Below are 141,303 nucleotides of genomic sequence, written 5' to 3' on the forward strand. Positions count from 1 at the left end.
CCAGGTAGGAGTGGAAGATGGAGACAAGAGGCAGAGATGAGGGCTGCTTGAGATGTGCAAAGTGATGGGATTTTTCTGGTAATGATCACACCTCACTTGTGTGTTTGGCAGCTGTCTAGCAGAGTGGGTCAGTGCCCAGGCACCAGTGTCAAACAAGCTAGGTTTGAATCCCAGCTCTGCCCTACTTACAGATGTGTGACCCGGGCCGATTAGATCTTCTAAATCGAAATTTTCCCTTCTGTATAATGGGAGTGTTCGTAACGGTAGCTACTCCACGAAGCTACTGTAAAGTTGAGAAAACACATGAAAATGCTTAGATCTAAGCCTGGCCAATAGTAAGCATTCAATAAAAGTGATTATATTGATTGCATAAGATTCACAGTGTACAGTATATTTCCCCATTGATTTAATCCTGACACAGTCCCTGTGAGGTAGGGGTTATTAGGACCCCCATCTCACAGATGAGGAAATTGAGGCCTAGAGAACTGAAGTGCCGGGACCAGGGTCGATGTGGAGCTCACACCATGTCTGAGCAGGGTTCGTAAACCAGGTCTCCAGAGGCCCAGACCCAGAGCTCCACCCTCCAGCCTTCTTCCCTCACACCAGGAGTTGTGGGTTCTTCTCTGGCCAGTGTGGGACTTCAGGCTTTTCCGTATTCGACTGTGAACAGAACAGGGGCTTAATCTCTTAAACTCCCTTCCAGTTTCGAAGTGGGGACAGTGTTCACCCCTTCCCCAAGCCCTAAACAGCCAGCAACGCGTTCATCCCAGGGGGCGGAGCCTGTCAGCGTTAGACACCAGGCCCCACACTAAGCCACGCCCACAGACCAAAGCTCCAGCCCCACCGTGGGAAACCAGTTCCCTCAAATCTCCTCCGCTAGCAACCTGCCTGCGAAGTCCCTCTCAGCTCGTGTCTACCTCTTAAACTCAAGCCCTGTCCCTGGAGTCCAGCGCTCCGCCATGTGCAGCCCACCCCAACGCCCAAAGCCTCGCACCAGGATCCACGGTTCTATCTCTTTTTCTTGTGCTCCCACGTGGGCGAGCTGCGGCGCCGGCCCTCGACGGCCATGGCGGGTGCAGTCTCCTCCACAGGGTCTTAGGGTCCAGCCCCTGACACGAAGCTCCGCCCCCTAATGGCCCCGTCCACCCCACTTCACCCGCTCATTGCCTTAACTCGTGGCCCCGCCCGGACAGCCTTATGACCCCACCCCCATGTAGACCCACAGCGTATCCTTCGGCTCCTGGACCCCGCCCCAGCCCCTCTCTAGCTTGCCTGTGGCCACGCCACTAACCGTTAGCCACACCCATAGATAGCCCCGCCCCTCGAGGCTCCACCCCCAGAGGCCAGTGGTAGGGTGGCGGCTGGCCCAGCCGGGCCCCTCCTGCCCTCCGCCCTAGGTGCTGGGTTGGAGCTGGCCGGGCACTGCGGGGCAGGGCGAGCGCGGAGGCCCGGGGGCTCGGAGGCGAAGATGGCGTCAGGCAGGCGTGCCCCGCGCACCGGGCTACTGGAACTGCGCGCCGGGGAGGGCTCGGGGGCTGGAGGCGACCGGTGGCAGCGGGTGCTGCTCAGTCTAGAGGAGGACGCGCTGACCGTGAGCCCCGCCGACGGCGATCCCGGCCCGGAGCCCGGTGCCCAGCGGGAGCCGGAGCCCGCGCAGCTGAACGGCGCCGCCGAACCGGGCGCCAAGTCCCCGCCGCTGCCTGAGGCGCTGCTGCTCCAGCGGCGCCGCGTGACGGTGCGCAAGGCCGACGCCGGCGGGCTGGGTATCAGCATTAAAGGTGGGCGCGGGGCCACCGAGGGCACGGGTCGTGGTGTCTGTGGGACCGCCGAGGGCGCAGAGGTCGCGGGGGCTGGCAACGTATTGAGGACATGGAGTTGGTTGACTTCTGTCTGGGGGTAAGGGCGTCTGAGAGAACAGAGGGAACCGAGGGCACCAGGAGCACCAAGGTCGGAGAGGGCTTTGAGGTCTCAGTCAGAAGGCACAGGTGTGGAGGGCGTTGGGGACTCACCAAGGACACGTGGGTGGGGAGTTCTGTGTGGAGGCAAAGAGATCTGAGACTGGTTGCCTAGTCTAGGGTTGCATGGCCATCAAGAACAACAACAGGGACCCCAGGAGAGCAAAGGATGGAGAAAGGAGACTGAGGCCTGGGGTGCGACTAGGGCAGGGAGGGGGAAGTCTTCAAGACACAACCGAGGTGGGAGGGAGGAGTAAGGCCTGGAGTAGGAAGCATGGCTGGTGGGGAGATTGGAGACTAGCTGGAGGCTGGGTTCACAAACAGGGGGCCAGAAAGGACCTAGAAATCTGAGGACCTAGGAAGGCTGTGGACCTAGGTGAAGAGCCCTAACAGCTGGGTTTGAGTTTCCTGATCTGACCATTTCCACCTTCCACAGGATTGAGATGGGCTCTCAGCCCCCAGTACTGACAGCTTTCTTTAGGGGGCAGCCCAGACTGAAGTCCAGAATCAGCTGTGTGAACTTAGACAAGTAATTTCCCATCTCCGGACGTCAGTTTCCTCAACTATATAATGAGGGTAATGGTAGAATTGGGATGTTTCTATGAAAACAGGAGTCCAAAGTACTCACCCTGCCAACACATAGTAGGTGCCTGGAGAATTATGGCTGTTAGATGAGAGGAAGAATAGAGGTCACGAGAGACTCCCGAAGTAACTAACCTAGTGCTAAAAAACCTGCACACCCCAGCTGCTGGGTTCACCATTCCTTCCTGAAGGGGTGGGGATGGTGGTGACTTGGCTACCACTGTGTGCCAAGTGCTGTGCCCAGTACTCTAGGCTCATGATCCACTTCATCCTGGCAACAAGTACTAAAAGGTAGGAAGCATAATCCTCATTTAGTAGGTGAAGAAACTGAGACTCAGAAAAGTAAAATGATTTTCCCAGTATCACACAGTCAGTGAGCGACATAGCTGGGATTTGAACCTCAATTATCAGGCCCCTAGAGAGTGTCCAGAGGAGTCGGTTCTTCCCCATGGAAGGGCAAACTTCCATGCAGCCAACCAAAGGGATCTAAAAGGGGAAAATGGGAAAGCCAGGGAGTGGGCACCAGTTTTGCCTTCAAACTCCAGCATGGGATAGGGCAACAGATCAATCCAGAAATTGTACACTCAATGTGTTAAAACAGGAAGGAACTTAGAGTTCATACAGTGTTCCATTTTGCAGATGGACAAACTGAGTCTTGGAGAGGAGGGGGACTTTCCAAGGTCACATAAAGTTACCTCCTAGCTTCATACTTCCAGGTGGGAGTAAGGGTACTTTTAGGAGGTGTCAGGGGGAGTACCAGCTCCATTCAGTTGTTCATGTATGGAGACTGGGCTCCCGTTGCCATGTTGACCTTTCCTTTAGGGTCCAGCCCAGCCCAGGCATCCAAGAATAATCATGGATTCAAACTGAACTGAAGTCCCTAATTTCAGGCAGAAGAAGGCAGATAGATATGAATAGAAACTCCTTCCTTTCCTAGGTCTCAAGCTCTGTGTGGTGCAATGAACAAACTGTTGAGCCTGTGTGGGGGTCTGGAGAGGCATTCCAGTCCTACTTCTGCCACCAATTTGTTGGGTGACATTGGAATTATGACCTGGGCCACTTGTTCCTCATCTTTGAGGATGGAGCACTAGTGTGATACGTGAGGGCCTGACTTGCAGTCTACCATAGAGTTAAGAGTGTTGGTTCTGGAGCCAGGAGACCTAGGTTCAAATACTGGCTTTGCCACTAACCAGGTGGGTGACCTTGGGCAAGGGGCTTCTCTCCACACTTCAGTTTTCCCGGTAGGAATCTGAGCATGCCTGTGTGATTGGGGTGTTGTGGAGATGCAACGAGACAAGATTGAAAGTACTTAGCATGGTGTTATTACTGTTATTACTGTTTCTGATTTTAAAAGGACATTCAAGAATTTAGAAATAAAGCAATGTGGTAAAATGTATTAGGTTTTTTTTTTTTTTTGGCTGAATTGGGTTTTTGTTGCTGTGCGTGGGCTTTCTCTAGTTGTGAGCAGGGGCTACTCTTTGTTGCCGTGCGTGGGCTTCTCATTGCAGTGGCTTCTCTTGTTGCGGAGCACGGGCTCTAGGTGTTCAGGCTTCAGTAGTTGTGGCACGTGGGCTCAGTAGTTGTGGCTTGCAGGCTCAGTAGTTGTGATGCACGGGCTTAGTTACTCTGTGGCATGTGGGATCTTCCCAGACCAGGGCTCGAACCCATGTCCCCTGCATTGGCAGGCGGGTTCTTAACCACTGCACACCAGGGAAGTCCCAGATAGGCTTTTTTTTTTTTTTTTTAATTAATTAATTAATTAATTTATTTTTGGCTGCGTTGGGTCTTTGTTGCTGCAAGTGGGCTTTCTCTAGTTGCCTAGTTACGGCGAGCAGGGGCTACTCTTTGTTGTGGTGCACGGGCTTCTCATTGTGGTGGCTTCTCTTGTTGCAGTGCACGGGCTCTAGGCGTGCAAGCTTCGGTAGTTGTGGCTCGCGGGTTCTAGAGCGCAGGCTCAATAGTTGTGGTGCACGAGCTTAGTTGCTCCACAGCATGTGGGATCTTTCCGGACCAGGGCTCGAACCCGTGTCCCCTGCATTGGCAGGCGGATTCTTAACCACTGCGCCACCGGGGAAGTCCCCAAATAGGCTTTTGAAATCTCTAGACTTTAAGACCTTGGTTTCTAGCCTGGATCCTAGGTTGTAAAGCTTTCTGATTGCTAAAGAGATCCTTTGTGGCCATAGCAATAGCTGACTTCTATCTTTATTCTTGATTAGAGGCTATCAATGGGTTTCCCCATTATGGGAAAATCGCTTAAAATCCAAAATAAAATTAAAAAAAGAAGTTACTGAAGCACCTTGTAAGTTACTCAAACACTGGTGAACACCCAAAACATTTAACCAAAAGATCCATTACAACATTATAAATCTAGAAAATGACTTGTAAGTATTATTAGTGTCCTAAACTTCTCAGGCTCTTTTCTGAGATCCTCTTTACTCTCCACTCCCCATTTCCCAGCACTGGGTTGGACACAGTGAGAGACCTTCAGAAGTAATTTTGCCTCGATGTGACTCACAAGTGTTGGAGTGTCTGCCTCAGTTTCTTCCTCTTTCCGTGCTTGTGCAGGGGGCCGAGAGAACAAGATGCCTATTCTCATTTCCAAGATCTTCAAGGGCCTGGCAGCCGACCAGACGGAGGCCCTCTTTGTAGGGGATGCCATCCTGTCCGTGAATGGGGAAGACCTTTCCTCTGCCACCCATGATGAGGCGGTGCAAGTCCTAAAGAAGACAGGCAAAGAGGTGGTGCTTGAGGGTAAGCATTGGGGACTCCAGGGGTGTTCAATTCTTCCCTACCTTCCCCAGGCCTCAAGCATTGGGGGCTGGGAGGTGGGCAGGGTTGAAAACAGAAACAGAACTTGGGGATCTGCCTTGAGACAGCAGGGGTGGTGGCAGCAGAGCTGGCCCAGAGCCAGGCTGACCTGGCTTTCATTTCCTATCTCCCACTCCCTAGCTCTGTGGCCTTGGACGAGTCACCTCATTCCCCTGAGCCTTACTTTCCTCATCTGTAGGGCAGGGATGTAACTTCTGCCTTACTGGGTTGTGGAAATAGGACAAAAGGTCCATGGCAGGCAGGATCTGCCACCCAGTGAGTGACTCGGGAAGAGAGGGGTGGGGACTGGCGAAGGGGCGGCTGAGATTCTTTCCTGAGGAACCAGGGGAGCTCTCAACTCTGAGTTCTCCTAAAACCCTGAGACCCATCTTGCTTTGGGAGAGGACTTGGCCTTTATGTAGCAGGACATCAAATACTTCCAGCTAGACTCAGAGGGGAGTATTATTTTGTGGGGGGGGGACTTGGTGGCTCCCCTCCACTATCCCGTCGCTGTGTGGTCTTAGATGAGACCTTGGCTTTCTCTGGGCCTCAGTTTCCCATAGGTTGTTACAGTCTCTTGCTGGGGTGGTCCCACTTCTGCCTTTTGCCAGCTCTGTCAGGAGGTTTGTGCTCTGCTCAGCCCTTTCATCAAACTCCACTCTGTGGGATAGGGAGGGTAGGAGGGAGATGCAAGAGGGAGGGGATATGGGGATATATGTATACATATAGCTGATTCACTGTTATACAGCAGAAAGTAACACAACATTGTAAAGCAATTATACTCCAATAAAGACGTTATAAAAACCCCAAAACCAAAACCCAAAAAAAACTCCACTCTGTCAGTTCCGGAAGCCATGGGGGCCTGAAGAATGTGTCTTTGGCTCCTGGCCCAGAACAGGCACACGGAGGTGGCGGGGGCTGATGGAGAATGCCATGGCCAGTGAAGCTGCGGAGCTGAGCCCTAGGCCCAGATCCTGATAGGTTGCCTTTGTGTCCCCGAAGGAGTCTCCAAGAGGCCACAGAGACAAACAGGCTCTGGATCCCTGGGTGATCTTTGGCATTCTTGACCTAAATTCTCTATCGTTTTGTTTTATTTTATTTTTACATTTTATTATCTATTTAAATATACTGTGTGTCTATTTAAATGCTACTGTTGCGTTTTTAAAATATATACTGAAAGCTGACTCTGCAATATTGGTCCCTAAAAGCTTAAGTGTATCAATCATATTTTAACATCAAAATTAAATAAAAAGATCACACATTAATGATATGGATATAGGAGACTTTCCCTGCCATATGCCTCATCACTTTGATATTTATAGCCAGTAATGCAGTTTAAACTGTTGAAATTCATCAAAATGTCATATTTTGGTTGACTTGAAAAACTCTTTTAGTCTCTGCTGTTTGAAAGTTTAGTCCATGGATGGTAAAATTTCTACTGTAGACACATTTCTAATCCACGCCAAGGTCCCCTTCACCTCCTCCTCTTTAGGTAAAGAATGTCTCTATCTGGCTTCTCAGTGTGGATCATTCTGAGAGGGTAGCATCTCTGAGTGTTAGACGTTTGAAGCGCCTCCTGGTTTCGGGGCTAATACCCAAGGCTTCTACCTCATTTACTCCATTCCTTCCTCACTAAAGCCAAGAAGCATTTCCAGAGACCTGCTGTGTACCTGATTTGCGGAGCATTGGGTCAGAAGCTAAAGCAGACCTGGCCCTCCCTGAAGGAGCCCACCAGTGAGTTGGGGAGACAAAATATGAACACTATCTTCTCCACACAAGCTATTTAAAAATCAGCGTCTAAAATCCTGTCTGCTCTGTAATTAATCTGGCCTTAGGCAAGACCCTCTTCTCTGGGGCTCAGTTTTCATATCTGTTGGGGTTAAGCTAGATCAGAGATGACCAACAGCTTTCATTTTGAGTGTTAGCTTCATTGGTGGCTACTGAGAGTTCCATATTTGGAAAGATCGGGAGGTCTTATCTGGACTCAGCAGAAAGGAGCTGGAATTGATTAGCAATGTCTGCTGCACGTAGAGTAGGGAAGAGAAATACCATCCCAGGACTGAGGGTTTCCAGCACTTATGTTCTCTAAGACTTTTCATAGGGCAAGAGCTTTCCTTGGCAAACGCTGCCCCAGGCTGCTGGATGGAGCCTGGCCTGCCTCTTGCCCAGCATAGGATTTGGCACATGGTAGGCACTCTATAAATGTTAGTGACTCCCCTCCTGTCCTATAGCATTTATATAGAATTGGTATTATTTCCTCCTTAAATGTTTGGTAGCATTCTCCAGGGAAGCTACCTTTATAGAAAGGTTTTTTGTTTGTTTGTTTGTTTTGCCACACTGTGCAGCATGTGGGATCTTAGTTCCCCTACCAGGGATCGAACCCTGGACCCCTGCAGTGAAAGTGCGGAGTCCTAACCACTGGACCGCCAGGGAATTCCCGATTTTAATGTCTTTAATAAGGCAATTTAGATGATCTGTTTTTTTTCTTTTCTTGGTAATTTATGTCTTGCAAGGAATTTGTCCATTTCATCTAAGTTGTCAAATTTCTTGGCATAAAGTTGTTTATAATCTTCTGGTATTTTTCCTCCCTTTTGGATGACAGCCCTCTCCTGCTTTCTCTTTCTCTCCTCCTCCCTTTGTACTGCTCTACTCAGTGGTTTCAAGGGGACTCTCAGTCTCGTGGGGCAGATAGCTGAGCAAACCTACCAGATCACCATCCTGTCATAGGTGCTGAGATGGGGTCTGCCCAGGGATTGGAGGAGGCAGGTGGTCAGGAAAGACTTCCTGGAGGAGGGGATGCTGGCACTTTATGAACAATAAGCAGATGTGGGTATGGGGTGGAGAAAGGGCATTCCAGGAAGGGGAGCTGTGTGAGCAAAACCATGAAGGGGTGAAATGACTTGACTTACCTGGGGAGTTGCCTGGGAAGTAATTCAGCTTTATCTGAGCCTAGGTGTGAGGAAGGGAATGGAGAAAGAGAGGGCTATTCAGACTGACAGATTCTGCAGGGCCTTGAGTGCCAGACTAAAGGAATTTGGAGGGAAACAGAGCGGTTAAAGGGTTTTCAGCAGGGGCTCACATGGTCAGCTCTGGGCTTTACAGCATCAACCTGGTTTGGAGGGAGACAACAGTAGATGCAGAATGGCAACAAAGAGGCTGGGGCCATGAGCAGGAGGGAGATGGTGGTGGTTTGACCTAAGCAGGTTTGAATAAAAGGAGGAGTCTCGAGGTTGTAGCCTTCTTGTTAGTTTTTTCCCAGCTTTTTCTTAGTTGAAGTCTCTCTCTGAGCTGCTCTCCGCAGGCTTGTAGAAGGAGGTAATTCCATCCAAGGCAACAAACAGGTGGGGGCGAGCACTGGGGTCAAGACTCTTTGAATCGCACGGGTGATCTGAAAAGCCTGGAAGACATGAGGGATCTAGGATGCTGGGTTGTGACTGGTCCTTGAGATTTGGGGGAGTTTGTGGAGACTGGGCAGCTGCCCCAGTCTGGAGCCAGAGCTCCTGGAAGCCTCTCTGGGCTTAGGTTCCTCCCTAGCACCCAATCACTGGTCACATTGTTCAGAACTTCCCCACCCTCATCCCACTTCTAAGACCACCTCCAAGGGCCCATGGCCTGTCCTTTGGATGTGAACTTGGCAGGGCAGCTGGGCATCTTTCCTGAGGTATGGGGCTTGATGGGTACAGAGCTCCCTGAGAACATCCTAGAAGAAAAGATGTCACTAGCAAACTGCAGTTGCCAGCCAGAACCCTACTTCCCTGGCCTAAGTCAGGGGCACAGCTGGGTGTCAGCAGCCCCAGCCTGCCCTCTAGACCTTTTCCTCTCTGAGGGCAGGAGTTTGCACAAGTGTCTTGAGCCTATTCTCAGCTATAGCGATGTATTTGTGACCAGAGTCTGGGCCCAAGCTGACAGCCAACACGCCTCTGTCTGCTGCTTAGAGAGGCCCATTGTGTGCAAGGATCTGGAAGCAGGGCCAGCCTGGGCCCTTGGAGACCAGGCCTGGGGGAAAAGGGAGGGACAGCCAAATGCCTCCCCTCCCTCCACCCCCAGTGAGGCTGACAAGACACAGGCAACAGGGAGCCTGTGATGCATTAAAAAATAATACTAAAGGACAAAAATGAATAAAGGCAATTTTAGTACTTTGTACAAAGTAGAGAAGGTTCACCCCACACAAAGATCAGGCTTTTAAAAGATACAGGCATAGAGTAGCATGTACGTAAAAGACACAGAGAATAGTAGGAATTGCTATAATCCCCGTTTTACAGACAACGTCACCAAGATTTGTTAAGAATAAATAACTTTCTTCAAGTCATACAACTAATAAATTGGCTGATTCAGAATTCAAAACTAGGTCTGTCTGATTGCAGAGGCCACTATTGACTCTGCCTTGGATAATACCTACCTCTCACGGTTGTTTGCAACATAAAAAAATAATGCATGTAACGTGCTGGGACCAGTGTGTGCATAAGTAGGCACTCATTTATTTTATTTGCTATTTATAAGGATGAGACAATGCATTTGAGGTTTATGGCACAATTCCACACAGTAAGCGTTTGATAAATGTCAACCTTTGTCATCATCACATCGGCAGCAGCATTTTTGTTTTCTCCAGTAAACTTGAAGGTCTCTGCAGGCAGGAATCATGTGTAGTTTGCCTCAGAGCCCCAAGCCTGGCACCAAGCCCAGCACACATTAGATGCTGGTGAGTTTGGGGGGAATGATCACCTAGGGGACATCCCTGACCCTTTCTACTTTGCCTGTAACCTCAATTGCAGTTGACTTTCCTAAATGTTTAAGATGGGGCTCAAGGCTCAAGCTGGGCTTGACTGACTCCTGAGAGTTTCCACTGTGAGTCCTCAGAACTCCAGGGCCAGGCCCCCGCCATCTCATTCCCTGGGAGATGGACACTGCCAGGTGTCCTGCCTGAAATTTGGCTCAATACATCACCACTATCAAAAGTGGGATGTTATTAATGGATGCAGCTAATTTGAGGCCACTCCATGCAGCTTAGCCGAGTGATGCTGTGCCTGAGAGGCGCCTGAGGGACTCCTGTCCTGGGAACAGAGGCATGAATGGAGCCCCCGCCCAGTCCTCCCATGGCTGCAAAGACCTGTTGTTCTTATCATTGTTCTCAAGAAAACATTAATTTGACTGCACACACATACGGCTTAGGGCCATGTGATTCCCCACAGACAAAACTTGGCTTAATTCAGTCCTGGCCTGTTCCCTGGATCTTTGATTAAAATGCTTGTGGGGCTCTGGAGGCAGGTTTTGACCTCGATTAGCTATGTGAGCTTGGCTGCTGGTGGTGGTGGAGGAAATTATAATGATAATGATAAGAATGTTAATAATAGTGATTTATGTGTGCTGTTTAATGAGCACCTACAGTGTGCTGGATACTGTGCTAAGTGCCTTCCATATGCTTTCTCGTTGCATCCTCAAAACCACCCTTATGATTCAAGGTACATTATTCATCCCATTGTACAGATGAGAACACTGAAACTCAGAGAGGTGAAGCTATTTGCCTGAGGTCACACAGGGGCAGAGATGGAATTTGAGGTCAGATCTATCAGATGTCAAAACCCATATTCTTAAATATTTATACTGCACTGCAAGTCATGTCATCTCTGTGAGGCTCAGTTTATTTAATTTATTCAACTCTTAAATTGGGCAGTTTAACAATGGATCGGTCTCATTGAGTTGGTTTGATTAGGTGAAGATGTGTTAGTGAGATTTGAGCTTTCATGCTTGGTATATAGTAGGTGCTCAATAAGTGCTTCTTTCTCCCATTACTAAGATCCTAGTAGGCTTCCTGAGTTGATGAGGGCTTTATCTTTGAATCCTGGCTAAGATGGTTTGGAATGTGGTAGTGTGTAGATATACATATGGTTTTTTTTTTCAGTGTATTTTTTTTTTTTTAACAAAAGTTTATTCTTAAATGTACAATATGTTCCAAGACAACACTTCATTCTAGCTATAGGTGGCAACAGATGTTATGGCAGAGAATCCAGATGTTTAAACAGGAATGGAATTAAGGATCATCATTGCCTCAGACACAAGGAACAGCTTACTTTTTGCCAGATTTCCTTTTTTTCAGATTTATTTATTATTTATTTATTTATTTAATTTTATCTTTGGCTGCATCGGGTCTTAGTTGCGGCATGCGGTATCTTCGTTGAGGCATGTGGGATCTTTCATTGTGGCACACGGGCTTCTCTCTAGTTGTGGTGCGCAGGCTTCAGGGCACGTGGGCTCTGTAGTTTGCAGCACGTGGGCTCTCTGTGCGAGCTCAGTAGTTGTGACGCGCCGGCTTAGTTGCCCCACGGCATGTGGGATCTTAGTTCCCTGACCAGGGATTGAACCCGTGTCCCCTGCATTGTAAGGCGGATTCTTTATCACTGGCCCACCAGGGAAGTCCCTACCAGATTTCTTAATTCCACCTGTGGTCAGGGGGCTTTCCCCGGGGCCTTCGCTTTTAGCTCCTCAAGTTTCTTCTGCTCCTCCTCTGTTTCTGCTTGAATGCCTTATCTTCCTCGTCCATATCCTTGGCTTGCTTCTTGGGCTGCTTCAGGGGCTTCTTGCCACCTTTGTGGCCCAACATGGCACCTGCCGCCCCTTCCCCAGACCCTGGCGGTATATTTTTGAAAAATAGAGTTTAAAAAAATGTGAAAAGTAATATATGCTTAATTAAAAAAATACAAAACAAAACAGGAGAGTGTAAAGCAATTATCTTCGCATAGATTAATATCACCCGTGGCTAATATTTTCACACACTTCCAGAGAAAGGTTTCCATATTTGTTTTTATCATGGAACAAGTTGAGGACCTCTTTCCAACTCAGCACATGTAACTCTGTTTCATTCTCTTTATTATTATTATTTTTTTAAATAAATTTATTTATTTATTTTTGGCTGCGTTGGGTCTTCGTTACTGTGTGCGGGCTTTCTCTAGTTGCAGCTAGCGGGGGCTACTCTTCATTGTGGTACGTGGGCTTCTCATTGCGGTGGCTTCTCGTTGCGGAGCACGGGCTCTAGGTGTGTGGGCTTCAGTAGTTGCAGCACGCGGGCTCAGTAGTCGTGGCTCGTGGGCTCTAGAGTGCAGGTTCAGTAGTTGTGGTGCACAGGCTTAGTTGCTGTATGGCATATGGGATCTTCCCAGACCAGGGCTCGAACCCGTGTCCCCTGAATTGGCAGACGGATTCTTAACCACTGTGCCACCAGGGAAGTCCTCATTCTCTTAAATGGTTACATAATATCCCATTATTGGGATTCAGACATTCGTCTCACAAATATTTATTGAGCCCTTGCTCTATGCCAAGACTCGATGTAAGGCACTGGGGATATAGCCGTGAACGGGACTGAGTGGTCTGCCAGGAACTCAACTTTAAAAAAAAAAAAAAAAAAAATTTATTTATTTGGCTGTATCGGGTCTTAGTTGCAGCACGCACGATCTTTGTTGACATGCAGGATCTTTTGTTGCAGCCCACGGGCTTCTCTCTAGTTGTGAAATGGTGCGTGGGCTTAGTTTCCCCACGGCATGTGGGATCTTAGTTCCCCCAGCAGGGATCGAACCCACGTGCCCTGCATGGAAGGCGGATTCTCAACCACTGGACCACCAGGGAAGTCCCGAGCTCACTTCTTGTATTTAGCAGCCCCTATTCATGGGATTCAAGTTGCTCCTAGCCTCTTGTGCCATAGACAATGATGCCATGACCCCTCTATGCACCTGTGAACATTTATCTGAAGGGGATTCCTGCAAAGGGTATTGCAAGTTCAAAGTGTTCATGTGCCTTTAGGATCTTGATAGATGGTGCCCCCTATACTGCACAAGGGTGTGGAAGGTGAGATTTTATGCCCCAGAGTGTGGCAATCCAGGCAGCTCTGCTGCAAGGCCTGCCAGTGGCTGGGAACTATGTATAGTCCAGCCTTGCTGGACCAGCAGGACCTCAGAGATCATCCAGAGCCCGTTGGAATGCCAAGTCCTCTCCACAACATCCTGGGTGGGCAGGTGGGCAGCTTGGACTTGAATCCTCACAATGCCTTACTCAGAAAGCTGACATATGAGTGCCAATTATATAGGCAAGCAAACTGAGGCTCAGAGAGACCGTGGGACTTGCCAAGGCCTGATAGTAAGTGTCAGGGCCTGCATTGAAATTTTTGTCTGTCTGTCTGTCTGTCACGACATCCTGTGCTCATCCCCTTATACTGTCATACTAAGAATAGCAGCAGAAATAATAACCACACTGCTATTTATTGAAGACCTAGTCTATGCCAGGCAGGACAAAGTGCTTTACAAGTATTGAATCTCAGTATGTTAGGAGATAGATATATTTTACTCCCATTACAAAGATGAAGAAATAGAGGCTCACAGAAGTCAAGTCACTTGTCCAAGGTCACAGAGCAAGGAAGTTAAACCCAAGCCTGCCTCACTCTAGAGCCCAATTCAATGTTGTCTCCATCCTGAGAAGCCCCAGGCTTGTCAATATTCATTTATTTAACACATTTCTTATTCACTGATTACCTGGTATATGTCAGGTACTATTCTTGATGCTGGGGATACCCTAATAAGCAAGGAAACATGTCCCTGCCTTCATGGAACTGACATTTTGGTTAGAGGAGAGAGGCTGTAGACTAGTAAGCAAATGGATAGATCATGTAATTTCAGGCAGGGGCAAGTAAATGAGCACCCACTGAACAGACAAGGAACAGCTTGAGCTTAGGGGACAGGCTTCAGCCAAGTGTCAAAGCCAAGACATTCAGTCATAAACATTTTTTGAGCACTGGGATAAGTACTGGGGATACTGTGTTGAGCCAGAACAGATGTATCCCCTTCTCTCTGCAACACATATGTTCCCTCCCAATTGTCCTGGGCCAGGCAAATGGTCCTGCCTTGCCTCTGTTCCTTGCATTTCTAGTGGAATCTATTCCTGGCTCCTTGGGGTCAGGGCTGGCTTCTCTCCTTGGCAGAGCTGGCAGCTGGGGCCTCTGGAAGGGGCAGGGTGTCCTGTGTCTGTTTCAGCTTCCCTGAGGAGGAAGGGCCCACGTATCTGCTTTACCAGGCTCCTGGGCCAGAGGTTTGGCTGGGGAGGGTGTGGACACCAGTTGGATCTATCCTTGGGGTCTCAAGAATGCTGGCCACAGGGTCATGGTCCTGCCCTCAGCTCTCTAGGCCACTGCCTTTGGGCAGCCCCGCCCTGCCTGGTTGGGTGACTCAGGCAGAAATCAGAGCAGGGAGGAGGCCTCAGAGCTGGGCTATTTATGGCCACACTCTGGGGGCCCCAGCACCCCACCCCCACTCTGGGACAGGCTGATTGGTTGGTGAAATGCAAGCCCTGTTTCAGACACCAGCTGGTGTGCTGTCCATCTATAGCATGTTCCTGTGGGAGAGGAGAAGGCGGACCCACTTCTGGAATGGCCTGGGTGAGCAGGGCCTCTAGTAGTTTCTCTGGCTTCAAAGCTGACAAACGTTCATTTGCTGAGCACGTAGCATTGGAGATCCCTGCTGGATTCTGGGGGGTACAGAGACGAGTCAGTCAAGGTCCCTGCCCTCACAGTGCTCCCAGCCTGGAGGAGAACACGGACTCCCACATGGACACATAGGGAAGTGGGATCTAGGGGACTGCGGAGGTGATGGGCGTGGAGGTTCCAGAGCGGGTATCTGGGAAGGTTTCCTAGAAGGGCGATGTCTGAGCTGAGCCAGGACCTCCTGGGCTGAGGCACCTTCTCCCTCCTGCTGAACGAACCTGTCCTGCCCTGGCGTTCATTTCTCCATTCACAGAGCACTAACTCTGGGTGCGAATCAAGCCCCGTTTCTGTCCTCTAGGAGCTCCCAGTTTGGTGCGAGAGACAGCCCCAACACACAAAATCACAGCAGAGTTCTAAGTGTGGGCAGAACCTGTGTCATATGTTTTATATCATCTTATTTAATTCTAACGTCTCTCTGAGGTAGACATCATTATGCAGGTTGAGGGCCAGAGAGGTGAATTACCTCGTCCATGGTCACATAGCTAGGCAGAGCTGGAATTCAAATCCTAGAGTGCCTGTCTCCAAACCATGTACTAAGGGCATTCTGTGCAGGGAGAACTGCATTTTTAAAGGCATTTGGAAGCCCCTACAGCTTCTGAGAGCTCTGAGGAGGTCAGTATAATTGGATTAGAGGGCGAGATTGGGGATGTGGCAGGAGGTAGAGCCAGCAAGGTAGGCAGGGCTCAGGTCCTGGAGAGCCGTGCAGTTGGGTGAGGAGTGCAGGGAGCCAGAGCATGGCTTGGAGCAGGGGAGGGACGTAGTTAATTATAGTAGGGAGATATATCAGTTGCAGCCTGAGTCGGAGTGGGGGGGAATGGGTGGGTGCTGTATTAGTTAGGATGCTTTTGTCTGCAAGTAACAGGAACGCAATTCAAAGAGGTTTAAACATTGAAGAAAATATGTGTCTTCCAGAATACGTAAAGTCAGCATGGCTCCAGGGTAGATTAATTTAAGGACTCACCATCCTCAGTGTGTGGACCCCAATCCTGGGGTCAAAGTGACTACCATCGCTTTAGGACCAACTCCCCCCTCCCAGCAACTTCTGAAGGCTAGAGAGGAAGGGAAGGGAGTATATTTTCCCTCACAGCTCATTGGACAGAATTGTATCATCTGCCCCTTTCTAAGCTAATCACAAGCAAGAGGGATGGAATGATCATGATTCGCTTTGACCAGTCAAGATTTTCCCCCTGGGCTGGGGAGAAGCCCAGCCTTTTGGGCTCTGGGTTCTGTTAGCAAGGAGAAAAAAAGTAGGGGAATGGTTTGGCTGTCAGGTAGGCTGTGATGTGTCCCACCTCTATCGCCCCTTGAGACATAATCCTGGGGTAAGTCATTGCTGTAATGGTGAGGATGAGTCATTTTTCGTCTTAGTTCCCAATCTTCAGACCTAAGCTTAGTTGTTTCTAAACAATCTGCTCTTGTTTTCAATATAACTTCTCTTCCAACCCCAATAGGGCTTGTAACTCCCTCTCACTTTCACCCCTGTTTGCCTTGGATCCTATCTGAACCTCAGGGGCAGTCTCCTGCAACAGAAATAGCTTCTTATGTGGTTCTTCCAGGGAGCTGGACCAAGAACTGCTTCCCCACCCCTTCCTGGTCTGTCCGCTCACAGACAGAGCATACTGACTGGGCCTTGACTGCAGACATCAGATGTCTAGCAAGCCAGATGGCCATGGGGGTAGAGGTGGCTGAGAGGAGAGGAAGAGAGGCTGCCCAAGGGCTAGCAGGCATAGGTACTATTCAGTAGGGCAGCAGAGGGGCCAGCCTGGCTGGGAGAAGAGAGACCAGTGCTTGGGCAAGACTTTTAACCACCTTGATGTACACACTGTCCTTCTAGCAGCTCATTTTAGAGATGAGGAGACTGCTGCTCATCAGAATTGGGAACAGTCCAGATGCTGGGACAGATGTGGCAGACACTACTGGTTGTCTGCCTTCCAACCATTTCCCCTTCTTCCATGCTACCAGAGCCTGATTTAATTGGGTGGGAATATGCTCAGCCCTAGAGGCTGAATTGTGATTGGTCTAAATAAATCATGACTATTCACTCTTACTAATGATTTGCTAGAAGTTGGCATGCAGCCCAGTCAGGCCAATGAGATATAAGGCTTCATGGAAATATTTACCTCTCTGATAAGAGGGAGATGTGAGGAGACAGCCCTTTTTCTCCCTGCCTCCTCCCTTCTTGCTTTGGGTTTTGTCATGTAAGGAATGATTAGCTTGAGCCTGTTGCAGCCATCCTGTGGTCATGAGGGGAAGGCCAGAGAATGGCAGAGATCCAATGGCAGAGATGCCTATCCAGGATCCAATGTCACTGAGCCACTGAACCAATCCTGAAATTGCCTTCCTCTAGACTTCTTGTTACATGAAATCATAAATATCTTTATTGCTTAAGGCACTGTTATCATATATTCTATTATTTGCAGCCAAACTCAACTAATTGATAGAGTAAGAATGCCAAAATGTTTTATTATCAGTTAGCTTTAATTGATTGGTAATGGCTGCCATAGAACACTATGATTGATTTGTGATGGCTTCCTTGAGCAAGGGATAAACAAGTGGTAGCTCAAGTGTCACATGTTTACCATCCCAGTCCTACCTAGGGCCAGTCCAACACCTGGCACATATTAGATGCTCAAGAAAACTGACTTGTCTCTGAAACTCTTCTCCCACCAAGCCTTCTCAGATCAACCCTGTCATTACGTTGCCTTTCACTTCTAGCTGCCCTTTGTTACTGACATCTTCCTTTTGTCAAAAGGCATGGAATCCAGGCCCCAATCAAGACTCTTTTGGTTGCAAATATCATAACTCCTGTTGGGATGGCAGTCCGACTTTCTAAATGAGGAGTATCAGAAGCCAGAACGTTAGCAGATGCCTGGCAGGGCTTTCCCCTGTCTCTCAACATGCATCTCCACTGATTTTCTCTCCCTACAAATCAGCTCTCTCCTCTTCTCTGTCCTCACTGCAGAAGGTGGTTGTCCCTGTAGCTTTCAAGTGTGTTCAAGACATTAGTGTAGGATCTCTCAACAGTCTCAATTTGGGTAGCCTAGTGTGGGTAAGGGGTTGACCCCTGGTCCAGCTAGCATAGCCAGGAGAGCAGGATCACATATCAGAACATGACTTTATGGGTCAGTTGGGCAGAGGAACTGAATAAAAAGTTCAGTTCCTCTGAATTTTGTACCAGCCACATTTCAAGTACTCAATAGCTACATGCGGCTAGTGGCTACTGTGCTGGGCAGTGTATATAGAGAACATTTTCATAATCATAGAAATCATTGTCTCTGTTGGACAATGCTATTCTAGAAGGAGTCCACTGTACTCACTCAGCGATGACTGGTCAGAGCTAAGAGGGCCTCTAGACATCTATATTGGTTAGGATACAAGTTGTGCTGCTGTAACCAGATCCCCATAAAATACTATGGCTTAAATATAATAGAAGCTCCTTGCTTTCTTAGGTAACAGTTCAAGTCTGACGTGGCAGTCCAAAGTCTCAGCATCCATTTATTTCTGTTTGTTAGTCAGCCTTTTAGAGTGTGGCTCATGTTCTCCTGGTCAAGATGATGCCCCACCAGTCTGTGTTCTAGCCAGCTCAACCTGTCAAGGGAAAAGACAGGGAAAGGAAGGGCGTGCCCCTTTCTTTTTTCTTTTAAATAAATTTATTTATTTATTTTTGGCTGCATTGGGTCTTCACTGCTTCGCACGGGCTTTCTCTAGTTGTGGAGAGCAGGGGCTACTCTTCGTTGGGGTGCGTGGGCTTCTCATTGCGGTGGCTTCTCTTGTTGCAGAGCACGGGCTCTAGGTGCGTGGGCTTCAGTAGTTGCAGCACGTGGGCTCAGTAGTTGTGGCACACGGACTTAGTTGCTCTGTGGCATGTGGGATCTTCCCAGACCAGGGCATGCCCCTTTCTTTAATGGGCAGAACTTGGTAGCTGCACACATCTCTTCTGCTCTCATCCTATTGGCCAGACTTGGTCACATGGGCACTTATAGCTGCAAGGGAACCTAGAAAATGAAGTCTTAAGCTGGAAGTTTATCACTATCTTGGAGGAAAATTAGCAGCCTCCACCACAGGACTGTCTCATGCAGCCCCTCCTTTTTGCAGATGAGAAGACTGAAGAGATAGAGGCAAACAATGGGACAGTGGCAGAGCAGTCACATCTTCTGACTCCCGGTGCTCTCTCACTGCCTTGCTGCAGCTGTTGCCCATTCCCTTTAAGCAGCCATCCTAAAGCTCTAAACACTTAAACTTATGTGGTTAGAACTTAGTTATGTGGCCACACCTAGCTGCAAAGGAGGCTGGGAAATGCAGTCTTTCTTCCAAGTGGCCATGTGTCTATAAACCAAGGGAAAAGTGAGAGAATGGATGTTGGCATGCATCCAGAATTTTCTACCATGCTGCCCTGTCTGAGACTTTAGCCTAGAGGAGGATAGTGATAGTGGACATAAATTAAACTTTTAATGAATTAGTGACAATTGTGATGTGTGCTACGTGGGAGCCCATGTCACAGTGGTAACTGCTGACCTCTCCCCTAACCAGTCAAGTACATGAAAGAGGTCTCACCATATTTCAAGAACTCTGCCAGTGGGACCTCGGTTGGCTGGGACTCGCCTCCTGCCTCACCCCTTCAGCGGCAGCCTTCCTCCCCTGGCCTCCCACCCGGGGACCTCCGTGATGCCAAACACATGTCCTTGAAGATGGCATATGTCTCGAGGAGGTGCACCCCCACTGACCCAGAGACCAGGTAAGCCTGATGTAGGGTGCAACTCAGACAGACATGCCCTTGTGTTAGGTAGTGGGGCCAAAGGAAAGATTCCCTTGTGTTGCAAAGTGACAAGCATGATGCACAGACATAGTAGGTGCTTAAGAAATGTTTGTCGAATGGATGCAAGGGTGAAGTTATGGGGATGATGGTGTTCTTTGCTTCTCTCTTCTTCCTCTGGGCAGTTCACATCTGAGGAGGAACTTGGTCTGCGAAGGAGCCCTGGATTCCAGTCTTGGTTCTCCTTGAACTAGTCCCTTTTCTTCACTAACCTTTAGATTCCCCTTTGTGAAACAAGGATATCGGACTCAGTGATCCCCTCAAGTCTCTTCCAACTCTGCTGAGGTTCTGAGATATCTGGTAACGTTTGTGTCAGGGCCGTGGAAGGTTACCATCCCTCACATCTGCGCAGCCTTTAACACCGATGATAAGATTGATACCAGTCAACATTACTGAGTGTTTATCACGCACAACTTAATTTAACTCTCACAGCAACCCTACAGGCAAAGTCCTATTATTTCACCACCATTTTGTAGATGAGGACAGAGAGAGGAAGTAACCTGCCCAAGATCACACAACCTGGAAGGGATGGAGCTTGCCTCATTCTAGGTAGCCCTCCCTGCTTCAGAAGCTTCAGGTGCTTGAGTGATGATGGTGGTGAATGCAGTCTATGTTGATTAAATGCGGTGTGCAGTATTGGGGTGGTGTGTGTGTGGCTTGGGCATAAAAGGCTTGTGCTGTGGGTCCTAGTTACAGCTGAGGTTCAATGCCAGGCCAATGCCCAGCGTTGCCCTGAAGGGCTGATTAATGTTCAGCATCCATATCTCCTGGCCCTAGTTGGTGCCCCAGCCCCAGCCTGCCCCCATGAGGCAAGAACTAGTGATTCACAGGTCACTTACAGGTGCTCCACTAAAGGGGCCTTCTGTGTTGGGTGAAGGTGAGGTGGTATCAGTCCTTCCTGAGACTCATAGAACTTTAGGTTAATTGTGGATCCCAGCCTGATCCCAGACATCACCTGAAGCATGTGTGTATGTGTATTTCTACGTGTGTGTACATGTAGATGGCATTTAAATGCAAGTGTTTGTGTGTATATGTGAGCATTTGCACGGGCAGGGGTGTAGATTTGTGCATATGTGTTTGTGTGTTTGTGTTAATATTTGTATGTGTATACGCATGTATGTACATGTGCCTGATTTGTGCACATATGTGTAACTTGAATATAACTGGGTTTCCATATCAGCACAATATCCCAGTCAAAGGAACACAATCTGGTAACCAAAATGTAATGAAAAATATTTCAAACTTTTACTTAGCGTTAGGATTACATTGGGCTGCAAGTATCAGAAACCCCAGCACGAAATGGCTTAATAAATGAGGAGTTAATTTTTCCACATGTTTAAAAAGAAGTCTAGCAGTCAGCTGTGTAGGCTGCTGTTGCTGCTCAAGAATGCCCTCAAGGCATCAGGCTTCCAGCTTCCTTTTTTTATTTTTATTTAAAAAAATTTTTTTTTCGGCCGCACCACATGGCTTGCGGGATTCTAATTCCCCGACGAGGGATTGAACCCGGGCCCTCGTCAGTGACAGTGCGGAGTCCTAACCACTGGACTGCCAGGGAATTCCCCTTCTGCCATCTTCATTGCGGATTTTCTTCTTCCTGGAAGCAGGATGGTGGCTGCATCTCCAAGCATGTGTCCATATTCCAGACAGGAAGAAGGCAAGAGACAAAGGAACTTTTCTCCTGGTATTTTGTTCTATTGCTGCATAACAAGCCATCCAAAAATTTAGTGGCTTAGAAGATAACAGTTTATTATTTTTCACAATTCTGTAATCTGGGCTGGATCAGCCGGCCAGTTCTGTTCTATGTGGCATTTCTGGGCATGGAAGTCCAAGATGGCTGTTTCACCCACGTGCCAGCTGGGGTGGTTGGAACAGCTAGAGGCTGGCTAAGCATTCCTCTTTCAGTATGACCTTTCTATATGGCTAGCTTGTTCTCCTCAGGGTGGGTGGCCTCGGGCTAGTTGGATTTCATGATGGCTTGGGAATTCCGGAACGGCACTTCTGCCACATTTTATTTGTCAAACCAAGTCACAAGGCCAAGTAGAGGAGAAAGAAGCTTCACCTCTTGATGAGAGAGGTGCACCGTGTGTATAGGGAGGGATGAATTTGGTGGAGGCCACCTTTGGAAACTAACTACCACAGCTGGAAACGCTTTACCTTTCATTTAGGAAGGGACACCCTCCCCAGAGCCTTCTCTCTCTCATCGGTCAGAACTGGGTCGATGGCCAGGGCTAGCTGCAAGAGAGCTCTGTAGTGGAGGAAGGCAGAGGCGGAGGGCATTGGAACGGATGTGTGTGAGCCGTTCTCCAGTTTCTGCCCCACTTCACTGTTTACGGAAAAGCCAAAGGGCAGTGAATCTTTAATGCCCCACAGAACATTTGAAAGTCCTCTCCCTGTCACTAACTCCTCTTGTACTTCCCTGAAACCTTTCCCACACTTACCTCTGTGGCTTTTTATCTCCCCGCCCTTTTCCCTTCTCCATTCCCCAGCTCTTTTTTTTTTTTTTTTGCCACACCGCGGATCTTAGTTCCCCAACCAGGGATCGAACTCGTGCCCCCTGCATTAGAAGCGTGGAGTCCTAAGCATCAGACTGCTAAGGAAGTTCCCCCGCCCCCCACCTCTTTTTATGTAGACCATCTCAGGCTACTAAGCCTCTTCAGTTGCTGTGTCCACACCCCTACCCCGTCAGTGCGTTACTTTGGTTCTGCACCACAAAGGAGAACCTGGGAGATGGCCCAGCAAGACAGTCCTTCTCCTTAGAAACCAGGAAGGACAGGGCAAAATCATGAATCCTTGCACAGTGATAATTTTGGCCCCCGTCACACATGTTTGGGTGTGTGTGTATTTGTGTGTATATGCCTATATGTGTGTGTGTGAGATAGTCTCTTATCCTATCCTTAGATAAGATAGATAAGCCCCATGAGGCTCCAACAACTGTGGCTGGAGCCCTGCAGTGAGTGTCGCTCCTGATTCTGTCATGGGCATCCCCTGTGGTTTCTTCTGGCTTTGTGGTAGATGGGGTTTCTTGGGCCAGATTTCAGGGTTGGGTACCTGCAGCCCAGTGGACGGGCCCTCCCCTCCACCTCATTTGTGCCTGCAGGTATCTGGAGATCTGTTCAGCAGATGGCCGGGACACCCTCTTCCTGAGGGCTAAGGATGAGGCTAGCGCCAGGTCGTGGGCAGCTGCCATCCAAGCCCAGGTCAACGCTCTGATGCCCTGGGTCAAGGACGAGCTGCAGGCGCTGCTGTCAGCCACCAGCACAGTCGGGAGCCAGGACATCAAGCAGATCGGCTGGCTGACTGAGCAGGTGCCTGCAGGGCCCGGGACCTGTCCTCCCCCCTCTTCCCTTGTCCTGGAGCTGACCCAAATCCCATTGCCCCTCACTGCCTCACCCCGCCCTGGCCCTCTGACCTCTCCCCTCTCCGTCCCTCCTCACTGCTGCCTTGCCCCCTGCAGCTGCCCAGTGGGGGCACAGCACCCACCTTGGCCCTGCTGACTGAAAAGGAGCTGCTCCTCTACTGCTGTCTCCCCCAGACCCGTGAGGCCCTGAGCCGGCCGGCCCGTACTGCCCCGCTCATCACCACCAGGTATCTGCGGACAGGCAGGACTGTGTGTCCCACCCGGAGTTTGGGGGGTGATGCTTTAGATGGACCTCAGAAGCTGGGGACTCCAGCCCCATCCTGCCCTGAGTTATTCCCCACGTGGCCTGAAGCGAGTCTCTGCCCTGTCTGGGCCCTGGTTTCCTCATCTGTAAAATGGGGGCTTGGAACAGAAGGATATGAGGTCCCACCAGTCACTCATTCATTGATGCCTACTCTGCCCAACCTTGTGCTGTGTGGTTCAGGAGACAGAGAGTCCCCAGAGGCTCTGCCCTCGGGGAGTCCCCAGCCTGGCAGGGGAGACTGACCCAGAAACAGCCTTTACGACGCAGAGTTGTAGGAACCACTTAACTCTACCTGGCCTGGTGGGGGAAGTCTTTGGGAAGAAGGTGACATTTGAGCTGGACTTTGACAGATGAGTAGAAGTTTGCTATTTAAGAAAGGCTGGAAAAGCATCTCACACAGAGGGAACAACATAGTCAAAGGTACAGAGGCATGAAGGGCTCTCACACGTTCATGGAGCTGTGAGTGTGCTATAACCAGTGTGTAGACTCTCTGCAGGAAATGGAGAGAAATGAGGCAGGGAGTTGGCAGGGCCTGATCTCGTGGAGCCTCTATTGGCTGGTTAGGGAATGTTAGCCTTATCTTAAGAGCTGGGGCAGAGTTGAAGAGTTTTAGCCTGGGAGTGAGGTGGCTCTGGGTTGTGTTTTAAAAGAATCCATGTTGCTGCCACCTGGAAAATACGCTGGAGGCGGGGGATGGGAGCAGTCATGCAGGAGAGCTGGTGGAGGTGGGTGGAGGCAGCAGATGGAGAAGAAAGGCTGCATTTGCATTGGAAAACACATGGGTGGTAAAATTAACCAGGCTTAGTACTCACCAGATGGGGAGGGTGAGGGAGGTGTCCGGATGACGGGAGGTTCGGAGCTCGTGTCTGGGGGAGCAGTGGGACTGGGGGTGGGAGTGCAAAGGGGGGAGGTCAGAGCAAGACGCTGAGTTGAGTCCAAAGTGTGTGAGGGACAGGTAGGGAGCTTGGGTAGGAAACTTGGAGACTTGTGGGTCTGTAGTTTAGGGCTGCAAAGTAGGGGACTGGGTATCAGAAGCAGCTCCAAGGGGGAATGAAGCTACAAGAGAAAGTATGTGGAGTGAGGAGCAAAGAGGGCTAAGGGACAGAACTCTGGGGTCTGCTGCCCAGAGAGGGGCATTGAACTGCCCAAGGTTACGCAGCAAGTGAGAATCAAGCTGCGGGGTCTGGGCCCTTGTTGTCCATGTCTCCTCACTCTGGGCTGGGCTCTGGCATACGTGTCAGGAGCCTGCTGCCTACTAGGGATAAGCAGGTCATGAATTGCCTGCCTAATTAAGTGATTCATTAATTCAGGTCACAAATGTTTACTGAGCACCTACTATATGTCAGGCATTGTTTTAGTTGCTGGGAATATAGTGGCGAACAATTAGACAAAAATTTGTACCCTAGATGATATTCTGGAGAAAAAGACAAAAGCCAACCGAAACAGTGAAAAGTAATTATAACTTCTGGTACCATAAAGAAAAGTAAGGCTAGTGAGTGATAGGGAGGGGTGCCGTTTTAGACAGAGAGGTCAGGGAAGGCTTCTCAGAGGAGATGGCACTTGAGCAAAGGTGTGAAGGAAGTGAGGGAGAGAGCAATGCAGGTAATCAGGGAAGAGTGTGCTCGGCAGAGGGAACAGCAGAGGTGCTGAGGCAGGAGTGTGCTTGGCGTGTCTGAAGACACCAGAACGGTTGGAGCCGAGGGGGCAAGGGGAAGGGTGGCAGGAGATGGTCTCCTGTGAGTCAATCAGTGGCTGTCTGGAAGTCCTGTCTCCACATTAGGTGGTAAAGGAGTCGCAGGGTCCCTTCCCAGGTAACCACCCCTGTGGCCCAGAACTACCTCCCTGCTGCCTGAGGCCTCATGCTTAGCCCTCTGCCCCCTGCCCCCAGGCTGGTGCACTCAGGCCCCTCCAAGGGCTCCTTGTCCTACGATGCAGAGCTCTCTTTTGCCCTGCGCACGGGTACGCGCCACGGTGTGGACACTCACCTGTTCAGCGTGGAGTCACCGCAGGAGCTGGCTGCCTGGACCCGCCAGCTGGTGGATGGCTGTCACCGGGCTGCTGAGGGTGTGCAGGAGGTGTCGACAGGTGGGCTGGGTGGATCTGGGAGTGCCTTTCTGGTAACGAGCCTCTTATCCCCAGGGGCATTCAAGTTTCCTTCTTTAGGGTGCTTCAGGAGGGGGAGAGAGAGTGGGATTTGGGGTCTCTGAGGGCCCTCTGTTTTGGATGTGCAGGTGCCCTGGTAGGTAGTGAGACTCTTTTCCCGGGGGTTTTCTTGTGCCAGCTTTGTGACTCTGCTGGTGAGGATATGAGAGATGGCACTTGGAGTAGGGTTGCCAGAAAAAATACAGGACACTCACTTAGATTTGAATTTCAGGTAAAACAACAAATATTTTTTTGGTCTAAGTATGTCCAAATGATCCATCGCTTATCTGAAATTCACATTTAACTGGGCAAGTCTACAGGCCTCTAGGGTCTCCAAAGGCCATGCTTGGTGGGTCTGCTGATGCCTTTATAGGGAGTGGGCCTCCTGTCCAAAGCAGAGTTGAAGCTCCCCCTTTCTACCTTTGCTGCTGGCAGTGGGGCTGGCAGTGGGGTATAGGTTTTCTGCCTGCTCATCCTTCTGTATTTCAGAGTGTGGGTGACTCTGTACAGGGTGGGTGTACAAATGGCATTGACAGTGAGCCTCCCATCTCCAGTGGCATTCAAGTTCCGCTTTTGGAGCTGCCAGTGGGGATTGGAGGTAGGGCTTGCGGTCTCTGAGGTGTCGCTGTGCCCGTGCCCACACCCTCCCCACAGCCTGCACATGGAACGGCCGTCCCTGCAGCCTCTCTGTGCATATTGACAAAGGCTTCACACTGTGGGCGGCTGAGCCAGGTGCGGCCCAAGTTGTGCTGCTCCGACAACCCTTTGAGAAGCTGCAGATGTCCTCGGACGATGGTGCCAGTCTCCTTTTCCTGGACTTCGGGGGCACTGAAGGAGAGATTGTGAGTGGAGGGGCTGGGGGGTGATGCTGTCCTGGGGCCCAGGCTGGATGGGGCTCCTGACCCTTCTCTCCGTCCACCCTGCAGCAGCTGGACCTGCATTCATGCCCCAAAACAATGGTCTTCATCATCCACTCCTTCCTCTCGGCCAAAGTCACCCGTCTGGGGCTCTTAGCCTAGAGGTCGTCAGATGCATTAGCCCTGAAGAGGGGGTGTCCACCACATGGCTTGACCTGGCCCTCCGCTGATTGCCTGCTTACCACTGGGCTGAGGGAAGGGAGAGGAAAGGAACAAGGAGGCAGAGACCCAGCCCCTGAGAGAGGCTGGGACCCAGACTCAGGACACAGTGGATCCTGCCGGTGACGTGGTAGCCTCCCTGCTGCTCACCCCACCCACACCAGTGCCTTTTGTGGAGAGATATTTTGTGTACGCAGAAGCCATTCCGAGCCCGGGACCTGCCCCTCTGGGGATCTTGACCCTAGCTGACAACTGCCAGGCCTCCTAGGGGCCCCTAAACTGTCCCCAGAGGCCCCACCTGAAGCTGGAGTTCCCTGGGGTCTGTGTCAAGAGAAAGAGGGGGAGCCTTTCTGTTCATTTCTCCCATCAGCTCTACCACCTTGAGGCATCTGGTTTTTCTCTTCATCCTCTCTCTCTCATCCTTAGTCTCGGATAAATAAACAGCCTGTGAGTACATAGGCAGCCTGGCCCAGTGTCTGTGGTTTGTACCTTGGCCTGTGGGTGCTGTAGTGGCCCCTGTAGTCCCAAGATGGAGCAGACCCAGGACTGGAGCCCCTTTCCCTAGAGAAGAGCAGACCTTTAACCACAGGGCCAAAAAAAGAGTCTATTGGTTATCTACTATTGCATAACAAATTACCCCCGAATTTCACAGCTTAAAACAGTGAACATTTATTCTTTCAAGTTCTGTGGATTAGGAATTTGAGAGGGGCTAAGCTGGGTTGTTCTTGTCTCAGGGTCTTTCATGAGGTTATAGTTAAGGTGTCTGCTGCACTCATCTGAAGGCTTGACTGGGGCTAGAGGATCTGTTTCCAATATTTCTCACTTATGGATGTTGGCAGGAAGCCCTAGTTCCTCACCACATGGGCCTAATTATAGGGCTGCTTGAGTGTGCTCATGACAAGGCGGTTGGCTTCCCCCAGAGTGAGTGACACAGAAGAGAGAACCAAGAGGGGTCCACAATGCCTCTTATCACCCAGTCTTGGATGTCACATACTGTCACTTTTGCTTTATTCTATTCATTAGGAGTCACTAATCCCAGCCCACGCTCAAGGGGAGGGGAATTAGGCTCCACCGCTTGAAGAAAGGAATGTCAAAGAATTTGTGGACCTATTTTATTTATTTATTTATTTAAACATTTTTTGTGTGTGGACCTGTTTTAAAACCATCATAGAGAGCCTCTTGCTCCTTTCCTGCAGAAGGGAGGACGCTTGGAGTGTGCTTCGTGGAATGTTCCTTTGGAATCTGTACCATGCAGCTGGCTGCATATGAGCCCCAGTTGCTTGCGTTGTCCAGAAAAATTACCGTGATGACAGTAACGATAGCTTACATTTAGAGAGTGCTTGCTATGTGCTAGGCACTGTACATACATTTCCTCATTGGATCCTCACCACATATCTATGTTGATAGGAACGGCAGTCTCCATTTCACAGGTAAGAAAACTGGGGCTCAGAACCGGAGAGTGACTTGCCCAAAGTCACACAGCTATGAAATGTCTGAGCTTGGATTCAAACTAGGTTTTTCTGACTTCAGAGCCCTTGTTCACCTTAGAGATTTTCTGGCCCTGCACCATCCACTAGAAATATAATGCAAGCCACATTTGTAATTACCAATTTTCTAGTAGTCATATTTTTAAAAGTAAGAAAAAATAGATGAAAATAATATTAATAATATATTTTATTTAACCCAGTAGATCCAAAATGTTATCACTTCAACACATAATATAAAAATTCATTAATGAAATGTTTTACATTCTTTTTCTCATACTGTCTTTGAAATCTGGTGTGTATTTTATACCTACAGCACATCTCTATTCAGATACCAAATTTTCATTGGAAACCTTTGATTGGTATTTAGATTTCATAATGTTTCCAGGTGAAAAAATTAGATTCACATAATCAAGTATTTCCAAATGTACTAAAGTTTTCCAATAACTGAATTGAGTATCAGTTTTTAAATTAAAATTCATTAAAATGGAATTAAATTCAGTTCCTTATTCACACTGCTTGCATATCACATGCTCAGTAGCCACATGTGGTTAGTAGTTACTGCATTAGACTAAGCAGTTCTAATCAAGGTTCCACACGAAACTGAGGCCCACATGGATTCACGTAACAAGCCAGAGCCAGAGCTCGTTCTAGAAACCTGGGGAAATGCAGGTAAGCAGAGATATTCCAGCTTTGCCTACCTCAATCTGCCCACCCATTTGTCAATCCACTGTTCATTTGAGAAATACATAGTGAACACCTACTTTGTGCTAATCCTTGGCTCCAGGAGCTGATTTGCTGGGAGCAAGACTGACAGGCCCCCTTGCACAGGGGAAAGAAATTCAGCAGAAGCTCTCACAATCAAATGTGTGATTGGGTAGACTCATGGAAATACCAGAGAGGCCAGCGGGGACCTGACCAGCTCTGGGGGTGAGGGCAGGTTTCTCTCAGGAGGAGACCTGAAGCTGATGTCCTTCTGAAGGAGCAGGCTAAAAATCAGCTACTGCTGCAATAATGCTGTGGACCAAAACAACTCCAGACTCTGTGGCCACAGCAACAAACATTTATTTTCATACTTCTGGGGCTGCATGTTGACTGCAGTTTGACTGTTAGAAGCTGGGCTTGACTGGTTGGCTTTGGTCCAGGCTGTGGGTTGGGCTCAGGCCTACTCTATGATTTTCCTTCTGGAGCCCAGGATGAAGGGGCATCAGCTCCCAGGGCATGTTCTCATGGCAAGTCCCTAGAGTTCAAAGACAAGCAAAGTGCACAAGCACATTTACATCCTCTGCATTTTGTCCACTCTCATTCCGTTGGCCAAAACAAGTCATTTGGCTGAGGCTGATCAGTGGGAAAGGAGGAGGGGAAGAAGAAATTGCTCAGTAACTGTTAGAACTATCACCAACCAGTAGGAGTTAGGTAGGAGGGGGAATGGCATCCCAGATGACAGATTCCCAAGGTGGGATGGAACATGAGCCTTCCAAGCTCCTGGAGATCTGGGTGGGGTGGGGGGTGTTGTTTTTATCACCTTCATTGCCCAAGACACAACACTGTCTGAGACTCCACAATATGGCAGCTGAAAGGACCCTTGTTGTTGGAATGTGGTGGGTGATGGGTTGGGAGGTTGGAAATGGTCCCTGGCCCTCACATGGGCTGATGTGTGTGGGACAGGATAGTAGGGATGTTGGGAATGGCTGGTGTGTGTGTGTGTGTATGTATAGGTGGGGGCAGCATAACATGCACCAGAGAACATCCCTCATGCCCATCCCATGGGCAATCAGAACTGGCAAGGGGTAGCTCTGACATCTGACTTGCTGCCTCCTGCTCTGGCCACAAAAGGGGAAGGTGACACCTCCTTCTGGGGCCACTAGGGGAAGATCCAGATTTGAAAGAGCACAGTTCTAAGAGGCCAAGAGACCTGGGTTGAAATCCCGGCTCCTCCCTGACTCCCACATTGGAAGCTCTAAAAGTGGCTTCCTTCCAGCCCTAGAATCCCTCTCTCCTGTGATTCTATGAGGACAATACCGAGGCTAAAGAGGGAAGGGCCACGTTGAAACGATAAGTAGGACCTGAAATAGAGAATTGATGTGTCAGGAAGGACAGGGTCCATGCTTGGGGTCACTGTGGAGGGTGAATGGGTGTTGTCTGACCTTGGCAGAGTGGATGGGAGGCTTCCCTCCTCAACATAACTCCTATTGGGATGGAGGTTCGGCCACCATGGTGGGGCTCTGTGTGGCACAGGTGGCACCCCCCATGGCCAAGTTAGGACAGAACATCTTCCCCTTCTAGTAAAAACTTTGACAGTAAACCTGAATATTTCTCCAACTGGAGTCTTTAGATCTCAGAGTTTCCAGAAACTTGTCTCTAGAGTCTAAAAGTTTTCCAGGAATTCTGAAATTTTGTATTTTCACGGTGCTGATTATTGCCTGAAAAGATCAGAGCACATTCTACATTACCTGGAGAACCACAGTAAAAAACAAGAGCCATAATACAATTCTTGGGCTGTGTTTGCCTTTGTATATTTGACTCAATTGGCACCCAGCAGTCATGTAAAGAGACGCTGTGGAATTTATTGTGGTATGTCTCAAACTCCTGAAATCTGGGTTTGGTTTTTCTTCACTGCCCCAAGACATTGCAGTGGCCCAGGACTTCACAATCTCTGGACAACTGCCACAGCCTCCTCAATACTCTACTGATTTGTCTTCCCACCCTCCTACCCTCAATGCAGTATATTTTCTACATAGCAGCCACATTATATGCAAAGAAAGTGGAAGTCAGCAGGAAGGACTGACTTGGCCATGGCTATCGTGGAAAGTATCGGAGCCTTAATGTGAACCCAGCCAGTCTGACTTTGAATTAGTCAGTCAGTGTTGAGAATAGGACTTTGTTATCAGACTGACCTGTGGGTGGATCCCAATTCTGCCATACCCTAGTTATGTGAGCTTCAGCACTTGACTACCTTTTTGTATTTTCAGTTTTCTCGCCTGTAACTCGGGCCAATAATAAACCTCACAGAGTTCTAATGAGGTGTCGAAGAGGCCAGTTGTAGCAGGGGTTGTCAGGCCGCCCAGAGCCTTGGTAATTCGGAGTGCTGGAGTCAGTGACTGCATCTTATTTATAGAGGGCTTTCTCCCAAACCACAGCCTTCTCTGCATAGGCAGAGTAGAAGCAGTGAGGAATTAACACAAGTAGGAGTATACTTCCACCATGGCTGGTAGTATATAACTACCCCAGCTTCCTCTCCCTTTGGGTGAAATAATTCTGAGGTCTGTGTCTTACACTGTTTCCTAGAGCTCCCCAACAGAATGAAGACCCAGATGCCCACCTTGGTAACTGGCTTGATAACACACTCCTTATTGGCTGTCTCCCCTGTCTCATTCCCTGAGTTACCTTATCAGTGTCTCCTGTGATCACCTGCCTGCACTCAAGTCCTTTGTTCAAGATCTGCTTCTGGGGAACCCAAACTAATACATAAAGCAGTCATTTGTTCATTCAACAAGTATTTATTAAGCCCTCCTATGAATCAGACTCTGTGCTACGTCCTGGGGACATTGCAGTGATCATGACAGAATGTGTCGCTGCTCTCAGGGAGCTGAATGTCTAGGAAATAGGCAATGGCAAGTAAACAAAAAATGCTATCATTTTGGATAGTGACAAATACTGAGAAGAAAATGATGTGATAGTGATGGGAGCCTTTTACATGGGGTGGTTAGAGAGGGCCTCTCTGGAGAGCTGATATTTAAGCTGAGACATGAAGGATGAGAAGGCACCAACCTTGAAACAATTTTGGGGAACATTCCAGAGAGATAATGTTCAAAGTACAAAGGCTCTGAGATAAACATGTGCTTGGGGTATTGAAGGAGCAAAATAAAATTGTGTAGTTGAAATATAGTTAATTAGAGAGAACATGCTAGGAGAAGTAAATAGTAAGAAATAAATAAGTAGGTTGGAGAAGTAAAAAGTAAGCAGTAGCCAGATCATGCAGGTCCTAGGACACAGTAGGAAATCTGGATTTTATTGCAAAGGCAATGGCAAGCCACTGGGAGTTTTCAGCAGAGGAATGATGTGATCTGAGTTAAGTCTTTTTTGTTGTTGTTGTTGTTGTTTTGTTTTGTTTTCTTCCTGCTGCACTGCACAGCTTTCAGGATCTTAGTTCCCCAACCAAGGATGGAGATCGAATCCGGGCCCACCTCAGTGAAAGCGCGGAGTCCTAACCACTGGACCGCCAGGGAACTCCCATGATCTGAGTTAAGAAAACAAACTCTCTTAGGCTCTGTGTGGGAAATAGTTGGTAGGAAACTAGGTTAAGGGCAAAAGTAAGGAGGCCAGTTAGCAGGCTATTGCTGTCCTTTCTGATGAGATGATGGTGGCCTGGGCTAGAGTTGCAGCAGAAGAACGGGAGAATGGGAAGTGGATAGATTTGAGACATTTTGGAGTTAGAGCTGACAAAACTTTGCTGATAGATTGAGTGTGGAGATTGAGGGAGAGGAAACAAAAAATGACTCAGTTTCTCCTAGTGCAACTGGGAGGATGCTTGGGTCATTTACTGAGATGGGCAAGACTGGGCAGACACAGGTTTTGGGTTAGGATGTGTATGAAGAAATGAAGAGTTCTGTATTGAGTTAGAGACTGTCGACAGGTACCCAAGGGGAGGTGCCCCATAGACAGTGGAACTATGTGTCTGTGACTCCAGGGGTTGGGAGGGGGGTTCTATGCTGGAAACGTGAATTGGGAAGTCTTTAACCTATAACGCAGCGCTGTCCAATAGATATAGAAAGCGAGCCACGTAAATAATTAAAAATTTCCCAGTAGCCACACTGAAAAAAGTAAAAAGAAACAGATGAAACTAACTTAAATAATATACTCATTTAAACCAATAAATCCCAAATATTATCTCAGCACGTAGTCAATATAAAAATTATCGAGGAGATACCTGGCATTCTTTCTTCGACATCCGGTGTGTATTTTACATTTAGAACACATTTAATTCGCACTCGCCACATTTCAAGCGCTCAGTTGCCACCTGCCGGCTAGGGGTTACCGCTTGGTTCAGCGCACCAGTGGAGGGTTTTCAAACAGGAGCTTGGACCCACCCGGACAGTAGAGAAGACGCACTTCCGCCGGACGGAGCGCCCCGGACGGAAATTGCGGCGGAACGGAAGTTGCGCGTGTGCGTGCGCAGCCGCAGACAGCTGAGCCGGGAGCTTGGCCACTGAGAGGAGCTTCAGCGGCTGGACGCCAGGCTTTCGGGCAGCGGTAGGTGAACTGAGCGCCGGCGGAGGTCGCCTGCGCTCTCGGCCACGCCCCACGTCTGGGACTGGAGGGGCGGCGGTGCCCCGGGAATGCGCGGTGTCCAAGGGCGGGGGATGGCGCGGTGGTTACAGCGCGGACCCTGGAGTCAGACTGTCGGGGTGTGCACTCCAGCCCCGCTTCCTACTCGTTTGTGACCTTGGACAAGTCAGCCCTCTTTCCCCCGAGCCTTAGCTTTGTCAGCTGTGAAGTGAGGATGATAGTAGAACCTGCCTCACAGTTGCTGTGAGGATTAAATACGGTAATCCATGGAAAGCACTTAGCACCACGCCTGACACATTGTAATCACCCAATAAAGTGGGATGCTTTATTGTTTATGTTGAGATGAGGCTATTGTCTCATCGTTATTGTCGACTACCAATTAATATAGGCCCCCACCGAGGCCCCCTACATTGTGCTCTGCAAGCATTTTGTTCGTATTGTCACATTTGATCCTCACAACAGACATGGAGATAGGTGCTGTAATAGGTACTGTTATTCCCATTTTACACAGGAAATGGAAGCTCCCAGAACTTAAGATGCTTCCACGTGCCCAAAGTTATCTGGCGAGGCAGCAGTTGGGTCAGACTCCGTCTCTCGTGTCTTAACCACAATGCTCTATACCCACCATCAAAGGAGGTGTGGGCTGCAATTGTGCAGTTACTGAAGAATTACTGTATGCCAAGTTAGGTTTTAACATCTTTAATTCTCACAACATCTCTGAGAGGTGGGTATTATTTTTATCCTTACTTTACAGATGTGGAATTGGTGGCTCAGAGGTAGGAATTTGGCTTTCCCGAGGTCACACGGTGACCTCGGGTGACTTTAAAGTTCACACTAAAAGTCTGCTGTTCTCTGTCACTTGAAAGTAGGTTGGCATTGCTTCTGCCTAAAGTGCTGGTAGCATGTACAGCAGGTGATCGGGTTGGAGAAGTAACAGGCCACATCTGCTCATTTTACTTGTATAGCACCTGCCATGTTACTAGAGTGGGAGATACTAAGAATGTAGAAATGAATGAGATTTTTCCCCTGCTTTCAGAGACCTCCGGCTTACAAGGGATAAGCAGTAATTAACAGCAAAGTGTGATGAGTCTTGTGATAGTTAGAAGGAGGCTTTGGGAACCTAGGGGAGGACCCCTAGACTTTGGTGGTGGTGGCCAGGAAAGGCTTCCAGGAGGAAGCAGATACCTAAAAGTAGTGTAGGAGTTGGCCAAGTCAGTTGAGCGAAGATACGTCAGCCAGAGAAAACAGCATGTATAAAAGCCTAGAAGCTAGTGAAGATCAGTACAAAGATGTCTGGTATGGCTGGAATGAGGTAGTCAGGCTGGAGATGTGGGGTCCATTAAGAATATGTGGTGGAAAGTAAGTCTCCACCTTTTGTACTTTGAGTCACCTAGGTTCCTTCCTGGGAGGCACCCTCTGTTTCTTATGCATTCTAGAGATATTGTGTGCATTTACAAATATGTACCTGACTATTCATGTCTTCTTTCCTACACAGATTTGTGGATGGCCCACTATATCTAGTATAACACTTTGCTTCTTTGCTTTTTTGTCATGTATAGATTCAACCTCACTTTCTAACGGTTGCATCTTATTCTATTGTATGGATGTACTGTGACTTATTTAACTAGTCCCCTATTGATGACATTTAAATCTTTTCCATTTCTTTGCTATTAGAAACACTGCTGCATCAAATATCCTTATGCATAGGTTATTTTGCACATGAGTCTATCTGTAGGATAAATACCTAGGAATGGAAATGCTTGGTCAAAGGGTTTTTGTGTGTTTTTTTAAAATTAATTTTTATTGGAGTATAGTTGATTTACAGTATTGTGTTAGTTTCTGCTGTATAGCAAAGTGAATCAGTTATACATATACATATATTCACTCTTTTTTAGATTCTTTCCCCATGTAGGTCATTACAGAGTACTGAGTAGAGTTCCCTGTGCTACACAGTAGGTTCTTATTAGTTATCTAGGGTTTGTGTGTTTGTAATTTTGATGGAAGGTGGCAAATTGCTCTCTGTAAAGGTTGTGCCATTTTCCATCCCTCCCCCCCCAGCCATATGTGAGAGAGTCTGGGTGGGAAGTTTGAAGGGCAGTAATCTGAGACTCTTGGAGGTCGAAAGTAGTCACCGATCAGGCATATGGTGCCCCCATGTTAGATACTTTCCTTTTGAAGAAACCCAAAAGAAGATGCCCTCAGTAAATAGTTTTCACCGTGTGGGGAGGCGGTGTAGCAAGGTGGCTAGGGGCACAGGCTTTGTTTTAATAGAGACCTTTATTTGAATCCCAACTCTGCTGCTTACTGGCTGTGGGAGCTTAGGTAAGTCCCTCAGCCTCTCTGTCTATTTCCTCCTCTCTGAATGGGGATAATAGTAGTGTCTGTTGCCTATGTTCCTCAGGATGCTATGAAGCTTTAAAGAGCTGATACACTTAAAGCCCTTAGAACTGTTCCTGGCACAAGATGCTACTTTGTTATTTTGTCAGGGCTTCTCATTTCATCTCTACAACCCCTTTGTTTTGAAAACAGACGGCCTGGGTTTGCGTCTCATCTCTGGCACTTCTTTGTGTGATATTTGGCAAGTTGCCTCAGTTTTTTCACCTGTAAAATATTATTAAGGGGACAATATTATTAAGAGTACCTTCTTGGGTTTTTGTGAGGATTAAATGTATTGACACACTTGGAAGTGCTTAGAGCAGTGCCCTGTATATAGTGTTCAGTAAATGTTGGTGATGTCTGTCATTCTCTTGCAGTCTTTGGGCTGTTTTAGTGCCATGCATCCTTTACAGTGTGTCCTCCAAGCGCAGAGATGTCTGAGGTGGGGGCCCTTGGCCTCTGTGTCCTGGCTGCTGCTGAGGACCTGCAGGGCACACAGTGGTGTCCGCAGCTCTGCATGTCCCAGTCCAGAGACGCGGCAGGAGGATGGAGTTTGGAAGGATTTCAGCTCCAGGCTGGCCACTGGACCGACTTTTCAGCATTTTTTAAGAAGTGCTTCCGTTCCTCAAGAGAAACCGTCTACTCCAGATGTGGAGGACCCACCCCCATATCTCACAGTGGATGAACTTTTAGGAAGGCAGAGAAAAGGTTGGTTTTACTTTACTTCTCTTTGGACTTCCTGCTTTACTCCTTTCCAGCATCCATAGTCTGATTCTTTCCTTCTTTATTTTTTTGGCTACGTTGGGTCTTCATTTCTGCGCGCGCGCTTTCTGGGCTACTCTTGATTGCGGGGTGCGGGCTTCTGATTGCAGCGGTTTCTCTTTGTTGCAGAGCATGGGCTCTAGGCATGCGGACTTCAGTAGTTGCAGCATGAGGGCTCCAGGGCACGCAGGCTTCAGTAGTTGTGGTGCATGGGCTTAGTTGCTCCGTGGCATGTGGGATCTTCTCAGACCAGAGCTCGAACCCATGTCCCCTGCGTTGGCAGGCGGATTCTTAACCACTGCGCCACCAGGGAAGTCCCATAGTCTGATTCTTAACAGGTCTTTTATTACAGACCTGGCTTTGGAGGGTTAACAGAGTGGGAAGGCTGCTAAGTTATGGAATCGTCAGACTCTACCAAGTAACAATAATATAAAGAAACTTATAGTTTTGGTACAAGCAACTTGGGGGTAGAAGTCCTGGGGAGTCCTCTCTTTGGTTACCTTTGGAAACCCTTATGATCTCTGTTCTGATTTTTAGATCATCCTAAGTTATAAGGTAGGTTTCATAATTGGTGCTGTAGAAAATCATTATGCTTAGGCAGAGATTTTCTGAGAAACATAATGCACTCAGTTAAAATGCCTTAAAAAAAATGTTTGAGGGCTTCCCTGGTGGCACAGTGGTTAAGCATCCGCCTGCCAATGCAAGGGACACGGGTTCGAGCCCTGGCCTGGGAAGATCCCACATGCCGCGGAGCAACTAAGCCCATGCGCCACTACTACTGAGCCTGCGCTCTAGAGCCCGCGAGCCACAACTACTGAGCCTGCGTGCCACAGCTACTGAAGCCTGCGCGCCTAGAGCCCGTGCTCTGCAACAAGAGAAGCCACGACAATGAGAAGCCCGCGCACCACAACGAAGAGTAGCCCCCGCTCACTGCAACTAGAGGAAGCCCGCACACAGCAATGAAGACCCAACACAGCCAAAAAAAAAAAAAGTTTGAAGAGACATTAGGAGACAACCAGACCTCTCCCCTTTTGCACTGTTTCAAAAAAAAATTTCCCTTTATAATTCTTAATGATTTGGTTGCAGTCATATGGTGCAAATTATTTGTAATGTGCTATTTTCATTTAATATTCTTCCAAATACTAGTCTTCATAATTAAATTTAAAAACATTGGTGCAAAATATCACATGCTGTACCATGATGTTTTGCAATTGTTGGGACATTAGGTTGTTTCAAAAATTTTTATATTATAAATAACACTATAATAAGTGCCTCATATATATGTATACAGATACATGCATATATAGATAGCTTTGCTTCTTTAAAAATTTTTTTCTGGAATAAATTTCTAGGAGTTGAATTGGTAAATCAAGGAGTCTGTATACCTTGTGACTCCTGCTCGGTATTTTGTAGTCCTTTAAAATTTGTTGTTCCCTTCAGTCTCTCCCTGACATAAGTGTGGTGTTTTCTTTTTTTAGACAAGGGAAGTGAGCCAAGGAAGGTTTAAAAAAAAATCCTGATTGTTTCTTTCTTTTTTAAAAAAAATTACTGCTCTTTTCTATTGGTTTTCATGTGATTGTCCTTCAACTTTTAACTCCATTTAGAATTTATTTGGGTTTGTGGATTAAAGTGCGTTGGTGGGCGCAGGGGTTGAAATAGGAATTTAGTTTGAAGGGTCTTGCTATGGTGTGAAATTGAGGTTCTTACAGCTTTGTGCAAATGTGTTTTATGTCATGTTAGCCATGCTTGTTTTCGTTTAAGATGTTTGAAGTTACTGTAGGAAGTTGCCTCATTTTTATTTTGTGGCTTTATGTACCCTCTGGCCACTGCTGCTCCCTCCAGAGTCTGGAGAACCTCATTTTGAGAAGGAGGAGTGTAACATATGGATTTTTTTAAAAAATAAATTTATTTGTTTTACTTATTTATTATTTTTGGCTGCGTTGGGTCTTCGTTGCTATGCATGGGCTTCTTATTGCAGTGGCTCCTCTTGTTGCGGAGCATGGGCTCTAGGCATGCGGGCTTCAGTAGTTGTGGCTTGCAGGCTCTAGAGCGCAGGCTCAGTAGTTGTGGCGCACGGGCTTAGTTGCTCCGCGCCATGTGGGATCTTCCCAGACCAGGGCTTGAACCCGTGTCCCCTGCATTGGCAGGCGGATTCTTAACCACTGCGCCACCAGGGAAGCCCTAACATGGATTTCAATTTATTTCCCCCCAGGTTGATGACTATTGTCAACTAGTCCTCCTTTTTCTAATTGTTTTTATAACCGTATTTCCTGATTCTCAGGTGCATGTTTTCTCCATTTTTAAATGATACGGCTTGTAATTGGTGTGTGTATATAATGTAGTATTTCTTTTGTTCTGAAAGGCTGTCATTAATTTGGGGGTACATCTGGCTAACCAGTTGCCTTAGGTGTTTCTGGGGCATTTGGGGAGGAGACCTTTTGAGACATGTGGTCTCTTTTCATCTGCCTGCAATGGAATTGCCCTCTCATTGCAGTCTACCTTGAGACCTATGGCTGCCAGATGAATGTGAATGACACAGAGATAGCCTGGTCCATCTTACAGAAGAGTGGCTACCTCCGGACCAGTAACCTTCAGGAGGTATACACATTTCCTGCTTCCCCTTGTTACCTGGGTGAGATTCTGCATGTGTGCCAGTTCTTGGGTGGAGTTTCAGGAACAGGCTATGGCCTAGTGAGAGTGAGTTCCCTTGAGGAAAGTGTGTAGTATGGGACTGAGGTGTACTTTTGTTGCAGTTATTTTTGAAACTTTTAAGGTGGTGCTTACCTTCAGGCAAGGAACTAGGTTAAAAATGGGCCATGAGGAGGATGGGAATGGGGAGTTAGTGTTTAATGGGTACAGGTTTTAGTTGGGGAAGATGAAATAGTTGTGGAGGTTGATGGTGGTGATAGCTGCACAGCAGTGTGAATGTACATAATGCTACTGAACTGTACACTTAAAAATGGTTAAAATGGTAAATTTTAAAAAAATTAAAAAAAAAAAAAGGGCTGTGGGCAGTGATTCTAAAAGGTTAATTTCAAAGATCATAATTTTCCTTTTTTTCCTTGCTCTCCACCCAGGCTGATGTGGTCCTCCTTGTCACATGTTCTATCAGGTGGGAATTTGTTCTTTACCTAGAGAGTGAATATATCTTATATAATAATGCCAGAGCCAACGGTGCCAGGCTGGCCCTACCTATGGAGATGAGCCAGTGGATTTGCAGTTTTACACCAGTGGAGATAGTAATGATAGAATGGTCAGCATTTGCTAAGCGTGTACTGTGTGTCAGGTCTTGTACTGAGTACTATACGTGCACTAACTAATTCTCACAACAACCCTATGAGGTAGGTGCTGTTATCAAACTCATTTTATTGATGAGGAAACCGAGAGTGTGCTGAGTTGCCCAACTTTTCCTTGGGTTTTTCTTGCAGCCAATGGCACATGTTTATGATGTACCTCACATCGTAAGGGCTAGGTACCGTCAGTGGTCAGGGACAGAGTTCTTCTGAACAGAGATGGGTGGCATCCATCAGAAGTGAACATACCCTGTTTATTACTTTGTTTCTGTGTACAAAGCATGTTGGTGTTATGTTTCCTCAGCTGGCTATACTATCAATTAATTAATCCAACATTTTTGTTCTGAGGGTCTTTTTTTTTTTTTTTTTAATTAATTAATTTATTTATTTATTATTTTTGGCTGTGTTGGGTCTTCGTTTCTGTGCGAGGGCTTTCTCTAGTTGTGGCAAGCGGGGGCCACTCTTCATCGCGGTGCGCGGGCCTCTCACTATCGCGGCCTCTCTTGTTGCGGAGCACAGGCTCCAGACGCGCAGGCTCAGTAATTGTGGCTCACGGGCCCAGCTGCTCCGCGGCATGTGGGATCCTCCCAGACCAGGGCTCGAACCCGCTTCGCCTGCATTGGCAGGCAGACTCTCAACCGCTGCGCCACCAGGGAAGCCCCTTGAGGGTCTTTGCTGCAAGACATTGGACTAGGTTCTTTGGGAGATTCAGAAATGAACCCTTCCTCCATGGAGCCTGACTTTAAGGAGTCTGGTCTGATATGGGAACTAAGACAGATACACAAATAGCTCTAACATCTGGCAGAAAGCACTAGGTAAAAAAATCAAACAGTAAAAAGGAGAAATTGCTGAGTACAGGGAATAGAATAGTTAAGGTGACAGGAGAACAAACTCTCCAACAGAGGAGAGTTGGGGAGGGCTTTGTGGAGTAGATTGTTTTTGATTTTGGCTTAAAGGCTTGTCAGGATTTGGAGATGTGCAGGGAGGGCGTCATTTTAGGAATAGTTTTGGCCACAACGCATGGCTTTCAGGATCTTAGTACCCCAACCAGGGATTGAACCTGTGTCTTTGCAGTGAAAGCGTGGAGTCCTAACCACTGTACTGCCAGGGAATTCCCATTCTTCCCATTGTCTTGCTCTTTTAGATTGCTTTGTAGTTTATTTTCAGGTTCAGGTCTACCTTTTTTGACCTCTGCAGGGAGAAGGCTGAACAGACCATCTGGAATCGTTTACATCAGCTCAAATCCTTGAAGTCAAAACGGCTCCGCTCCCGAGTGCCTCTGAGGATTGGGATTCTAGGTATCTGGTAATTTGCAGATTTTGTGAGTTTTGTGAGACTTGGGCTCCATGTAGCTTTTATATGCTAGGGTTTCCCTTAGAGGCTGGATTCCCAGTAGTGAAGAAATCTTATACAATCTTATACATGCCATTCAACTTGTATACTTAATGTCAGAGGCTGTAGGATTAAATGAGATAAAGCTCATAAAAGGTCTTTTCTTAGTGCCTTAAAGTAATAGGTACTGTACTCAGAAAGTGATCTGTCCTTACTAGTCTGATGGGGCTCATGGTGGCACAGAGTAGTGTATAGGAGAGAGTTTGGAGTCTGAAGGGACAGCTTGAATTTACCATGTAGGCACCTTTTATCTTGACTCCTGAAGCATGCCCAAGTGAAGATCTAATTATTCACTGACCAGTATAATAGCCACTAGCCACATGTGGTCATTTAAATTTAATTACACTTAAATAATATTAAAAATTCACTTCTTCAGTCTCACTAGCCACATATCGACTGCTCAGTAGCCACACTTGACTAGTACTACCAGTTTGAACAGCGTAGATAAAGCACATTACCATTGTCTTAGAAAGTTCTATTGGACAGCTCTGGTATAGATAGCTGGGAGGCATATTTCAAAAATAAATATTCTGTACTCTCATGGTCCCAGAATTTAGTCAATGTACTTAACCTTAAAATAGACTTTGTCCATTGTGGAATAGTTAAATTAATTCTTCTTGATGATGGGTCGAAACACAGGTTGGAGCATATCCTTTATTACACAGCTTAATGTACTAAGTGATGCAGGAGGATGGAAAGATTAGCTAGAATGTTTTGTTCCATTCCAGTTCCTTCATTATAGAAGCCCCTGGGTATATATCTGTTAGGAATGTCAGAAATCCCCCAAATAGTTTTTTTCTTTTAATTGTGGTAAAGTATATGTAACATAAAGTTTACCATTTGGACCCCTTTTAGATGTACAGTTCAGTGGTATTAAGTACATTCACATTGTTGTGCGGCCATCACCTCTGTCCATTTCAGGAACTTTTTCATCTTCCCAAACTGAAACTCCACACCAATTAAGTAATGACTCCCCATTCCTCCCTCACTTCAGTCCCTGGCAACCACCATTCTACTCTCTGCCTCTGTGAATTTTACTGCCTTGGGTACTTCATATAAATGGAATCATACAACATTTTGGTGACTGGCTTTTTTCACTTAGCATAATACCCTCAAGGTTCATCCAGGCTGTAGCTTGTGTCAGAATTTCCTTCCTTTTTAAGGCTGAATAATATTCCATTGTATGTGTATATATCATATCTGTTTATGGATGCTCGGATTGCTTCCACTTTTTGGCTATTGTGAATGATGCTGCTATACACAGTTGTACAGCCAAGAATAGTTCTTAAACCAATGTTTTTAAAGGGTTTCTTTTTTTTAATAAAATGGATTTTTAAATTGTATAGTTTTACTAATAACAGTGGTATTCTTGATTATGGAAGATACCAGCGTAGATGGATAACTCATTTCTTATAGGTTTTAATAAGTAATATGGGCAACAAGAGGGATAAAGTGTGTAAGTGCAGTTGTATATAAATAAGTTTTATTTTAATAAATAAGTTCCTGACACAAAATAGTTTTTATTTGTAGCACCAAGTAATTTTCAGTTGAAAAAAGAGGTGGTTCATGTCTAGAAAGGTTTTTGGATGGTGGTTTCATTTTTTCCAGGCATTTCATTGAATTGCTATAGAGCTCTTTTCCTGTGGTTTTGTTATATAGGAATATGCAGGTTCCAGAGGTATAGAAGTGTTGGGCAAATTTGAGGGATGATGCTAAACTCCTAGAGAAGTTTTTGTGACTTGGTCTCTGATCCAGCTGGAGAGAATGTGTACTAAAAAGAAGTTGTGAGACGAGGTGAATTTGGGAACGGGTCTTAGCTTATTTCGTTTCCCTCCCAGGCTGCATGGCTGAGAGATTGAAGGAGGAGATCCTCAACAGAGAGAAAACGGTGGATATTTTGGCTGGTCCAGATGCCTATAGGGACCTTCCTCGGCTGCTTGCTGTTGCCGAGTCAGGCCAGCAAGCTGCCAATGTTCTGCTCTCTCTGGATGAGACCTATGCTGATGTCGTGCCAGTCCAGACGAGCCCCAGTGCCACTTCTGCTTTTGTGTGAGTCACTGACCAAGAGATGGGGAGTCAGCTTCTCCTTTCTTACTTTTAAAATAACATGTTAATTTTATTACATTAAAAAAATTAATGCATATAGTACAAAAAACTGAAGACAAAAGATGGTATAGTAAGACTCCCTCACACCTGTCATCCTCAGTCTCCTAGGCTACCTCTCAGAGGCAGCCATGTTAGGAGTTTCTTATATAATCCTTTCAGAGGTATTCTTTGCACATGCATTCATGTATATAATATAGAATCTTTCCTGCCCTCCCTTCTATACTCTTATTATTTTTTTCACTTAAAATATCTAGGGCTTTCAGGATCTTTTTTTCCCCTCCTCTGATCTTTTAAGTTAAAAAAAGAAGATCTGATGACAAAATAGTTCATGTTTGTTGAAGAATATGTGGAAAGATAGAAAAACATAAAGAAGAGTGTAAGGATTACCTATACTCCTACCAGCTAATGATAAACACTATTAGCAGTTTGGTGTGTATCACTCTGTTCTTTCTTCTGTGTTTGTATGTGTATGCTTTGTGTATATTTATTTATAAAAATTGGCTCTTGGTGTACTTGGTTTTATAACCTTTTCATATTTAAAATAATGTACATTTGTTATGTCATGAAATTTTCTCTAACAGATTGGCAAATAGGCTTATAGCCTATTTTTGTAAATAAAGTTTTACTGTAATACAGCCATACCCATTTGTTTATATATTGTCTGTGGCTGCTTTTGCCACTACAATATCAGAATTGAGTAGTTGTGAGGAGGATGAGTCTCTACTGTATAGTCTGCAAAACCTCAAATATTTACCATCTGGTTTTTTACGGAAAAATTTTGCCAACCTCTCATTTTAATGGCTATCCAATACTCTGTTGTTGGAATGCTTTATAAAAATTAATAGCCAACATTTATTTAACAATCCTTCAGTAAACATCTTTACTATACATCTATCCATCATTATTTCCTTAAGATAAATTTAGGCTTTCATATACATGATGCAATGAAAGAGGGTGATGTAACTTAGATACTTAGCATTTGGATCAGGAATGAGTGAGAGATGCAGAACCTTGTGTTTTAAATCCAAGGTCTTCATTCCTAATACACTCTTTATAATATTTATTTTTTTCTGGTCTAGATTTAAAGAGTTCAAAAATATCTAAATATAAACAGTAGAAAGTCCAGGTGTGGTACGTCTGCAACCCGTTCCTTCACCACTGCGGTCCCTTAGGGTAACCACTGCATCCACCAATTACAGTTTGGTTTATATCCTGTGATTAACACATAATAAGTTTTTTTTTTTTTTTGGCCGTGTTGTGCAACTTGTGGGATCTCATTTCCCTGACCAGGGATTGAACCCAGGCCACGGCAGTGAAAGCCTGGAATCCTAACCACTAGGCCACCAAGGAACTCCCCATAATAGTTTTTAAAGATAAAAAATGTCTGCTTTATTGCTTCTTAGATCTCCAATTGGTCCAGTGTGAGCCTGTTGCCAAGAGAATTCAGAGCCAAAGGATAATGCCAAGGGAGGTGCTCCTTGGGTTGGACCAGGCCATCCTGCTCCTGTTACTAAGTTCTGGTGCTTTCCTCCCCAGGTCTATCATGCGAGGCTGTGACAACATGTGCAGCTACTGCATTGTTCCTTTCACACGTGGCCGGGAGAGGAGTCGGCCTGTTGCCTCCATTCTAGAGGAAGTGAGGAAGCTTTCTGAGCAGGTGAAAAATTCTCCAGCCCTTCTTACTGTGAGCGTGTTTGTGAGAGGATGAGGACAACCTTTCTAGTTTTGTAGCCTGTGATTTCTCTAAGCTGTACAAGTTTAGAACCATACCTGGCCAGAAAGAAATACCTGGGTGTACATCTTGGGTTTGCTGCCCAGGAATTATAGGCAGATCCACTGAGAGGTTTGCTTGGGCGGCAGCACAGTAGAATGGAGAGAGCATGAATTAGATGATTGTGAATTCTGGCTCCACCATTCTCTGGCTTGATGCCCTGGCATAGGTCACTTAACTATCTTCTTCAAAACACAGTTTCCCCATCTATGAAAAGAGGGCAGATACCTTCTTTGCTAGGTTATTGGAAGGATTGTTACTGGAAGGACAATTGTTACTGGCACTTAGTAAGTTTTCAGAGAATGATTTATTAGTCTGTCTTTGTATTCTAGGCTATTCCCAAATCTCTTGTTCATTTTATCACTGAGCCAGCTCACTAGTTGAGGGACAGAGGTTAGGTGAGGGTAGTGACTCAGATCAGAGGCCAGAGGGGAGATATCTCCTGCCTTCCTCCTATTGGGAGCTGGTCCCTCAGCCCTTGAGGTCTCTCCCTAACCCTAGGCCCTAATATTCCAGCCCTGCAAAAGAGGACAATAGGTGGGAATATGGAGCTTTTCTTCCACTCGAGTCTCTGTGTTTTCTTACTTGCTTGGCTTAGGAACCATGGGAGGCTAGCCCCTGCTCCAGTTCTAAGTCAGCAGTTTGCCTTTGTTTGTGCACTCTGGCAAGCTGTCTTCTCTTCTCCCATCCCCAGATTCTCAGTTCCCTGATTTGGTCTCTGGCTGCTCACAGGCACTGTGAGTATTCTTCATACCTTACCTCACCCAGTGCTATCCAAAGTGGTCTAAAGTGGTCTCCTTCCTCTCCCCTTCCAGCTCTCCAGCTGTACCAAAACTCACTCCTTTGGGATGGAGATATTCTGTTTAAATAGACTGAGGTGATGACAAAAAACCCCTAACTTTTCTAGGGTATTTGCATATAAAAGAAGGAACTTAATAACATTAAAGTGAATCTAAGTGAATTCAAAGACATTGACTTATGAAAAATTAAGATTCTGCATTGTGTGTGTGTTTTTAAAAATTAATTAATTAATTTGGCTGCATCGGGTCTTAGTTGTGGCATTCGGGATCTTCGTTGTGGCATGCAGGATCTTTTGTTGCAGCGCGTGGGCTTAGTTGCCCTGCAGCATGTGGGATCTTAGTTCCCTGACCAGCGATCGAACCTGTGTCCCCTGCAATAGAAGCGTGGATTCCCACCCACTGGACTGCCCGGGAAGTCCCTGAAATTTAATAATTGTTACATTTTGCTATATTTACTTTATTTTTTTTGTTGTTAAGTATCTCAGAGTACAGCATGACATTTCACCCTTAAGTAATTGTGCATCCCTAAAAAAAAATAAGGATATTTTCAATACCATTAATTCCTCTAACAGGATTAACAAAAAATGCTAAATATCTTTTCATTTTAGTCCACTCATATTCAAATTTTCCCAATTGTCCCATAGCTCTTTTTTCATTTGGTCATTACATCTCTTTATATGTGTGTGTGTTTTCCTTAGTTTTATATCTTACTATCTTTTAAAAAAATTTTCTGGTTTGGAATAACTTCAGACTTTTCTTTTCTGTAAGAAAAGTTGCAAAGATAGTTACCTCTAATGTTAACATCTCACTTAACTTTGGTACATTTCTTACAACTAAAAGATTAGCATTGGTATATTATTGTTAACTAACTTCAGACTTTATTCTGATTTTGCCAGTTTCCCCACTAATGTCTTCTTTCTGGATCCAAACCAGGATCCATGTTGCATTTAGTATATCCTGTTTTTTAAGCTAACATTATGTCACAACTTGTAAAAATAAATAGTCTTTATGGAGACTCGGGTTTTGACAGTTAAATGCATTGCATGGTCCTGGAGTGGGATTCTAATCAGGGAATAAAAATGTTTAAAAAAATTACATATTCTTATGTGATTGTGATGTCACTGCCTAAGCAAGTTTGTATCCTGTCTGTAATAGTGTGAACATTTTCTCATGTCATTAACAGCTTTTAATTTATTTTTGTAGTTGTGTGGCCTTCCTTGGTATGGATGCACTATGATTTACTTGTAGGACAGCAGCTTTCAAATTGCTTTCAGTTCTTCCTCTGTTAAAACAGTGCTGTGTAGAAGTACATCTCTATGCATTAATCTTTGTCCATCTTAATAGTTATATCCATAAGATAAGTTTCTAGACATGCCGTTGCTGAATAAAGATTAAGAAAAAAAGTTATAAAGGACATAGTATGGACAGTTGGTGAAAATTTGGCTTATGGAATGTGGATTAGATAATATTATCAATATTTCTGATTTTGATAATTGTCCTGTGACTACTATTATATAAGAAAATATTCTTATATGCTGAAATATTTAGAAGTAAAAGAGTATGATGTTTGCAGCTTTTTCTCAGAAGACTTAGAAAAATGTGTGCTTGCATGTGTGTGTAGAGAGAGAAAGTATATACATGAGGTGTGAATGTGAATAATAAAGAAATAGGATACAATGTTAACAGTTACTGAATCTGGGCAAATAGTATATGGGAGTTTTTTTTAATTAAAAAAATTTATTTATTTATTTATTTGGCTGTGTTGGGTCTTAGTTGTGGCATGTGGGATCTTTTCATTGTGGCACATGGGCTCTTTGTTGCGGTGAGCAGGTTTCTCTCTAGTTGTGGCACGCGGGCTCCAGAGCACTTGGGCTCAGTAGTTATGGCACACGGGCTCTCCAGTTGTGGTGCGTGGGCTCCAGAGTGCACGAGCTCAGTAGTTGCAACGCGGGCTTAGTTGCCCCACAGCATGTGGGATCTTAGTTCCCTGACCAGGGATCAAACCTGCTTCCCTAGCATTGGAAGGCGGATTCTTAACCACTGGACCACCAGGGAAGTCCTGGGAGTTTTTTATACCATTGCAATTTTTCTGTAAGTTTGAAATTATGTCAAAATAAAATTATAAAAAATAGTCTTTATAGAAACCATTATTCTTCTTCTTTCTGAACTTTTACAATGCAGATTTTCAAACAGACAGGTTGAAAGACTAGTCTAATAAACATGATTATTAACATTTTGTCATATGTCCTTTATCTGCCTATCTCTATAGATATATAAATATATTTTTTTTGAACCATTTGAAAGTAAATGGTAGTCATCAGGCCACTTTGCCCTGCATCCGTCAGTATGTGTCTTCTCAGAATAAAGAATTTTCCCCTTCATAACCATAATACCATTATCATTTGTAGGAAATTTAACAATTAACTAATATTCTCTAACACGCAGCCCATATTCAAAATTTATTAATTTATCCAAAAATATCTTATTACTGTTCTGCTTTCAAACCAAGATCCCATCAAGATTTGTACAGTTTTGTTTGATTGTATTGTAATATTTCTTCAGTCTCTCTTAATCTAAAACAGTCCTTTCACTTTTTTGTTGTGTGTCTTAAATGATGCATTAGACATGTCTGGGTTTGTCTGATTGCTTCCTTGTGTTGTCATTTAAAATATTCCCCTGAATTCTGGTAAACTGGAAGTTAGGTGTTACAGCTTGATGGGATTTAGACTAAATATTTTTGGCAAGAATACTTCATAGGTGATGGTTATATAACATTCAGTGGACAGAATGGTGTCATAATTTGATTTTTGGTGTTATAAATTAACCATTATTATTGAACATGGGACTTGAATCCAGCTTTTTTGCTATCTAAAAAATGCTTTGAAGATTTTTTGCATAAGGTTTTATTCTGAAGTTCAGTTCTTCAGACAAGATGCCCAAGCATGAAATTATTGGGTTAAAGACAGAGTATATTTATGGATGGCTCTTGGTAGGTTTAGCTAATTTTAGCTAGTGATTTGGTGTGAAGCTGCCAAACATGTTTTAAAATTGCTTCCAATATATTTATTTTCCCTTTTTCAGGGGCTGAAAGAAGTGACACTCCTTGGTCAGAATGTTAATAGTTTTCGGGACAATTCAGAGGTCCAGTTCAACAATGCAGTGTCCACCAACCTTAGCCGTGGCTTTTCCACCAACTATAAAGCCAAGCAAGGGGGCCTTCGTTTTGCTTACCTTCTGGATCAGGTCTCCAGAATAGATCCTGAAATGAGGATTCGTTTCACCTCTCCCCACCCCAAGGACTTTCCTGATGAGGTGAGTATTGAGAGTTTACTGTGTCTAACTGACATCAGTATCCTTAAGCATGCCAAAGGCTGCAGCCAGTAGCATGCAGCAGAGACATCCGTCCTCAGAGGATCAGGGGATCCTGTGGTGTATTACTATATTGCCCTCTGAATCTACCTATCCTTTGGAAAGATTTGAAGACTGCCAAGGTGGGGGCAGGTAAAGGACTGATATTAAGACCACCAGTGGGACCATGAGGGCTGTGCGGAGAGAGGTTTTATTACAGGATGTTGTGGGAAGGACAGGTGGGGGGGCAGTGTGATGCAGTGTGAAACAGTCTAGACTTTGGCCTCAGAGCTGAGTTCAGTCCTGGCTCTTCCACTGCTTTACCAGTAGGGGTGACCTTTTCAACTTGTCATCTTTGTTTGTAAAATGGTTAATAATCACTTCCTGCTTTGGGTTATTGGGAAATAGATATAACGGGTAGAATGTACTTGGCAATGTGCTTGGCATGTAGTATGTAGCTCACGTGTGAAACCTTTTTTTGGAAGGTTTTTTGTGTTGGTGAAATGTCTGTCTTTTGGCCCCACCCCTACTTTTTCCCCTCTGTGTTATTTGTCTTATTGAGTTGTGAAAGTTCTTTATGTATTCTTTTTTTTTTTTCTTTTCTTTTTTTTTTTTAAATTAATTAATTTATTTATTTTGGCTGCGTTGGGTCCTCGTTGCAGCGCGCAGGCTTTCTCTAGTTGCAGCAAGCGGGGGCCACTCTTCCCTGTGGTGCGCGGGCCTCTCACTGCAGTGGCCTCTCCCGCTGTGGAGCACGGGCTCTAAGCACGTGGGCTTCAGTAGCCGTGGCACGCGGGATCAGCAGTTGTGGCTCACGGGCTTAGTTGCTCCGCGGCATGTGGGATCTTCCTGGACCAGGGCTTGAACCCGTGTCCCCTGCATTGGCAGGCGGACTCCCAACCACTGCGCCACCAGGGAAGCCCTCTTTATGTATTCTTGATACAAATCATTTGTCAGTATATTTTTTTCAGGTATTTTCTCCTAGTTTTAGTTCCTTGATGATATCTTTTAAAGTGGCTAATTAGTTTGTAAGCTGGATGAAACAAATGCTGTTTTTCCTTTCTGGTCTGTGTTGGCACTACCCCTGTATAGGCCCATGGCTTGAATCTGACCTCTGCTTACTTTCTTCACTCTTTGAAAGCAGAGATGCCATCAGGTGAAATGTCTGGGACAGACAGAACGTGGGTTGAGCAAAAGTAAAGATTTTCGGTAATTTACGTGTTTGGTTTAGTCAGCCTCCTAATTCTCAAAGATTAACTTTGGTGGAGAAACAGTGGGGGGTGGTATTCCTTTCTGCAAGATTCTTTGGTGAGACTTTGATGACCTTTAATGTGTTCTATTTGATCAGGTTCTGCAGCTGATTCATGAGAGGGACAACATCTGTAAACAGATCCACCTACCAGCCCAGAGTGGAAGCAGCCGTGTATTGGAGGCCATGCGGAGGGGGTCAGACTTGCTTGGGGCGGGTGGGGGCATCCCATACCTTTCCATGTTTCCTTAAGGACCAAGCAGTGTCTAAGAACCTAGTGTAGTGTGTGGCACACAGTAGCTGCTCACTAAATATTTATTACATGAGTAAACCCATGGACATTATAACTTGCTTCGTTCATTCTGTAAGTATACACTGAGGACTAGATCACTCATTTCATTTGTTTAGCATGTGTTTTATTATGCACCTACTGTGTGGCACACTGAGATTTTAATCCTTTAGCTTTTAACATTAAAGTTTTTTAGGTCTTAGAATTTAAATATAGCTCCGTGTGTTCACTCACTTTGGGAATAGTAAATATAGCAAAGATAAGACTGAAAGGAGCATGTGACAAATGGCAAGCTGTATGGAACTAGTAATTTCCTTGTATTCCACATTGGAAAAGAGTTTTAGAGATATTAAATGTTAATTTGTCTTCATTTCTTAGTTAAATAAAAACATCTATTTAGAGTAATTTATGTTCTTGAATTAAAATTTTATAGGCTCTGGATTAGGTTATAGTACAGGATTTGGATCAAAAGGACTCTTCTGGATACTTACTCTTGTACTGTCCTATGTGAATGAGAAGTAATTACATGTGATTAGTTCATAGTGTTATCTTCTTATAGCATTCATTTAAAGAAGATTGGTTCATCTAAGCTTTTTCTTTTTGTTCTTTATTGCAGATATTCAAGAGAAGCTTATGTGGAATTAATTCATCATATCAGAGAGTCTATCCCAGGTACATTTAAGAAACATATTTTGCTGAGCACATTACTCTACCAGTGACCCCAGTCTTCTTGGTCAGATACAGGCAACACCTGTGGTAGTACATTGTGTCACCTTTCTCACTTCTTTTGGTCCTCTTCATTTCTCTCTTTCTCTTTACTTCTTTACTTCTTTCCGATTTTTTAATATCTTGGTCTTACTAGATATACTCAGAGGTGTGGATTAGCTTGTGGCATCAGGTACTAAAGGGATTCCTTTTCTATAGTCTTTGTGTTTCTGAACATATGAGAGAAACCTTGTTCTTGCTCGTTAGCTGGCAAAGTTATAGTCTAAATTAGTTCTGATTTGGGAGCAATTGATATCTTTAAAAATGTGTACTTAGAGGTAATTCCTTTCTTGTTATCATAACGCTTACTCCCCTCTCTCTTTTCCCTTCCTCTGAATAAAATTACTCTGTAAGTCTTTTAGTTTAGATTTGTTGACAATGTCTACATTGTTTTACAAATTTCTAATTATTGTAACTTGTGTTCTGTACCAATACTTTCATTTGGATAGGGCAGGATAGTGTGGAGGTTCTCTGGGCTGCAGTTTCCTCATCTGTAACATGGAGTTAATAGTACTCACCTTATTGGATTGTTGGGATAATTAAATAAATTAAAGTGTGTTGGAACATTGTGTTTAACTTCAAAAGTATATGTTTGGATGAGGTACTGAAACATTCTGCATGATAGATCGCATGCTGGGTCACGCGAACCATGGTAAATTTAAGAAAACTGAAGTCATATCAAGCATCTTTTCTAGCTACAACATTGTGAGATTAGAAATCAACTACAAGAAAAAAACTGTAAAAAACACAAACGCATGGAGGCTAAAAAATGGATTGCCGAAGAAATCAAAGAGGAAATCAAAAAATTCCTAGATACAAATGAAAATGAAAACATGACGATCCAAAACTTTTGGGACACAGCAAAAGCAGTTCCAAAAGGGAAGTTTATTTATGTATTTATTTATTTTTATTTGGTTGTGCCGGGGCTTAGTTGCGGCAGGTGAGCTCCTTAGTTGCGGTTCGCTGGCTCCTTAGTTGCAGCACGCGGGCTCCTTAGTTGTGGCATGCAAACTCTTAGGTGCGGCATGTGTGTGGGATCTAGTTCCCTGACCAGGAATCGAACCAGGGCCTGCTGCATTGGGAGCACAGAGTCCTAACCACTGTGGCACCAGGGAAGTCCCTAAGAGGGAAGTTTATAGCAATATAATCTTACCTCAGGAGACAAGAAAAATCTCAAACCACCTAACCTTACACCAGAAGCAACTAGAGAAAGGAGAACAAACAAAACCCATAGTAGAAGGAAAGAAATCTTAAAGGTCAGAGCAGAAATAAATGAAATAGAGACGAAGAAAACAACAGAAAAGATAAATGAAACGAAACCTGGTTCTTTGAAAAGATAAAATTGATAAACCTTTGGCCAAACTTATCAAGAATGTAAGGGAAAGGGCTCAAATCAATAAAATTAGAAATGAGCGAATTCCCTGGCAATCCAGTGGTTAGGACTCCTTGATTCCACTGCAGGGGGCATGGGTTTGTTCCTGGTTGGGGAACTAAGATCCCTAAGATTCCATATGCCATGTGGCACAGCCAAAAAAAAAAAAGAAATGAAAATGAAGTTAAAACTGATACCACAGAAATACAAAGGATCATAAGAGACTACTACAAGCAACTATATGCCAATAAAATGGACAACCTAGAAGAAATGGATGAGTTCTTAGAAAGGTACAATCTTCCAAGTCTGAACCAGGAAGAAGTAAAATATGAACAGACCAATTGCAAGTACTGAAATTGAAACTGTGATTAAAAAACTTCCAACAAGGGATTTCCCTGGTGGCACAGTAGTTAAGAATCTGCCTGCCAAAGCAGGGGATGGGGCTTTGAGCCCTGGTCTGGGAAGATCCCACATGCCCTGGAGCAACTAAGCCTGTGTGCCACAACTACTGAGCCTGCGCTCTAGAGCCTGCAAGCCACAGCTGCTGAGCCCATGTGCCACAGCTGCTGAAGCCCGTGTGCCTAGAGCCTGTGCTGTACAATGGGAGAGGGCACCGCAATGAGAAGCCCGCACACTGCAGCGAAGAGTAGCCCCTGCTTGCCACAACTGGAGAAAGCCTGCACACAGCAACGAAGACCCAACGCAGCAATAAATAAATAAATAGATAGATAGACAGACAGACAAACCCACCCCCAAACTTCCAACAAACAAAAATCCAGGACCAGCTGGCTTCACAGGCAAATTCTGTCAAACATTTAGAGAAGAGTTAACACTTACCCTTCTTATCCTTCTGAAACTATTCCAAAAAATTGCAGAGGAAGGAACACTCCCAAACTCATTCTGTGAGGCCACCATCACCATGATTCCAAAACCAAAGATACCACAAAAAGAAAATTACAGGCCAATATCACTGATGAACATAGATGCAAAAATCCTCAACAAAATACTAGCAAACCGAATCCAACAGTACATTGAAAGGATCATATACCATGATCAAGTGGGATTTATCCCAGGGATGTAAGGATTTTTTTCAATATCTACAAATCAATCAGTGTGATATACCACATTAAGAAACTGAAGAGTAAAAACCATGTGATCATCTCAGTAGATGCAGAAAAAGCTTTTGACAAAATTCTACACCCATTTGTGATAAAAACTCTCTAGAAAGTGGGCATAGAGGGAACCTAACAACATAATAAAGGCTATATATGACAAACCCACAGCTAACAGCATACTTAAGGGTGAAAAGCTGAAAGCATTTTCTCTAAGATCAGGAACAAGACAATTTTATTCAACACAGTTTTGGAAGTCCTAGCCATGGCAATCAGAGAAGAAAAAGAAATAAAAGGAATCCAGATTGGAAAAGAAGACGTGAAACTGTCACTGTTTGCAGATGACATGATGCTATACACAGAAAATCCTAAAGATGCTACCAGAAAACTACTAGAGCTTATCAATGAATGTGGTAAAGTTGCTGGGTACAAAATTAATGTACAGAAATGTTGCATTTCTATACACTAACAACAAAAGATCAGAAAGAGAAATTAAACAATCCCATTTACCGTTGCATCAAAAAGAATAAAATACCTAGGAATAAACCTACCTAAGGGGCAAAAGACCTGTACTCTGAAAACTATAAGACACTATAAGATGAAAGTTAAGAAACTATAAGATCAAAGAAATTGAAGATGACACAAACAGATGGAAAAATATACCATGTTCTTGGATTGGAAGAATCAATATTGTCAAAATGATTATACTACCCAAGGCAATCTACAGATTCAGTGCAATCCCTATCAAATTACCAATGGCGTTTTTCACAGAACTAGAACAAGCAGTTTTAAAATTTATATGGAAACATAAAAGATGCCGAATAGCCAAAGCAATCCTGAGAAAGAAAAATGGAGCTGGAGGAATCAAGCTCCCTGATTTCAGACTATACTACAAACTTACAGTCATCAAAACAGTATGGTACTGGCACAAAAACAGAAATATAGATCATTGGAACAGGATAGAAAGCCCAGAAATAAACCCACACATCTATGGTCAATTAATCTACGACAAAGGAGGTAAGAATATACGGTGGAGAAAGACAGTCTCTTCAATAAGTGGTGCTGGGAAAACTGGACAGCTACATGTAAAAGAATGAAATTAGAACATTCTCTAACACTATACACAAAAATAAACTCAAAATGGGTTAAAGACCTAAATGTAAGACTGGATACTATAAAACTCTTAGAGGAAAACATAGGCAGGACACTCTTTGACATAAATGGCAGCAGTATCTTTTTTTTTTTTTGGCCGTGCCACATGGCTTGAGAGATCTTAGTTCCCCAACCAAGGATTGAACCCAGGCCATGGCAGTGAAAGTGCCAAGTCCTAACCACTGGACCACCAGGGAATTCCTGCAGCAATATCTTTTTGGATCCACTTCCTAAAGTAATGAAGATAAAAACAAAAATAAATGGGAGCTAATTCAACTTAAAAGCTTTTGTACAGCAAAGGAAACCGTAAACAAAACAAAAAGACAAGCCACAGAATGGGAGAAAATATTTGCAAACGAAGCGACTGACAAGGGATTAATCTCCAAGATAGACAAACAGCTTATGCAGCTTAGTATCAAAAAACAAACAGCCCAATCAAAAAATGGGCAGAAGACTTAAATAGACATTTCTCCATAGAAGACATACAGATGGCCAAAGAGCACATGAAAAGCTGCTCAACATTGCTAATTATCAGAGAAATGCAATCAAAACTACAATAAGGTATCACCTTACACTGGTCAGAATGACCATCATCAAAATATCTTCCAACAATAAATGCTGGAGAGAGTCTGGAGAAAAAGGAACCCTCCTGCACTGTTGATGATAATGTAAATTGGTACAGCCACTATGGAGACAACCATATGGAGACAACCACTATGGAGACAACCTCCGTATTGGTACAACCAGTATGGATGCTCCTTAAAAAACTAAATATAGAGCTTCCATATGATCCAGCAATCTTACTCTTGGGCATATATCCCAAGAAAACCATAATTCAAAAAGATGCATGCACCCCAGTGTTCACTGCAGTATTATTTACAGTATCCAAGACATGGAAGCAACCTAAATGTCCATCGACAGGAATGGATAAAGAAGGTATGGTACATATATACAATGGAATATTACTCAGCCATAAAAAAGAACGAAATAATGCCATTTGCAGCAGTGTGGATGGACCAAGAGTTTATCATACTAAGTGCAGTAAGTCAGACAAAGACAAATAACATATGATGTCACTTATAAGTGGAATTCATAAAATAGATAATCAACAAGGACCTACTGTATAGCACAGGGAACTCTACTCAATATTCTGTAATAACCTAAATATATGGGAAAAGAATCTGAAAAAGAATGGATACATGTATATGTAAAACTGAATCACTTTGCTGTACACCTGAAACTAACACAACATTGTAAATCAAATATACCCCAATATAAAATAAAAATTAAATTAAAAAAAAGTTAAAGCAGGACAAATTTGAAAATATGGACTCCTACTGTGTCCCTAAATCCAGTATTTGAAGTGAAAAATACCTTTTCTAGCACTGAGGGGAATGTAGACTGAGAAGCCAGGCTCTGGCATGGGAACCTTGTTGATGAGCAGGCCTTTACCTCCTCGCTCTATAATAACTGTTCCGTTTTACTTGCACACGGGTTGGCTAGCTCCAGGGAAGGCCTTACAGTCTCTATCCTTCCCTCTGTAATCCACCGGTACCAAAGGCTTCTCTTGAAGGTAAGCAGCAGTGACATGCTCTCTTTTGTTGTGTGTCACAGGTGTGAGCCTCAGCAGCGATTTCATTGCTGGCTTTTGTGGTGAGACGGAGGAAGATCACCTCCAGACAGTGTCTTTGCTTCAGGAAGTTCAATACAACATGGGCTTCCTCTTTGCCTACAGCATGAGACAGGTGAGTCCTGGGCTGGGGGAGGAGCTACTTCTATGCTGAGACTGACATCATTCCCGACCAGTTTCTGGTCGATTGTGGACAGCTGGGAAGAAAAGAAAGTGGCAGCGAGGCTGTCCTTGAGAAACCACAAGGATCTTACCATTCATTTCTTTATTTTTTCTAATAAACCTGTCTGCCCTTTTATACAGTTCAGCAATTTGAGATGAAAAACAATTGTGCTAATATTCCTCTTCATTAGAATATTTAAAATTATGTTTAGGTTCAGAATTTGAAAGTGGAGGGAGGGGCACTATTCTCTTTAAAAGAAACCGAAAATCTTTTATTAATATGCAGAACTTCTTTTTTGGCCAACAGATGTGATTTGTTTTACAGAGGCTCCTTGTTACCCTCCTAGCCATCCTCAGCCATTTTTAATTTCCATTTTTCTAGGCCAAGTGAACCCACTGATGTCCACTTTAGAGTTTCTCCTATAACACAGATTCCCAGGAAAGCAAAGCAGAAGGAGATGAGAAAGAAAAGGAAGGGTAATGCATATTTCCTGCAGAGAGGGGATAGTTCTGGTTGTCTGCCATTTTCTTGATAGTAGGGATGAATTTGCATGGGTCACTTCTCATCCCCGCAGTCACCTCAGGGGCAGCTTGCCATGTGTTTGGGCTGGAGGCTGAGGGGTCTCTGTGGCCAGGGAAAAGCTATCTGTTGAATGATTGAACCATCACTGTCACTCAGCTGTCATCAACCAAGCTAATTCACGTCTTTTAAAGCTCACTACCTAGTATTCTGTAGACAGTGTAAGTGAGCCAATGTGTATATTGATGTCTCTTATAGAATTGTTTCAGGGATGAAGCATCAGAAGGGTTGTTGGGTTCCAATTTGCTTCATCTCTGTGGACATCACAAATATGCAAGAGAAATTTTTTTTTTTAAATAAATTTATTTATTTATTTTTGGCTGTGTTGGGTCCTTGTTGCTGTGCGCCGGCTTTCTCTAGTTGTGGTGATTGGGGGCTGCTCTTCGTTGCGGTGCACGGGCTTCTCATTGTGGTGGCTTCTCTTGTTGCGGAGCATGGGCTCTAGGCGCGCAGGCTTCAGTAGTTGTGGCACGTGGGCTCAGTAGTTGTGGCTCGCGGGCTTAGTTGCTCCGCAGCTTTTGGGATCTTCCCAGGCCAGGGCTTGAACCTGTGTCCCTTGGATTGGCAGGCAGATTCTTAACCACTGCACCACCAGGGAAGCCCAAGAGAAATTCTTTTTAATGCTAGAGTTGGGAAGTGAGTTTTCAGTGTGAGGTGGAAGCATATCCTATGGGCATTGAATATGAGTGTTTACTTTGGAGTCTAATTCCTAGATTAGGGTTAAGGTCCTAGAGGCTTAATCAAGTAGCATAGTGGATGAGAACAAGCACTCACATTGTGCCTTTTCCATTTAATAATGTGTGACCTTGGGAAAAGTTTTTGCTTTCTTCATCTGTGAAAAGGGATAACATTAATACCAACCTCATCAGGTTATTTTGAGGATTAAGATAATATATATAAAGCACTTAAAATAGTGTTTTATAATAGTTAAGTGCACAGTAGAGGTTAGTTATTAATAATAAGACAGAATAGAGTAAACCCTGTAAGAGAATTCTGTTTTAGAATTCTCTACCCATTCTTCATTTCCCTCTGGATATGGTAGTTCTCTTAAAGGCAGATTGGTTTGAATGTCCAGACTTTGGTGTATAGACTTTCCACTTTTGTCTAGCTCAGTGGTTCTCCAACTCCATTATGAGCTTGTGTACATAAAGATATATATAAACGTGTGTGTGTGTATATTTATATATATAAACATGTATGTACACTATGATTTTGGATGATTTCAAGGATACATTTTCTTTCTTTTTTTTTTTTTTTTTTTTTTGACTGGGTAAAACCTGGGTGTGGTATAAAATTCAAAAGGTCAAAATAGTATGCAGTGCAAAGGAGTTGTTTTTTCTTCCTAGGTTGCCTAGTTTTTCAGTTCCTTCCCTGAAGGCAACTGCTCTTAGAAACTTCTTCTTTAACCTTCCAGAGACATTTCATGTATTTATAAATACATTTATATGTATACTTTCTACATCAAATTTATTATACATGTTGATCTGTGCCTTGCTTATTTCTGTTCAGAGTATATTTTGGAGAGCAATCATATCTATATACATAGCTATTTCATTCTTTTTCACAACTGTGTAGTATTCCATTGTGTAGATAAACCATAATTTGTTTTACTGGTTACCTATTTTTTTAAATAAAATTTAAAAAATTATTTATTTATTTATTTGGCTGCACTGGGTCTTAGTTGTGGCACGTGGGATCTTTTAGTTGCAGCATGCAGACTTCTTTTTTTTTTCACACACACACACACACACACACACACACACACACACACACACACACTGTATTTTATTTTTACAAGAGATAAATAGACTGACACCAAGCATTGTATATGGATGACCACAACAAAAGCAACAATGATTGCAATTACCAAACATGAAACACACTCATACTATGTCATAATATTGACATTCAGTCCAGTAATCCTCCACTGTAACAGCTCCTTTACTTTGCAGTGCAAATTGATTTGTATATTCTTTGCCTCTGAGTCCTTGTGGGATTTTTTTTTTTTTAATTCAAACAGAAAGTCACAAAAATTATACTCATCCTCATCAGTTCACTCAGTCCCATGTAATTAATTTTTTTCATCTTGATCTTTTGTTAGCACTTTTATGAGTTCATCAGTTTTTCATTAGAGTTCTGAAAATGCTTATTCATTCAGTTCAGCAGTACAGTCAGTTACCAGAAACCTGTACTTGTCAGATTCTTTTCCATGAATTCCTTGAAGATGAAACCCTTTTATAGGAACATATTTGCAAAAGCATCAGAGTACACCCAGAACTATCTGTAAATGACAAAAGACTTAAAAATGACCATGGTTAAAGATTTGATGAAAGTTCATAATAATGTAGTTGACAAGAAAATTAGTTATTTCTGAGATATACATTTTAAAGTAATAACTAGGATTATGATTTATAACATTATACCAGAACATATAAGATTTTTAGAAATTTCATATAATGTCTGAAACATTTATATTAACATATTTCCATACAAATAACCCAATGAAAGTTTAGTATTAGTTGTTTTGTTTGTTTGTTTTTTTATACTGCAGGTTCTTATTAGTCATCAATTTTATACACATCAGTGTATACATGTCAATCCCAATCGCCCAATTCAGCACACCACCATCCCCACCCCACCGCAGTTTTCCCCCCTTGGTGTCCATATGTCCGTTCTCTACAACTGTGTCTCAACTTCTGCCCCGCAAACCAGCTCATCTGTACCATTTTTTAGGTTCCACATACATGCATTAATATACGATATTTGTTTTTCTCTTTCTGACTTACTTCACTCTGTATGACAGTCTCTAGATCCATCCATGTCTCAACAAGTGACTCAATTTCGTTCCTTTTTATGGCTGAGTAATATTCCATTGTATATATGTACCACAACTTCTTTTTCCATTCGTCTGTTGATGGGCATTTAGGTTGCTTCCATGACCTGGCTATTGTAAATAGTGCTGCAATGAACATTGGGGTGCATGTGTCTTTTTGAATTACGGTTTTCTCTGGGTATATGCCCAGTAGTGGGATTGCTGGGTCATATGGTAATTCTATTTTTAGTTTTTTAAGGAACCTCCATACTGTTCTCCATAGTGGCTGTATCAATTTACATTCCCACCAACAGTGCAAGAGGGTTCCCTTTTCTCCACAGTCTCTCCAGCATTTGTTGTTTGTAGATTTTCTGATGATGCCCATTCTAACTGGTGTGAGGTGATACCTCATTGTAGTTTTGATTTGCATTCCTCTAATAATTAGTGATGTTGAGCATCTTTTCATGTGCTTCGTGGCCGTCTGTATGTCTTCTTTGGAGAAATGTCTATTTAGGTCTTCTGCCCATTTTTGGTTTGGGGTGTTTGTTTCTTTAATATTGAGCTGCATGAGCTGTTTATATATTTTGGAGATTAATCCTTTGTCCGTTGATTCGTTTGCAAACATTTTCTCCCATTCTGAGGGTTGCCTTTTCGTCTTGTTTATGGTTTCCTTTGCTGTGCAAAAGCTTTGAAGTTTCATTAGGTCCCATTTGTTTATTTTTGTTTTTATTTCCATTACTCTAGGAGGTGGATCAAAAAAGATCTTGCTGTGATTTATGTCAAAGAGTGTTCTTCCTATGTTTTCCTCTAAGAGTTTTATAGTGTCCAGTCTTACATTTAGGTCTCTAATCCATTTTGAGTTTATTTTTGTGTATGGTGTTAGGGAGTATTCTAATTTCATTCTTTTACATGTAGCTGTCCAGTTTTCCCAGCACCACTTATTGAAGAGCCTGTCTTTTCTCCAATGCAGACTTCTTAGTTGCACCATGCGGACTCTTAGTTGCGGCATGCATGTGGGATCTAGTTCCCTGACCAGGGATCGAACCTGGGCCCCCTGCATTGGGAGCGCAGAGTCTTACCCACTGCACCACCAGGGAAGGCCCTACTGGTTCCCTATTGATAAACATTTACTATGCTTTGCATCTTGTGTCTTTATAAACACTGCTGCTGAGTAACCTGGTATATGAATTATTTAGTGTCTGTGTCCTATAAAAATATCAAGAACAATTTTGAGTCTATGATTTTCATGTACTAAATTTAGAATTTAACCCTTGCAAAAACGTGGCTCCACTGCATAGTTACCTTTTTCTCTTAGGAGGCCCAAGAGCTACAGAACCCTTGTGGTGTGGCTTGAGTTCCTATACATGTGTCTGTAAATTGCAAATTGGATGAGCATGTCTGCTTCTGTGCTAGAAGAACGTATTCTACAAGTCTGTGGTGACCTCCATCTCTTTTTTTTTTTGTAATAGAAGACACGGGCATATCACAGGCTGAAGGATGATATCCCGGAAGAGGTAAAATTAAGGCGTTTGGAGGAACTTATCACTGTCTTCCGAGAAGAAGCAACAAAAGCCAACAAGACCTTTGTGGGTTGTACCCAGCTGGTGCTGGTGGAGGGGGTAAGGCTATGTGTATGTATATATATATATATTTTGTTGTTGTTGTTGTTTGTTTTTTGTTTTTTAGAGCACAGTATATCTCCCTTTATTTAGATCTTTTAGCAGTTTTCAACATATAGATCCTGTACATGTTTTCTTAGATTTACACCCATTGTTTTTTTTTTTTTTTTTTAGCTATTGTAATTGCAACTATATTTTTATTTTGGGTGTCTATATGTTCACTGTTAGTATGTAGAAATAATTGGTTTTTGTATTTCTATCTTGTATCCTCTGATCTTGCTGAACTCAATAGTTCTAGGAGTTTTTTGGGTAGGTTGCTTGGGATTTTCTTTGCAAGTTATCATGTCTGTTTTTCTTTCTTCCTGTTGTTCCAGGGTTCCTTCTTTTTTGTTTACTTTTTGCTTAGAGGACTCCCTTTAGACACTCTGGCAGCACATTCTCTTTGTTTTCCTTCATCTTAGAGTGTCTTGATTTCTTCTTCATTCCTGAAGGATATTTTTGTATTTAGTGAAAGGATTAGTGAAAAGTATTTCTGCTCCACCTTTTTGGAAACACTATTATATGTGTATTTTTAGAAACAATTTTATTGTTTGTTTTCAGTCCTTTTAGAAATCACACTTTCTTAGAAATGTACTGCGTTTCGGAAGTTTGGAGTTCTGTAGTCTTCTGTGGTCAAGCTTGGGAACCTAGTCATCATTTAGAGCACTAAACAGATGGGATAAGGGGTGAGTTAGGGAACCTAACCTTCTGTGAAGCTGCATGCTTCGGCTATTGAAGAGGAAAGGAAAGAGAGAGATAGGGCTCTTTCTGTGACTCCTCACAAGTCCAGGTTTGAGAAAGGAGAGTCCTGCTCCATGCCGTAGGATATGGCAGTGTCAAAATCAGCAATTGCTTGGTATTTGTGTTTGTTAGGACTCTCTGGTAGTGAGTAACAGTGGGAAATTTGTTCAAGCTATTCAGTCTAAGCCAAAAATAATTCTGTGTTGTATAAGACTTCAGGAGTGTTTTGTGGAGCCCAAAGGCAAGAATACTGCCAGGTGTCTGGAAGGGACTGTACCCAGTCTGGGAAGCCTTTGAGGCTCAGACTTTCTTCTCTCCTCCTCAGACCAGCTTTTCCTGATTCTTCATCTGTGTGGCAGAGTACAGCAGCCCTATAGTTCCTGTGTTTCATGGTATAGTTCAAGTTTTTCACAGACCGAAGTTGTGTCTTTCAGCTCCAATTCAAATTTCCAGGAGAGGGAATCCGATCAACTCAGCTTGGGTTAGGAATCTTCCTGTGGTCTGGTCTAGTAGCTGCTGATGGTTGGTGATGCTGAGCTGGTGAAATACCTCAAAAGTGTTTGCCTCGATAAATGCTTTGTTATTTAGGGTGTCACTGTGATTCTGGAGATCTGTACATGAACATGTCTATTAGCAATCCACATTTTATCCAGTAGGAATTAGGTCTTATTGTATGCCCAGCTCTCCTCACACAGGGTCTGGTACAGAATAGTGTACCTGTCTTTTGATTGAATGAATAAGTACTCAAAGGTTACTAATTTTTGTCCAAGACTTTATCAACCCCACAGAGAGCCCATGGTAATTAAATGAACCAAAACAAGGTTTGTTTGTTTGTTTTTTTAAAACACATCCAGCATAAGCCAGTACTCACCTGGGGCTAGAGAATAAATGAATTTTTCAAGGTCAGCATTGGAGTCTTCACTTTTTCTTAGGGGAGACTTTCTTTCCTCCAGTCATGGCCAGTTTATTTATTTATTTATTTATTTTGGCTGCGCTGGACGGCATGTGAGATCTTAGTTCCCCGACCAGGGATTGAACCCATGCCCCTTGCAGTGGAAGCGTGCAGTCTTGAGCACTGGACCGCCAGGGAAGTCCCATGGCCAGCTTAAAACACCGGGTTGCTGTATTCAGTGTCAGAGAAGATGATAACTTCTGTATACTGAGCATTTACTATGTGCCAGGAACTGTGTACTTTACAGTCATATGCACGTTGAGTCCCACCACAGTCCTTGGGAGAAGTGCTGTTATTAGCCCACTTTTGTAGTTGAAGAAAGGAGACTCAGAGAAGTAGAAATAACTTTCCCAAGGTCACACAGCTAGTGTGGCAGAGCCAGAATTTGACCCATATCTGTCTCATTCTGTAGCCTAAAAGTACCACCCCCCCAACCTTTTCAAATTATGGAGAATCTAAAAAAAAAAAAGGTATAGAGAGGTTAGTGAATGCCCACATACCCATTAACCAGCCTCAGCAGTTTGTCAATACAGTGTTAATCATGGCTGATCTTGTTTCATCTCTACTGCCGCCACTGAGTTGTTTTGAAGCAAGTACAAGACATATATTATTTTGTCAGTAATTATTTCAGTATATATCTCTAAAAGATGACTCTTTTTTAAAATAGACATAATGTGACTATCATATCTGAAATAATTGACAGTAGTTTCTTAATATTATCAAATATGTAGTTGATGTTCCAGTTTCCCTCTTTGTCTTATAAATGTTCTTTTATGGTTGGTTGTTCAAATCATGGAACATGAACATTCTCTCTTTCAAAAAATTTATTGTAAAACATCGCAAACTTGTAGAAAAGTAGCAGTAGAGTACAAAGAAATTTTTTCTTTGAAGCTTTTGAGAGTAAGTTGCCCTGATGCCCCCAATTCCCCAAATATTGCAGTGTGTATTTTGTGCAAACAGGAGCATTCTCCTATGCAACTGTAGTACAACCATCAGAATCAGAAAATTAAGCTTGTTAGATTACTACCATCCAGTCCTTAGACCCCCCATTTAAATTTCTCCATTTGTCTCAGAACTGTCATTTATAAGAAAAAGATTTAGTTTAGTGTTACATGTTGTGTTAGTTGTCATTTTATCACTTTTTAGAAATTTGATGTGTCTTGGCATGGCTTTCTTTGTATTTTGTTTGGGATATGTTAAGGCTGCTTAGTTTGTGAGTTTATAATTTTCATCAAATTTGGAAAATTTTCATTTACTATTCTTCAGATATTTTTTCTGTACTCCTCCTTCCTGCCACCCATCTCCCGCCCCCCATTTCTTCTCTCCTTCTCCAGTCACCTGTATGTCCAACCACTTGATATTGTGTCATAGGACACTGAGGCTGCTCAGTTTTTTTTCTCTTTTTTATATCTGTGCTTCATTTTAAATCGTTTCTGTTTTTCTGTCTTCAGGTTCATTATTCTTTTCTTTGGTAGTGTCTCATTTGCTATTACGTATTGAATTAAAAATTTTAGATCATATATTTTTCATCTCTGTAAGTTACATTTGGTTTTTTAAAAATATCTTCTGCTTCTCTTCTGTGTTCTTATTTTCTTTTGAAACTTAGTATTTGAGCTTAATTACAATAGCTGGTTTAATATCTTTGTGATAATTCCATCACTGCTATCATTTCTAGGTCTGTTTCTATTGACTGACTTTTCTCTTGATTATGAGTCACGTTTTTCTGCTTCTGGGCATATGTAGTGATTTTTGATTGGATGTTGGACATTTTGCTGTCAGACATTATTTTTGAGTGTCTGGGTTTTGTGTTGGGCTTTGTTCTGATAAAGCAGTTTTGTTACTTGTAGTTTGTAGTTTTGTTTGATCCTTTCAAGGTTTTTTTTGTTTTGTTTTAATTGGAGTATAGTTGCTTTACAATGTTAGTTTCTGTTGTACAACGAAGTGAATCAGCTATATGTATACATATATCCTCTCCCTCTTGGACTTCTCTCCTACCGCCCACCCCTATCCCACCCATCTAGGTCATCACAGAACACTGAGCTGAGCTCCCTGTGCTATACAGCAGGTTCCCACTAGCTATTTGTTTTACACATGATCGTGTATATATCAACACTAATCTCCCAATTCATCCCACCCTCCCCTTCCCCCCTGTGACCACATGTCCATTCTCTATGTCTGCGTCTCTGTTCCTGCCCTGCAGATAGGTTGATCTGTACCATTTTTCTAGATTCCACATGTCACACTGGTCAGAATGGTCATCAAGGCTTGTTTTTAATCTTTGCTAGAAAAGTTTTTTTATTCTAGGGATAGTTTAACCTTAGTACTACTTATGGCTCTTCTAGAGTCATTACTGCATGTTCCAAGGAATCAGTGAGGACTATTTGGTGGTAGGTCAGATGATTCCTAGCCCTTTGTGAGATCTGGGAGCTAACCAGCTGACAGTTCCCAGGTTACTTTCTTTGTCTGACATCATGGATTTGTGCTCCACACAGGGATGTATTATTATTCAGCAAAGACTCAGGGGGCTGCTATGCACATTTCTACAGCTCTTTTTCTGCTTAGCTCCCTCCTCTCTCGAACTTGCTCCACCATTTCCAGCTATTGCAGGCTCCCTGGACTTTGATCCAACTTTCCTCAATTCAGAGAGAACCACCATGCTCTGCCTTGAGATCTCCCTCCCTGCTTTGCATTCTCTGGTCTGGCACGTGTCTTCTGGTAGAATGCAGGGGTGATTGAAGGGCTCACCCCATTTGTTTTCCTTCTCTTGGGGATCATAGTTTTGCAAATCTGTTGTCCAATATCTGAAAATAGGTGTCTCATATATTTTTGTCCAGTTTCCTGGTATTTAAGGCCTGAGGATAAATTTGTTTATCACTTCCTCATGATTGGAGGAGAAAGACTTGGGTATGTTCTGGAAATTAATACCATCATACTGGTTTTAGTATTCTCCTGGCCCAGTCTTTTGCATGTTGTGATGGAGACTCTGGCTTCCAGTCTGCCTATTCATTGAGACAAGTAACCCAGGCCAGACAACCCCAGAACATTCCTGAGTGATTACTATGAGACTCCGTGAAGTGAGAGTCCTTTTGCCAAGTGTATCACCCATATGTCCTTGGCATCAGGCCTGTTGGAAGTCCATTCCCGCAAAAGGTAATTTTGTAATCAAAGACTCGTTGATTGAATCATATATGATATTGTCAGAAAATTTTATTGAGCTTCTGCTGTGTGCTATTTACTGCCCTTGTTGGTGAAGCAGCAGTAAAGCACTTAGTCTTGTGATTCCTTGGTTAAGAAATGCTCTATGGGGACTTCCCTGGTGGCACAGTGGTTAAGAATCCGCCTGCCAGTGCAGGGGACACGGGTTCGAGCCCTGGTCCCGGAAGATCCCACATGCTGTGGAACAGCTAAGGCCGTGCGCTACAACTACTGAGCCTGCGCTCTAGAGCCCGCGAGCCACAACTACTGAAGCCCGTGCGCCTAGAGCCCATGCTCTGCAGCAAGAGAAGCCACCACAATGAGAAGCCCACCGCAATGAAGAGTAGCCCCCACTCGCCGCAACTAGAGAAAGCCCGCGTGTAGCAGCAAAGACCCAACGCAGCCAAACATAAATAAATAAATAATTAAAAAAAAAAAAAAAAAAAGAAATTCTCTATGGGTTAGACCCCTGGGGATCTGAGACCAAGAACTGATGATTGTGACAGATTCATAACCTCTCCTCTGTTCTTTTGCAGCTCAGTAAACGCTCTGCCACTGACCTGTATGGCCGGAATGATGGAAACCTTAAGGTGATCTTTCCTGATGTAGAGATGGACGATGTCACTAACTCTGGGCTCAGGGTCCAAGCTCAGCCTGGGGACTATGTGCTGGTGAAGGTAAGGGTGTCCTTTTGCACTGTTGACTTGCACTGTGAAGTGGGTGTTGGACTGGATAATTTGGGGGAATGAAATTTTTTCCTGGAGAAATTCTTTAGTAAAATAAAAATCTCTCTCAACCTGACCAATGGAAGGGCACTTGAATTGAATTTTAGACTACTCCAAACTAGGCTTTCTGTTTTTCTTCTCTCCTGCCCTGAAAGGGTTCTTTCTGGGAATTTGGTGAGGTTGGAATACATACTGGCAAGTAGTTTCCTGCTGCAGAGAGGCCAGGAAGTGTAAGTGATTTTAAGTGAGTTGATAGTTCTCTCTGTCAGAGATCAGCATGCCCTTCAAGGTCTCTAATGCTCCAGGCATCCCTAACTTACATGTACTCCAGTTTCCTGCATCCCTTCCCTGGACTAACAGGTCTAGTTGAATGGCTGTGGGATTTTCCCTTTCTTCCTCTCCCCGTTTCACTGAGGATATTCCTCCTTTCTTCCCTCGTTCATGAGTTTCTTCCTTCTTCTTTTTCTTCCTACACTACCAGAGGTCTGGTACTGCCATCTTCCTTTTTTTCCTCATGTCCACTTTGCCCCAGAGCCAGAGACTGGCAGGACACGTACTGATGAGGTGGGCAGGAGCAAGACCACTTTTCCAACACTGAGCTTTGAAGCATCTGCACAAGAGAGATGTGGTGAGAGGGTGATGCTTCTGCTGATGTTGTTCAGTGTTATGTCCTCCACCGTGTTCCTTAGTGCCTTACCCTCTCCTCTGCTTTCTGTCCTTGCTCTTCCGTCACCTCCCTCTGGAGTCATGGGAGCCATGGTTCATGGTGTGCAGCTGAGGGAGGCTCATTCTCCTGGCATGTAACTTCTGTAGATTGGCCTGGAAGTTTTACCAGCGCTCAGAACTTTTCTGTTCTGTCCATCTGACAAAAACAATGATTTTGCAGGTTGGGGACTTGATGATCCCATTCCTTTCTGGCCTTGTCCTGACTGGGGATTGTCTTACTTTCAGCATTACCTAGAGATTTCCTAAATGGAGTTATTCCTACTAGGCAGCAACGTGATTGATCTGGAAACAGTCTCTCATAGGTTTTTCTACTTGTTCATTCTTTCTTTTTGACACTGTCTTGTTTTCTTCTTTGTCTTCTGAATGTTTGCTTCTTTGATTTTCAGTTGCTTTTTCATACCTCTTCCTATTCTCTTTCTACTATAGATAAGGGTTATTTGCAAGATGAGTTTGGTGGTATGGGTTGTAATGTTAGTATGATATTCTTTTGTAAAATGGAAAAATTCCATTTGTCAAGAAAGATAGAAAGGTGATACTTGGGACTCTTTTTTTGTTCCGATACTTATGTTACTTGGGACTCTTTTTTTGTTCCGAAGTGACATAAACCCCACAAGTAAGATTTAGTGAAAGGATCAGAATGGAGAAGATGTGGAACCAGGGGTCTGTTAGATCTTTCTGTCACTTTTCTCATCTTTCTCCACTTAGAGTCCCCGGGCTGTGCTAGAACCATTTCCTCATAAATTTCATTTTCTTGTCTCCCTTTCTTCTATGGTGCTTATTTGGCTAAACTCCAACCTTGGTGAAAGTGATTATCTGCTTACTCTGCAGCTGCACCCTAGCAGCTGAACATTGTTGGGGAAGAGCACACAGTTAATCTCTATTACATAGATTAGGTCAGATGATGGTGATTGAAAACTCAAAATACAGTGGCTTAAATAAGGTAGGAGTTCTCTTTGTCATAAAAATCTAGATATAGAAGGTCCAGGACTGGTGATTGTGATGGCTTCATGATCACCAAGGGTCTAGGCTCCTTCTGTCTTTTGCTCTGCTGTGTGTGGCCTCCATCCTCAAGGTCACCTTATGATTCAAGATGGCTGTTCCAGCAGCCATGTCCTAGCTAGTAGGAAGCAGGAAGAAGAAAGGTGAAGGGCTTGCCCTCTTCCTTTTAGGACAGTTTGCAGAAGTTGCACATACTATTTCCACCATGGTAACACACCACGCCAGGCTGCAAAGAAGCTGAGAAGTGTGGTCTTCATTCTGAATGACGATGTGCCCAGTTAAAAATCGGGAGTTCTGAGGAGTTACTGAGGAAGAACAGGAGAACTGTTGGGGGACAAATAACAGTCTCTTCGCATAAACCAACTGCACTCAGTTCACATTCATGCCATAAAACTCAAATGAATGGCGCTGAAATCCTAATCCTACTGTATTTCCCCAGTAAAATAACTTTTCCACTCTCATTCTCCCTAAATCTTCGCTCACTTATCTAAATCCTAGTCTCAGCTGATGTCTTTGCCTCATATTTCATAGAGAAAATCGATACAATTAGGTGGAATCTCATTGTCTCATCAGTATTTCCACCAGCTCACTCACATCTCCGCCTGCCCACGCTATCTGCTCATGTGGGACTGTGTAGGAAGCGTCTGCGTCTTCTGTCACGCTGCTCCTTGTGCTTTTTGCTTCCATCCCTTCACTTCCTCTCCAGATTTGCATTTGTCTCCTTTCTTTCTTGCATCCTAAACTTAATGTGGCCAAAATAGAATGAATTCTTCCCACTTTCCTGCAGTTTTCTTCTTTTCAAGCCTCCTCCATCTCAGCAAATGGCACCACTCAGTTGCTCAAACCAAAAATATAGGAATCATCCTAGATACTTACTTTCCTGTACTCCCCATCAGTAGTTCATCTGTTTCGGATCTACCTGTGGGATGTATCTTGGACCTGACCGTTTCTCTCCTTCTCTAAGCCGTCATCATTTCTTGGTTGGGAGATTAGAGCAGCCTCCTCACGGGTTTTCTGTTTCTATATTTTGAAAATGAATTATTTATTGAAGCATATCATAAATGTAGAAAATTGCTCACAAGTGTACTACTTGATGAATCATCACAAAGTGACCCTACCCATGTGAATACCACCTGAATTAAGAAACAAAATATTTTCAGAACTCCTCAAACCCCTGTCATGTTCCTACCAGTTACTCTTTTCCCCTGCATCCTAATTTCTAATACCATAGTTCAGTTTTGCTTGTTTTTGATATAAAATTGAATCATACAGTGTATATATATATATATATATATATTTAACATCTTTATTGGAGTATAATTGCTCTAATACAGTGTATATTTTTGATGCATGGATATTGTGCAGTTCATCCATGATTATATTTATTCATATTATATGAATATACCACAATTTATGTATTGGCCATTTTGGTTGTTTCCAGTTTGGAGCTATTATGAATAGAATTGCTACGACTATGCCTGTGTTTTAGTGCAAGTATATATTCATTTCTATAGGGTATATGGTTTGGAATTGCTGTGTAACAGGGTGTATATAATAGAAGTAGCCAAAATGGTTGTACCAGTTTACACTCCCACCAACAGTACCTGAGAATTTCAGAGGCTTCATATTCCTGTTTCCATTCTTGCCCTCCTCTAGTCGTTCTGCCCCATAGCAGTCAGTGTGACCTTTCTAAATCAGATCACTCACTCATCTGCTTAAGCCCTGCAGTGGTTTCTCATTGGAGCCAGCATAAAATGCAGGGTGTCCATGGCCTTTTATGATCTTCCCCAGCTACCTTTCCAACCTCATGTCCCCTGTACTCTTTTTATTCTCTTTCCTCTAGTCTTGGTGACCTCCTTTTTGCCCCTCAGACCTAGTTCCAGTGTCAGGGTCTGTGCACATGCTGTGTTGCTTAGGAGGCTCTTGATTTTTGCCTGGCTGCCTTCTTTTAAACCTTCAAGTTCTCTTAAATGTCACCTCCTTGAGAGGCCCACTGTAGTGCTGAAAGAAGCTTCCCTCTGCCTTGCTTTTTTCACTGTTTACATTAGCTCATTTTATCTTCATAGCACTTTTTAGTGCCTGAAATAATTTTCATTTGTTTGTTTATATATTCTCTGTCTTCTCTTGAAAGTTCCTTTGAGGGTAGGAAAAACATCTGTTTTGTTCTTCTTGATATCTGTAGCACCTAGGACAATTCCTAGAACACAATGAGCACTAAATAAATATTTACTAATGGACTGACTCATTCTTATAGTCAGAAATGAGGCCCCTGGTAATTTTGGGGGTCACATGCTTTCAGCTCTCAATTAGAGAAAAAAGAGAGCCTTTCTCACCAAATATTGGCCATAAATATCTTAAGGAGGAATTTGACTGGTACAGCCTGGATCACAGGTTACCTCTGGGATTAGGAGGGGCAGGGTCTGTGATAGGCAGCTCACACCTGAACCTTATGGTTGTCTCTGGGGAGAAGCCATCTCCCAAGAGAAAAGGGAGAAGTGGCTGTTTGGGAATTACCTATTTTGGACTCCTTAAATTATATGCATTAGCATTGTATCAAACGTCCCTTCCTCCAAGGATTGGGGGCACAGAGGAACCATGCAGTCTCTGCTGGCCTGTTATCTCCATTAGATTCCTTTTGGTGGCCTCTCCTCTGGACGATTCACATTAAGTCCCTGTAGTTCAGTCCTGGTTACCTTGCCTTCTTCTGATTGGTTTTCTTTCAGATCACCTCAGCCAGCTCTCAGACACTTAAAGGACATGTCCTCTGCAGGACCACTCTGAAGGACTCTGCAGCATATTGCTGACCTGAGTGGTTGGCCTCTCATTCCTTCCCAGCGGGAAGAGAGATATGACTGGTCACTAATGAAAGAGGTAACGAAGCTTTGGAGACAAGCTGCAAATGGTGAAGCAACTTTCTATGAAATGGAAAATGCATTTCTTCGCTCCTTTGTGAACAGCTTTTACAGTCATTAAATTTAGCTAAACTAAAGTGGTCCCTTTTTATCTACTTTTACTTCATTTTTGCCTTGGTTAATGTCTCTGAGATTTTCCCTATAGTTTCTGGATTAAGTGTTTCCCAACCCGATTTCTACTGTGGACACCAGAAAATCTCTCTGTTTTTCTCCCATGTACCCTAGGAATTAGAGACTGAAGGGGAGGCGAAGGTGGAGAGAACCATTTGCTTAGCAAAAACTGCTCTAGATCTTTCTAACATTTTGGTTTGATATCATTGACTTAGCTGCCTGTCTCCTCACTTTATTCTCATATTTTACCTGAGAATTTCCCTCATGGACCCCTTTTTTAGCCTGTCAGTTCATTTTTTACCTTCAGGTCTGACAGCACTTGGAGTTTAGAAAGCATCATTACCTTATAGTAGGCTCTGAGGAGTCATTTTTGGCCCATTCACTACCAAGATTATGTCATTCTGTGGGGATCATGAAAAAAAATCCAAAAGATGGTAGTGTAGGATATTTGGAGTCAGAAGGACTTTTGTTGAATTCCCCACTCAATTGCTTCAGAGTTGTGTGAACTTGAGTAGTTACTTTATTATTCTTGTGTGCCTTGATTTTCTCCTGTGACATGGGGATAATAATAAAATGCTTATCTCATATGGAGTTCAGTGAGATTATACTTGTAAAGAATTTAGCACTGTCTATGGAACATAGTAAAATCTTTTTTTTTTAATTTTATTTATTTTATTTATTTATTTTTGGCTGTGTTGGGTCCTCGTTGCGTGTGCGTTTGTACACCATTACATTTTTTGAAAATTTTCTAATGATCTCATGCTTGACTCAGATATTTCCTTTTTGTTCTTTTCTAGTTTTTTTTTCTTTCCCCATCATTAATATCTGTATTTCTTTGTACTTAAATATATCTATACTCAGGATGTTTAGTACAGTTGGATTCACAGAAGTGCGTCCAAAACCTTGCCTCTCCTCATGGTCTAGATTTGCATTCCCTGGGCGGTTGAGATGGGTGGGTGGGTGAGTCGGCACTTTCTGTTTTCTTTTTTTTTTTTTTTTTTTTTAATTTATTTATTTTATTTATTTTATTTTTGGCTGTGTTGGGTCTTCGTTGCTGCGCGCGGGCTTGTCTCTCGTTGCAGCGAGCGGGGACTACTCTTCGTTGCGGTGCGCGGGCTTCTCATTGCGGTGGCTTCACTTGTTGCGGAGCATGGGCTCTAGGTGCTCAGGCTTCAGTAGTTGTGGCACGCGGGCTCAGTAGTTGTGGCTCACGGGCTTAGTTGCTCCATGGCATGTGGGATCTTCCCGGACCACGGCTCGAACCCGTGTCCCCTGCATTGGCAGGCGGCTTCTCAACCACTGTGCCACCAGGGAAGCCCACTTTCTGTTTTCTTACGTATTGTCTGTTGAGTGTCTAGACCTGTGCTGGGCATGTCCTACTGGTCAAGAAATGGTTGTCATCGTTGTAATGCCTCACAGGGATTGTACATTAGACTTAATGGAAGTGAATACATGGCCGGCCCCTATGGCAGGCTTTTAGGTGTTATGGTTGAAGCCTGGGAGATTCACCCCGTGGTGCCAGTGTCATGCCTTGGTCATAGTTGGCACTCAGCATTGAGTGACCAATACTAGAGCGGGGATCTGAGGGAGAGGGTATGGGGTCCCTTTGGACAGGGTGTTCGGGGACGGCCTCCATGTCAAGTGACATTTTGTATCAGATGTGTGTGATTTGAAGAATCCAAATGGGTGCAGGAGGATTGGAAAGTACACAGTGTCTCAGGCAGGCAAGAGCATGAATGCAGGCCTGGGGGATTTTAAGCATGATCGTTACATGATTTGCTCAGCCCCCTTTCCTTTCCCTAATTGCCCCAGGAATGAGGCTTGAATGGTGTCAGTAGCCTGCTGTGGTGCTCATCTGTATTCAGGATTTTCCAGTCTCTAGCCCAGGCTCCTTCTCACTTATTATCTCATTTAATGGCTCCCCAAATTCTAGAGCCTATTCTCCGGGCCTCAGGTTTTTCCTATAATTTAGAGAAGGCCCAGTCATCTGTTAGGTTCCTACCACTTGATGTTTTGTGATTTTATATGTCCTGTCATGATCATGCTGTGGTATTCCCACAGCTTTACAGTGCAAGAGTGTGGGAGAGGGAGGTGATTTTGACTGATGGGATGGTTAATGCCTGAAGTGGGGGAGTGGGCGCTGGGGTGGGGAGTGGGCTGGGTCCCTGCCTTCAGGCTCAGCATTTTGCTGCAGGGCCCTCCCCAACTTCACTGTTCTCATACTGTGAACCTCAGCTACAGTTTCAGTTGCCAAAGGTCCCATTTTGGAGTTGGCTGGAATGTTAGATGCATAGAACAAATGACATTGACCTTTTCCAGAGGGCAGAACCTAGGCAGAACCTATACATGATGATAAGCAGAAGACAAAACCCAACTGTCCTGGGTCTTATTTTTCTTGGACATTTGAGGGAAATGGAATCATCTTTTAGGTGAAATTTGTGACACCTCTTGGTGGATGAACTTTGATTTCAGTGCATCCATTGATTCTTTGGACCCAGAGAATGAACCCAACTCCAGAGGTGGGGAAGGGGCACATCAGGGATGCAACCTCTGACGGCCCTTGGGACCTCCCAGTTCTTTGTGTCTGTCTCCTTTAACTTTAGGAGGTGGGGCAGCCTTTGAATTCTGCTAATCCAGTATCCGTGGGAAGGTGTTTCATGCAGGTGTGGTTTATCAGGCTGGGCACAAGGACAGTGCTTGTTCCCAAGCTCTAAGTGATTTGACCTGCTAACTCTTGAAGGAGAGGGCCCTTTCAAGGTTGGCCAAGGCTTGGCTGGGATCATAGTTGCAGGTCATAAGGCAGGGACGAATTCTTAATGACCTCTGTGTGAAGAGGTCTTAATAGGCCCGGCTGAGCCACAGTTGTCTTGGTTGGCATCAGGATTATGACCTTTCATAGGTGTTTCTTTAGTGACGTACACACACGGGTGTACATATTTATATGTTTATCTGTGTATATGCTTGTCCACGTCATCTAGTCCCCTGGAATTCATCAGTCATTTGTGGCTTTCCTTCCTCAGTTTCCTTCTCTGGTGTAATCAGTCTCAGATCTTCGCCAGTAATGGGAATTCACAGGGACCTCCTGTAGGGAACTTATATCCCTGAACACTCTTCAGTTGCTTGTGAAATTTGGGTTAATTTTCATTTCTTAGGGTACATGTCTTTCATGAGATTTTCAGTGGGCTTTGTGATTTAGCAAGTGTGAAAAATTAGTGTTTCAGGAGGAGGCAGAATTTCTGTCCACAGGCTTTGGGGCCAGACAGACCTGGGTGTGAATCCTGGCTAAGCTACCTACTCTCGTGTGGCCTTGGGCTGTTATCCAACTTTTTTTGTGCCTTAATTTCCTCATCCACAAAGTAGGGATACTATTGTACCTATCATAAGGTTGCCATGTGGATTAAATGAGATGAAATATGTCAAACAGTTAGCACCATGCTTGGCATATGTGAGTATTCCATAATTTATCATCATCATCATCACGTAATTTTGCATCAGTTTTTTCAGATTTTTTTTGCCCACCTTTCTCTCAGATTTTATACCATTTTCCTAGATTTTGGCAACTATTTACACCTTGTTTGCTACAAGAAAATATGGATTTGGGGGTTATGTTTTTTTACCAAAAAAAGAATGGATGCTTTTACCAGAATGAAGGCAGGTGTAGAGACATTGTAATGTCACTGAAGTTTTTTCTTTTCAGTGGGAGGATAGAGTTTTCTTCACACATCCTACTACAAATATACATGTGACTATATCTTATCACGAATGCATGAGACGTTTCCAAAGTCTAAGTATTTAAGACATGTTGTCGGCTGTCTTTGTTTTGGCTGTCTTCCTTTCTCACCCAGTTGCCACACAGATGTCAGTCAGTGTGTTAGGCCTGTGGTCTCTGCTTTGTTAAGTCAAAGCTGAATATGTCTGTGCCTAGAGGAGCTTTTCATTCATTCCCAGAGGGGCTACAAGTTGTTTTTTCTGCTTTCCCTCTGAGCTACTTTACCATCCACGGGCTACACTTTGCTGCTAGTGGGCATCCTCTTTTGGAAGTGCAACAAGTTGGCTCCATATATACCTACAGGTGCTGCTACGGTGGCATTTGCATATGGAATCAGCCAGCTTGGGTTTTACATGGGGGAGAACTAACTTTGCCTGAGATGGGGAGAGGGACATGTCATGGAAATCACCCTGAAATATAAGGTGCGGCCACAACCACCAAGCCCCTATTAATGAGCACTCAGAAAATGCTTTCCATCCTTACAGTGACCTGTCAATATCATCAGCAGCAGCACGGTACCATCACCCACATCCCCATTTAGAGATGAAGAAACTCTAAATGGGGCTCAGAGAAGCCGTTATTCCTCTACAAAAGTGGCAGGGCTGGGATTCTAGCACAGATGTGCCTGAAACCAAAGCCTTCACCTAGGACATGCCACTCGTCTTCTTGTGCCACTGGTCTGTGACATTCTTGAGGGCTGGGGCATGTCTTACTCGTCTTGTACATCACTGTCTCCACCCAGTGTGCAGTAAATGTTGAACAAATGAATGAATGAATGATCCGACTTCTCAGAGCCTCAGTTTCTCTCCCTGACTGTCAAATAGGCTAACAGTTCCTTGCCTGCTTCTCCTGTGTGGGGATTATGGAAATCAGGTAACACAGTGGCTCTGAGTGTGTGAAGTGACAGCAGTACATGAGGCAAGGAGCTCCTGTCATCCTCAGCCCTCCTTTCTCCTGTCTCCACCCCTTTTCAGAATGGCCTTGGACAGAGATATGGACTCCCTTGGGTGATCGGTTTGGATGGCTCAGGGATGAATCTCCTGACTTCTCATGATATAACAGACATTGGAGTTTTTTCTAAAGCTAGCTCTGGGGGTCTGTATCTTTGTAGTTCTGGCTCAATCTCTTTTCTCTTAAAAAATGTATGACATAATTCAGATCACATAACTCTCTTGCTTAATATTCATCAGTGATTCACCTTTGCACACAGAATAACACCTTTATTTTTGGCCCTGGCCTGTGAGGTTCTGTGTGGTTTGACTCCTGCCTGCCTCTCTAACCTCATTCTCCAACATTCCTTGTTAATCTCTTCAGCTGCACTGGCTTTCTTTTAGTTTCTTGGATATACCCAGCTTGTTCCCACCTCAGGACCTTTGCACATTCTGTTCCCATTGTCTGGATTCATTTTCTCCACATTTTGCCTAACTCACTCATCCCGCAGGGCTCAGCTCAAATATCATCTGCTTTGAGAAGCCTTCCCTGGCACCTCATCTAAATCAGGCTGCCCCTGAATTATTCTCTTTCCCAGTGCCCCCTTGTAGTCTTCCTTCTGGGCCCTCATTGGTTTGTTTTTTTTTTTTAATGTATTTTCCAGCTCTGTCTTTTTTTTTTTTTTTTTAATTTTATTTATTTATTTATGGCTGTGTTGAGTCTTCGTTTCTGTGCGAGGGCTTTCTCCAGTTGCGGCAAGCGGGGGCCGCTCTTCATCGCGGTGCGCGGGCCTCTCACTATCGCGGCCTCTCCTGTTGCGGAGCACAGGCTCCAGACACGCAGGCTCAGTAATTGTGGCTCACGGGCCTAGTTGCTCCGCGGCATGTGGGATCCTCCCAGACCAGGGCTCGAACCCGTGTCCCCTGCATTAGCAGGCAGACTCTCAACCACTGCGCCACCAGGGAAGCCCCCTCATTGGTATTTGTAGTCATGTGTCTTTTTTGTTGGCTGAGTTGTTGAATGTCATCTCCTTCACGAGTTTCATGAGGGCAGAAACCATTCTTGCTTTGTTTTTCTCACGTGGCTTAGAGTAGGTGTTTGATATTTATTTACTGAATGAATGAGGACATTTTTTTCCCATAATGATAAAAGTCAACCATGTTCACTGTAAGAAGATGTTAAGAAGAAAACAAAAATCATCTGCAATCTTACCACTCAAGCTATCTGACAATCACAGCCAACATTTTTTTTTTTTTAACTTCAAAGTATCTTTTGTTTTATTTTGTTAGTTTTTCTATGTTCCTCATCCTCTTGACTATCTGTGCTGGGCTGTACCCTGTAGGCCTGAAAGCCTTGTAGTTGCCCAGCCTCGAGATAGAAGAAAGAGTTCAGAGACAGTGACAGAGACATCAACAGCTTATTGGACACAGGATATTACATATCCAAACCCAAGGCTCTGGAGTGACAGCCCACCATGGGCAGCAGAGGGCAGGCAGGACATAGCCACAATCTTTGCTACTCAGGGGAGAAAGAGGCTATCATTTATAGGGGTAAATGATTTCAGGTTGGCTCATCATTTCCAGGAAACAAGCAGCTGGGGCAGGTGGTTACTGATTAAGCCCTGTAATTAAGAGGAGTCATGTGAGTGAAGCAAGGACTGGTTGAGCAGGGGATGTACAGAGAGCAAGAGAACAGCCATCTTGAATGGCCTGACCATTACAGTCTGTATGAAAGCACACACATATATATAATGATATCTCTCTATACATGCTGCTCTCTCTCTCTCTATATATTATATATATGCACATAGTATACATAAATATACATAAAAATATTAGATGCATGAATTGGGCGCATATTATGGATTCCTTACAGTAGCAAGAAGCAATCAATTAGATACATAATTTGCAACATGGATAGATCCTAAAACAACATTTTTTGAATTAAAAACGTGTATACATATATATCTCTATATATGTATACACACATATACATGTCACATAGTATATACGAGTTGATAACTTGATAACTCCCTTTTTTAAAATTTTTTTGGAGTATAGTTGATTTACAGTGTTGTGTTAGTTTCAGGGTGTACAGCACAGTGAATCAGTTATACATATACATCTATCCACTGTTTTTTAGATTTTTTTCCCAAATAGGCCATTACAGAGTATTGAGTAGAGTTCCCTGTGCCATACAGCAGGTTCTTATTAGTTATCTATTTTATATATAGTAGTGTGTATATATCACTCCCAATCTCCCAATTTATCCCTCCTCCCCCTCCATATCCCCGGTAACCATAAGTTTGTTTTCTAGCAATACATCCTGACTCTACTTCTGTTTTGTAAATAAGTTCATTTGTACCTTTTTTTTAAAGATTCCACATATAAGCAATATCATATGATATTTGTCTTTCAGTGTCTGACTTAACTTCACTCAGTATGACAATCTCTAGGTCCATCCATGTTGCTACAAATGACATTATTTTGTTCTTTTTTATGGCTGAGTAATATTCCATCGTATATACATACCACATCTTCTTTATCCATTCCTCTGTTGTTGGACATTTAGGTTGCTTCCATGTCCTGGCTATTGTAAGTAGTGCTGCAATGAACACTGGGGTGCATGTATCTTCTTTATTTATTTATTTATTTTTATTTTATTTATTTTATTTTTGGCTGTGTTGGGTCTTCGTTGCTGCACGCGAGCTTTTCTCTGGTTGCGGTGAGCGGGGGCTACTCTTCGTTGTGGTGCACAGGCTTCTCATTGTGGTGGCTTCTCTTGTTGGGAGCATGGGCCCTAGGCACGCGGGCTTCATTAGTTGTGGCACACGGGCTCAGTAGTTGTGGCTCACAGGCTCTAGAGCGCACGCTCAATGGTTGTGGCGCCTGGGCTTCATTGCTCCGCGGCATGTGGGATCTTCCTGGACCAGGGCTCGAACCCGTGTCTCCTGCATTGGCAGGTGGATTCTTAACCACTGCGCCATCAGGGAAGCCCCCCAAATGCTCTTTTAAAAGCATGATTTTAATGGGTGTGCAATATTTCTTACTAAGAATTTGTCAAAAAAAAAATCCTCTACAGTTAGACATTTACGTTGTTCCCAGATTTTCACCATAAAACCAATGCTGTGGCAATCAGTGTTACCCTTAAATATTTCTCTGAATCTCTGCTTACTTCTTTAGGGAATCCTCAGAAGTGGGAATTGTCATACATATTGTCAAAGAATATGAATATTTTCAAGATTCCTGATCCATGTGAGATCTGGCTTGTTTTTGCCAACCTCAAGCATTTGGACTTCTTATGAGGGAAAGTGAATGTCAATTCGTGAGATATCTGCATTATAAATTTACTCTGGAAAGAAAAGCAGTTTGATTCCATGTAACATTGTAAACTAGGTTTTGTTTGTTTTAAGGTATCACCTAGAAGAGCTCTTTGCTCTAATATAATAAATGGATAAGGATTGTTTCTCCTTGGACTATATCTTTATGCAAATGGAAAACTTGAAGTCCTTGGCCCCTGCCTCCCCTCTTGTTTCCAGCAATAGTGTATCTTCAAATGTGAGCAGGGCCTGGATTAGTGGTGATGAGTTCATCCATCCATCATCCATCTATCTATCCATCCATCCATTCATTTATGTGTTCCTCAGATATTTATTAAGTACCAACTATGTACCAGGCACCAGGACTGCATTAATGAGTCATGGTCTCTCCCCTCATGACTTATAGTTAGAGAGACAGACACAGAACAAGTAAGCAGACCAATAAAATGCAATAAAATAAGGACAAGTTGTGCTAAGAGTTTTGAAAGAAATGAAGGTTGAGATGGGAGTAGTGGAGGGCCTCTCAGATGAGTTGATTTCTAAGTTGAGCTAAAGGATGAGAAGAAACCACTCCAGGCAGGGTGAGGGGAAGAGAGACAGGGAACAGCTTGGGTAAGCCTGCTGTAAGGAAGATCTGGTGTGTTTGAGCAACTCACAGGCTGGTGAGACTGAGAGGAAGGTGGAGGGCTGACCTGAGGCCAAGTCAGGAAGAGCCTTGGGAGCTGTGATGAAGACAGTGGATTTTCCTCTGAGTTGGAAGCCACTGGAGGGTTTTAACCAAGAAGTGACATGATTTGGTTTATGTTTTGAAAAGCCTATTCTGGCTGCTATTTGGAGTCTAGGGAGAAAGCAGCTGGAATAATCTAGGTGAGAGATGATGGAGGCCTTGTTCAGTGTGGTATTGCTGGTGGATTTGAGAGCGATTTAGAAAGTAGGACAACAGGATTGGACCAGGTATTGGACTGGGTGTGGAGAAATCAGAGACCTTAGCTGAGGAGTTGTGATCTGGGTGGGGAAGAGCTAGCGCCTTCCATGTTCTTCCTTCTGTGTCCCTCTCTTTCTTCCAGTGAATTTCCCCCCATTCTTTAGGTTATCCCCGTTGTCAAAACACATCCATCTTGTGTTCATGTCCTTCAGCGCTCTTGGTTCTTGATGGCCTCCCTCCTGGGTGACTCAATGCCTTAACTCCATGGAGCATGGAGGTTCCTCAGAGGTGCCCACTTTGGGGATTAGAAGGTGGAACTAGAGGGGGCAGAGATCCAGCCCCCAGCCTCATTCTAATCAGAGGAGCTCCCTTGTCATCTATGTATCCAGTTTCTTTGTAAGCTTTTATTTGAAGAAATGGATCATTAGCCTTGAAAAATTGAAAATCACTTCTTAAAAAGGTGTATTGATATTTCCTTAAGAAGACCTTCAGGAGTCTTCCCTGGTGGCACAGTGGTTAAGAATCTGCCTGCCAATGCAGGGGACACGGGTTCGATCCTTGGTCCGGGAAGATCCCACATGCTGCAGAGCAGCTAAGCCCGTGCACCACAACTACTGAGCCTGTGCTCTAGAGCCCGCGAGCCACAACTGCTGAGCCTGCGTGCTGCAACTACTGAAGCCTGCACGCCTAGAGCCTGTGCTCTGTGACAAGAGAAGCCACCGCAATGAGAAGCCCATGCACTGCGATGAAGAGTAGCCCCCCCTGCCACAACTAGAGAAAGCCTGCTCGCAGCAACGAAGACCCAACGCAGCCAAAAATAAATAAATAAAATAAATGAATTTATTAAAAAAGAAAGAAGACCTTCAGGAGTGATGCCACTGGGGAAGGCCTTAGGCCACCAAAGCAGGTGAGTGGGAGAGGTGTTTTGGGCTATTTGCCCCCAAGCTGAGCTTAGAGGCCCAGGGTGGGGTGGCAGCAGGGAGGAGCCATATGGGGTGGAGGGAGTAGGAGGGTGGTCTTTGGAGCCAGTGTCTTGATTTCTAGCATGAGAAGTGGTGTTACCCTGCCTGGCAGATGGGAATAATTGCACACCCTATCAGGCAGCACCCAGTGTTATCGTGAGGGTCTAATGGGATAACAGATGTGTCTGCAGACTGTAAAGTGAGATGCATCTGGTAAAGTCATAGAGGAATGAGGGGCTTCTGTGGCTGGTGAGAGAGACTCTCTCATGCTTGGACAGGTCATTCTTGCTGATGAGCAAGCCGAGGCCTGCCCAACTTTTCCCAAGGTCCTGAGGAGGTCGCCATTCAATCATTTTGTACTCAGCATCTACCTTGTGCCAGGTGATGCGGTCACACACAGGTGGGAAAATTCTGGGCTTGGTGTAAGGATTCACGTCTCCTCTGGGAAAGTGTGTTCCAGCCTCCACCTTATCTTAGGTGCGTCATATACACATCAAGGGCCAGGAGGCTTTGCAAGGCCAAAGTGCAGGGCAGTCCTGCCTTTTTGCCCTAAGACCTCTTGATGGCTCCTGCACTGGGGGCTCCTGTTGGGGACTTTTTTCCTTCAAGGTGAGGCTTGTGGTTCATACTTGTAAAACAGGTCGGGGAGTCAAGTAGAGAATTCACAAGTGGTTTGCTCTGGGCTCCAATCTCCTCTTACAGGTCAGGGACCCTGCACCAGACCCAGGAAGGTCCCTCCGTGGTTTGGGCTGCACGGTAGAGAATCAGCCTCCAGGAGGGCCTCCCCAACAACTTTTCAAGTTTCCAGAGGCCAGCTGGGGTTCCTGGGCTGCTGACTACTTGCTCATTCCCAAGACAGAGACTGTTATGAGCCTCTATAACAGTCTGAAGTTTCTCCTCATCTGCCTTTTTCTGGGGCCAGGCCTAACCTGCTATGGGCTTTGGCAGGTGGTTGGGCATGGGAGGGGGCGTCTGTCTGCTTTGCCATCTCTCCACCCTTGGCAACCATGGAGCTGTTTACATTTCAGACTGCAAAGCCCTCTAGTGCCCACCCTTTCTCTGCTCACTGCTTGGCTCTGCCTGGGCCACATGGGACTGGGATGTTGGTGGGGAGGAGGGCTCCTGGCTCTCTCCCGCCATGGCACTGCTTTTGGGCACATGACAGTCACCTCACGCTGAGGTGTGGCCGTCTCACGGTCACTCACCTGCTTGGGGGTCTGGCTGCTGCCCTCTGTACTCAGGGCCTCCCAAATATCTCTGTGTCCCGTGGTTCCCCCTTTCTTAGGGACTCTAGTACTTCTCTTTCCTGCTTCCTTTCTCTTCCTCCCTCTTGAGCCGGGAACCTTTCCTGTGTGTGCAAATTCCTCACATCCTTTCTACACCCCATCCTCTCAGGGCCTGGGCTTTTGAAGCTCAAGCCCTTTCTCCATTTTCTGAGGCACCTCCCTTTTCTGAGACACCAAATTCAGAATTCAGAATACCTCTCTGAGGGGCCAAGGGAAAACAGGAACTATTAGGGAGAAAACCCCTTCATTTAAACATTTCAAAACAGCCTGGCCGGACTTCCCAGGTGGCACAGTGGTTAAGAATCCGCCTTTCAGTGCAGGGGTTGGGGGTTCGATCCCTGGTCCGGGAAGATCCCACATGCTGTGGAGCAACTAAGCCCGTGCGCCACAACTACTGAGCCCACATGCCACAACTACTCTGGAGCCTGCGAACCGCAACTGCTGAGCCCACGTGCCACAACTACTGAAGCTCGTGTGCCTAGAGCCCTTGCTCTGCAACAAGAGAAGCCACTGCAATGAGAAGCCCATGCACTGCAACGAAGAGTAGCCCCCGCTCGCCGCAACTAGAGAAAGCCCGCGCGCAGCAACGAAGACCCAACGCAGCCAAAAAGAAAATAAATAAATAAAAACAACAAACAAACAGCCTGGCCACCTCCCAGAACCCCTTAGCAAACTCAGAACCAGACTCCTTCTCAAGCAAGAATCATCTTTATTGAAACTGATTTTCCACTGTGACTGTAGCCATTCTTGGACTCTCAAGTGTCCAGAGCACTTGTGGCTGAGGGGAGGGACTGGCCCTCAGTAAGAACTAGTTATTCCTCCCGAATAGTCAGTAGGAAGTAATCCTGTGGATAGAAGCAGGGAGATGCACCCCATCCGTCCTCGCCGTGCAAAGCCAGCTCTCCCCGAAGCTGCTCCTGCCACTCCTGAGAGGGACTGTGTGTCCTGAGGGCACACCTTTGCCTGGTGGCAAGAGGGCAGAGTCAGGGACTGACTGGATGTGGGGATAGAGTGGAGTGGGAGGAGGGTTTTGGGAATGTTTGTGAGGGAAGGATGGACCAGTCTTTGGGGCTCTTCCTGAAAGCCTGTGTATCAAGGGGCCGCTCACATTTCTGTAGCACTGGGGTTTGTCCTGCTTGGGTCACCCTGAGGTGGGCCTCTCACCCAGCTAGAGCCTTTCATGTGCTCCCACCCACAATGCTCAAACCTCTGCCAGACCCAACCATGGTGCTGGAATCTATCTGTTCCTGCACCTATTTTCCCCATAAGAATGGGAGCTCCTGGAGCGTTCAGGCATTGGATCTAACTCGTCTCTATCCCAACATCACCCAGCACAGGGCCAGGCACAGAACAGCCAGTGCCATTTATTGACTGAATGAATGAGTGAGCGATGAGGGCAGCCATGCAAGGATGTACAGGTTGTGCACTGCCCAACTCTAGGTGGTGTTGTTCAGGTACACTACAGTATGAGTGGTGCATTCTAGAGTTGTACGATATGTAACCAGCACAACAGTGCGGGGCAGCCTAGAAGTGAATCAATGAGTGAGCCAGTGAGCCCACCCACCCTTTCTCCCCCTGCCTCTATAGGTCTGGTTATATGGCAGCTGCTGGGGCTGTGCCCTGACTTTGTTCTTTTTTGTACTCAGAGCTATAGAGTACCCTCTCTGGCCCACACTGCCAGGATTTGTGACATCATTTATGGAGCAGCCCCAGCCCCTGTATTACCTCTAGAAGCCCTTCTAGCCCCGACCTGCTAGAGTCACCCTGAGTGGACCCTTCTCTACTAGGGCCACCCTGGGCTGAATCTAGGTCAGGGTCTGAGGGTGGATGTGGGGGAGTAGCACAGGACAGGAGCTGGGGTTTTATTATAGGAGCTCCTGCTGTCCCCTCCTGCCTCCTTCTGCACAGTAACTTCTGGGTCTTGAAAGCAGATTTCTAGTGTTTCCTGAATGTCAGAACTGGGAACTGGGAGTCCTGGGTCCAGGATTCGGCATAAGCTGGGAGTCCTGAAGCTCAAACTTTATGACTGGGATGGTGGGTCACATTCTGTCAAATGTTGGAGTAGGGCTGGGTAAGATCAGTGGCCCTAACAATTCCTCGTGTTTGCCAGGGGAGTCCTCACTTCCAGCCCATGGGGAGAACTGCCTTTATCTCTATTATACAGACAGAGACAACAGGCTGAGAGACCACTAGTGGCTTGCCTAGCCATGAGGTCATACAGCCAGGAGCTTCTGTCTGATTTTCTCTCTGCCTTGCCCCAAACATCCCTTCCTGTGCTGCTGTTTAAGAGTGGGAGTCTTTTTAAGGCAGCAACAAAGAAATGAAGGGCATCTCTAAGCTCTGCCCTTTCCCATCAGCCTCTTCTCAGGTCCACCCACAGAGGGAAGGGAAGAGGGCCAAGGGGGCAGGGTGATTCCAGGGGCAGGTTCAGAGCTGGCAAACGCCCCTGGAAGCACCTCCATGGTTCCTCTGCTGGTTTTCTCTGCCCTCTGGTCTCTGGCTGCATCTTAACCTTCCTGACATTTAGCCAGCCTATGGCTGCACTGGTTCCCACCCTCTGGCAGTTCACAGATAGCAGGTGCCAGAGGCAACAGCCCTGTTCTGGGGTTCAGGACACCTGAGTTCTAGGGTGGTGGATGGTCCAGGCTAAGGGTACAGGCTTTGAAGTCAGGTGAACCCCAGTTGGAATCTTGACTCTGCTGCTCTGGGCAAGTTCCTCTGCCTTTCTTTTGTAAAATGGGAAAAATAGTAGCATCAACTTCATGGAGCTCATTGTGAAGATCACCTGTGTGAGGCACTGAAGCTCTCAGTGAGCCTAGGGTGTGGCTCCCTGAGGGATTCATGGAGCCCCCCAGAGCCCCAGTTTCCTCATCTGTAAATGGGGCATCCCACCCAGGATGGCTGTGAGGAGCCGGTAAGATAAGGAAGGTAAAGGGCTTTCCACCTGGAGTGCCTCTTTTGCCCAAGCCTCAGCTTCTGCCTCTGCAGGATGGGGACAAGGCACCTGCAGGACCCCATGGCCCTTCTAGCTCTGACCTCCCACATGTGCCTCAGGAAGCTCCTTTTCCCAGCATTTACCTTGGAGGGCTCCATCCGTGCCTGGTCGAAGGAGATGCCCTTGACGTTGGGCAGCAGGAGGCCTTGTTCTCTGAGCAGATCTGCAAGAGGGGAGGGCGGGGGAGCTCAGTGCCCTGTGGGCAGGGGTCTGTGGGACTGGGTGTGTCTTCCTCTCCCCCATCAGGCCACCCCACTTCAGAAGGTCAGGTCTCTAAATAGCTACTCTACCCGTTTATTAAAAATCTATCTGAAGGGAATTTCTTCTTGAATATATTCAATAACTATGAACACATTTTTATGAAGATGCTCTTCTTAGTAGCATTTTTTTTTTTTTAAATATTTGCTTTTCATTTGGAGTCTTTAGGTCACTTTGTTTTTTTTTTAATATTTTATTTATTTATTTATTTTTGGCTGTGTTGGGTCTTCGTTTCTGTGCGAGGGCCTTCTCGAGTTGTGGCAAGCGGGGGCCACTCCCCATCGCGGCGCACGGGCCCCTCACCATCGCGGCCCCCCCCCCCCCGTTGCAGAGCACAGGCTCCAGACGCGCAGGCTCAGCAATTGTGGCTCACGGGCCCAGCTGCTCCGCGGCACGCGGGATCCTCCCAGACCAGGGCTCGAACCCGTGTCCCCTGCATTGGCAGGCGGACTCCCAACCACTGCGCCACCAGGGAAGCCCCTTAGTAGCATTTTAAGGATACTTGCAGCAGATACTTGCAGTGTGACCTTGGGTAAGTCCTTGGGTAACTTCTCTGGGCCCTCTGAAAGATGAGGAGGCTGAGCCAGCTGATTTCTCAGAGGTGAGTAACGTCTGAGCTATTTATCCTACATGTACTTCCTGAGCGTCTCCTGGATGGGAGGCACTGAACATGGGTGGGAACACACCAAAAAACAAAGACCAGGGGTCCCTGCCCTCCGGCAGCTCACCATCTGGCTGGGGACGTAGGCACTGACTAAATCATCATGTGGGTAGACGGGTGAAGGTTACGCAGACGGAGTGAGGGGAGGCGGAAGGAGAGGGAAGCGCTGAGCGCTCTGGGGCAGAGGAGCCTGACGAGGCTCTGCATTCCTGGAAGACTCACTTCCCACACCTTCCGTCTTCCCAAAACGCCGCCTGCCCTCTGCTACCTCAGGGTCTGCTTCTGAGGGAGCCCAAACTAAGACAGGGGTGTTTGGGGAAAGTTTGATTTTGTTGCTGATATCTAACCTGGGGGTGATGTCTCAAAAAGTTCAGCTTTCTGGCATCTCTCAAAGGTAAAAAATACCTGAACTGAGTGCTAGCCGCCCACTTAAGGAGGGGCATGTTTACCATAGGCCCTATCTGGGCTGCTTCCTTCGGGTATGTTACCTACCTGGACCCTGCAGGCGTTGGAATTGTGAGCTGGGGGCTCCACCACCTCTGAGGGCCCTTCCTTTTCTCACTTTCCATAATACTTCGCCCACCTCCCCTGAGAAGCCCTTCATCCCTCCACTTCTGAGCTCTTGTCACCACCAGTGGCCTGGGCAAAGACCAGGAGGGCACACATGGCCCCTTCCCCACCCCACCTCCTTCTGCCTGGCCCGTGGGCAATTCTTAACCAACCCCAGGGGACAAGGCAAAAGCTAGCTGTCTGTGCAGGGCTTCGGGCATGGTTGATGTGGCTCGCAGCTGCGCTGTATGTGGGCATGAGGAGAAACGCGGTGGCGCTCACTGTTGTGATGGGGGAAGAACCTCTTCAGAAGCTCTAAGAGAAAGGCTTCCAGACGTTCCTCCTACAAGAGATGAAAGAGGGACAGGAAGGTCACTTCAGCTGGTTTGGCAGATTCTGACCAATGGTCAGAATGGGAATAGTGAGGGGACTCCAGTGTACAGGTGCCCACAGGAGATCAGGAGTAGTCCTGGGAACTCCACTTTTGAAGGGCATTGGAGCCAGATGACTGGATTAGTGAAGGGACTGGGGAAAGTTGGGGGCCCTGAAGAAGGGTTGCCTCACCCCAGGTCACAGTAACTATCTTCATATCTCTGCAGGGCAGTCCAGGAAACCAGTTGGGCCAAAGAAAACCCCGGGGCCAGAGCTTCGCAGGGACCAACTTTGGGTCAGTCCAAGGAGGAGCTCTCCAGTGCTGAGAGCTGCTTGGTAATGGGACAAGAATTGTCTCACTGAGAAAGCAAGCCTCCTGTCACCAGGGATGTTCAAGAGGTCTTGACCAGGGCTGCCTCAACCCATTTGGACAGATTGGGAAAAAACTCCCTTTCTCCGAGACACTCGTTTCCCATCTGTTGGGAGACTGTCATAAACATATTCGTATTTGTATCGTCTGTGATGTGGGTGGCTTGTGCCGTGTGCAACCTGTCCAACCATACCTGGCAGCCCTGGTCTGGATGACTGCCTTCTGAAGATGTCACAGAGGGGATCCCTGACCCTGAGAAGATGATCTCTAGGACCTCTAAACCTGGGATTCTATGCAAGTAAAGCCAGAGCAAGGAGGCCTGATATAACAGGGATGATAATTTTGAAGTGTTTCCTGTTCATGTTCTCATTTAGCCCTTTGTTTTATTGTTTTTCCACCTTGCAGCCTTCCTGCATTAGGGCTAGACAACGAGGCTCACAGTCCTGTGGTAGTGTAGGGTGGTGGGATACCCCCAGGGTGGGCAGAAAGGGAGTTATTTTGTGGGGCCTCCCTCAGACAGGCAGGGGCAGTGAAAAGCTCTTCCAGTGTAGGAGCAAGAACAACACCTGGGGGAAGAGACCATGTGCTTCACGCATGGCCTCGTTAACAGTGGGGCCAGTGCAGCGAGGGCCCGGACCAGTCACACTACAGCAGAAACCCCGTACTGCCACGTGTGGGTGCAGGTGGCACAAGTAGCTTAGGATGCCGTGCTGGGAAGCCCACGGGTGAGGAAAACCAGAGGCAGGACGCACAGCCCTGCTGGAGGCACAAACTAAACGTTCTCCTGAAAGACAAGGAGGTGCCCTTAGAAATCCTGGTGTCATCCTGGACGCCTCTCACTCCTTCCCCACATCCACTCCATCAGGAAATCCTGCCAGCTCTACTTCGAGAATGCATCCTGCTTGCGGCCACTCCCCGCCACTGCCACCTGCCACCACCTCATCCAAGCCTCATCAACCCTCTGCGTCCTTCTACCGGCCTGCTCAGTGGCCTCCCTGCCTCCGCCCCAGCCCCCTCCAGTCTGCTCCCCTCTTCTCAGAACCCTCCAGTGGCTTCCAGCTTACTCAGGAAAAGCCCGCCCCCACCCGTAGGCCCTGCGCAGCCTGGCCCCTGGCCCTTCTCGCTCTCTGACCTCCCCTTACCCCTTCGGATCCAACCCTCCGGGCTCCCTCCTGTTCCCTGGCCTCAGGCACACCCTTGCCTTGGAACCTTGGGTCCCCTTCCCCACATCCCCACAGCTCCCTCCTGCATTGCTCTTCTCTAACCTTCCCTGACTTTCCTTTTGAACATTACCCTCACCGGCACTCCTGATACCCCTACTCTGTCCCCTCCTTGCTTTGCTCCGTCGCATTATCACCTGCCTATATGCTATGTAATTTACCTTACTGTATTTATTGTTTATTATCTCACCTTACCCTGCTAGAACGTGGGTTCCATGAGGCCAGGGACATTTGTTTTGTTCACTGATACATCCTAAGTACCGAAGACAAGGCCAGGCACATAGAAGCACTCAGTATTTGTTAAGCGCGTGAAAGAATGAAATGGACAAATTTAAGTTCTGAGCGCTCCCCCCGCCCAAGGGCAAGATGAGATCACCCATGGAAAGCAAGTGAGGCTTTCCAGCCCCACATCAATGGCTCAGGGCCTTCTTTCAGGCCTGCCGGTGGGTCCTTCAGGACCACGAGGAAGCCAAGATGGCAGTTGCTGGCGGTGGTGGGGGGATGAAATGCTCAGTGAGCTTCAAGTCACAACACACCTCCCCTCTCTTTCCTTCCCACCCTCCTGTAAACTACTCCATTCAGCTGAAGCAAGCTGGGAGACTTGCACCCCGTAACCACACTCTCTCCTCCCGTCTCTCTCTCTCTGTCAACCCTCTTATTTTTTCTGACCATCCCAAACCAAAAATATTTACCTGTTTGGAGTGAACTGGAGTTTTAATTCCTGATTTTTCGAGGAAAACACAGCCTTTGAAAAGAGTTTCTATGAGGAGCTGAAATTCGGTCAGAATAGGAGAGGAATTTACATTCCAGCCAGAGGGATTTCCTTCACTCCCGCCCCCCGTGAATACTTGTCCAGGGCCAGCCCCTCTCACCCGGTCCTCTCGCCGGATCCCAGCTGCTGGTTCATGTGTGTTCAGACCATGAATGTGTGGGTGTTGCCATGGGAGAGAGTACTGGTGGGTGCTGGGTGCTCCTGGAGGTCAGGGGAGGCCAGGGCTGGATACGAGGGGAGGGGGAAAGCTCAGCTGCGTTGAGAGAAAGCCTTTTGCAGTGAATCCTTTGGTGGTAGAAGCACTTGCTGGAAGCCAGAGGACCAGCATTTTGGGGCCTCCAAAATTCACCTGGTTACCTTATAAACCAGAAACCGGACTTTTCGCCACCAGCGAGAGCTGACTGATTTATGGGCCACAGAATCATGCCAACTAAGATCCCAGCATCCTGTTATATGCACCAGATGCTCCTAGGCTCACCTATGGTGGGGCGACCCTTCTGCCCCACGGGCACATTCCCAATTTCAAAGTCTGTGGAGTGGGAAGTAGGAATCCCAAGGGGGCTCAGAATAAAGAAGCTGAAACTTTGATGGAGCTGTATTTCCCCAGAAATCCTCCACAGGTCCAGCTCTCTCTAGCTCGGGCGCCTCTCTCTCGGGAGCAGAGAACACAGACGCGTTGAGCCCTCCATGAACTCTGTTTCTCTGAGCTTTTTCCCGGTTTTGTGGACAAGGGCTTTGGATGTAGGCATGTCCAGGGGAGACAGTCAAGGGCACTGAACAGGGGGTATCAGAGGCAAAATACTTCAGTTGCTGAAGAGATCCCTGGGGAGCACTGGGGGCTGGACTTAGGGGAGCAGGTGTTAAAGTATTTTGATGTTCTCACAATAGGTGCAGCTATTTGGGTGTGGACTGATGGAATGTTAGCAGATGACATGCCAGCGGGGTTTGCCACTGCCCTCTGTCACCCTGCCTCAGTCAGCTGGCACTGGAGGGGCCCTCATGTGGACACAGGCCCCCTGGGGAACAATAAACTTTGAGGCTTACTCACCCCGGAAACTGAGAAGGAGGAGGTGCTGCTGGGCCCCAGCAGTACCAGGGAGCCTGGCTGGATGACTGAGGCCGTCAAGGTGGACAGTGGGAGGATGAGGGGTGCTGATGGTCAGTCCCATGCTCCCCCTGGCCTGATTAGAAGTCTAAATGAGGGTAAAGCAGAGAAGGTGCTGGCTGCGACAGAAGATGCTGTTCCTTAGCCCCCAGCTTGGAGGAATGGGAAAAGGCCGTCTTAGGAGTCACGGTATCTGAGTTTTCATTCTAGCTCTGCAGCAACTTGCTGTGTGACCTTGGGAAGGTCACCTACCCTCCCTGAGCTCCACTGAGGTGAAATTACATGCTCCTTCTCTTGGGCTTGTATAGCAGGTAAGAGCATAGATTTTGGAGCCAGAGTCCAGCTCTGCTGCTTACAAATTATGTGGCCTGAGACACGTTTCTTAATTTCTCTGTGCCTCAATTTTCATGCTTGTAAAATGGGGATAATAATCATACATACTTCACCAGGTTGTTGTGGGGATTAAATGAGTTAATTTATGTAAAGTGCTTAGAATGGAACATGGCATCTAGTAGTGCTATTGTTATCTATTGCGGTTATTGTTATTATTGTTTGTCTATCAGGTGCCCTGTTCTCAGAGCCTTTAGAGAGAGCACACTGGGTATGGATTTTGGAGTCTGGGACTGGGTTTAAGTCCTGGTTCTGCCACTTACTGAGCAATGTGAGCTTGGGCAAGTGAAGTCACCCTGCTCAGCATCGGTTTGCACATGTGTAAAAAGGGGGTGAGAGGGCAGGCTTTCCAAGGATCACATCGATGTAGGTGGAGGGGTCTGGCACACAGTCGCCGCTCACTACTATCTGCCATGTGTGCACATCTGTCTGCCTCAGGAGGTGTGCCTCAGCAGGGTTGGGGTTTTGTTTAGTAGTGAATAATAATGACAGTCACATGGCCGTGTCACCTGGGTGGGGCAATGAGCTAAGTGAATCGTCTCCTTTAATCCTCACGGTACTTGTGAAGAAGGCACAGTAATTTCCAGAGTCCACAGTAGGAAAGTCTGGCCAAATGTAACATGCCTCTGTGGCCCAATCCTGTCCCCTGTTCAAGAAATCTTTCCTGAGATCCTGGCTGAGGTGCTGGGGGAGAAGTTGGCAACATACCCACCTTGGGCCCAGGCTCCAGTGCTCTCAGTGACAATAGCTGAATGAGGTCAGCAGCCTGGAAAAAGGACAAGATGTGTGTTGGCCTTTAGAATCCTGCAGGTCTGTTCTGAACAGGTACATGGGGTGAGAGGGGTGTCAGTGGGATTCAATGAGATGTAATTGTCCCTAACTGAATGCACCATTGGCACACCACTCAGTCGCAGCACGGGAGGAGCCATTCACCAGGTTTCTCATCATGATTTATCTGGAAAGGTTGACTTTTTATTGTTTCAATGATTTTTTTCCCCCCAGCATTTTATTGTGAAAATTTCCACACATGCAGCAAAATTGAAAGAGTTTTATAGAGAACATTTGTATATGCATCACCTAGATTCTTCTATTAACATTTTCCTATACTTGCTTTATCACATTCATATTCATCTACCTGTGATCCATTGATTTTTGAAAATCGTAAATCATTATAGAAGACACTATAAAATGTATACAGTAAAAATGAAAAGTCCATCCCAACACTTCTTCCCCTTTTCTCCTAAATCCTACTCTCAGGGGTAACCACTACTGACATTTTGGAGTATATCCTGACAGGCTGTTTTCTACACACATAGAAGAATGAATAGATGGGAACATTCTAACCAGATGGTCCTGCACCTTGTTTGTTCCTCTCAACATCAGTACATATAGAACAACCCCTTTCTTTTAAACAGCTGCATAGAATTCCACCTTATATAGCCATTACCTGACTTATTTTACCAATTCCCTATTGATGGACACCTAGGTTAACTTTATTTTTCACCCTGTAACAAGTGAAGCTGCAAAGAACACCCTTGCACATGTATCCTCATCCACTGGTGTAAGAATTTCTGTAGACATGGAATCACAGGGTTCACTTCCAGTCTCAGAGCTGCCACACCTGTGTGGAAAGGAGGGAACAGTATGGGGAGACAGGAGCCCTGGTTCCAGTCCTGATCCTACCTGCTGGGTGACTTGGGAAAGTCACTTTCCCTATCTGGGCCTTGGTTTCCCCATGTTAATAATGGAGCAATAACATTAGATCTCTTCCAGATATAGATCTTGGGATTTCATATTTCAGTGTTTACTGAGCACACCCTGTGTACCCTTCAGAGAGTATACTCTTCATAGTCCCCGTCCCCAAACTGCAGAGACAGTGAACACACAAAGTTAAATAAATGAACACACACAAATATACATATGTGTGTATATGTATATATGTGTGTATATATACAACTTCGCATATATAACTTTACTCATACTCATACACACGATGAGATCAGTATTTCGAAGGGAAAAGAGTAGAAAGGGAGAGAGGGTTTTGGGTGGGGGAGAGAGAAAAGGCTTACTTTAGATATTTACATGTGGTGGTCAGGGAGCAGCTCTCTGAGGTGATGACATTTGCACAGAGACCAACAGTGGAGAGAAGAGTGTTCCAGGCAGGGAGACAGCATGTGCAAAGGCCCTGAGGTGAGCACGAGCCCAGCCTGTGTGGCTGGAGCATAGTGGGTGAGGAGACAGAGCTAGAGAGGTGGGCAGGAGCCAGATCTCATGAGGCCCTGGGGCTGCAGAGAGGAGACTGGACTTTATTCAGAGCATGATGAGGAGCTGCTGGGGGCTTCTGAGCAGTGATCTATCTGTATTTCTCCCTCATGTGATGCCCTCATCGACCCTGGGAACTTGCTCTTCCCATTGACTTCTGTGTGTGTGTGTGTGTGTGTGTGTGTGTGTGTGTGCCTCCTTGCCACCATTCAGGCCACCTCCTCAGAGATGTCGTCACTGACTAGTGTCCAGGGTAGTTCTCTCACCTCCACCACACACTTGCTGGTCCATTGCTCGGCTTATTGTAAATAAGATACGTTATTTTATTTATCTGCTTTCTTGTTCAGTTTCTATTCCTCCAGTAGACTTTGATCTGTGAAAGGGCAGGGACCCTGTGTGCACAGGGCATGGCACACAGTAGGCCTTCAATACATGTTTGCAGCATAAATGTTATGAAGAGAGGAACAACAAAGGGGTGTTCAAGGAAGTCTTTCCAGAAGAAGGAACTTCTATACTGGGTTCTGAAAGCTGAATAAGAGTTCTCCAGGTGAGGTCCAGAGAGGGGAAGTGACTTACCTAGGCTCACCCAGGAAGGCATTTATGCCACCTGGGCCTTGCTTTCTTCATGTGAAAAGTAGAGCAGTAAAGTAATGTACTTCCTTTTCTCAAGTACTCACCGTGGAGTCCTGGAGGTTCACATGTATCTCCTTGCTGGTGTAGAGGCAGGACAGGATGTCATTGTAGGTTTCCAGTGAAAGGGCCAGGTCTGCCAGGCTGCCCGGGGCTAATTTTGGGAGGGGCTTGGGGCCCAGGTGGTCAGGCCTTGGGGCTCTCTGGCCTGGGCTGCAGGGGTCATGAGCTTTAGAAAAATGAAGGAGGAAGGAGAAATTCGGAGGAGACAGTCTCCTCAGCCAAAAACTGGTTACAGCTAACATATGGAGGGTTCACTATGTGCCAGACACAGCGCTGAACATTTACAGGCACAATCTCATTTCGACCTCACAAAAGCACCACGAGATGGAAACCATTTGATAGATGAGGAAACTGAGGCCCAGAGGAGTGAAGTGACTTACATGGTAAGAGGTGGAGCTGGGTTTTGAACCCATGAGCTACACTTCCTTGCTTCTCCCTCATGTATTACCCCATTCTTTTCTCCGTGCCTTTGTTAACAGTGCCTCCTTCCTATCCACTCAAATCCTCCTGTCCTCCTGACTCACCTGCTACCATCCCATGGAGGAGAGGGGCAGCCAGCCTCATCGCTTCTCTGGGCCTCGGTTTCCCCATCTGAGGGGTCCCTTCCAGCTGGGCGTTACACGCGGTCCTGCCGCTCCTGAGCCACCCCACCTGCCCTTTTGTTGGAGCCTAATTTTCACTTGTGGGACATACAGCCCCGTGGCCTCTCCACCTTTCCAGGGTCGAGCGGGACTTCCCAGGCTCAGTGTGAGCTCCGGAGGGTGGGGCCTGCCTGGTCTGCCCTTTCTTCTCCCTTCCCCTCTCTCCTCCTCTTTTGCCCACCACTTCCTTCGCTTGCTCCTTCTCCTCCTCCTTCTCCTCTGCCTCCTATCCAGAGAAGCCCCACCTCATTTTCCTCTGTGCCCATTCTCCCTGAGACCAGTGGACATCCCCAGAGGGTCTGCCCTGGCCAGGGGCTGGCTCACCTGGACTTTCATCAGGATGGCCTCCTCTGTGAATTCTGTGCTGGTGACATAGTGCTGGAAATCTTTCGGGCCGGAGACGGCTGGGGCTGCAATGAGGAAATGGAACAGGGGCTCAGCCTCCCTGGGGGATGGAGGGATGGGCATGGGGAGGCACTGAAGCAGCGAGAAATTCCTTCTCCCTCTCTGCTTAGCTTTAAGTTCATTGTGGGCTGGGCCTTCAGCTTCTTGTAACAATGAGCATTTACTGAGCCATAACTCTGTGCCAGGTTTTATGTATTATCACAACAGTCCATTCTGTGAGCCTGTGATTAATCCCATTTTACAGACTGGGAAACTGAGGCTCAGGGGGGAAATGATTTACCAAGGTCATAAGACATAATGCCCTTTTTCCCCTCCACTAGGAAGTAGGCTCCCCGTGGGAAAGCTTTGTCTGTTTTATTTCCCATCATATTTCCAGAGCCTAGAAGAGTTCCTGGCACACAGTAGGGGGACAGCAGATAAGCCCCTTCCTTGGCTGGGAGCTACGAACACAGAGTGATGTGTAATAGGTCTTCCAGCAGCGAGTTGAGCAGGGTTGTGGCCAGGGGACACCCCTGGAGGGAAGGCATGGGGGGGTCATTGTTGAGGTCAGGGTGAGATCAAGGGGCTGTCCCTTGGGGTCACACCCCTCTCTCAGGGGGCGGGGTGGGGGGAATGAGCAACTTACTATCTTCTGTAGGAGGAAGGGCAATGCCTCATCCAGGACATCTGTCACCAACCCCAGAGCTTTGTTCACAAGGAGGGGGTCCATCCTAGGGGTGGGGAGAGCAGGTGGGGTCTGAGACACCATGGAAGGGGAGACTGAGGCCAGAGAGGGGAGTCCAGGGCAGGGCTGAGGAAAGCCCCAGTGGGCCTGTGAACAGGGAAGCACAGGGTGGCTGCTTCCTTCCCCGCCTGGTGTCCCTCTCCTCTCCTCTCTCCTCTTTCTCCCCTTTCCTTTTCTGTGTTTTTCCCTTCTTGCCTTCTTGCTTTCTCTCTTCCAGACTTTGTCCTCCTCCACTTTATTTCTTCCTGATTCTCCCTTTCTGCCTCTCTTGCTTTATTTCTCTCTCTAATAAAGGTCTCTGGGATTTTCAAAGAGGGGGAGATCACACCTGGCAGTGGAAGTTAATGGAAGGCTTCCTGGAGGAGGTGGCTTTTTTGTTAGGTATATTAAGAACATAAGCAATGGCTACTTTATGCAGCAGGATCTGTACTAAGTAGCTCACAGGGGTTAGCTCATCTCTTCCCCACAACCACCCCGTGCTGGCTGAGTTCTGTGATCCTGTTTATTGGTGAGAAAACTGAGGCTCCTGGAAGCCAAATAGCTTGGCCAGGGCTCCTGGTGTTAGGAAGCAGCCAAGCCAAGATTTGACCTGCGTGGATGCACACTTTGGCCATAACATTCAATGTGAAGGCAGGAGATACTGATGGGTGGTGTGTACAGCTGGTGGTCTTGGAGATGACCCTGTCCCTGACACCCTTGGTCACTCTAGACAGCTTAGGCTGGGGAGAGGCAGCCTAAGACTGAGACTCTCTGGGGAGAGTCTCAGTGAAGGGCTGGGTGCAGGAGTGGTGGGGGGTAGGTACTCACTGCTCCAGAACCTCAGTGCTCAGGTATCCTGGTGGCGTGTGGCACTCCTCAAAGGCCACGCTGGTCTTGTTCCCCGTCTGCTCCAGCTGTACCCCGATGTGGATGTTCTTGGTGACTTTGAGCCGCAGGATCCTGTAGGGGCAGCATGTCTGGGCAGGCTCCAAGCTGCAGCCCAAGACTGAGTCCAGAAGTCACAGGCTGGTGGGGCCTGCAGTTGTCTGGAGGGCTCAAATGAAAAACTGGAAGAGTTCATTAAAAATACAGAGTTCAAACTTTGGAAAACCGAAAAGATCTGGAAACTCTCGGCCAGCATCCTCACAGGGCGGCTGATGTGCCCTTGAGATGGGCCCCATGCTCTGCTGTTTGCTGCAGTCCCCACCAGGCCGAGGGTCAAGCTGCATTTTTACTGCACATCAGTATAAGGGTGATGATATATTTATTGTATAGCAGAGAAATATTTCTCTGTGCCCACATCCCTGTGAAGAAAATATTTCTTTGTGCTCACTTTTCTATTAAAAAGGGAAGCTAGACAAAGAATGCCATATGTCACAAAAAAAAAAAAAAAAAAAAAGAGAGTGGGCATATCCCTAAGGGGCATGTAAGAATATTCCTGTTTCATGTGCAAATCACTCCTTTTATTGGCTGTTGTGTTTACAACCCCAGGTTGGCATCATCATCCACAGTTTCGTGGGCGGTCTGAGCTCTTAGATTAGCAGTGAACTCTTACAACAGCCAGGGGCAGTAGGGGACTTGATCATAACACTTCGTGGATGAGGCCCAGAGGACGGACGCCCTTACTCAAGTTGCCTGGATGCTAAGTGGGATTGGAGTCCAGGCGTGGTGGACCCCAAGGTGAGCTTGAACCAGACCCTCCTTGGATCATCCCGTGAAAGCATCTGCCTTTTACTCAGATGGGGCACATGTCCCCTGACATGGAAGTCAGAGGGTTTTATCTCAGCCTCTGCTGCAGATTCACTGTGTGATCCTGGGCAGGTACCTCTCCTACTCAGTGCTTCAGTTTCCCCATCACAAAAAAGTGACTTTGAAACATGCCCAAGAGGAAAGGATTATTGTAACCCTTTTGGTGACATAGGCAGCAGACTTTTGCTAGCCTTGTGTGGCTGCCTGGAACCGAGGGAGGTGGGGAGGAAGCGCCCAGGGCACACACTCACCTCTAGAGCGAGAGGTACAGTTTGCTTCGCAATGTGACCTGCAGCAGGCTGTCACTCAGGATTTGTAGGGTGACCTCGGGGCCTTTGGCATCTTCTGTGACCACCCTGTGAGTGGGTTGGGGGGTGTTGTTTGTATGGCCTGGTAAGGCCCCTGTGACTCTGTGGAGTGTGTGTGTCTGTATTGGCTAGAATAGGGGCAGACCCCAGGAGGGGTGGGGGCAGCTTTGGGACACCCCTTCCCTGACTCTCAGCCCAGCTGCAGAACACTGGGCCCTAGTTGCAGCCTCTAAGCCTTGAAGACCTGGGTAAGTCCCTTTCCTTCTCCAGGCGTCAGTGTCACCCTCTACAAAATGAGAATACAGTGGAGGACCTGTCCGTGCACATTTAACAGGTCTGAATTCAAATATAAGGATTCTGCAAAAAAGACGCGAGCAGGCAGGAGTCAGAGAGAGCAAGACGGCTGGTGATCCCACCGCCTTCCACTCAGGGACCACCTGCCCTGCTGAGCATCCAAGAAGGAGGACATGAAACTTCTGCTCCCCATGATGGCCTCAGGTCCTCGCATCTCCCTGAGCTAAGAGGAACCCAGAGTTTTATGTACTTTTTGAACATTAGATACAAGCTGGTGACTTACCTGGTGCCCACTGGAGTGGGCAGCAACAAGTTCCAGTGCTGGAGGAAGACCTGGATGGGTTGGGCTCCCCAAAGGCTGTATGCCTGCCTCCACCATGGCACCTTCCAGAGGTTTTTGAAGAATGACTTGGACCATGTGGGGTTTTTCCTACGGCCCTCCCAAGCTGATGCCCTGTGCCAGGATGGGTGAGTAGAGGTGGTGCAAATGCACAGGCAGGGGTGAGTGGTGGCCAGTCCTAGGCCTTAGGATGGGCTGGGGCAGGTGTGGGCCCAGCACCCTCCTCCCAGGCCTCTCTGGGAAGCACCCCTACCCACCCCAGTGCCCTAGCTTTTCATCCCCTTCAGAAAATTTCTTCTGGACTCTATCATCTTAGGACCCATCTGGCTCTCCCTGCTCATTCTGGGGGATGGATTCGGAGGCCTACCTGTGGCTACATAGGTTGACCTTGCAGGAACCCCTGCCCCAACCTACATAAGTATCATTCATTTATGTTGGTACTTATTTTGCCAGAAGTCTCCAACTCATTTGCCTTCAGGGCCAAGCAGGTAACGTAAGGGAGTGGAGGAGGTGTCTGGGGACTGACTTAGGGACTACAGATCCTACACCAATGATTGCCACGTGGGAGGTCAGGTCAGGGGTGGCCAGATCTTTGTTATAGAGAGAGTTGCTATTAGGGGTTGAATTGTGTCTGCCTTCCACCCCCCAATTTATATATATATATATATATATATGTTTTTTAAAAAAAATATTTACTTATTTATTTTGGCCGCACTGGGTCTTTGTTGTGGCACACGGGATCTTTAGTTGCGGCATGCAGGCTTTTTAGTTGCAGCATGCAGACTCTTAGTTGCTGCATGCGAACTCTTAGTTGCAGCATGCATGCGGGATCTGGTTCCCCGACCAGGGATCGAACCCGGGCCCCCTGCGTTGGGAGCGTGGAGTGTTACCCACTGGACCACCAGGCAAGTCCCCCAATTCATATATTGAGTTCCTAATCCCCACCTTATAATGTGAACTGATTTGGAAATAGGGTTGTTGCAGATGTAGTTAAGATGAGATCGTACTGGAGTAGAGTGGGACCCTAGCCTAATGTGACTGGTGTCCTTATAAAAAGGGGAAATTTGGACACAGACACAGACACACAACAAGGGAGATTGCCAAGTGAAGAGGAAGGCAGAGATCAGGTTATGATTCTACAAGCCAAAGACTGCCAGCAACCTTCCAGAAGCTAGAGGAGAGACATGGAAAACGCCTTGATCTCAGACTTCTAGTCTCCTGAATTTCTGTTGTTTAAGCCACTCAGTTTGTGGTACTTTGTTATGGCAGTCCTAGCAAACTAATACAGTCAGAAAATCTGGATTTTTATTAAAACACTCCAGATTTTTATATACTGGCAAGTCACTAAAATATTAAAAAAATACTATGGGAGTTTGCAATACCTAGGTATAAGCTGAATGTGGAGGGTTGGAGGGCTGCCAGGCTAAGATCCCTGATTGAGGCTCTGCTTTGTTCCTTGGAGGATTTCAAGTGGCTTCAGGAGGTTTAGGGACCATAAAAATGTACTTGCTGAGGGCTTTCCAGGCTGGAGAATAGCTCCAATGATGCTGGGGCCTCCTACCCACCCAGCAGGTGAGAACACTGTCCCTGAGGGGGAAGAAAAGCCAGAAGGCCACTCACCCACCCAGCTGGAGCAGCTCCCCCAGCAGCGGGAAGCTCTGCCCTGAGAGCAGGTCCCCGACCAGCGACAGATCAAGCCCACTGCTCCCTTTGGAGAGGCCTTCTCTTACGAAGGGCCGGTGGTCCAGGATGGCGACTCCTTTACTTGTGGCCCCCATCACAGGGATCCTGGCCACACGGTCCAGGACATGGTGTTTCGAGAGCAGGCCTGAAATGTCTGAGGACAAGGCCCTCCTCAGGGCGGGGCTCACCTTTCATTCAGTCATTCAACAAAGGCCCACCAGCACCTGCTCCGAGTCAGCGATTTAGACCGTCATTTAGCAACAGGTACTTATGAAGCACTTACTCTCTTCTGGGCTCAGGGCCCATGGGGTTCATTCTAGGAGTGGGGGGTGGGGGTGGGGGCGGGCACAGAAAACAACTGAGTTCCCAGATAAGCAAGCAAGACAATTTTTGAAAATAAAATGGAGTCGAATTGGAGCATGACTGGGGGGAAGGTCTACTTTAGATAGGGTAGTCAGGGAGAGCCTCTCTGAAGGGGAGGCATTTGAGCTGAGACCTGAATGAAGTGGAGAAATCCACTATTGCAAGATTTGGGGAGAGAGCAACGTAGACAGAGGGAACAGCACACGCAAAGGCCCTGAGGTGGTAATGAGCCTGGTGAGTGTATGAAACAGAAAGATCAGTGAGGTTAGACTGTGTTGAATGGGGAAGGAGATGAATGGATAACAAAGAGCTCACAGCCAAGAGTTAGGGAGAGACAGAAAGACAGACAGACAGGACAAGTACAGTACGCTTGGATAAAGCCACAGATGAGGCTTCACCAAAGGGCTGTGGGAACCCAGTGGAAGGAGACTCCTTCTTCTGGGGAAACTGGGACTATTAGATCTTTGCCTTAAATGGTGAATCAGAATCCATTGTGTTGAGAACGGGGGAAAGAACAGCACAAGCAAAGGAAGGAGGCTGGGAAGTCTATAGAGGTGGTCAGGGCAGGTGGTGGTAGAAGAGGCTGGAGAGGCAGGGCCTTGAAAACCAGGATGAAGAGCTTGGAGCTTCTCCTGAAGGCACTAGGGAGCCACAGCAAGTGTTAGAGCAGGGGAAGGATGGGGTCAGCTCTGGGCAAAGGAAGGCAAATTCTGCTGCTGGTGAGGGGGAGGCCAGAAGAGGAAAAGCCTTGAGCAGGGAGGTGGTGTCACCTTCCACCCCTGCTCTTCCCTGAGTTCCTGCCTCCTGCTACCCACCCCTTAAAAATCTACCTGTTTCCAGCTGATCCTTGCTGAAGCGCAAGAAGACTAAGTGCTGGGCCTCCCCTGGGGCCTGGGGCAGCAGCCCCCAGCATAGCAGTGACCCCCAGAACAGCAGCATCCTCCTGGCCAGGACCTGGGGACACAGAGCTGGGAGCCCCACTGGCCACCTCACTGGGGAGCCACTGCCTAGCTTCTCCCAGCTCTGCCTCTCCTAGAGCCATCTCTCCAGCTTTCCTTCCCTCGCTCTAGATCTGCTAGTCCTTGAACACGGCCTTACCCCCACCATCTCACATTAGTGCTTTCGGTTCCTTCTGCCTGAAATGTCCTTCCCTCTCAAGTGGGCTCTCTTCAGATCTGGGCTTTGCCACTTCCAGACTGTGTGACCCTGAGCAAGTTACTTGATCTCTCCGTGCCTCAGTTTTCTCATCTGTAAAATGGGGGACAATCATAGATTGTTGTGGGGAATGCACTCAATAATATGCGCAAAGCACTTAGCAAGCAGTGTGCCCAACAGCTGTTAATGTGGCTGTGCGACATTGTGAGACATTAAAACCATGGAGGTTTCTGAATCTTGAGGAGAACAAGGTTGGGGGTCCTGGGGGAAGCACCACAGTGGCCAGGGTAGGCACCTGGGGGGCTTAAAGCCATGGCTTTTTACCAACTAGTAGGGAAATACTTCAGTATTTCAAACAGTACGTTTGTACTGGTTCCTGCCTGCTGAGCCTCCGCCCAGATGACCAAGGTGGCATAGTTGGGACCCCAGAGCCTGCAGGCAGGGGGCACTCCAGGTGGGCAAGGGTGTGCTGCCAGGAGATGCAGCCTTTGGAACTGCAAGGCAGAGGCCAGCTGGATACAGACACGTCCAGGGCAGATGCCAGTGTAAGCCGGGCCCGTTAAGGAGCCGCCACATCCCCACCCCAATGCCCACGAAGACACTACCCAGAGGGTACATGCTGCCTCTGGGCAAAGCCCCCAAAGTGGCTGAGCCTACTCTGGAGTGCCCGAGAACATCCTGGCATTGTCTCGAATCAGCAACATCCAGCGTTTTTTGCTTGATGGCAGGAACTCAAAACAGTGATTAAAATGGGTCCTAAAAAAAAGAAAGTTTCTCGTTTATTTGCAGATGTGAATTTTGGACTGGGAAATTTGTACTCATGGCATTAACTATTCATATTCTGCTACCAGGCTGATCTTAAATTCATCCACTACTCATCCAACCAGTGTTTAGCCAGTGCCCATGTTAGGCACTTTTCTTAATCAGTTCACCCAACTCAGGTCTCTCCTCCCTTCCTGCCCTCAGTACTTCACACCGTCCCCGAGCCCTCTCCATCTCATACCAGTCTTGAATCATACTGGCTCCGACTTTTACTTGAGTCCTTACTATGTAGCAGGCTCTATGCCTAGAGCTTTACAAGCTTTGTTGCATTATTATTATTTTTTTAATTAATTTATTTATTTATGGCCATGTTTGGTCTTCGTTTCTGTGCGAGGGCTTTCTCTAGTTGTGGCAAGCGGGGGCCACTCTTCATCGCGGTGCGCGGGCCTCTCACTGTCGCGGCCTCTCTTGTTGCGGAGCACAGGCTCCAGACGCGCAGGCTCAGTAATTGTGGCTCACGGGCCCAGGTGCTCCGCGGCATGTGGGATCTTCCCAGACCAGGGCTCGAACCCGTGTCCCCCGCATTGGCAGGCAGACTCTCAACCACTGCGCCACCAGGGAAGCCCGTTTGTTGCATTATTGAATCCTTACCATAACGGTCTGGGATCATTGATAGCAGGCCTATTTCACGGAAATGGGCACAGATAGGAGAAATGACTTGCCCAAGGTCACACAGGTAGTGGCTGCAGAGCCTGGATTGGAACCCAGTTTGGCTGAGAATCTATGCACCACATCACCACATTATTGTAGGTACTTAAGAAATATTTGCGAAATGCCCATGTTAGCCTCCTTGTCTTTACCTCTCCAAGAATAGGGCTGTCCAGAATCTCTCCCGGGCCTCTGTCACTAGCTTCTCAGAAAGGCACAACTTTTATAACCCGAGCTCTGAAGCTTGGGGGGGGTGGAAACATGGCAGGAAGTCCAGCCTCCTGGCCGGTTTGTGCTCAGCGGAGCCCTTCAGTGGAGGGAGGGGTCCTCTTGGCACCGGAAGACTAGGGGCTTCTGGCCAAAACTGATGGGGCTAGTCACTGGGGTCCTAGGGGTAGGCTCTAGCCCTGGGCCAACAGACCCCAGGGAGGAAGTAGGTGGGGGCCTTGTGGTTTTGGGGGTGGGCCCTTTCCCTTAGGAGCCACATCAGTGCTATGGAGCCTGGGGCAGGGCCTCCAGCTCTCAGGAGGGGCCCAAGGAGGCTCCTATTGCAGGATGTAGCAGTCACAGGACCCAAGGGAGTTAGGATGTATGTTGGGGTGTGTGTGGAGGAGAGCAGGGGTAGAGGCAGGCCTGGGAGGGGCCCAGTGACCACATTGTGGCCACTCCCCATGCTCTTTCCATATATGGCACCCATACCATGCCTCTGCAGCCAGACAGGTCTGGGTTCAATCCCCACTGTCACTCAGTAGCTGTGTAAATGTGGGCCAGTTACTTTCCCTCCTGAGCCTCACTTTTCATGTCTGCAAAATGGGAATAATAATCCAACTATGTCTTTTGGTATTGTGAAGATTCATTGGGGCAATTCATGTGGATGTTCCAAAAAAGTTGCTTATTTTAATTTCCATTTTATAGATGAGAAAATGGAGACTCAGAGAGGTTAAGTGATTTACTCAAGGTCACACAGCATGTCTGTGGCAAAACTGGGATTTGAAATCAGGGCCCAGAGAGGAAACTGGCCACCCAGTGAAAGGGAAATTTGGTGTTACTATGTAATGCAGCTCCAAGACCTCGAGTCCTCACTCCCAACAAAACTGCTCTGCAGACATCCTCTTCTGTGAGAATCTTTTTTTTTTTTTTTAATGGTACTTAATAAGGTGGGGAGAAGAGAGCATGGGTTTGAACCTCATTTTTTTTTTTAATTAATTAATTAATTTATGGCTGTGTTGGGTCTTCTTTTCTGTGCGAGGGCCCTCCCCAGTTGTGGCAAGCGGGGGCCACTCTTCATCGCGGTGCGTGGGCCTCTCATCACTGCGGTCTCTCTTGTTGCGGAGCACAGGCTCCAGACACGCAGGCTCAGCAATTGTGGCTCACAGGCCCAGTTGCTCCGCGGCATGTGGGATCTTCCCAGACCAGGGCTCGAACCCGTGTCCCCCACATTGGCAGGCAGATTCTCAACCACTGCGCCACCAGGGAAGCCCCTGTGAGAATCTTGACGCCACCATCGTGAGTGCACGTAGCTGGCTGTGTCAGCATCCACTCCTTCATTAACCGCTGTCCAGTGCAGTCATCTCAGTGATGGGCAGGACTCACCTCTAGGCGGCTTTTAGATTTTCCTTGTGGATAATTCCTTTCCCTTTCACAGTCAGAGATGTGGTCAGGGCAGGTGTTAAACTCCATTCTTGGGGTGGAACATGGCACAGAGGGGCTGATGATGAAAGGGCTGGTTCTGGAAGACAGCAGCTGTGCAGGAAATGCTAGGGCAACGTTAGCTACGTGCTCCCAATGCAGAGGGCCCGGGTTCGATCCCTGGTCAGGGGACTAGATCCCACATGCATGCCACAACTAAGAGTTCGCAAGCCACAACTAAGGAGCTGGCAAGCTGCAACTAAGGAGCCCACGAGCTGCAACTAAGATCCGGTGCAATCAAATAAATAAATAAGTAAATAAATAAGTAAACAAATAAATAAAAGTCAGTGGCTGATATTAGTATGGTTTGGTGCCATATTTCAGATGGGATGTACTTATTCTAGGATCTCAGCATCATAAAATCATGGACTTTTTGGTTGGAAGATGCTTTAAGAGTTGGCAGGTCCCCCTCATTTCTGTCAATTGGGTCTCAACATTACTGCCAAGTGCTGTCCTCCTGCCTGGGCAGAGAAAGGCTCTAGGGTTAATTTCCTCATCTGAGTCACTAGGGGCTGGTGCAGGATATTGGTGGAAGCACAGAGCTCTCCCTTCCCTTCCAAGATCTGGCCTCTCTAAACAGGATAGGAGGGAAGATTTTGGCTGGAGCACCATGAATTCTGTATGTTTACCTCATGGACTAATCTCTGCTGAGAGATGGGAGATTTCCTGGGGTCTCCTCCATGAAAGAGAAGCCCTGGGAAGGACACAGAGAGGTACAAGACATCATTATTGTCTGTCTCTGAGCCCCAGTCTATTCATCTGTAAAATGGGAAAGTTAACCCACAGGAAGTGTCTAGTACTGTACTGGGAACTGAGTAGCCCTCAGGGAATAGAGGTTGTTAGTTGTCACTGTTATTTTGAGGAATAGAGAACAAACATATGGATACCAAGAGGGAAGGGGGGTGGGATGAATTGGGAGATGGGGATTGACATATATACACTATTGATACTGTGTATAAAATAGATAACTAATGAGAACCTACTGTATAGCACAGGGAACTCTACTCAGTGCTCTGTGGTGACCTAAATGGGAAGGAAATCCAAAAAAGAAGGGATATATGTACACGTATAGCTGATTCACTTTGCTGTACGGTAGAAACTAACACAACATTGTAAAGCAACTATACTCCAATTTAAAAAAAAAAAGAAACCTGGGTCACTGTCCTGCTGTGGATTCAGGTGGGAGGCTGGGGCAAGTGGGTGAGGCTTGGGTTCCCACCACTTCACCAGCTCTGTGTTACTTGAGTTCTCATCTGTAAGACAATAATTCCTGCAAGGCAGGAAGAGTTATTGAGATATCACTTGGTGTTTTTCATTCGCTGCTGCTGCTAAGACTCAGAGGGAAGCAGAGGACTTTTCCCTCCCCCAGCCCAGGAAGGTGCTGGAATCTTGGAGTTCCGGGTCTGTGGCTCCTGCCTCAGGGGTGCACGGATGGTCTGCGGCTCCTGCCTCAGGGGTGCACGGATGGCGCCTGTGTTTCAGGGTGCAAATCGGAAGGGGGCTGGCACAGAAGACAACCTTCCTTCTTCTTTACGGGGGCTGGAGACTCTGGGGGAGTGATGAGGGAGCAGAGAGTAGAGGGAGGCGGTGCGGGGTAATGGGTAGGGGCTGCTTGGTAGTCGTGTTGAGCTGTCAGAGCCTCAGTTTCCTCACTTGCCGTGTGGGAGCACCATAGGAGAGGCACTGGGTGAGTGAAGGTCTGTAAGACCCTTAGCCTAGTACCTGCAGAGCAAATACTTGTCTTGGTTTGGGTTCCCTAGAAACAGAACTTGAGACCAGGATTTGAGCACAGGTAGCTGATAGGGGAGGTGATGCCAGGAGACACTGGTAGGAGAGGGGGAAAGTGAGGCAGGGAGGGAGACAGCCCATAAAGGTGTATATCAAGCAAGTGACCCCATGGGCACCTGGGGCACAGTCCCTCTGGGGTGCTGTGGGAGCCAGTGTGGAGTTGTTCCCTGCTCCCAAGGGGTGAGGAAGCAGGGTTATTTATTCACCACCCTCCAGGAAGCCTAAGAGGTTGTGGGCGGTCAGAACCCAGGAGCCATGGCCATGGCTGTTTTGGAGAAGTGCCCCAGTGTGGCCAGGGCTCCGAGCTGCTCACCTCTGACAGGATCCTGTGGGCTGGGACGGAGATCCGTTCATCGGCACCAGATGGGACCAAAGACCGGAAGCCCTGCCCCACCCTCCAGGCTCCTCGGAAACTCTCACAATAGAACGTGGCATGACCCTAGGGAGCCAGAGGAGACCTGCCCCAGAGAAGATGGAGATGGACTGTCTCAGCTCCCTTTTGAGTGGGGGCTCAAAACCCAGGTTTAATATGATTTAGAAAAATAATGGCATGTGGGATGTGGACCACAAAGCGTGCCTGGGGGTCGAGGATGCATGCGGGGAGCTGCAGCACAGGGCCCAGCACTCAGCAACTGCCCAGCGAGTGTTCACTGACCCCAGTGTAAGCACCTCGTGCAGGGTCTTGTCCTGTCCTTCTCGGTCTAACCTGTAGGAGTCCTGTAGGAGAAACTCCTTCCTGGCTGCCTTTCCACGTTGCGAGATGTTCTTATGGATGTTTTTACTGTGAAGCTGTGTAGCGTCTTTTCCTGAAACAGCCGCCTCATGGGATGTGAGCTCTGCGTGCTGGGACGGACCCAGAGCCTGGAGGACAGGGGCCTTATTGTCTGTCCTGAACCTGCTGGCATCAGGAGGGCCAGGGAGACAATGACAGTCACGTGTTGTCTAAGTGGGAAGGGACTTGAGTGATAAGGCCCAACATCCCGGAGTCTAGGTAACAAGAGTGACAATGACATCACCCACAGATGACATTGTTTGAGCACCTCCCACGTGCTGGGAACTGTTTTCTCTCATTTCATCCTCACCACAGCCCTCCAAGGTGGAGACTAAGATTCTCCCCATTTTACGGAGAAGGAAGCTGAGGCCCAGAGAGGGGGAGCCACATTTTAGGGTCAAACAACCACTGAGGGGTCCAGGCCAGAACTCAAATCCTGCCTCCAGAGTCACACTGTTCAGCGATCCCTCGACCCACCACATGACCAAGATCAACACAACGTGCGTACCCACCAGAGAGGTTGTTCTACCATAGGTGGTCTAGAAGCTGACGTGGAAGGCAGGAGGGGGCAACTGGCTTTTTTATTCCTGTCGCTCAGGGAGGTGGCCAAAACCCTGGACCTTGTCCACGTGTGTTTTGATGTCACCAAGACATGGCTTGGCCATGGCTCAGATTGGCTCAGATGTGCCTGAACATGGCCTAGATGTGGCTTGGATGTCCAGTCCCTAAGCCTGCCAGGGGCAAAATGACCCCTGAGTTGGGACAAAGACACACTCCAGACTGCAGGAATCACAGACAAGTTTATTTATTGCAGAGAGGGCCAGTCTACAGAGCTGGCTTCCACACTCCCACTGAGACCCAGCTTGCGTGGAAGGCCGCCATACAAGTCTTCACTGGGAGAGAGGAAAATGGTCTGAGGTTCTACGAGGAGGCCGGGGTGATCACAAGGGCATCCTGGAATTGGAGGAGAAAAGTCAAAAAAGTTTTTTTAACATTCTGCCCTTTTGTGGTTTATGCTAGTTTATCCTCCACAAGGTGACTGCTGGCATTGGGGGTCATGACCCTGAACTCACTCATAAAAAATTCTTGGGAGGGTCAGAGCAGGAGCGTCTGTGTGTGAACAGTGACACCATGCAGGGGCCTGGGGCACAGGTAAAGTATCTGGGTGCAAAATCTGGGATTATATAGGACTGTTGTCCCCAGGCCCAGCAGATCAACAAAACTCCCAAGAAGTTTTGGAAAATTCAGATTCCTGGCTGTATCCGTTGGGTCTCAGGCAGCTAAATTTTTAACAACACTCTGCCTTTTTTGAGGAAACTAAGTGTGATACAGGAATGTAACCTATTAGATTTCCCTCAACATTCTATTATGGTAATTTTCAAATATACAGCAAAGTTGAAAGAATTTTATAGTGAACACTTGTATACTCATCACCTAGATTCTACCATTAACTTTTTTAAAGCCGTACTTGTTTAATCTTGGATCTATCCTTTTTTATTTTGGCCATGCTGCACATCTTGTGGGGTCTTAGTTCCCCACCAGGGATTGAACTCGGGCCCTTGGCAGTGAAAGCACGGAGTCCTAACCACTAGACCGCTGGGGAATTCCCTCAAATCTATCCATTTATTCATTCCTTTGACTAGATTTTAAAACATATTATATTGTAAGGCTATAAAAAGGATATCAGTGTGCTGCTAGTCCAAAACAAATGAATAGAGCAAAACAGGAAATTTGGAAAAAGCAGATCCAAAGGGTGAAATGATACCTTTGTAACCCAAACTGCAAATGATGCTTTGCAACTTGATTAAAAAAAAAAAAAGGACAGTTGCTAAATGCCCCCTAATAAGAGATACATGAAATATACTAACCTCCAGCCACCCAGTTGGGTGGACACCTGTTGTGTCCATCCAACATGAATTAAATGCAGTATGTGTCTTAGATAAACTTCTTATAATTGAATCATTGTATGTAGTTCATTAGTGCATGGCCTGTATATTTAGATATCTGCTGGTTTTATGGGTGAGGAACCTGGGCTCAGAGAGGCCAAAGGATCTGCCTGAGGGCCCCTGGCTAGAGAGAGAGGCAGAGTTCGCATTTGAACTGGTCCTCTGGTCCCTGAGTCTAGATCCAGCCTAGGTATCGTGCACAGTATACTGTCATAATTCTCCATCAAAGCCAGCTGAAGCATGGACACAGTTTTTGAGGGTGGGCAGCTGAAAATGAGTCAAATGTCAACTTGCCTTTGAAGCCAGTTAACAAAGCCTCCTACCCTTCCCTCTGCCAGGTGGGATGACAGGTAAGATAGAAAAGGCTGGAGGCTTATGACTCCAGGCTAGGACAGCCATCCTCTTCCGCTAAAAGATGAGGACATGAGGCCCTGAGAGGAGAAGGGACTTGCCCAAGGTCCCCCATAAGTGACCAGAGGGGCCAGGATGGGAGAGCAGCACCCACCTCCCATCCCTGGGCTCTCCCTGCGACTGTATGTTTAACCCCACTCACCTCGGTCAGAGACCACGAAGCGGCCTCAAATCCCAAGGCATTCACCATTGACACTGAGATCCCGGATCTTAATTTGCCTGAAATCACAAGTGTGGTCAGAGAATGGTGGGCCTGGGGTGGGAATGGGCAGCCGTGGAGAGGCTCACAGTTCCTAGACCTGGCACTCCCGACTCAGACTGCCCCTTTTGCCTCTCCTTGTTCTCCAGCCCTAGCGTCCACCCAGCCTCATCTCCCCATTCTTTGTCTCCAGCCCCAGCTTCTGGCTGCTCCAAAAGTTACCCTCACATCCTCTCATGCTCCTGCTCAAGAACCATCAGGGCCTCCCATCATCCACAGCACGTGCCTATACTTTGAGATTTCTTACTCTAATAAAACAAAGACATGACAAAAGTCAGAGGTTACCAATTCTCCCCATCCCCATGACCTGGGGCTCAACAAGAATAATTCCAACCTTTTCTCTTGGCTTCCTCCACTACTGACACAAATAACAATGCCAACAACAGCAAAGGCTAAGAACTGTTGAACACTGACTGTGTCAGGCACCCCCTCTCTGCCCTCATACAAACATCTTCTCCTTTATGCCTCTGAGGAAGGTGCTCTTATTTTCCCATTTTACAGATGGAGAAACTGAGGCTCAGGATGATAAGGCAGCTTGTCCAAGGTCAGGCAGCCAGCAAGAAGGGGAATCAGCACTTGAGCCCGGGTCTATCGGAGGCACATCGGGTGTGCTCTAGTTGTCTGTTTCCACCTCTGTCTGTCTCCTGCTGTCAGCCCTGTGAGCCTGGGGCATTGCCATGCATGCCTAGGCTCTGGCACGAGTGAAGAAATTGGGCTGGAATGCTGGAGACGGGGAAGCTCATTTCCAGGTGGATGACCTGGAAGGCTTCCTGGAGGAGGCAGAATTAGAACTAGGCTCTGAGGATAGGTGGAAAATAAATGAAAGGGGCCCCAAATGGAGACACAGGCAGGAGAAGTAAAGCACCTGCCCTCAACGCCCTGGGGACCAGGGGGATGGACAGCAAAGGGACGCACCGTTCTCGTTTGGCAGCAGGACGGAGGCAAGGATCTTGGTGATGATGTCTTTCAGAAGTTCAGGCTGTGAAAGAGAAGGGGCCCAATCACCCTGGCTGAGAATCTGAAGTCCTCCCAGCCATTCCTAGAATGGGCACAGTCCCGCCCTCTGGCGAGGGCAGCTGGTGGAGATGCTGAATCTCAGGTTCCTGACTGGTCAGAACTGCAAGGGCTCCACGGACAAGACAGGCTGTGGGGGGAGGGGTGGGGCACAAACCAGGTGGCCCTAGATCCACAGGTAGGGGACTGGGGTACATTTGTGGGATGCATCCCTCGCCCTCAGTCTCAAGGGCTCCACCGCTCTGTTTCAGCAGAATTCTCCAAGGGAATTTCACCCTGTTTCCCGAGGTTTTAACTTCTCAAGGGAAGCCAGAAGTCCTGATTTTCATGTGGAAACCTCCCCATTAAAAAATATTTGTCAAAAAAAATTAAAAGACAAAACAAAAGGGTGGAAAAATTTGCCCCTCCCCAAAACAAAGAAACAAATACCCCACCACAGCAGAAGACAGGATTCAGCCAATTTGAGATCTCTGATTCAGTCTGACTCAGACAGGGAAACTGAGGACTGGGGGGAAGGGGCTGCCCAGGGTCACCACTGAGATGAGTCTATATGAGTGAAATGAGATGTGAATAAAGGAGATTTGTTTTCCGTTTTAGGGTCAGAACTTTACAGAAGGGAAGTTCGTGTGTATCTGTGTGTTTGTGAATGTGTGTAGTCTCAGCTGTGTCTGGTATACAGTAGGTGCTCAGTAAACACCTGAACCAGGAGGTTGGACTTTGAGGCTGAGATCGGGGAGGCTGGCCAGCTCACCATGGGGCTGCCCGTGGGGACCTTGTTCAAAGCAAATCCTGGGCAATGTCTGCTTCTGAGATGGACCATCCTCGGCAATCCCCTGCACCCCCAGGGAAAATCTGTTCATACTCACATTGAACAGGCCAATGGCTGAGTTCATCAGGTGAATCCGATCAGAGCTGCAACAGAAGATGCCCATGAGGCTGGTCCCTCGGAGTCCCATTCATTCATTCATCAACTATTTACTGAGCACCTATTATGTACCAGACACAGTGCAGGCTCTGGATGTACAGCAGTGACCCAAGTAAAATCCTTGCTTCATGGAGCTTACATTGTAATGCATGGGGGAAGCGGGGGGAGAGAGCAAACAAATAGTTGCCCAAAGAGCAGGCAGAAAGATCACCCACAAGGGTGAGGACCATGGTGGACTGAGGAGCTCTTTCTCCTTCTAAAGGGGGTACCTAATTCCTAGCTTCCCTGTTTGTTGCCATATAGGAATGCAGGCCATGGCGGCCAGATATTCTGATTTGTATATGTTGGCGACTAATTTATATTAAAAAACCTAACCCTATGTGGGCTGATGAAAACACATCCATGGGCTTGATTTGTCCCAGGAGGCTCCAGTTTGCAACCCCTGAACTCCCTCTGGGGCAGCAGGAGGGTGGTGGGATGAGGGGAGGACAGGCAGGGGTGTAGCAGGCAGCGGGAGCCGTGTGCTGCTGGGCTGGGCCCCATGGGGGCTCAGCGTCCAGGCATGACTGTCACTGCTACTTTCTTGGTGTCCAAAATGGGCTGCCCCAGGCCGAGGGGATGGTGCTGGGCGGCCCCTTCCCGCGTGGCCAGGGTCAGCCTGCCCCGTGACTGCTGCAAGGCCATGTCCCTCTCTGCTTTCTGTCACACTCAGTCCTTGACAGTGGGACAGTCCCGGCAAGGCAGCCTTTCTGCCCGTCCGGAAGCAACCTTCACTCACACTGTCACCCCAGAGGCTCAAAACGCTGGGTGTTTAAAGAAACCAGTGGTCACCAGACAGGACTCATTTTCATCACCAGAATCTTCACAGTGATTTTCATGTTTACCTGATTTTGTTAAAGTTGAGCATAAGTAGGTCACCTCTGGTGTAAAACTGAGCTTCTGAGGTGGCTTCCTGCAACAAGAGAAACCCAGGCCCCATTTATTTAGAGGATGTGTCAGGTGTGGAGTGTGGGGTTCTGCAAGGAGGCTCTGGGGCCAAGCTGACACGGTCTGAATCTCAGCTGTTGGCTGTGACCTTGGGAAAGGGTCTGACCTCTGTGGGCCTCAAACTCCTTCTCTATTGGGCTGGTACCTGTACCCACTCCCCACTGAAGGGACCGCACAGAGGATTACTGATCATGACAATGATGACAGTAGCCAATACACACGGAGCCCTCACCGTGCGTCAGGTGGTGTTTTAAGAGCTTTATCTGATCACCTCCTTTGATCCTCACGACTCTTGTGAAGTGAGTCCTATTATTACCCCATTGTAGAGGTGAGGAAACTGAGGGGCAGACAGGATGGTAAATGTTAACCGGTTATTATTATTGGAAAGGTCAGAAACTAAGCCAGGCCTCAAACGCAGGTGCCGAAGGTATCCATCATCTTGACGCATGGGCTGGGGTGAGCCCAAGTGCCAGGCTCCAGCTCCAGGGCAGCTGCACCCAGAGAACAAACTTCTCCTGCAGGCCTGGGCTTGGTGACCTTTTGAAAAGTGTCTGCCATTGGCCATGGAGGGGAAGTCCCCAGAGAGTGAGGCTGGCCAGGGGCAGTCCACTTCCCCTGCTGGTTGGGGGCTCAGAGTATCCTCCCACACAGGAAGCCAGGGCACTGTGCATCCTGTAGTTGTGTGAATGGTGCCTGCTGACGTGGCCTGTGGACAGCCTGCACAGGACATGGAGCGACCCTCCTGTAAGGAGAGTGTAACGTTAGCCTCCAACAACCAGGTGGTGTCCAGATTCCTCGGCCTCACTTATCCAGGGCCCAGCCATGAACCTTGCCTCGTCTCTTCCTCCTCCCTGTCCTCTGTGCGATTCAGCTGGTGGCCCACTCAGGTCCTTTTTTCGGGTGGGGCATCCATTCCTTAGCTGCTGAATGCTTCTGTTAACAGTGCCCAGCTGTCCCCTTGTCTGGGGAACTGCCCTTGCTGGAGCGGAGCGGCCTTGCTGGGAGGTTATGTTGTGCCTACTCTGGGGGCAGTTATGGCCAACAACTGAAGGACAAGGGGGTACAAAAGGCCAGCCTTCTTGTTTCAGCCTGGGCTCGACTCTGTGGTGCCACCATGCTCCCGAGCTCTCTGTGGGGTGAAGCAGAAGCGAGCCTCCAGCTGAGACCACATCCTTGCTCAGTCCTTCTCCTGGGAGCTCTCCCCCAATACATCACTTTTATAAGAGTCTTTGTCTTGGGCCTGTTTCTAAGGGCCCCATCTAAGATAACTTCCTACTGGGCTTGCCCTTTGATGACTCCCAGCCCCATACCTTTACGCACAGGATCCCCTTATACAGAAGCTCTGAGATCTGACCTGTTGGGGTTACTGCAAAAATCAGTTAAGAACTTACCTGGAGATGATTTAGTTCTGTTCATACTTCAGAAGAGGAATTACCCCTTTCCCTCTCAGGCCTGTGGTTTGGATAGAGACAAACCCAATTCCCCACTCCTGTGTGTTTGTGTGTGTGTGTCCCAGCTCAGAAAATTTACATATTTCATTTTTCTGGCCACGCTGGTTGGTTCATGAGTGGGCACTTGACCCTAACTCAGCCAATGAGAGTCAGGTTTGGAAGTTCTGCTGGAACTACTGGGAAAGAGAAGCTTTTCCATTGGGGTTGCCAAGCAGATAGGTTATAAGCCTGATGCAGCTTGGGGGCACTTCCATGAAGGGATAACCTGCCTGGGGATGAAGGTAGCACAAAGAAAAACAAGGGAAGAGAGAAGAATGAAGATGACATTGCTTGAACACCTGGATCCAGCTGTTCCTGAAGCCATCTTGACCTAGACTTTTCAGTTATACGAGCTAATACAATTCATTTTGTGCATGTGAATTAAATTTCTGCCCAAAGATCCTGACTAATAAAGAGCTGGGCCCCCAAATCTCCTGATTCTTGGCTCAGAATTCCCTTCCCCTATCCCTGCGAGATAAAAAGAGTGGTGGAAAGGTTTAGCAAAGCAAGAGGGGTGAACAGGAATAGTGGACAGAGGGGTCCCCCAGGTTGCTGCCAACGTCTCAGACAACTGAACTCACAATGCCCAGGGTGAAGAAGGGGCGGTAGGCTTCATTGGTGGCAAATACTTCCAGCATGATCAGTTGGGCCACCTTGGCATTGCCCTGGTCCACAAGGAGCTCTGGGTTCTCCTGAGTCAGGATCTTCACGATTTGTGTGGGCCCCAGCTGATTTGCTGCCTGAAAGGACATCAGACCCACATGTGACCTCCCAAGTGCCTCACCACGGCCTGCCGGCCCCATGCGGCCCCATGTGGTCTGGCCGCTGTCAACCTTCCTGGACTCCCTGCTTCCTCAGATCTTGGAATAGACTGCTGCTCTCCCCATCTCACAGCCTTTGGTTTTGCTTCTCCCTATATCTGGAATACTTTTCCCTTCAGGGAAGCCCTTCCTAATCTCCCAGACTCTATCAGGTGCCCCAGTAGTGCTCTCATAACCCCTAGAATCTGTCCTTTGTCACCACACTTGTAACTGAATTATTATCTGTGTAATTATTTGATTCAGGTCAAACTGTCCTATTAGATTGAAATCTCCGTGAGGACTGGGACCAGTCTGTTACAGTCACCAGTGCTCGAAGGACAGAGCAGTTCCACACATACTTTACTCCCCAGAGGCCAGTAGACAGACCACAGCAAACACCCTTCAGGCTGCAGATGGTAAATGGACCAACCTTTTCACTGATCACCTTGATGCTTGACTTCAGCCTGCGGGCCGTCTCAGGAAGCTAAGGAAGAGAGGAAGCCAGAGCAGGTCCGCTGGAGGGGAGAGGGGAGACACACTTCCAGCAGCCCCACTGCTGGGATCCCCCAAACCCCAGAAAAGCTGGGAGGGCCTGGTGGTCCAGTGCACATGTCTGTCCCTGGTGGGAAACATCCCCTATGTCAGCGGCTGTGGAGAATGAAGTCCCCACCGGCCTGGACTTTTATTGTGGGTTGGTGGTGCTTGTGGGTCTGTGGGCGGCTCCCTGTTCTCAGAGGACATAGAGAAGCTACCGAATTCTTACTATAGTCATGAATGTGGTTGCTGGTGACCACTCCCCTTTTCTCGTCACCCCCGCCCCTCACCCTGACTTCTAATCCCCGAGAGCTTGGTGATCTGTTGTCTGTCAGCTGACCTGAAGTCCTGTCCCGCTTCCTTAACTTTGGGCCAACCCTATCCCCTTCTGGGCCTCGGTTTCCCCATCGGGCACCCTGGTGAGGTGGCACACTCCAGTTGACTAGTGGTGGTTGTCTGCTGTGCTGGATTGATAAGGATTCTGCGGCTGTGTCAGCATCCAGGGTCAACAGGAAGGAGGGCCCTGAGAGATTAGTGATGTCTGCCGTGGGTCCTGAAGTGAACAGCGGTGGTGCAATCACCACCCCAGGGCCAGTCAGAATCTAAAATGCCCTTTGGACAGGCCTGTTATTTGGTAGAGGAAGCAGGCGTTTCAGGTTCCAGGAGGGCAGAACTAGGACTGGCGCTGAATGTTACAGGGAGGTTTTCAGCTTTGGAGTCATATATCAGAGGCAGGGTCTGTTTGAGAAGGGAGTGAGCTCTCCATCACTGGAGATATGTAAGCTGAGCCTGACAGGTGGTGCCTGCTTAGGAGTCCTTGTGTCCCTGTTGATTCAAGAAATCCCCATGATGCAGCAGAGGTGGCTTCACGCTCTGTCCCATGCTGAGGCTTACCACATAGTCCAACAGGACCATGAGTTCTTCTGGAGGGAGCAAGGCAGCTACTGCAGCATTCACCACATCCTTCCTCATGGTGAGGCTGAAAGGGGTATAGTGTAGGGAGGGCAGATTCAGGGAATCCACACTGTCATTGAACAGCTTAGTCACCTTTCCTTCCGAGTCCACCAACTTGGCCTAAGGAGACACAGAGCAGAGAGTTGTCTAGGAACTTTAACTCCACGACATATCCAGTAATAACCTAGAAGGAAATGACACCATTCAGCTTGTTTCCCTTTCTGCATTTGCTGCCAGGAAACTCAGCCTGGCATTCAGTGCTTTGCTGTAGATGATGACTTATCTCAGGTGCCTAGCAACATCTACTGCACTTGCACCCCTCAGGTAATCTCTGATTTTTAAAAAATCTAGATGTCTTATGTGGCATTTAGGTTTCAACTTCTCAGATACCTCACAAACCCTTTAGATGAAGGGAAAATTCAAGACTGCAACAGAATGGATGGAAATGTTTGATGCTGCTGTTTTCCAAGGATCCGTGAAAACTGGTCTGAGATTCACGCTGCCTTGCTTGAACTGGTCCCTGAGGGCGTCCAGCCCCAGTGTGGGTGGGCGGCTCCACATTTTATAGAGAACCGATGGTTACTGGTTTCTTGCCAGGTCCCATGCAGCCTCATTTCTTCCTCTCCTTGGTGACCATTGTTATTACATTTTACAGATCAGGAAATTGAGGCTTAGAGGGATGAAGAAACTTGCCCAAAGTCACACATCAGGGAGCTGTGGAGCTGGGAGAGAAACTTAGGTCTGTGTGATCCTCAGTGATGTGTCTCCATCCTGGGCTCTTGTTCAAGGTCACCAGATATTTGAGGAATGGAAAGGGCTTGCCTGAGAGAAAGGCCAAGAGCCCCACACACTCTGGACCCTGACTGGAAAAATCAGGGTTGGAGGAAATCAGGTCACTGGGGTCGATGTTCTGTGTGTGGCCTGTAGCTTCCAGCTGCTGATTTTTCTCCATCAGAATGGTTTACATGGGACATGTTCAGCCTGTTGAGATTCTTCTAAATCAGCCTGTGTGTCCTAACTGTGACTGGCATTTTCTCCCCTGAAACAGACCCATGGTGTCTGACCCTTGGGGGTCAGAGAAGGGCAGTGATGTCCCCACTTTCTCCTTGAGGTCCCATGACACTCACCCCCAGGATGAGATGAACAACATCATGGTCGATGGCAGGAGACATAAAGTCAAACTCCAGATGGTCAGAGTTGAGAGAAACGGGCACTGCTCAGGGAGAAGAAGAAAGTTGTGTGAGGGTGGAGGACAGTATTGGATGGGATGGTTTGGGGCTGCTTTTGGCTGGAGCAGCATTATTGCATGAGGTGGAGTAAGGGAAGGAGCAGACGTAACGATGATGTTGATGAGGACCGTGATAAACATGATGATGATACTGACTGACATTTATTGAGCATATATCAAGCACCAGGTAACGTGTTAAACCTTTACATGTGTTACCTCATGGAATCCTCACAATAACCTTAGGTCCTACGATTACCCTCATTTTACAGATGGGGAAACCAAGGCTCACAAAAGTGAAGTGACTTATGTCCCTCAAGGGCATACTGTGAAAGGATCTGAACCCAGTCGGTCCTATGCCAACGTTCTGGTTTGGAACAAAACTGACCTACAGCTTATACCTGTCTACCTCCCCCACCAGACAGATTTGCACCCCCCCTGCAGGGGGGCGGGGTCTGGGTCTGTGCTAGGGATCGCGTGCGTTTGCCTTGGGATTCCCCACTTGGCCGCCAGATGGCGGTGGCGTCTCATGTGCCCGGGCTGTTGGGCGGAAAATGGAGAGGACTAGGGAGGGGCGCAGAGGCGGGCGGGGAGTTGGTCATTGGTCTGCCTGCTCCTGGGGGAGGCCTCCTGCCCTGCCCCTGGGGAGCAGGGGAGCCGTACAGACTTGGGTTGGAGCCCCAGCGGCCTTGGCTAGCCTCTGAACCTCAGTTTCCTCATCTTAAAATGAGGAGAGAGTAGTATACCTGCCTCAGAGGTTGTACAGGACTGGTACCTAGTAAAGTTGGCTCAAATCTGAATTAAACCAGACTTGGAACTTGAAGAATTGGGTTAAAGCCTTCCCCTATCACTAATTTCCTCTGTGAACTTGGACAAATGATTTCTGAGCCTCAGTTTCCTTATCTGTGAAGTGGGGTAATGATCCACTCCACTTCATGGAGTTGTCTGAGGAGTCAGTAAGACAGTGTATATAAAATACTCAGCCCAAGGGCTTGGCCCAAAGCAGGTGCTCTATGGGTGCTGAATGCCTATTGATTCCATTCTCTTCTTTCCACTCCTCTCTGGTGGCTTTGAATGAACCTCTTCAGATCCCAAAAGAGTAGATGGTAGCATTTTCTTCTTCCCACCAATCCCCTCTCTGAGGGGTCCAAGAACTCAGAATTTCACTGTGAGTGATCTGAGGATACAATTTATTTCTTCCCTAGTAGCCCATAGTAGTCTCTGATCATCCATCCATCCATCCATACATCCATCCATACATCCATCTATCTATCCACCCATCCAGCACACATCTGTAAGCACCTCTCTGTGCCAGGCAGAGAACCTGCTATGTATCTGGAACTTTCCCATAAACTTTTAATCCTCACTAACAATTCTGTGAGGTAGGGCTGCATAAACCCCATTTTATAGATGAGGAAACAGAATAAGGAGGTGGAGTTGGCTTTTTCAAAGCCATGGAGCAAATCAGTGGCAGAACTGGGATTTGAACTTGCGTTTATCTGGGGCACCCACTGGGCTCACATAGAACCTTGCACGTACTGTGTGCTCATGAAGTCACAGTCGTGGTGATTTCCTGTCTGCTCATCCTGGGCAGGGATCAGGTGATTCTTGTCTCACTTGCTCCTGGGCCAAGTTGCTGCTCAGGCCTGATGGGGGGAGGCCTGCCTTGGGCAGAGCCAGGGCCTGGAGGCCAGCTCAGCAGTCAAGGAGAAAGGTATGAGAGAGCAGCGCACCTACCCTTCGTCAGGTTCAGGAGGTCCGCACACATGTCCTCAAAGGCTGCCTTGATCACAGGACACAGCTGCAACAGCACAAATGCAGGGCTTCCATCAGCCAGGGGCCAGCACATAGCCCCCCAGTGACCCATTCTCAGCTCTCCTGGGCTGAGTCCCGTCCCTGTGCCCACGGCCAGCCAGATTTTCACCCATGGGCTTGAGGACTCAGTGGTGCATCTATGTCCCCAGTCATCACCGCTGCTCAGAGCCCATCACAGCCTCTGGTGTCACTTGGCATCTTTTGCAATGGTTTGTCCCTTGCCCTGTGTCCAGGGTGTGCCTGGCCTGTCAGCTGTCCTCCCCTCAGACTCATTGTGTTCACAAGAGCCCACGTTTCCATAGGAGGAAAATGGAGAATGCGTTCCTTCATTCACTTCTTGAGTCAACACTTGGTACTGACTTCCTTCCACGTGTCAGGTTAGAATACAGGCCAGCAAGACACACCCAACCAGACTTGCGAACAATCTCTGTGGGTTTCTAGCTCCAACACATCTCTTTGCCCCCCGAACTCTTCTCCCTTCAAAATTGCAGCAGTTCTCAGCAGGGGAAGATTTTGTCTCCCAAGAGACATTTGGAAATTACTGAAGACATTTTCAGTTGTCACAGTTTAGGGGGAGTGTTACTGGCATCTAGTAGGTGGAGGCCAGGGATGCTACTAAACATCCCTCAATGCACAGGGTGGCCGCCACAGCAAAGAATTAGGGGGCCCAAATGTCCATAGTGACAACCCCTGGCCAGAGCTGTTCTTCTTGGGGAGGAAGTTAAACAATTGACTTACGTGACCATGGGGCCCAAAGGCCTTGTTCTCTGCTCTCGGCAGCCTGTTTTCCAGGGCAGTGCTCTGAGGTTTTGTCATTTTGTCTTAGGTACAATTTGCCCAGTGAAGAACATTCTGGTTGACCACCCATTGCTACTCTCGAGAAATGACAATGCACTTTGACAAATGTTAATTTTTCCTATGAAAAACCTGTTCCCTGCTCCAGCTGCTTTGCCAACCCTGAGCCCAGGGAGGATGGAGGAGTTGAGCTCAGGGACTCCCAGCATTCACTGTCTGTTCCTCATGGGAAAGGTGTCGCTGGCACCCTCTGCATCTTCTCCCACAATTCCCCTTCCTTCAGTTCCACCCCTGGCTACATATTCAAATCCTCCTCTGGGGCAGCTAGAATCCTCTGGGATACCAGGGCCCCACCAGGCCAATTAAATCTGAATCTCTCAGGTCGAGCCCTGATATCAGTATTTTAAAAAGCCTTCCCAAGAGGTTCTGATGTGCAGTTGGGATTGGGACCCACATATTTACACTGAAAGGGGCATCAGCATTTTCTAGATGGGCTCCTGCCAGATTTAAACATGCTGCGCCTTTTTCCCTTCATGACAAGTAAAATATTCATAGGACTGTAGTTTCAAATCCAGTGATTCATGGTGGGGAACCATGATGATTAATGGAATGCCAGTTTTCTCAAATTGTTCACTGTATTTGGCTTTTCACCCTTAAAAACAGATATCATGCAAAGAACATTTTATAATCCCAAGTTCTTGCCGTCTTTTCTAGTGGAAGACACATTTTTAGCTATTAAAGTATAATGCCAGTTAAAATATGATTTTGCTGGAGGCTGGGAAAAAATTTCCAGCTGGCTCTACTTTAAGAAACTGCCACCTTTAAATAGAAAAAAAAATTTCTTAAGAGAAAAAATACCTCACATAAGTGAAGCTAAGTTTTACAAAAGGATTCACTTTCAAAGTCCTTTCAGAAGGCTCTCTGGAATGGTTTTAAGAAGTATTAAATACGGTACAGCTATTAAAATAGTTATGAATATCATACAACGGCATAGGAAATAGATATACCATAGAGGATATAAAATAATATTGATGCCGAGTGCAGCCATATAAAAATCTGAGTGCATGTGGATGGAGATTTGGAAAACAACATGCAAAAGAAAAAATAGCCGCCAAGTTAAGGTAGAAGGATTATGGGTATTTTTTCCCAAAGGTTTTGGTTATAATAGTGTGTTTTCCATTCAAAAAAGTTTTTTTATTAAAAATATATTAATTATCTTACGAGGTGTTTTTATTATTTATTTATTTCATTTTGCCCACGCAGCGCAGTGCGGCACGCAGGATCTTAGTCCCCTGACCAGGGATCGAACCTGCGCTCCCTGCAGTTGAAGCGTGGAGTCTTAACCACTGGGCTGCCAGGGAAGTCCCTGACAAGGTGTTTTTAACCCCAGGAGAATCACTGTTGTGAACACATCTTGGAATTTACAGTGAAAATCAATGGTCACAGTGGTTGACTCCAACTTATAGAATTTTAGTTTACCTGTGACATTGAAGGGACATATAAAATGAGATGGATTCATGTTTACTGACTCAGAGAAATAAGTCCAACAAGACCTGGTGGGTGACAAACCCCTGACGACACAACCAGGATGGTGTGAGGCCCTGGTGCGCTAGAGCCAGCTTGGACCAATTTATGAGGGCCAACTGTTAAATTTTCAGGAATATCTGAGCTTGGTGCTAAACCTGACATTATTAAAAATTAAATTGTATAAACTTACAATTAAATAAGTTATGCTAAGATCAAAGTCAGTGAAAACTCAAAACTCATTACTTCCTAATTATTTTGTTTTATTTTACTGTTATCTATTGTTCTTAGCTTATTTACGTCTATTGTACCTGCATGGTGGAAATGCCATACAAGAGTGGGCTACCAGGCATCTCTTCCTGACTCTGTTCAGTGACATCACACTAGTAGCTTGAAATTGGCAATGGAAGGGCTGTTTACATCAACGAAATCAGTAAATGTTACAAATCAGAGCTCCCTTCCTTCAACCAACCCCTCCTGAGTCAATTGTGAGCAATTTATCAGCACATCACTGTTCAAGGTCCCCTGGCTGACTTTTGGGAGTTTCATTACTTTGATCTCAAGGATCCACTGCTGAAAGAGTGACCCAAGCCCAGAAGCTTCCCACTCAAGGAAGCACAAGTCCCTTAGCACCAGCGTGCAGTTCCATCCCCAACCACAGGGGAAGCAAGCTTCACAGGCCAGAGAGACCCTGATTCCACTTACCTCGCTTTTCACCAGCTTGGGCAGGGCTGGCACCAGGAGCCTTATGACCTTGTCAGCTAAGGAGTTGAGCAGGAAGGAGAGCCTTCCCAAGAGGAGAAGAGGAGAGAGATGAGGCAGGGTCAGAGATGATCACCCCTCCCCTGTTTTACAGAAGGGGAGACTGAGTCCAGGGGAGGAAGGAACTTGCCCAAGGCCCAGGGCCTGTTAGAAACAAGGCTGGGTGTAGACCCTGAGCCTGGTGTAGACAGTGGCAGACAGTTCTCAGGGACAGGGCCTGGGGGTTGTCTTTAGGAATTTGTGCTGGATACTGGGATGAGGGCAGTTGGCATTTCCCCCCATTCTCCTGCTAAGGAGAGATGGAGGGAAGCACCATGTCTTTGAGCATCTGTTGTGTGCCCTGCCCTCAGCTGAGTGCTTAGTGCTGCTGCCCTGTTAATCCTCTTACTGTGGCCTGGAAGGTGAGGCATGGGGAGGTGACTTGCCCAGTGTCACCTGGACAGTAAATGAAGGAGACACGTTTGCCTGACTCCACAGTTTATACCCATGGCTCCACCCTAGCCTACCTGTGTGGTTTGAGGGGCCTAGGAAAGAGCCTCCTCTCCACCTTCAAATGTTTGCCCCAATTTCTGGCACGATGCCTGAAATCCCATCATTATCGCTTCACCCTTGATATCTTGAGCTCTCTTTGGCATCACAGATTTCCTGGAGGGAGCTCCAGATCAGGAGTCAGGAGAGATAAGTCCTTTTCCTTCTGTGGGCTTCAACGTTCTCCATCTGTAAAATGGGTCCAGGACACCACCTGGCTTCCCTCCCAGGCATGCCAGGAACCCAGTGGGAGGAGGTCACACTCACTTATGTAGCAGGCTGATGCGCAGCCTCCCGCGGGTGTTGGAGCAGTCGCTGAGGACCAGGCGGGTGTGGTCTCTCTCGCCAGTCTCCACGTGGATGATGGCTTGGGCCTCCACCTCCATGTGCAGCTCCACAATGGTCTTGACCAGGGGCCTGGGAGTGGAGGAGCCCCATGCTGTGATCTCCATCCCAGCTTCAGGCTGGATCAAGCCAAGCCTGCTGTCCACCTCTGTCTCCTGGCTCTCACTCCTCCCTTCTCAGGCTCCTTGCTGGGTTCTCCTCATCTCCTCAACTGTTGACTTCATTGTGTCCCAGTCTCAGTTTCTAGATTCCTCTCCTGGTTTAAATCCTCTGCCTATGTCAGTAGCTTCCAAACTTATACCTAACTCACTTCTCAAATGTCTTACAGGCATCTCAGATTTAACATGTACAAACTGAACTATGGATCCTTCCCCAAATCCTCTCCTCTCATGATCTTCCCTGTTTTGTTTGCTGGCCACTCCATGCTGCCTTGACCCCTCAATCTCCCCTCTCCCCCCGCCCCGCCCCGAGCCCCCATTCAATCTGTCAGGAAATTCTGTTGTGTCCTCCGAGACATATTTGGAATCTGTCTACTTCTCACCACCTTCCTGTTCCTAAACCCTGGTCCATGCTATTATTGTCTCCTCCTGAACTATTGCAGTAGCTTCTGGATAGCCTCACTGTCTCCACTCTTGCCCCCATACACAGCAGCCAGAGGGCTTCTTGAAGAATGTGAAATCATGTCATGTCCCTCCTCTGCTTAGAGCCCTGCACGGCTCCCATCTCACTTGGTAAAACCAAGTGCTCACCTTGACCCACAAGGCCCTGTACGATCTGGCCCCAGCTGCCTACTGGGGCACCGCCTCACTGCCCCCTTTCCCCGCTCTCATTCCGTTCTGTGAACAAGGCAAGTGCACTCTTGCCTGAGGGCCTTTGCACTTGCTCTGTCCTCTGCTTGGAACTCTCTTTTCCAGACACCTGCATGGAGGATGGGGGCGGGGAGAATGAGTGGAGGAAACTGTCAGGCCAGCTGTGCCTGACTGAGGGGACACTCACGTGTTGAATCCAGCTACCATGTCCAGGGGAACATGAATCATCAGCTCCCGGCCATCATCTAGGGGTTGCACCTGCAGCTGGAGGATGCTGGCTGAGGTGACTTTCAGCCTGGATGGGACACGGGAGAGATGAGATTCATGCCTCATGTTCATTGAGCATTGTCCCCAGACCGGCTTCCCTCCATCCTTCCTGTCTCCAACCCCGCAGTGCCCAGCCAGCAGCTGGACCCAAGCCCTGTGTGCTGACTCCTCCTTAGCACGGTCTTGCCCCCATCCTTGTCCTCTCCCCTGCCCGCAACACTTCCATGGCTCCCCCATCACTTAGGAGATGAATCCAAGCTCCTGGGGCTGACTTGTAAGACCCTCTGTGCCCTGGCCCTGCTGATCTCTCCCTCTTGGACTTGGGGTCTGAGCACCAGCCACTCTGACTCTCACCTCCCCCCGCCCATGCCTTTGCTCAGGCCAGTCCCTCTGCCTGGAATGCCATTTCTGCTTGTCTCCTGGTGAGCATGGAGTCATTGGCTCACCTGTCCCCTCCACTGAGAAGCATCGCCTTATCCCTTCACCCTCCCACCCCAGGTGACCTTCCCCTGAGGTCACCCCCCTTAGGGTTCCTGGGTCACTCTCTTACGGTTATTGTTACTCCTCTGGGAGCCTCTGAGGGAGAGGCTTTGTTTGATCCATCCTTCACAGTCAGGCACAGAGCTGATACCAACCAATGCTTGTTGACCAATTGATTGAGCATGCAAAGCGTGTCCCGGGCAGACGTGTGGGCAAAGAGCTAGCTCCCAACTTGGCTCTGCTCCACTTACCAGATGATATGCTTCAGGATGGACTTCACCAGCCTGCTGAATATGCCCCCGGCCGACTCCTTCATGGCGCTGAGCAGCGGCAGCTGCTGCAGGGTGTTGATAGCATCGTGATCCTTCAGTTTCTGCGTCAGCACTGGAGACAGGTCCCAGGGATTAGGGTCCAGAAGGAGAGGTGAGAAGGATGGCTTGGTGGGGGCTCCAGGCTGGGAGGGGACATCACTCAGGGCTACTTGGACTGGGATATAAGGTGAGGGTATGGATGGCTCCATTCTGATCATCTCCACTGTGTAAATGTGACTTGGAGGACGATGGTCCAGATGGGTCACTTTCACATGAAGACTGTGGCTGGGCACAGGTGGGACCATTCACACCCTTGAACGTTGCCAGCCTCTGCCGGGAGTGTTGGCCAGGACAACCGGCACATGGACCTGCAACTCTCTCCCTAGCCAGGGGCAAACACTCTGGAGCCAAGAGGCAGGGAACTCATAAGGCCTTGTTTGGGGCTGTTTTGCAGCTGAAACTCACTTGCTAATGATTCTCTGACCTCCACATCCTATGGGCCTGTTGTCCAAAGAGCCCCAGGTGCTGAGCAGAGAAAGGAAGAGCCAGGACCCCTGGGTTCTGGTCACAGTTGGACTTTTTTCCTGACAGCTGGAGCCCATTTGGCTTGTGTGCAGAGCAGGTCAGAGTGCTGGAGAGCTGATGCTCCAGAAGAAAACCTCAGCCAATGACTGACGGGAATTGGTGTATAAATACCCCAGCTCCCTCCGCCCTTGGGCAGGATGACTTAGGTGTGTCGCGCCCCCCCCCCCCCCCCGCCGTGGGGACACTGTGTGCCAGAGTCCCTGTGTGTCGGTGCCTCTCAGAGACAAAGCGGGCCTTTTTGCCTGCCCTGTGACAATGGAGCTGGTCCCTGTAAATATTCCTCCTCTGCCAGCTGGCACACTGTTCAGCACTGTCAGTAGAGGCTCTGGAGGGACGTGGAGGAGGAAGGAGCTTCCCCTCCTGGCCCTGGTGCTCCTCTTGCCAGACTCCAGTGGCATCACCTCCCAGAGCTTCAGGCTGTGAGCTGAGTGGACTCCCGTGGGCAGCCAGTGCCGGGGTCACCCCAGCTCCCTTCCAGGCAGTTACCCAGGGACAACGTCCCAGTGAGTCAACAGCAATCCCTTTGTCCAGGGGCTGCTTCCCAAAGAAATCCATTTGCTCCTCGGCAGGCAGTTCTCTGCCAGGTGGCCTCAGCCTGCCAACCGTGGACCAGCTCTCACCCTGGACAGCTCGGGGACTTTCCCACCATTCAAGGGGCTTCAACACACTCCTGCCATGAGTTCTGGGGAGGATTCTCTCCTCCAAGTTTCTTCTGTACTTGGATTTGAGCTCCCTGCTGCATCCCAATCCCTAGGGTCTCATTTGGCGTTCTCACCTTTTTTCCTTTTAGCCAATTTCCCAGTATTCCAATTCCTGCTAATAATTCTTTATACAAACCCATCTATTGGGCTTACTGTGTGGTTTCTGCCTTCTGACTGGCCCTGACTAACACAGATGCCCAGGAGGACGGAGCTCCAGCTCCTGGTGGTAACTGACTTCTGCTTACCTGACTTGCTTCCCGCTCTCTTGTAGGTGTTTCCTGGGATCACCTCCAGAACAACCCACTTGCACACAGCTCCTGAACTCAGACGCTGTTGCTGGGGAACCTAAATGGCTGCTCTTCTCCAAGCTCCTTCTGGCTGAAATTCCATGTGCTTGCGATTCAGCGTGGGCCCAAGGCACACATGCCTCCCCAAAGAGTGTCAAGGGCTCTCTGCTCCCCATCCCTCCTAGGGGTTCCCTCCTCTGGTTACAATGCCTGTCTGGCCCTGCAGGACCTGGCCCATCCCTTCCCATCCAGACGCAGCCCAGGCCCACTGCATAGAGAGGATTGGTCTCTACTTGCTCCAGTTGGACCTCCAGAGCCCACTGATTTTCTCCCTCTCAGGGGACAACACCGGAGCAGTGGTTCTCAACTGGGGCAATGTCCCCTGGGAGACACTTGGCAATGTCTGGAGACATTTTTGGTGTCACAGCTGGGCCGAGGATGCTGCGAAACAGCTAGAGTGCACAGGACAGCCGCCCACAGCAGAGGTATTCGGCCCCCAAGGTCAGCAGTGCTGAGGTTGAGAAGCTGAGCCGGAGAGGTCATTAAGCTCTTGTTACTTCCTGTAACAAGAAGGTTGTTGTCACTTCCCAACAACCTAGGGAGGCGGACCCTCTTGCAGAGGAGGAAACCAAGGCTCAGGGAGTTGCCAGGGCCACAGAGCTGGAGCGTGATAAAGCTGTGCCCGTGGCCCAGGCGGCCAGACTCCCAGCTGAGGGTCTTTGCTCTGGAGACTAGTTGCACCCTGGGTCTAACTCAGAAGAGGTGCTCTGGCAAAGGGGTTTAAGTGAGAGCAGCTGGAGAGGCAGTTGCATCATCGCACGCAGTGGCCGCACACCCCTTCTGCAGGCCATGGAACCTCAGAGTAGTGTGTTTTGGAATCGTGGAATTTAAGAAGAAGGTGATCTTGGAATCATGGACTCTTGAGATCGTAGACACTCCCAAATTTTGTAACTCACCCAATCAAGTCTCACCCAAGACCTGGGATCCCAACAATGCCTTGCATACCCCCAGGGACGGGGAACTCTCTCCCTCATTTGGAGGGCTGCTTTACCTGCCCCCTTGCCTTATGGTGGTGAGGCCTGGGCGGCCAAGACTTACTTTGTTTGATGACTTCTGGGCTGAGGCTGAGAACCGCAGGAGGGCTGAGGGTGGCTCCCACCAGATTGGCTGCCAGCAAACCACAGAGGAAGGTGAAGGTCCGTGGGCTGGCCATCTTCTTGGGGGTTGGCAGGTGGCACATGGCACAATCTGGGGTGAGCACAGAGGGCCCTGTTAGCTGGGCAGAGAGACCCAGGCCAGGCCCACCATGCCTGGTGACTTGGGGCATGGAGTCCAGGAGAGGCTGTTTAGTGAGATGGTCAACAGAGTGGGCTCTGGAGCCCTACTGGGTCTCTGTGTCCTTAGACAATCAACTTAACCTCCCTGTGCCTCAGTTTTCTCATCTGAAAAATGGGCAACATAACCACTACTTCATGGAGTCGGGATTAAATGAGTTAATATCTAGAAAGCATTTAGCACAGTGCCTTTCGCATGTCAAGCACTTGGAAAATATTAGCTATTTTCTTACAGGACAAAACAGTGCTCAGGACAAAACACTTCTGCTTCTTCAGTTCCTCAGCCAACTTCAGTTCCTGGGTTTCCCCTCTTGCTTTACAAATTTCCAGTCATTCCAAGCTGCTTGAAGTTCCCAGAACATACCTTGTTCTCTCCTGTGTGTGCCTTTGCCCTGCTCTTCCTGCTTCCTGTAATGCTCTCCTCCTTCCTTATCTGCCTGCTGAACTCCTGTTCATTCTTGAAAACTGCTTACGTGTCCCTTTCTCTGTAAAGCTTTCCCTCTCCTGCAACCAGAGAGCCTGGACCACACTTGGAGAAATGTCACCCTGGGGGGCTGGTGTGTGCCCAGGACAGGAAGTTTGGAGGCCAGAGGGAGATGAGAATTCAGGTAAGATGCAAAGTGGTAGGAAAGCTCTTTGCTTAATTCATGAAACTCAGTGGTTTGAAGGGGGAGTAGGTGGCTGTTTGGAGCCAGGAAGAGAAAGGCAGAAAGAGAGAGGAGAGGCCTGTGGGCGCCTCCTGCGAGAGGAGCTTGGGGTGTTCTGGCTCCTGGGCTGCTCTGTCCCCTGCAGGGTGTGGAGCGTCAGCAGCTATAACCTCATCCTGAGCTCCCCAGCCTGCACCCTGGCTCTGCCCCCACGCACCCTATAGCAGCTTCTGCCTCCTATGCACGGTCCTGCTTGGAGGTCGGGAGGATCCTGACCCAGAGAGCTGGGCCCTCGCTTGGCTCAGCACCCGGGTTTCTTGTTGCCAAAGACAGACGTGGCATCTGGATGACGAGTGTCTTCTGTGAGCTGGCGCAGTGTGAGCTCTCTGACGCACTTGCAATAACGATTCAATACCTGCCTTCCTGACCAGGCCAAGAGCTCCGGGAGGAAGGGCTGGGTCTACCTGCACCCCACTGTGTCCCCAGCAGCCAGCATAGTGCCTGGCACACAGTGGGCGTTTAGTAAGTAAATGGTTGCTGAATGAATGAATGGCCCCTGGGAGCCCTGGAACAGTGGGAGAATGTGAGCCTGCTAATCTGGGAAGGTCTGGGCCACGAGGACCCCTGTCAAGTCATAGGACCCTCATCCCTGAGTCTCAGGAGACCTGAGGGTGGAGGAGAAATATCGTGGGCCTGGGAGTCAGACAGACCTGAATTGGAGGCCTTCCTCTACCACTTGCTGTGTGATCTCAAGCAAGTGACTTACCCTCTCTGTCTTAGTTTTCTCATCTATAAAGTAAGGGGTAATAATAATAATACATCACAGGGTTGTTGGGAGGATTAAATAGGACCATCCCTTTGTGGCCCGGTATGCCACAAGCCCTCAATGAGTGTTAGCTGTTATTCCGATGATGACAGTTATTATTGCTGATACTAGGGTCAGAAGGAGCCACCTTGCAGTCAAAGTCAGAAGACAGCGGTGACGCCCTGCCTGCACCCTGCTCTTTTACCCGGGAAGCCCCCCGCCCCCACCCCACTGTCTTTTTCTTTCAAATACCTTGATTCTCTTTTGCCTTCGTTATCAATTCACACCCCTCTGTCCTCCTCTGATCAGAGGTGCTCAGGGAAGCAAGAGGATGGTAGCTTCCCCTCTTGTGGAAAATTGTCTCCTCTACAAATCCAAGCACCCTACACACACCCACCACGTTGTACCTCACCTCTTGGCCTTTGCCTATGCTGTTCCTTTTGCATGAGATACCTTTCTCTCTTCCTTTGCCCAGCCAACTTCTACTGAGCTTCTCCACCAACATACCACCTCTTTCAGGAAGCCTTCCCTGACTGTCCTCCACCACCATGTCCCTGGGCTTTCCTTGAGCACAGCATGTACCATGTTGGCCCATATTGGGAGTTTCTTGATGGCCAGGACTGTCTGATAGTTCTTATCCCCAGAATCACCCCAGCACAGGGCTGGCCACAGAGCAGCTGGTGTGCGCAGAATGGATTAATGTCGTGGGGATGAGGTCAGGGAGAGACTGGGCCAGTCCAGTCCCTCATCACTGCTCTTTGGTCTTCTGGGTGAGGAAGCTGGGCACCTCTCTACCCCCTGGCCCTGACCCTCAGAGGTCCTAGTGGACCGAGGGATCTTACACCAGGGCCAAGCCTCCCTCCTGCTCCTGACCTGACCCCAACAGATGTCTCCAGCTCAGTCCCTTCCTGGTGATGTAGGCCGTTAGCCCCTTCCCTACACTTTTACCTGGACACGTGGAGGCCTCGGCCTGCTGCTCTCCTCACCTGGGCAGTGGGTCTGGAAGTCCAGCCTTATATCCTGTACACCCTCTGCATCTGGGCTGAGGTCTCCAAGGTAAATATTTGTGGCATCTGGTGAACCACAGCCCCACCTCAAACTCCAGCCTCCTGAAGTTCGGAGAAAGAAGGATCTGGCTGACGCGAGGGGTGGGTGGGGCACTGGGGGCGCGTGGCAGGGGAGCTGGACCGGGCACAGCGTGGCCTCTGCAAGGGGCTCCCTGCCTCCTGGGCAGCCACTCCCGTGGGGACAATGATGAAAACAGGAGCAGATGACATTTGAAGCACCTATAACGTGGAGGTGCCACCCCAGGCTTTACATCAGTCATATCAACGGAGTGTCATTCCCACCAGGGTCAGCATTGTTACCTTGACTTTGCCACAGAGGTACCGGCTTCACCAGCCAGCAAACGGCAGAGCCAGCACTCAAACCGAAACTCTGACATCATAACCTATCTAGGGATATCTTGGCGGACACGGGGCGCCCTGAGACAGACTGAGTTTCAGCCCTGGCTCCGCTATTTCCATGCCTTGTGACTCAGGGCATGTTCCCTAACCTCTCTGGGTCTCAGTTTCTCATCTGTGAAATGGGAATAACGGTAGCACCTGCCTCCTCAAGTGCTGAGAGGACAGGGACTGGAGGTCCCGGCACAGAGTAAGTGCTCAGTAAATGTGAGTGCTTGTTGCTGTTGTTATTATTGCTTAGAATAGGATGAGCCTTTGCAGAGAGGTTACGATCATAGCGTAGCCAAATAATTAACTTGGGGGATGGAAAGAATAGCCTTGCCCATCCCTTATTCCTAAATACGTCCTGGGATTTAGGAATACACATCTCCATGAATTAATTCACTCAAGGGAATAGGTTTGAATCCCACTTGTGCCACTTCTTTGCTGTGTAACTGTTGGCAAGGTACTTCACCTCTCTGGGCCTCAATGTCCTCATCTGTAAAATGGGGTTATGCTAGCACCTGCCTCACAGGCTGCTGAGAGCATGAACTGAGGTATGCGCTCACCCAGCACTTAGCCTGTGCTCTTATTCGTTCATTCTGCAGCAGTTGCACCAACTTTGCCCTGCCCGTGCCTTCAGAAATCTCACTGAGTATTCACGGGGTGAATGAGTGAGTCATGGCTGTGAGCCAAGGGGACAAATGAACAGCCCCGCGGGACCCCTCTTGCCCACTGCCTGGGTGCCTTGGCTCACTTCACCCAGAGGTGGGTGTCAGCAGCCCTGAGTTTACCCAGGGTATCTGAGGCCCTGAGAGGTGAGTGCCTTGCTCCAGGTCCATGCCCAGGGCGTCCAGAGCTGGGACTTGAGTGTATTGTATAGTCCAGACCACACACTCTTCACTACTACGCTGTTCTTCCCCAGTGACTCCAGCTTAGTGTCGGGGAGTTGGACCCAAACGGGGCCTTTTGGCATAATCTGGGGAATCATCCTTGCTGCCTGACTTCAGTCTAGAAGCTGGGATTGTGGTTCAGAGCTGGGAGAGCCGGTACTGAACCCTGTCTCCATGTGCAGGGGGACAAGAGAGGGGCAGCGAGGGCCGTGGGGTCACACAGTGCATGGCCAGGCCCTGGCTGGTCTCCCCTCCCTGGAGCTGTCAAGAGGAAGAAGGCAAGAGCATTTGCCATCCTGCCATGTCTGCAACGCGCCAACGGCCCCAAACACCTAACGATGAGCTACTTCTGGAGTCAGAGCGGCCTCCCGGAGGGAGCCTGCCATTCCCTTGGGCGCATCTCCAGAGAGGCAGATGCCTCCTCCCGGGCTCTCCAGCTGGCTATGCTGCCCCCCATGGGCAGCGCGCCTCTGTCCTTGGAACCCACACCCTTGGAACCCACACCCTTGCCCTCAGTGCCACTCAGCCCCCACCAATCCCCAGACTGCTCAGGGCCTCTTTGTCCTGGCCTCCCCTCTTTCCAGCTCCCAGGCCTTTGCTTGTGCTGTGTCCCCTTCCTGGAATGCCTCATCCACCCCCCTGAAGATGCCATCTTGCCCTGTCTGGGCAGCAGGCAGGGGAAGCATCTGGAATCCACCAGACGCCGATGCATCCCTACTCTGGGGCTTATCAGCTGTATGGCTGTGGGAAAATGGCTTCCTCTCTGGGATCTTCTGTTTCCTCAGTTGTAAAATGGGACTGTTTTGAGGGTCATATAAGATAATGTGAAATGCTTGGAACATCAGAGAATTTAGTAAATGGGAAACGCTATTATTATTATTGAAATATTCACATTACTGACCCTCAAGGCCTAATTCAGAGACAGTATCTGCATCAAGCTACCTGACCACTACCCATCAATAAGTGTCCTCACTAGTGCTTCCTCAAGTCCCAAAACGCAAGTGTCATCTGAGGCACCACACTTCCTCGGACGCTATCAACCAAGAGGAAGAGCCAGGCCACAGTGCACGCAGGTGGCCAAGAGGCAGTGGCACAGCTCTTGGGTCCCTCACGTGGAGGCGCTGACCCAGACTGAGGTGATAAAAGTGTCAAGAGGGCAAAGGAGACAGATTGGTGAAGATACTTCTTAGGAGGCAGCTGTGGTCCCTTCTCCCACTGTCTCAGCGTGGAGAGCAGGGGTGTCTGCCCCTAGTGCGGACCTAGAGGGGTGTGACCCTGGACTTGGGATATGGGACGGGCTGGATTCTGTCTCTTCCTGAGAGAAACAGGCTGATGAACTGATGTCACTGTGGGCAGAGTGGCTTCCGTGAGGGAAAAATTATTGCTCTCTGCTCCTTCTGGACAGGGTCAAAGCGTGTGTGTGTGTGTGTGTGTGTGTGTGTGTGTGTGTGTGTGTGTGTGTGTGTTTCCAAGGGCCTGATGTGGACCCTGCAGGAGAGGGATCTGGAATGGGGCTGGTTTCGGTCCTTCCCATTATCATCCCTGGGCAGTGAGGAAAGGCTGCCAGAGAACCAGGGGCTGGGGGTGGCATGTAGGGCGGTCAGCCGTTGGAGGAACTCTACCCTCGTCTGGAGCTGCAGCTTGGGAGGCCCGACGCAGAGGTTTGAAACACCCCCATGAAGGTGCCCATGAGACTCAGCTGTAAACAGTTTTTGTCTCCCCAGAGAGTAGGGGGCCATCTTGCAATAGTATCAGTCAAGGTAACCCTCTCCTGCCCCCTTTCCTCTCCTTCCAGCCTGTGCTCCATTCCTGCATGGAGCCAGAGAGGGGGAAAGGGGTGTGTGTGTGTGTATGTGTGAGAGAGAGTGAGAGAGATCTCCTCTCCCCTGCCAAACAGGTACGTAGAAACCTCAGTTAGGGGTGGGGAGAGAGTTTGCTGTTGAATCAAAGATGTACACTCTGACACAGCAAAGTGGCAGAGTGGAAAAAGACCATCTCCAGTTTACAAATCAGCAAAGTAAGGCCCAGAAGGGAGAAAATAGAGGTGTTATCACCTCTATTTTCCAGATGAGGAAGGTTCTTGGGGGAGGACAGTGACTTGCCCAAGGTCTCACAGCTGTAAAATGTGGAGCCAGGATTTGGACCCATTTCTGTATGACTTTGGAGCCCATGTTCTACCCCTCTTTCCCAGCCCACCCCGTCACCTCCAGCTGGGACGAGGGGCATCCTCTTCCTAGAAATCTGTGGTCCTGTGGAAAACCAGAAAGGGTCTCTGAGGACATGGCAGGGTTAGACAGACAGAAATCAGGAGGACTTGTGGACTCTTCCTATCTCAGAAGGCAAAAAGGCAGCCACCTTGAGAAACTCACTTGAATGGGCTCAAGTCCTCAATTTAAAAAGGCTCTTTGTTGGCACCAAAGATGCCACCAGAATGGCAGGAACACTTCACTTGTTTTGCCAAGTCCTGTTGCATGGTAATGGCTGTTGGAGACGTTCTCAAGTGTCTGGACTAGCAGAAGAATTTGTGATGCTTGTTAGCAATGTTTGCCATGAGCAATATAGACGCTGTATCCTTTCTCCATCCCACCTGCATCCTTGTTGAAGATTTTGCATTCCCTTGCAAAATGTCAGGGAGATTGCAGAGGGGAGAAAATCTCTATACAACGTAGAGTTTGCTAATCCCTTATCTCTGGGCCTCAGTCTCCCCAACTGTTAGATAAGGATGTTGGGCTCCTGGATGCTGTGGGCCAGGCTGGCTCTGATAACCTTTGCTTATAGCAGAGGGAGCTTGGTAAATACACAGTGAGGAATGGCCTTTTCTCGAGGGCAAATTTGTTCTTAGGAAGCCTCATATCCATGACCCAGGGTGTGTGTAGGTTCTGTCTGAGGGAATTGCCCAGTGGTGTGAGCAAAATGAAGTATTAGTGTAACCGAGCAGCATGTTATGGGTCCTTCCTGGGACAGATTGCCCCTCCCCCGCCCAGCGTCCTCTGCCTGCCTCTTGTCTATAGAAAAACTTTAGCCGCCTTCCCTGAGTTCCAAAGAATATAATTAATCAGAAGAGTAAGAAAATGCAGAAGTAAAGGGAAACGGTGAAGCAAGACAAAATAATAATAGTTTAGCCATTGCACAAAGTCAAGGACCTTTAGCAGTTCCTCCTCGAGAGCTATAGGTAATATTCTGAGCCATATCATTTGAGCTGTTTTGCAGAAACCCTTACCAGGTGGAAGAGGTTAACTGTATGCTGCCCACAAGCATGTAGAGCCCAGACGGGCTGGAACTAGGAGGTTGATGATGTTGACAAATGAACTGTCAGGGTGTGCACTGTAGCATTACGTATAAAGTGACACCAGCTTAAATGTCCATCGACAGGGGATTTATTAAATAAATGGTGGGCCACCAGGCCGCTGTCACAAAACAGTACGGAGAAACTAACTTAAGGCTCTCAGCAAGTGAAAAAGGAAACAGTTTCTTCTATTTTGTATTAAAAAAAATTATTTTTTCCATCTAGAAAAAATACTGGAAGGAAAGGCACCAAAATGGTAACAATGCTTATTTTTAGTTGTGTCATCGTAGGTGACCTTTACCATTGTCTTTGTGTTTTCAGAATTAAAAAAATTTTTACACTGAATGCATTTTTTTGGATCAGCAAACAATCAGTCCCATGAAATGGCTTGAAAATGAGTAAATAAAGGTTGGGCTGAGAACAAGGGAGTGGAGGAAAGCTCATTCTTTTCCCAGAGCTGACCCGCAGCCCTCACCAGCTCAGGATTCCTGGGAAACACTGCCAGGGACAAGGCTGATGGATGAAACAAAAGCCCTGTCACGCTAGTCCCAGAACCACCAGGAAAGGGAAAAAAGAAATCCGTGTTGGAACCTTGTAGGCATAATCCCTCTTTTATGGGACAGGAATAGATTTTAGATTCAATGCAAACGAACTTGGCTAAACCAGACTCCTAGCTCTAGGAGGGGAGTTGGGGGGACAAAGATCAGGTGCGCCCTGCCCTTGTAGGGCTCACAGTCAAGGGGGGGATGGGTCCTACAGGGACAGAAAGGACAGGCATTGGGTCATATGAGGGTCAATGCAAGCAGAGGGCTAAGCACTGTGATTTCCTATCAATGAGGTGGCATGTGATTAGGTGGAGGTCAGCTTGGCCTTGGTAAGCAAGTGCTCTAAGGAAGGGAAACCCAGACAGAGCTATAGTGCTGTAACTGCAGTAAGCCCAGGCTCTCCCGGAAGTGCTGCGATGGAGGTCGGCACAGGAGTGTTAGCAGGGCCAGGCAAGCAGTACAAAGGCCAGAGTGTGGGACTCAGGCAAAAGGTGTCAGATGATAGAGCAGGTAGCTTGGTCCACACCTGTCTTGAGTGTGACAGTTGCCAGCAGCCTGGAGGTGGTGCCCTGCCTGATTGGGGAGGGGGGTAGTTCAGAGAAGGCTTCCTGGAAGAGGTGACTTTTCATCTGGGCTGATGAGAGGCTGACATGCAGGGTCAGAAGAAGAGGGCTTTCCAGGTGGAGGGACAAAGAAACAAGGTGGGTTTTGGAAAGAGTGAGTCTGAGGGATTATCTGTCTCTTTCTCTGGAGAAAGAGAACAAGGAAAGCTTTCTTGACATAAGAGAAGCCATTTTGGCCTAAGCCATTTTGTGATCTAAGGCTGGCCGCAATGCTTGCCCTTGAACAAATCTCAGTAATCAATGATTTCAAGGGAAGTCAGGGAATGCAGGAACAAAGGAAAAGCAGTCAAGAAACAATAGCTCAGTGATAAAACAGAGTCCTGGTTCCTCCTCTTGGGATATATCTAACAATCTGACACAGTCTTTGCGCTCTGCAGGGACTAAGGCCCCCACCCAGGTGGAGGATGGGATGATGATGTTGACCCTCGTGACTTCAATCAACTAAAGCTTGGGCTCTGTCGACCTTGGCCCCGAACCTGTGCTTAATTCTTCTCTGCTCAAGCCCCTTCATGCATGTGACCTTAGTTTAAAACTTCCCCAGTTGTACTGCTCAGGGAGACACTGCTTTGGGAAAGATCCCTGGTGTTCTCCTTACTGACTGCAAGTAATAAGTCCTTCCTTCTCCCGATCTCTGCCTTGGCTGTGTCTTTTGGCTTGACAGCCACCAAGAGGCAAACCCAGTTTTTCAGGTAATATCTGAGCCTTGTGATGGAACAGAGTGGATGGCAGGGAAGTGGGCTGGATCCAATTCCACCAGAAACCAGACCCAGGGTCGGAGGTGAGGTGGAGGTGGGGGATGGGAACTGAGCACTAGCGGGGCTGGGGTCCTGGTAGCCCCTTGGCTCGCCCCAGAAAGCCACAGGCTGCAGTGGAGGCTCCCTCAGGCAGAGGGAGAGTCTGGTCTGACCCCCTAAACCGGGCCTCCAGGACCCTACTTGTCTGAACACTCTGACACCAGTTCTCCTGGGAACTCTGTCTCTGCCTCTCACACAGACTGGTTTCTCTACGTCTTTATCTCTTTCTTTCTGTCCCCTTCCCTCTGTCTCTCTCTCCCCCTATCTCTGTCCATCTCTTGGGGGCCACATCAGAGGTCCAAGAGGGAGCTGGGGGAGCCCTGTGGAGAGCACAGGTGACTCCCTGCTGTCAGAATGGGCTCCGGCCCTGCCCTCGTCACCGAGGTCACTGAGCAGCAGCTGACTTTGGTTCAGCTGTGGACATGGGAAGGGAACCTCACAGCCACACAAGCACTCACTCCCTTCCCAGGCCCTGTTCTAAGCACTTATTAACTCATTTAACTCTCAAAATGTTAGGGGAACCACTGACTGAAACCGCCCGCCCTGGCCAGGCACCATAGTAACCACTTGCATGAGTTATCTTACAACAGGAGGTCCTGGTAAGGAAGGTGGAACTAACAAGCTACCACCAACCAGAAGAATTCGGGAAAGGTCAAAAGGAGAGGAGACTCCAGTCCATATGTCCTACCAACCTCCCAGAATCCTCCTCGCTGGAATCCATCTTGGCTGAGTGATGCGTGCACCACCAGGAAGGACCCTGAGTCAGAATGATTGGCCAGAGACAACCCGGAAACTAAGCCCATCACCATAAAACCCGAGACTGTGAGCCACATGGCAGAGCAGTCCTCCTGAGTTCCCTTACCCTCCTGCTCTCCTCCTGGGCGCCCCTACCCTATAAAGTCTCTTGCTTTGTCAGCATGTGTGTCTCCTCGGACAATTCATTTCTGAGTGTTAGACAGGAGCTTACTCTCGGGCCCTGGAAGGGGTCCCCCTTCCTGCAACAAATGGCAACTCTGGCAGGATTTCTTCTTTGCTACGACTGACATCCTGACCACTTGGGGTAGTCAGGGACCAGCTCACCTGCTGACGGACCGGACCCAGTGGTCGCTACCGGGACCCTTTTGTCCCTGGTCTCCTCCTGATGTGGGCGACTGGCCAGAGTGCCCCGAATGGGTAAGGAACAAGAGACTTTGTTGACCTCTTTCCCCTTCCCTTTCCCTTTCCTGTTTTCAACCCCTCCTATCCTACACCTCTTTCTTCTGAACTGGTCCTGGATGCAGGAGTCTGGTTGAATGGCCTCAGCCTGATCTGAGGGTCGGAGCCTGATCCCCTCTGGTGGACAGAGAGCTCAAATTCTGGTCTGGTATCTTGTATCTGGTTTCTGACTTCTGGTAGGGCTGAGTTCCTGTTCTCCCTTCTTGGAAGCCCAGGGAAAAGTCCCATAACACCTGGGCATCTGCAGGTGGCAGGAGATGTCCATAAGGCAACCCATTTTGTCCCTCTCCCTTCCCCACTTCTTTCAACCTGGCCTCCTTTCCTCCCTTTGAAATCTTTGAAGACCTGAGGTATTTCCATTTACTCTGCCAGTACTCAGATCTGAAGTTCTGTGTCTCTGTAGGAGGTTTTCTGAGAGACTGCGATCTTGTATTTAAGGGAGTGTCTGATTAGGACAGCCTTGCCTGTTTGTGTGTTATACTTTGTGTTCTGTGTTGTGATCTGTGATGGCCATTCTGCCTTGTGAAATGGGAAATTCTGGTTCTGTTCCACTGCAGAGCCCTCTTGGGTGAATTCTGTCTGACTGCAAAGATTTTAGTTATGAGCCTATGACTAAGAAAGAGATGATATTTTATTATAACATTGTGTGGCCACCATATTGTTTAGACTCCAGAGAAAATTGATTTAGGTGAAACTCTTGAAAATTCCAAAACTGGTTCTTTTTGCATACACAGAGGCAAGCTTGATAAAAACATCTTTTCAGAATTCTGACCCTGAGGAACAAGTCCTACTAGGATAACTTAATTTTCTCTCCCTGTACCTTGACACCAGGGCTCTCAGGAACATTTATCTTATCTAGACCATCTCTGAGATGAGGGGAAAAAACGGGGAAGAAGCCTTTTAACATTTTACTTATTCCAACAGTTATTTATAAACTAGTGAGTTTTATATCGTAATATCTGATTCATGACTAAGTTTAGAAAATGAAGCTATGAGATCTCTTGTCGTGTCTGTCTATGTGTTTATGTGTGCATTATCTTTGTCTTTACCTTTGATGGTATTATCAAAATTAATTTGTCAATGAGCTCTACTTAATTGGCTTAAAGAAAATTAAGCGCTTATATAAATTCTTAAAAATACAGAAGGTAACTGTCCAGAATTAATTTCAGGTTCACGTGAACTGGGAAATATTCAGTATTAAATTAACACCTGGTGTAAATGTATAAGCTTGTTGATCTAATTAATATAGACATGTCTTCAGAGTCATTAACATTAAGTGTAATACCCTTATTGTACCTAGGTTTAATAAAAGTTAAATAAGATCTTATTATATCTGTTGCAAATTTGTCAGCAAGAAACATAACTTGGTACGATGAAATTTTATAAGTGAATTAAATGCAAATGAGGGAAGAGCTTTTATGTAAACTCTATAGGAAGAATTATGTT

General features: G+C 47.2%; 4 protein-coding genes, 1 long non-coding RNA gene and 1 pseudogene across 9 annotated transcripts in view; 3 read left to right on the forward strand and 3 right to left on the reverse strand.

Moving 5' to 3' along the window:
- The first annotated feature begins 1,343 nt into the window (after positions 1-1,343).
- SNTA1 (syntrophin alpha 1) lies at positions 1,344-27,017 on the forward strand. 2 transcript variants are annotated; one of them, XM_082358878.1, is made up of 8 exons: positions 1,344-1,778; positions 5,103-5,288; positions 19,396-19,600; positions 22,776-22,983; positions 23,133-23,263; positions 25,208-25,425; positions 26,137-26,324; positions 26,409-27,017. In XM_082358878.1, the coding sequence occupies exons 1-8, from the start codon at positions 1,469-1,471 to the stop codon at positions 26,499-26,501; spliced, it is 1,539 nt and encodes a 512-aa protein (XP_082215004.1). In that variant the 5' UTR covers positions 1,344-1,468; the 3' UTR covers positions 26,502-27,017. The 2 variants fall into 2 exon arrangements, with proteins under 2 accessions (XP_082215004.1, XP_082215005.1); XM_082358879.1 differs by having other exon boundaries at positions 1,346-1,778; positions 25,229-25,425.
- LOC309612781 lies at positions 10,571-19,385 on the reverse strand (annotated as a pseudogene). The gene has a single exon. The product of its transcript is annotated as an uncharacterized misc_RNA (transcript).
- Positions 27,018-33,148: 6,131 nt separating the features above from the next.
- On the forward strand, positions 33,149-72,287 carry CDK5RAP1 (CDK5RAP1 mitochondrial tRNA methylthiotransferase). 3 transcript variants are annotated; one of them, XM_082358865.1, is made up of 15 exons: positions 33,149-33,295; positions 33,843-34,055; positions 36,085-36,415; positions 38,964-39,067; positions 39,547-39,581; positions 40,960-41,060; positions 42,993-43,203; positions 44,797-44,917; positions 48,913-49,143; positions 50,528-50,625; positions 51,334-51,389; positions 56,733-56,863; positions 61,772-61,933; positions 67,385-67,525; positions 72,022-72,287. In XM_082358865.1, exons 3-15 carry the CDS (start codon positions 36,106-36,108, stop codon positions 72,100-72,102), a joined length of 1,782 nt encoding a protein of 593 aa, XP_082214991.1. In that variant the 5' UTR covers positions 33,149-33,295; positions 33,843-34,055; positions 36,085-36,105; the 3' UTR covers positions 72,103-72,287. The 3 variants fall into 3 exon arrangements, with proteins under 3 accessions (XP_082214991.1, XP_082214993.1, XP_082214992.1); XM_082358867.1 differs by having other exon boundaries at positions 33,151-33,295; positions 61,772-61,921; XM_082358866.1 differs by lacking the exon at positions 33,843-34,055 and having other exon boundaries at positions 33,200-33,295.
- A 5,404-nt stretch (positions 72,288-77,691) lies between these two features.
- On the reverse strand, positions 77,692-97,734 carry LOC309612778 (uncharacterized protein). Its single transcript, XM_082358944.1, has 6 exons — positions 96,831-97,734; positions 96,125-96,210; positions 95,144-95,325; positions 92,917-92,970; positions 86,591-86,670; positions 77,692-84,475 (listed from the first exon to the last, which is right to left on the reverse strand). The coding sequence occupies exons 1-6, from the start codon at positions 96,869-96,871 to the stop codon at positions 84,325-84,327; spliced, it is 594 nt and encodes a 197-aa protein (XP_082215070.1). The 5' UTR covers positions 96,872-97,734; the 3' UTR covers positions 77,692-84,324.
- Positions 97,735-109,300: 11,566 nt separating this feature from the next.
- BPIFB1 (BPI fold containing family B member 1) lies at positions 109,301-132,111 on the reverse strand. Its single transcript, XM_082358882.1, has 16 exons — positions 132,008-132,111; positions 129,372-129,521; positions 126,641-126,773; positions 125,830-125,937; positions 124,756-124,905; positions 123,904-123,985; positions 120,802-120,865; positions 118,967-119,052; positions 117,780-117,959; positions 116,782-116,835; positions 116,133-116,291; positions 113,959-114,026; positions 113,016-113,061; positions 112,051-112,114; positions 111,019-111,095; positions 109,301-109,473 (listed from the first exon to the last, which is right to left on the reverse strand). The coding sequence occupies exons 2-16, from the start codon at positions 129,511-129,513 to the stop codon at positions 109,441-109,443; spliced, it is 1,446 nt and encodes a 481-aa protein (XP_082215008.1). The 5' UTR covers positions 129,514-129,521; positions 132,008-132,111; the 3' UTR covers positions 109,301-109,440.
- Positions 129,535-141,303, forward strand: part of LOC309612792 — a 13,617-nt gene continuing 1,848 nt past the window's right edge. The window contains exons 1-2 of the long non-coding RNA XR_014235364.1: positions 129,535-130,215; positions 139,233-141,303. The exon at positions 139,233-141,303 is cut by the window's right edge and continues 1,848 nt beyond it. This is a non-coding gene — a long non-coding RNA (uncharacterized lncRNA). The remainder of the gene's footprint in view (positions 130,216-139,232) is intronic.

Source organism: Balaenoptera borealis (genome assembly GCF_965194805.1).
Source record: "Balaenoptera borealis genome assembly, chromosome: 16".
Taxonomy (NCBI): Eukaryota; Metazoa; Chordata; class Mammalia; order Artiodactyla; family Balaenopteridae; genus Balaenoptera; species Balaenoptera borealis.

Bases quoted from the DNA above. Each gene is read 5' to 3' on its own strand.
- CDK5RAP1 (XM_082358865.1), top strand. From the start codon at position 36,106: ATGCATCCTTTACAGTGTGTCCTCCAAGCGCAGAGATGTCTGAGGTGG. The intron at 49,144-50,527 runs GTGAGTATTGAG...CTATTTGATCAG, and splicing joins CCAAGGACTTTCCTGATGAG to GTTCTGCAGCTGATTCATGA. The intron at 50,626-51,333 runs GTCAGACTTGCT...TCTTTATTGCAG, and splicing joins TTGGAGGCCATGCGGAGGGG to ATATTCAAGAGAAGCTTATG.
- SNTA1 (XM_082358878.1), top strand. From the start codon at position 1,469: ATGGCGTCAGGCAGGCGTGCCCCGCGCACCGGGCTACTGGAACTGCGC. The intron at 5,289-19,395 runs GTAAGCATTGGG...TCCCCTAACCAG, and splicing joins CAAAGAGGTGGTGCTTGAGG to TCAAGTACATGAAAGAGGTC. The intron at 23,264-25,207 runs GTATCTGCGGAC...CCTCATGCTTAG, and splicing joins GCCCCGCTCATCACCACCAG to CCCTCTGCCCCCTGCCCCCA.
- LOC309612778 (XM_082358944.1), bottom strand. From the start codon at position 96,871: ATGTCCTGGATGAGGCATTGCCCTTCCTCCTACAGAAGATA. The intron at 96,211-96,830 runs GTAAGTTGCTCA...TCCTCATTGCAG, and splicing joins CCTTCCTCCTACAGAAGATA to CCCCAGCCGTCTCCGGCCCG. The intron at 95,326-96,124 runs GTGAGCCAGCCC...ATTTTTCTAAAG, and splicing joins CCATCCTGATGAAAGTCCAG to CTCATGACCCCTGCAGCCCA.
- BPIFB1 (XM_082358882.1), bottom strand. From the start codon at position 129,513: ATGTGCCACCTGCCAACCCCCAAGAAGATGGCCAGCCCACGGACCTTC. The intron at 125,938-126,640 runs GTAAGTGGAGCA...TGTCCCATCCAG, and splicing joins ATCCTGAAGCATATCATCTG to GCTGAAAGTCACCTCAGCCA. The intron at 109,474-111,018 runs GTGAGTGGGGTT...CTCCAATTCCAG, and splicing joins CTTCGTGGTCTCTGACCGAG to GATGCCCTTGTGATCACCCC.